Source organism: Agelaius phoeniceus, chromosome 3 (genome assembly GCF_051311805.1).
Source record: "Agelaius phoeniceus isolate bAgePho1 chromosome 3, bAgePho1.hap1, whole genome shotgun sequence".
Lineage (NCBI taxonomy): Eukaryota > Metazoa > Chordata > Aves > Passeriformes > Icteridae > Agelaius > Agelaius phoeniceus.
Window position 1 is genome coordinate 100734755 of NC_135267.1, and position 136327 is coordinate 100871081.

The 136327-nt window shown below is 43.5% G+C and overlaps 1 protein-coding gene and 1 long non-coding RNA gene across 5 annotated transcripts; one reads left to right on the plus strand and one right to left on the minus strand.

The window, feature by feature from the left end:
* Positions 1 to 38929: 38929 nt before the first annotated feature.
* Positions 38930 to 57607, minus strand: LOC129118908 (uncharacterized). 3 transcript variants are annotated; one of them, XR_013181512.1, is made up of 5 exons: positions 57034 to 57607; positions 54715 to 54830; positions 53581 to 53652; positions 41374 to 48469; positions 38930 to 39841 (listed from the first exon to the last, which is right to left on the minus strand). It is a non-coding gene; the product is annotated as an uncharacterized LOC129118908 (long non-coding RNA). The 3 variants fall into 3 exon arrangements; XR_013181513.1 differs by lacking the exon at positions 38930 to 39841 and having other exon boundaries at positions 41256 to 41516; positions 44973 to 48469; XR_013181511.1 differs by lacking the exon at positions 38930 to 39841 and having other exon boundaries at positions 41256 to 48469; positions 57034 to 57588.
* SPRED2 (sprouty related EVH1 domain containing 2) lies at positions 56366 to 115702 on the plus strand. 2 transcript variants are annotated; one of them, XM_054630527.2, is made up of 6 exons: positions 56366 to 57041; positions 89239 to 89416; positions 90760 to 90928; positions 93698 to 93762; positions 111684 to 111833; positions 112246 to 115702. In XM_054630527.2, the coding sequence occupies exons 1-6, from the start codon at positions 56995 to 56997 to the stop codon at positions 112894 to 112896; spliced, it is 1260 nt and encodes a 419-aa protein (XP_054486502.2). In that variant the 5' UTR covers positions 56366 to 56994; the 3' UTR covers positions 112897 to 115702. The 2 variants fall into 2 exon arrangements, with proteins under 2 accessions (XP_054486502.2, XP_077032093.1); XM_077175978.1 differs by lacking the exon at positions 56366 to 57041 and adding an exon at positions 81313 to 81492.
* Positions 115703 to 136327: the final 20625 nt, after the last annotated feature.

Genomic DNA, 136327 nt, shown 5'->3' on the forward strand with positions numbered 1-136327 from the left:
TCAGGCACCCTTGGGCTTGGGATTTACATTTTTAATATCAGGGGCTTGTGACGCTGTCCTCTTGTTGGTTAATTGGTATCAGAGAGCAAGTGTTTTCCCTTCCACTGAAATAAATCTCCCCTAAAGCTGCAATTGCTCATTCTTTTGTTCCATCCTCATTTGAAATGGGTTCTGCAAAGCCTCCACACCATGCTAAATAATCTTCAACTCTCACTTTTTAAAATCTGTTGGTTTATGCCTTAATGGCTTTGATGGGCTTTGCTATTCAGTCTTGTTACTTAAACCACTTTCCTCATATTCCTAAACTCTGTGTTTTCATTCATCCTTACCACAGTGGACTCTTTGAAGCTGAAAGGATTTATTTATCATCCAGAATACTTTTCCCCCCTGATTTTGGAAACATACCTTTTTAAGAGACAATGTGACACAGTTCAGAGTATTTTCTTGGTCTAGAATATTGAGTCTAAAACAAATGCATTTTGTCTTCTGATTTGCTGAAAAATCCATCTGTACCTCTCAGGGAATAATTTTTCCACTAGATCTGTGTCAGCTCCAAACAATAGAAATGTTGCATTCATCATCAGTTTAATGTGATCTGAAACAACATTCTCTCTGAATTCAGTAGTTAGTAGTGTTAATAAAAGCTAATCAGTAGCAATGGTGAATTTCTGGAAGATTACTGCACATGAGCTGTAATTCTCTGTCTTCAATATGCATTGCAATTTTAAATTAAACTAATTTGGACACACATAGGAAATGTCAGTCTGGGTAACACTGTGTAAACAGACTGAAGTATCATAGAGGAGGATCAAGAACAAATAAAATCATCTGTGTGACTTTGTTCTTAAATCAATGTTGACACTTTTGCTGCTCCTACAATGATAATGTAACTTTCAGCTCTTTCTTCATGTGCTGTCCTTATTGTGCAACCATGGAAATACTGAAAAGAGTAATCATCATTTTGTCAGTCATTTATTTTAATATTGTTCTCCAAATATTTGAAAATATCTAAAAACAAGAGGAGAATTTCCGAAGCTCATCTATCAGTCAGAGGCAGTCTGCTCTCCTTCCAACCCACACACAGCTTCTTCGAAAACTGGAAAGACGTCCGTGTATTTGAAAACCTGCCAGCTGCTTCCAGGCCAGACGGCCGATGTGCCCAGATTCCTCCATTCTCTGGGGGGAAAAAAATTATTCAGGAGCCAAATTTGTTTTGTTTTCTCTTATATTTTACACTGATTACAGAAAGAAATAGTGTCACTGAAAAAATTCAGTCAAAAAGGGTTTTTCTAATGACTGAAATTGGGATTCAGCCCCAAAAGACATAGACATTGAGCCAGCCTCTGAAATAAGAGATGTCACTTCATCCAGCTTCTATGGGAAAAGAACTGAATCCACACTGAGCCCAAATTTCTGGGCTGATATGTAATAGCATTTGCCTAATTAGAGTCCAGCTGGAGGCTTATTATATAGCAGGATACAGTAGGCTTTTGCTTCTTCAAATCAGTCATGGACACAGGCTTGGCGGAAGAACTTGGCTTCCTGTGATCTAACCAGGACACGATGGTATTTAATGGGACTGTGACTGGTTTTTTTATTACAAACTGGCCCCTGCAGAACTTTGATTTTCCCTGCAGCCATGGTCTCTCACCTGCAGTCCTGACATGCTTCAAGCTGCAGGCTGAAATACCAGTTTTAAGGGTGTGGTTAAACACAGAAGCAAGAACCAAGGTTTGTATCTGCATTGTGTGGCCTGGAGTTAACCCACTCAACTACATGAAGGTCACCTTCCTAGTTTTATGTGTGGAATTATACCACCTACTTTAGTATCTCACAGCAGGAGGGAGCACTTCCAGGTTTAGTCGATGCTTGCAATGTGCTCTTAGGGTTGTAAAGAATTTTAAGTGCTATTTTGGAAAGTTGTGTGCAGAAAATGGCAGCACAGGCCACTCCTCACCTGGTCAAGATGGATTTATCCAGCATCATATTTCCAAGTGATAAAATTCTCTACTCATACTGTGGATGAGGTTTCACCAATGAAGAATTTGAAGAGATTCTGCTCTTGGGCAAATAGGAAATTTGAAATCCCATGAAAGGAACTCTTTCAGCAGTCTTTCAAGATTAGACATAGTTTTCTGCATTATTGGATAGGCTGGGGGAGAGTTGTCACCAGAACTTGTCTCCTTGCATGGTGAAACATTCCACAAGGATCAGAAGTAAATCCTTCTGCAAAATGCACCAGGGACTTGATGGTTTTGATGGCCATGGTTCTCTATGCTTCCAGGAGAACAATAACCAGAATTCCAAAATGCTGTCTCCAAGCTCCAATTATGCCAATCAGTATCAATTAGGACCAAGGACTTAATATTTGCTATTAAGTACAGCAAAAAGATAGCTTGCCTGCCACAGATTTTTCCCAATTTTTGTATGATGAGTGAGTCGCAGACATCACTCATCTCAGACACACTTTCCAGACCTTGAGCATCAGCTTGGCTGTGGTAATTACCCATGCACAGATACAGAGTCTGAGGCAGGACTTCAACTCATCTGAATTAGATCCACTATCAACAACAGAAATTAGCTGTGTTTCAAGTACAGCTCAGGGACTAAGTGCTTGTATGTGCATATTTACCACAGGTCAGACAACATGATTTAATGTATTATTCCCAAACCCAGTTGACACCCTTTGTGTTAATTTCTTTAGATATGGGCTTTATTTCATAAATTAACAAAAGTGAAATCTACACACACCCTTAATGCTGACACTTTTATAGAGGAGCAATGGATGTAACTGCTACTGCTTTCATATACCCTCTTCTGATCACAGAAGGCTGACCCCCAGTTACTGCCCACCCTTCTACCTCTGACAGAAGACAGTAAGAGCAAGCAGGTCATGCCACAGTCAAGTTCTATTCTAAACAAGTCAGGCTAAATAATCCAACAGCAAACCCTGGTTAAAAAATGACCCAAGTTAGAGGGATGAGCCTTGTTAACAATCACTTAACTGAACAGGGAAGATTAAATCTAAGTGGGCTTGCTTGGACCACTTGCTTGGTGCTTGCTTACACCTGTTCAGGCAGTGACATACACTTCAGGCAGCAGATGGGATGGAAAGGAAAGGAGTTAGACCCCTATCATTGTGCCCACAGGTATCAAACTGGTGGGAAGCTGAGAGGGGAGATTCCTTCAGGCAGCACAGCTCTGTACCTTGCAAAGGGACACCTGGGATAGCACATTTCTTAACTGGGAATGTCAGCAGCTCTACCTGGAATTGGCACAGGTCACACACCTCACTCCATGACTCCTGCAGCCACATCCTCCCAGTATCTAGAGGCCAGGTACAGGGAGCTGACTCCTGGCTATGCTACTTCAGCTGCTGACTGTTTCCTTGCATATCTCTTCTGCCCCAGCACTATAAGCCCAGAATTCAATTCAGGAAATCTGAATTCAGAAAGAAAACAAGACTATACCACCTAAGAGAGACAATATCTCTCTCCCTTTGTGCAATGATTAGTACTTTTTAGCTGCTATTCCCCCTAAAACTTGCAATTCAAAAAGTGGCGAAAATAACTCTTCTCATTAGCAATAACAGTCATGTGAAAAGAAATAACTTGTCTCACCAATTATGGGCATTGGGTTCACAGTCCATTTGCTCGTGATCACTTATTTTCAGTTACTCCTTGTAGTCTGCCTCATCTTACTTGGAAAGACAGCAGCACAAGGGGAACATAGTACCTCTTACTGCTCAACTTCTTCATTTTTGCAAACCTTAGGGAGGCCTTTTCATATCTCTCTCAGAGGATAATGAGGTACAGTGAGGGTTAATACCAGAAGTCCAGTAACAGCAAGTCCTGTATAATATTATTCTTTATAGACATAGCATCATAAACAAATGAGCCAGCAGTACTTTTTCTAGTACTACAGTCCACTCCACTTCCCATGGAGTTTTCTCTGTCCCAAAATAAAAAGAAATGAATAAGCTAAATCTAACAAACAGATATTACTTGCCTGGTCATCCACAGGAGTGAGTGAAGACAAGATACCTCTGTGCTTAAGAAATTAAGTTAGAATAAGAGATGACCTCAGCATCCCAAACTGGAAAAAAAAAAAAAAAAAAAAAAAAAAAAAAAAAAAAAAAAACCAAACAAAAAAAAAAAGACAATTCTAAACTGCTTTATGTTGTTCATGTTGTTTGCAGCCATACAAACCTCATTAGAGCTGAATTTCTGCAGAGCATCATCGTGACATTCAATGGACCACTTGCAAAGTATGCATTTCCTTTAAGTGTCCAGAGCAAACTATCTGGGTCTGGAGCTGGGGCCAGATGTTTGTTAGAAAGCCAAGCTCTGGGCAAAACAACCATCCAAGCTTCCACACTTGCTCCAATTTGCCAATTAAACATACAAAACAAATAATGTGAAAGGGGAGGAAGGAGGAACAACACCCTGCTGCTTTGCCAGAAAATGTCAAAATAAGCCAGAGATAGGAGCCAGTAGAGCTACTTACACCACACTATAAAATGCAGAGCATTGCCTGCCTCCTGATCCTGATAATAATTTGTCATTGTACTGAAGCCTCATTGTGTTTGTTTCCTTTAAGGGAGACAAAAGTCTCATATGAAATCTTTGAGGCAGTTTGGTTAGGCTGCCCAGTAAGACATTTCAAGGGAAGATCATTATCCCCACCTTGGAAAGCCTGCAGTTTCTGTGTGTGTGTGAATACCTAACCAACACACCATAATGTGGAACAGTGTGCCCCAGCAAAGGGCTCAACTACTAATCCTCTCTGGCACTTGCTCAAAGCAGCAAATGCTCCTGCACTGGAAACACAGTGAGGAATAGCTCTCAGCCAGCTCTCACAAGCAGTAAACACAGCAAAGGATGCCTTGGGATGCCTCTCCCAGTTTGAGTATATGCCTTCTTCCTGCACCCAGAGGCAGGTAGCTACACACCAGGCAGACTAAAGACAGGCTTGCATAAGATCTTCTATATTGCACTCCTTTTGAGCTCCAGTTCCATTTGCGCACCAAGAACACAGAAACTGGACACCACCTACAAAAGAGCAGTGCTGAAATCCTCTCATTGTGTCCATCTTTCTAGCACTCTCTAGGATGTTTTTGGCTGGAAACTGTCTCCTGCACAGAGTCACTGCACATAAACAGAAAAGGAAGGAAACATCATTGGGTCGGTGGAACCTGATGCGTTCCAGAGTCCTGAAGGAATTGACTGGTGTAGTTGCCGAGCCACTCTCCATGATATTTGAAAAGCCATGGCAGACAGGTGAAATCCCTGGTGACTGGAAAAGGGGAAAATTGTACCTATCTTTAAAAGGAGGACCCTGGGAAATACCAATCTGTCAGCCTCACCTCTGTGCCTGGGAAGATCATGGAACAGATCCTCTGAGAAACTCTGCTAAGGCACATGGAGAACAGGGAGGTGATTCAGAAGAGATAGAATGGCTTCACCAAGGGCAAGTCTCGCCTGACCAACCCAGTGGCCTACTATGATGAAGTGACTACATCAATGGACAAGGGAACCATTACAAGTGTCATTTATTTGGATTTCGGTAATGCTCTTGACACGATCTCCCACAGCACCTTTCTCTCTAAATCGGAGAGAGGTGGACTTGATGAGTGGACTGTTGGATGGATGAGTAAGTGGTTGGATGTTCACATACAGAGGGTCAATGTCTCAGAGTCCTGATGGACATCAGTGACAAGTGGTCCATATTGGGACCAATATCTCCATTAATGACATGGACAAAGGGATCAGGTGCACCTTCAGCAGATGACACTAAGCTGAGTGGTGAGGCCCAGAGGGAGCTGGACAAGCTTGAGAATTGGGCCACTGGAATCTCATGAGATTCAGTAAGGGCAAGTGCAAGGTGCTGTACCTGGGTCAGGGCAGCCCAGGCTGGGGGATGGACAGATGGAAAGCAGCCTTGGGAAGAAGGACTTGGGGGTGCTGGTGGATAGGAGGCTGGATATGCCCCAGCCATGTGCACTGAGAGCCCAGAAAGCCAAATGTGCCCTGGGCTGCATCCAAGGCAGTGTGGGGGGCAGGTGAGGAGGAATTCTGCTGCTCCTGCTTCACTCTGGTGAGACCCCACCTGCAGTGCTGCACTCAGATCTGGGGTCCCCAGCACAGGAAGGACATGGACCTGTTGGAACCAGTTCAGAGCAGGACACCAAGATGATTATAGGGATGGAGTAACTCTGCTATGAAAAAAGGCTGAGATAATTGGAATTGGAATTGGGATTGTACAGCCTGGAAAAGTGGCTGTTCTGGCTTTGGAGTGACCTAAATGTGGCCTTCCAATATCTGAAGGGAGTCCACAAGAAAGATGGAAAGAGACTATTTAAAAGAGCATGTAATGACGGGACAAAGCAAAATGGCATAAAACTGAGAGTAGATTTAGATATTAGGAAGAAATTCGTTACTATGAGAGTGGTGAGGCACTGGAACAAGTTGCCCAGAGAAGTTATGGATGACTCCTCCCTGGATACGTTCAAGGCCAGGCTGGATGGAGCTCTGAGCAACCAGTCCGGTGGAAAGTATCCCTGTCCATGGCAGTTGGGTTGGAATGAGATGATCTTTAAGGTCCCTCCCAAACCTAACCATTCCATGATTATGATTCTAAAATTCTATGATTTTTTTTTCCATGGGAAAGATGTAAAAAAGCAGTCTGGAGCTAGTACAGTAGAACAGGCAGTGGCCAGGTGAGAAGTGAACCTGATACTTGCTAATCCCAGGAAGTATAACTATGTCAGGTGATGCGTCACAGTTTAACAAGAGAGGAGATGGACAGCAGGGAGGAGAGTCCCAGGGTGACTCCAGCAAGATGTGTGCAAGATGTCTGAGCTCTGCAGTACACCATATCTCTGCAGTACAGACATATATATTCACGGATCTCAGAGATGACAAGAAAAACTATCAGCAACTGTGATTCATCTGTAATTTCTAGCTCCAAATGTGCCCTGAGAAACTGCTCGGGAGTCTTTCTTTGTATGAATTAAGAATTGCACATACTTTGCTTCATTAATGTATTTCTTTAATTATCAGAACTAATGTTCTTAGAAGGCTTCCGATTGTCCTTAAAATATAGTTCATATCCACCCTTTATTATAAGGAAAGCTGCAATTCTTACAAAAGACAAATTATTCCAACCCACCATCCTATCATTGAAAAAATGTCATTGGTGATTTGGACTGCTGTTGAATTTGCCAATAGGTTAATTTTGTACTCTAAAAGGGAAATCAGATAATTTCTTTGGCAAGACTGCACATTTCTTATTGCACATAGTTATTGCACAACCTTCAGCAAACATGTATTTAAAAACAAAAGTTTTCAGAGACTCTTAAGCCTATCCTCTTGCCACCAGCACCCTCTTTTTCCCCTTCAAAATCTCACAGCTTTATTTTATCCTTGACTGCAAAATCAGCATTAAAAGTGACACTCAACATGAATTGGGGAGCAGTTTTTAAGTGAAGATGAAACAAATCTTAGAAGTATTTTAGTAGTTTTTAAATATTTAAAGACTGTAACCACAAAATCAAAGTTCTGTGTTTCAGATACTTTTATGTACTGGTCTAACCAAAACCAGCTTGGTATAAAAATATATTTTTGCAAGTCAGCTCTCTTCCATAATGAGAACTATCCCCTTAAACTACTGCTGTAAGGTCATCTGGCCTGCAGAGTCTAGCACACTCCTGTTAGCAGAATGGGAATGACCCAGCATCCCATAAACCTCTAAGCCCCTGAAATACCAGAGGCACCCAAGTCAAAGCGCAAGAAAAGCCATTAATTCAGCATTCCTTTCCCTTCTTAGGTGCTTGGTGTAAGTTGGACCTGGATCCTGAAGAGGCTGGAACACAGGTCTAAGCTTACACACTGCAAGGGGTTCCATTAACTTCAACAATTGCAAACACTGGGAGGCTTAGGGACTTACAAACAGAAAACTGAGCTCCATTATCTCTTCAAAAAGGATCCTGCCTATCTGGAAAGCCCATTTGTGGGGGGAGAGGGGCATGGGGAGAAGGGTGGGTGTTGGGGTTGTTAACTATTACAGTTACATTACAGCATGATTAGTCCACTGAAAGAACACAGCAGGAATTAAAAAAAAAAAAAAAAAAAAAAAAAAAAAAAAAAAAAAAAAAAAAAACACAAAACCAAAAGCTCCTACTTCCTCTCCACTCCCAAGTTAGTTTGTTTTATGTATTTGAGTATTTGATGGCCCTTCATGAAGACACAGTAAGACCCTGAACCTGCAATGACCCCTGTTTCCACACAGAACATATGGACTGCAATGCAGGGCTTTGCCTGGACAAGGCTCATTGTCAGCTGAGACTCAAACATCCCTGAGCGAGCAGAAAAGCTAAAGCATATTTTAATATTTAAAAAAAAAAAAAGACCAGCAGGTTTTTACTCTTCTGCTTCTACGAGACACTTCCTCCACTTCCTATCGTGCTGTTTTACAACTGAACACATCCCTGTAGGTGTCGGATGCTCAGCAGGGACTGCACTATTTATATGTAAGGCACCATTCTGCAGCACCTTGAGCTGTGTTATTCAGCACCTTCAACTCTTTCTGAACTCTGCTTGAGCTGGGGGGCACTCAGCCCCTCTCTGGATGGCACACAAAACTAGTTTACTTTGATCTTAAGTGCTGGAATTATTTCTGATTAAATCTAATTTCATTAAATCCTCGAATTTGCCCATTCCCCTAATATTTGCAACTTCACTGAAAACTATACATGTACAAACCACTAGCATCACACATCCTAGTGAAGATGAAGTTAATTTACAGGATCTAGCCTTTAAAATACAAGGATTTCACAACAAATCTGTTGCTATGGTAACAGAGGAAGCTTATGTGAACTTCAGGCATTCATATTCATAGAAACTCCTGAAGCAAGACTGACTGTTGGCCATAACATCCCTACTCTTGCCAAGTTTCAAATAGTGCATGAATTATGCCAAAAACAAATGGGTGTGACTAATACAAGCACACAGAACACCAAGGGAAAAAGAAACACCCAAGCTTTTGCCTCTAAGGCAACATTTGTTGATTGAAAAGATGGGCATTTGGAGAGTATGCCTTTTCCTTCCCTCTATCTTCTTGCTTTACTTGCACATCATAAAACCCCACATGCACATTTGCCTGCCATAAATTGTACAACTGCTAGTAATCACACATCTTTGCAGTCTATAGAACAAATCTTTTTTTAAAGACCTGCTCCCTTTGTACTCCCCTGGTATTTAAGGAGCACGTGTGTGCTGGAGGAGGAAAGTCAATCTGTTTTAACTCATACTTTTCTCTGTCACATAGCTGCAAGCATTTCTTTTTGCAGCCTCTGAAAAAAGCATGCCCAGCCTTAGCCTGTGACAAGATCTGTGACATTAGATTCATCTCTCACATCCTCTCCTGCCCACCTCATCTCTGCACCCCAACCCAGCCTGCCCACTCTCATTTAGCAAGGTCAGATTTTTCCAAGGGCCAGACTGCATTTAATGTGCTGCATCCAGATCCAGAGACTTCCTGCTAATTACTGTGGTCACACTTCCTAATCCAACAAGCATCAAACTGCACAGCAGCCTCTGAAGTGGAATAGGTCACCTGGCAATGTGCTGCAGGTCATTCAGTTGGCAGATTTTTCTTGATGAAAGACTGTTGTGTAAGATAGCTGCCCCAACATGAACAGCAATGTAGACTAATTACATGTGATACACCCACTCTGACTCATGAGATAGCACTGAAGTAAGGGACAGAGGAAGGGGAAGAAGATGAAGAGAAAAAGGAAGAATCAGTACAGTAAGCCCTTAACTCACCTAAGGAACAAGTGGAAGTTTCACACTTTCCACTTTTCCCTGTGGAATAGAAAAGTTCTGCAAATTTTGGATTCCAAGAATTTGTTCAAGTCAAGAACCAACCTCTCTTTTTCTGTCCCAGCTCCTCTGCTGTACAGCAGCTCCATTTCCCAATGCAATTCAGCCCAAATCAACACTTACTTCTCAGAACTCAGTAACTTCTTTTGGGTCTGATGGGCTCTATAAAGGCTAAACCCATTAAAAACAAGCAAGAAAGAAGTAGAAACATTTCTCTGGCTGTCATTTCAGCCCTTGTTTCCACAGACAACTTTACAGCCTCTCACTTTGCCCAAATCCTGATTTTTGCTTAATGATGGAATTAGCCCAAACACGTGTTGAGAGAAGTATGTGAAGACATGGGAAGGCTCAGGAGACCAAGGCAGACCACCACAGACCAGGGGTTTTGCAGTAGGAAAACATAAATCCCTCTAAAAACTGATCTTGAAATTCAGTGTCGAGGATACAGAATAAGGGTTTTCTTCCTTGCATGCACCACCTCAAGAGTCAGTCTACCTTTTCAGATCAAGTGTTAAGCCCTGACCCCATAATCTTTCCCAGTGTGTTTTTGACAGAATGGTGGCCTCGAATCTATTTTGACAGTCCACCTGTGCATGATCAAGAAGGCTGCTTTCAGTTTCCAGGACTTAGGCCTGGGAGCTGGGAGATCTTGAATGAACACAACAGAAAAACAGAGGGAGGGGAAGAAGGTGAGAAATCACAAAAGCTACTTTTGGTCCATGGATTATTTAAGAACACCTGTGTTACCTGAACATTTGACCTTGCTTTGCCCTGGATTATTCACAATGCTGGCATCGAGTTGCCACTTGCCAGAAAATCATATTGGGTTACTCACCATCACATGAGACGGGCCTGCCTCCAAACTGAGCAGATTCAACCAATGCTAAAAATTGCACGTACTCATAGGCCTTTGCCAGTCGACTGCCTATTTCCCAGCCATAAGGGTTTTGGTAGTTTGGCCTCCAGCCTTGTTGCTAACAGCACTCAACTGAACAAAACAACATCTCTTTTGAGCATGCTGGGGCACTAGCAGACACCACAAAGCCAAGTATGTCCCTGAGGACTTGCTCAGAGCTCTCAGAAAGGCTTACCTTGACTAAAATATGCCTTGGATGAAACTTGGCTGCCTCATATCAGGATACAACAGCTAGCTGAGGAAGCAAGAAGTGAAATCACCCACTAATTTTACACCACCAGTCACCACTGACTTACCCTCAGTTTGTGTTGGAGGTCACTGAAATCTAACTCAGACCTCCCTGTCATTTCATTCTGAAATGATGGCTATGGACTTGGTCTTCTTGTTTCATAAGTACATTTTGGACTCACTGGATGGCTTCTTGAACTCTCATGGAGCACTTTGACTCTGACTTCATCACAGCATAGTACTGTATCACATGAATACATTTTCCTCTTAGAGTTTTTAGTAAAAGACTTCTGGAAGATGCAAGCCTGCTCTCCCTTAGGCTTTAAACCATCCATTCTTTCAGGACTGTAATACTAGCATCCTGAGGCAGTACAGACAGTCCCTGGAAAGGACTAGCAAGAAGATCTGAAACATGCTTTCAGTTCTACCCATTACAAATTTTTGGTCCCCAATACTCTTTGGGAGTGAAAAGCAGAAGCAAATTCCTATACCTTCATTCTAACAGTAGCCTAGACTGTGTTGGCAGGCCAAGTAGTGGCCACTGCCTTTAAATGAATTAATTCTGCTTTGTAGAGAAACATGTGAGTCCTGACAGATCAGGTGGTAACATTTCAGAGTGGTTGTGTTACAATTCTATAAGCTTAGCTTATAGCATTACAGCTGTTCCAGATGTGGGTCACCATGTTCAAACTGGTATTTTTAATACCAGTTCCCAGAACCACTCAGGACTTGGAGCTTACTTTTCTTCAAGCATTGTAGTTGGTTGACTCAAGTGGAAACCTTAGTTTTTGTCCCAGTCAAGCCCTCATTTCCATTTTGGTCCTCTAGAACAGCTAAATTTATCTCACCCTGTTTGAACCTATTTTACTTCTTACTTGTTACTCTTTCCTTCCTGAAAAATGTTGGTTGTTTATAGTCTGCAGTTTTTTGGAGGAAGAGGTTTCAGGAAAAAAAAAAGCATATAAGTGAAATGGTGGCAGTTATAGCCAGGAAGACATTGTTCTGTGAACAATGAAAGGGCAGCCTCTACAAAAGAGCAGGATGTTCTGGGCACCCCTACCAAACTGCCTACCATCTACACAGCCGTGTCAGAGACTGCCTATCCAAGCCAGCCAGGAGCACCAGCAGGCCTAACTACCCCTAGAAGAGACAGGTTTGCTCTTAAATGCCTCAAGGCTGTCCTTTCCTTGCCATACAGGCAATACTCAAAGGTCCTTTGATACTTTGCTCCCAGGTAAATGCCCAAATTCTTCTGGGAACTGAGAAGTCCTCTGCAAATTTGCAGTGTCAGAAGTCTGAGTGACACAAGCCATGCTATGTCTTAGGGCTTCTTATTTTCCAGCTTAGAGGAATGAAAAGGCTATGTACTATAATTTAGTAAAGACCACACTGACTTCAAAATGAACTATTAAGGGGGCAATGGAAAAGACTGCCACAAATAGTCCTGGATGTGAAATGGAGACACTGATAAGGTTTTGTTGATGAGTTCTATTACTTGCCATAAAGGACCTTAACTTCATCTAGAAGACAGGAAAGCAACTGCATTCCTAAGCACTCTTTTTAAAAACTCTAATGTTTTAAGTAAGAACACTAAATATCTATTGAAGTTTCAAATTCAGAATGACTCTGCTCTTGGTAAATGAAGGCTTCCGTTTTCCTGGTAGCAAGATGGAGATCTGGTGGATAGAGATGAGAAACATTTCCCTCATTAATCTCTATGGGTCTGCCTGGAGACCCAAATCTTAAGCACATGCTTATGTACTTGATTGAACACAGAAAAAACTTAAGCACACATTTAAGTGTTTTGATGAGTGTTGCCATATGAATTTCAACATGGATTTACAGATCTATGGCTTGACTGACAGACTCAACCCTTTCAAACATATATTATCTAATTAGTGCCTGAAGGGAAAGGCCTAGATATAGAACATTTGTCTTTTAGCACACAACTCACACAGCATTTCATGATGTCTTGACACTTATTAATTGCATTCAGTTTGAATATAAACACTGTCACATGATCCTTAATTGAGAATTGGCTGAAATACCATAAACAAAGGATTACAAGCACAGAGCAGGGAGGATGTGTCTCCAGGGATGCCATGGGGAATTTTGGTTGTGTCCAGTCTTGTTCTCAAACAATAAGGAAAATAGAATTATAAACAAGCCAGACTTCACAGACAGTAGAAAACAGACATGAGAAAAGCCAGAAAAACAGAAGAAAGAAAGAAAGAAAGAAAGAAAGAAAGAAAGAAAGAAAGAAAGAAAGAAAGAAAGAAAGAAAGAAAGAAAGAAAGAAAGAAAGAAAGAAAGAAAGAAAGAAAGAAAGAAAGAAAGAAAGAAAGAAAGAAAGAAAGAAAGAAAGAAAGAAAGAGCAGTAAAGGAAGAAAAAAATTTCTATCTTCTTCTTCTCAGCTGGAAGAGAGACAATATTCTTAACACCTTCTGTCCAAAGAGTTAAAGTAAACTTCAAGGATTATCCAAAGTATGTACAGAACTCTAGTAGAAACAGTATCCCAATATCATACAGATCAGTAAAAACTTTACTCTCTCCATGGAGAAAGGCAGAAGTAGAAAGGTTCTGTAAAACTACCATGTCTTCTAAACTAACTCCAGCAGCAGCAATCGCACCAGTATAAACTCCCTTCCTGCCTCCCCTCCATCTGCCAACATTCTTCCCTGAGGCTGTTCCATGTTTGCCATCTCCAATTCTATGGACTACAGACTTCAGTCATCCCAGCTCCTGTTACAGGTTGGGACTTGTTGCAGAGGCAAGATTAACTTACTTTCTTGGCTTGGTCATGACATCTGGGAAATTCCTTCCTTGCTCAAGCAATCAGAGCCCGGGACCCCAGGATGTGACTGCCACCAACAGGCAGTGGAAGAAGTGGATGACACAAAAGCAATCTAGGGTTTTAAGGTCTCCTACAAGTATGTATGACTTTGAAGGTGCTCACAAGAACAAGGAAGATCCTATGGGATTGAAGGACAAGAGTCCAAACTTGCAATGAAAACTAGAAGGACTTCAAACTTTGGCAACTACTTTCTGAATATAATACACTCTACGCTTCAGCTAAGAGGAAGCCAAGTGCTGGAGCATTGTGTGTTTGTAGAGCTGCAAGTTAGTCCAAACGCATTTTTTCACATTAGTCTGGCATTTGCTAAAAGCCACTACAGCTGTATTTGTAGCAGATAATTTTTTTAGATGACCAGAAGACTTATTTTCATCTGCCTATCAATTAATTAATTTATCATTTCAACCTTTCCTTTAAGTAGAATTGTTCTCTCATAACTTTCATACCATTGCAAATGTTTACTGTTTATGCACACTGTTTATGCAGTGTGGGGGAATCAAGTAAAATTCACCAGAGCTTTCAATCAGTGCGAGAGAGAAAGAGATGAAGAAAAGTGCAGCAACAGTATATTTGAGAGAAACATCATTTATTCTGCCTAACAATGAATCTGCTATCTAGAAACAAGACTGATTATTCATAATGCTACCCTCTGCTATTACCAGAACTCTCTACAGCCCCGATCAGCTTTTATCCAACATGTTTAACTTGTCAAAGTCAATTAGCCCTTCCACGCATTTATTTCACAGCATTACTTCAGTACACAACCAGACACCCAAGTATCAAATTGAGTACATATTTGTTTGTATGTATTTTATATTACCCTAGCTCTTGACAGCTTTAAAAGAACACACATCTTAGAAATAATTGAGCTTTCTTTAGGAAAAGATCTGCCATGCAAAGTTGATTTTTCTGTAAGCAGCTTCTTGGTGGAGGGTTACTATTTTAAAGTAGGAAGACAGATTGTGTAATACTATATCTTTATAGTTACATACTGCAATAAAGAGTATAATTTATAACAAGAGTAACAAAGGACAGGGATATCTCCCCTAACAAAAACCCTGCAACAGCATACTCAAGATAACATGAAAACTAAGGGCTACACCAGGGAGCACACAGCAAGCAAACCAACCACTCAGATCTGGCGCAGATCCATCAAGCCTCCTAATCCTTGTAATAACACCCATCCCAAGCCATATACTGGAATCACTCATAGCTCAGGTAACATTACATAGACATAGATCAGGTCCAGTACAGTCAGAATCAGAATTTTCAGCCCCAGTGACACAGGACCAGGCTGTCTCTGCCTGTTGCCCCACTTCAAGAAGCACCAGCTCTTCCAGCTAACTGCTCAAGAGCTGTTTAACAGCAATGACATCACTTCTGGCATTGAGCTGCTCTTGAAAGATATGTAACTATTCTTACCCCTACATCTGAGCCAACATACTCCATGTATCTGCTCAGTTTGCCCCATGTCCAGACAGCCACTCACAGAACTCTGACAACGTCCTGCAAATAGTTTCATCTACCCAAGAAGCAACACAGCTTCACTTGGAGTACCTGAGAGTATAAAATCTACCATGTCCTCCTCAGCCCCACCACTGCCCACCACCAAGCCCATCTCCATCAGCTCCCACACAACCAGTGGAATTAACAACGGTTTGCTCACCCTTCAGAGAACAGCTTCTTCTGCCTTGTAATCTCAGGACTGCACCTCAAATACAGGGCCCAATCTCCAGAACCCTCACTGCTCTCCCACTCCAACTGAACATCTTTTTATAGCCCAGCCTCCTCACACTGCACAGGACTGACTACTAGGCTGGCTGAGAGCCTCTTAATGCTCCTCTGCGTGGTAGAGGGTGGGAATGTGCCTCCCCACATGGCTTTACAAATACTGAACAACTTCACATAGTCTCTGCAAAGACAGAGAAACTGTCGTGTCCCCAGTCAGGGAAAGCAAAGCAGCAGCTTCAGCGTCATCCCCTGCTGCCTGTCAGCACCAAACCTGTGCCCTTCTTACAGGAGCACAGGGAGTCGGGAGCAGCTGTGCAGGTCATAAGCAGATCAGCTCCTCACACACAAAAAGCTTGTCTGAAGCGCCCAGTGCCAATGAGCTCTGAAGCCGATTTCCACACAGTACTAGCAGGGCTCCCTTTTGGGTGAATCACCTTCACAGTCAAAAAATGAAAGCCTGAGGAAAGCTTATTATCCATGAAATGCAGAATTGCCAAAAAATACAAAGCCTCCAGCATTTTGAAATTAGTTTACCTTGGAGAATCCCTGTTATTTTAATGGAAAGACACCTAAGCATGCAAACACTGAAGTACAGGTTAAGAAAAGCCAGCTGAAACCTCTGGCCCAATTTTCTTCCTGTTCACATTTCTGAAACAAGCTCACTTGGGGCCAGGATGTTCCTCATATCACCAAAATCAGCACAGTCTAAACTATCCCTGGACATTCAGCTTTAAAATACATGTATCTCTTCTTCACACTGTACACTGCATGTACCTGATACAAAAGAGAATAACACAAACCAATGGGGTTTTGTGCTCACTTGTGTTCTTCTGAATAAATACACAAAATACTGAAGATTTTCCCCTAAGATACTTTGGGAAAGCTCCTGCAGTCATTTTTTCTGTCTAGTGAGCATTTCCTCTAATAAATGCAACACCCAGAAATATTGAGTTTGTGTCACAGAGACACTTCCTTACAGCTGAAAATCATCAGGCTTTGAATCCAGCTAAAAAGAGATGAATTAGCAAATAGAGATGACATGTTAGCATTTCCTGTAAGAGAAGGCCTCGCCAGCACATATGATGAATTCTGAGACCCGTATATTATATGAATAAATAGCCATGATTTTAAAATATTATTATTTAGAGCATCAGGCAAGCTTTGTCAGTTTGATATTTGAACAAAAGGTATCACACGTTTTTCCATTTACAGCATATACTTGGGACAGCACTGACAACAATTAACATGAGGTAAAAAAACTTCCCAAATAGTTTGGTATTGTCTGGATGACCACTGAATTTTAATAACAATTTCAATTAATTAAGACAGGAAAACACCAGAATCATAACAACAGTGCTATTTTATTGGCAGGCTGTTGTGGGAAAGAGTATTCATCTGTTGGCCAGCAATAAAAATCAAAATAACTGCAAGTAGCCTTGAGGCTAGAATCTGCTCTTATTTACACCATCCAGGTAATTCCATTTATTGCAGTGGGATTTCTCCAGGCAGATATTGTGGTTGTGCAGCTGTTTAACACCTCGTGCAGAATAGAGCCCTCCAAGGAAAATCTGGCTCTGCGTATTTATGCTTTCTATCAGGCATATACTCATATGGGGCTATAATGAAATGTTAAAAAATAAAGTAAAATAAAATTGGGGACTTCTGAATCAGGTTTTAACTCTGCCCTTCTGCACAAGGTTCCAACTGAATTACCAAGTTCGTATTGTGCCTGGGAGGCACAAGAAAGTATAAGGGGTAAAGAGCTCATTTCTCCATTACTAATTCCTATTATTGTTAACTGGAGTGAAAAATAAGGTGGATCAGAGTGAAGATGTCAGAAGAAAAAAAGATCAAATAACTTGAACAGGCAATAATAGTATATTGACTAGCTACAGCAGCTGGATTACAGGTGGTAGTTTTTCCTCCCAAAGAATGGCTGGTATAGGAAACCATTTCTAAGGTGAAACAGAGGACACTGGTCAGAAGAGCAAGAGAACAACAGTCTTTGAATGAATCCACCACTGCAGCAACACTGAAGTAAGAAATCCTTCTGGAAGGAGGAAGGTAGACTTGGCATTTCACATGCCCTTACGTTTCCTGCTGTTCCCTTGTGTTTCTCAGTAGCTGTGGCAGAAGTCTCAGTTGAGGATGAATGCATCACTGGAAGACAGCGAGTGAGATGGCTGGGGATCTGTGGGGGTCTGTCCCCATCAAAGAGCCTTTCTGTAAGGCTGCACGTGAAGATGATGCCTTTGGTTGAGACCAGTGCACCAGGAAATGTTGGCTTGCAAGATTTCTCACAAACCTGGAATAATGCACCTGCTTAAGTTTGAAAGCAGTAACTGTTTTGTACCTACAGTACCCACTGAAGGCCAGGCAGACAAGTTTGTCTTTTGTGGACATGGAAGGTGCAGAAAGGTCTCAGGTAAACAGCTTAGCAGAGAGAAAACACTGTGTTCATTGCACAATAAAGATGACAATTTTCTTTACAAAATACTTCAGATTGATGGCAGTGTATTGGCACAGAGAAGTTATCCATACTCGGTGACTAATTCACCTTTGCAAGATACTGCTTCTACAGCTGACAACAGACCCAGACAGGAGTCCTGCCCCTGAAATCATTTCCCATTAATTTCAATCACTCTGAAAGGTTCAGCCACCAAAAGTTTCCAAGTCAGCTGGCACACAAATGTCTAGGCCCTGCCAATATTTTGTGATCCACTTACTGTAAACACAGAGCTAATGAATGTTCATTCCCTTGATGATTATTTTGGAAAGTGGAGACATGTCTAAGAGTATTTACAAGGTATGTGGTCCTCCAAAAAATTGATAAATATTCTGACACGTCTTAAAACAGAGGCACCAATGCCTTCAGCCAAATAAATAATGCTAATCATGTAAAAAGACATGAGTTATCCCAGTAGCCTCAATGTATTAATTTCATTACCTCCGAGCATTGTAGTTGTTAAATATGCTGACCCCACAGCTTGGGAAAGGACAGGAACAAGATTAATGCAGATGAAAATTTTTTGCTGTTGTAGAAACCTCTGCAGAACGGTGATGGCATTTTGTGTCAGTCTATTCATACTTCTTCCACCAGCCATGGCCATTGCTAACTCATAATGTTCCCTTAGCAGGACTTGAGACTGCAGCTCTTCCAGCAAACAGTATGCTCCAACTCTGGAAGAAAAGCAGAGTTGCAAGTGAAAATGAGATGTGCCAGGGTTGCTGTCCCCCTTTCCACTGAGCTAAGCTAGAATTCAGCAATGCACTATCAACAGCCTACAAGAAAACTTGAATCCTTGATACCCAAATGGGCTGATCTTCTAAATATCTAGGCACAAGATAAAAATTATTTTATAAATGCACTCCTGTGCAAACAGACATGTAGACTTAACAGACTTAAACAGAAAGTTGAAAATTATGTTTTAATGATATTGTGTTAAGAATCACCAAGAAAAATAAAATTGTTTTTCACTACAACTCTCTAAAGGCAGATGATGAGACCCTTTGAAGACACTGAGAATTTAGCAATATGAAGTAAATTGCAGATGCTGTGTCTGACACAGCACCTCTCCTGTAAGGCTGTACTCACTGACTGCCATCTTAGAAAGCTCTGAGGAGTCAAGAAGTTGAATGCAATCTTCTGGTCCTCGGTCCTTCCACAAGACAGTGTGTCTTCCAAGGAAGGGAACAGGAAACGTGCCTCTGTGTGTGATCATGTTGCCATCTAGTGACCGCAGCCCAGAGACCGCTCAAGCCCTGACACTGTTCCACAGGCACAGACAATGCTGTGAGTGAAGCAACAGGGTCTTGTATAACTGAGACCTCGGGGGAAGTCAGAGCTGTTGCCAAGATATACAGGATTATTCTTTCTAAAGCTGCAAGTCTCACTTAGGCAGAAACAGCAAGTTCCTTGAGTAGCGTGATAAGGAACTAAGAGCTCATAAAGATTATTGGATCATTTTTGTACCACCCTTGAGCTCCAGAGCCAACAGGGCAGTTCCCTTTCCTGAATTCACACCAAGAGTTGGCAAGACCAGCCAAAAAATCAGTCGTGGCCAGCTGGTCTCTGCCATTCCTATGATATTTGCTCAACTTTCCCAGTTAAGGGCAAAGAAGAACAAAACATCCCAGCCTGGGTATTAAGAGTGCAAGGCCTCCTCTACTGCTCTTGCACCTGGATTCAATGGCAGATTTTCTGGGACAGGAGAAAATTAAGTTATTTTCTACAGCCCAAAGGATGTAGGTACCCAGCATTCTTTTAAATTACCAAAATATGTAGGCAAATATAATCTTGGTATTACACACAGGCACTTTTGAAATCCAACTCTCACATGCTCTTTAGGCACTTTTTACCGATCCTGTCCCAAAACACTCCATTTCCATCAATTATGGTGGCAAACTTCTTTTTTGGCAGTTGAACAAAGATGTTGAGATGCCCTTATGTGGGACTTCCTGCAGTATCTTTTGAAAATTTTTCACCCTGCCTAATCACTAAACATTACCACCCCAAAGTCTCTGGATCCTGAAAATTTCTTCTCCCCACAGTATCGGGGTTTGTGGAATTTATCCTTGTTTTTCCTGCTGATGAAAGAAGACCTTCTGTTTCCACCTTAACAGTCACACATCAATATGGATCAGTATCATCTGGATGGTTCTGTCTATAAACATACAGACAGCTACAAAAATAGCTCAAGTGTCTTCTTCCTGTTATTCTCTAATTTATCTCTTTTTCTTTGATCTGAAAAGCCACTGATTTGGCTTTGCTAAAATATAAATAATTTTTTTTTAGGTTGTATTTCCTGGTCAAATACAGACAATGAAAGGCTGATTTCAGCATACTTTTCTCCTTAAATTGTTATAGAAGTTTCAGTGTGTTTTCCTGAGAGATGTGATACACTCAAGAATTGCAAGCAGATATTATTTACTGACTCAAATTCATTAGAGATCAAAGAACAGGGAAAATAAGCCTCATCTTTCTTGTTCTTCTTGGCAGTGGAACTTTTGTATCACTTAGAAAACCAAAAGGCAAGAGGAAAAGAAAAAACATGAGGATATATAATTGCACTGGGGAGAAAAACATGAAATACCTAAGGGATCTAAGGACAGCTTCCAAAAGCTATCATAATAACTAAATTAATAAACCAAGTCAAAGGCTGATTACCAAGCACAGTGGCCCTAATCGTCAATTACCATAAAAGAATCTTGATGTACCAACGCCAGTGTGAAATAGCTGAAGGTCTTCTTGTACTATGACAATGCCCTATGATTTTGGATGGGATAGTTTTTACAGAAAATGGAGGACAGAATGCTGCCCCATACATCCCTCCCTGGGAATAAGGGAATCACATTTGTAAAATGCACTCAGTGATGAAGCTAAGCTCTGCCACTCCTGTTAAATTGGCTCAAGGTTTCCTGTTAAGCACAAAGGAAAAAACCCCATAAGGTAGAAAGAATAGCCATGTGCAAGATTCCTATTTTTATGACTATTCATGTAGTCAATTAATTTTCCCCAAAATAACAAACTAGCTGAGACTAGAGACTGAAATTTTGTTCTGTTTTTTCCTATGGGAATTTATATTCCTCAGGCAATTCCTTAAAATCAGGTTTTCTTTTAGTCTTTAGCAAAGTGCTTCCTTTCCAGAGAGACCACCCAGAAGAAAACAGGAAGTCCCATGGTTTCATATTCTTTAAGGAGCAGAATGTTGAGTTCCAGCCCCACACTTACCCAGTCCCTAAGGAGTTAATGTGTTGAGCAGCTACTTCATGTTCTGCAGATATGTATGCACTGATTAGCAGTGGTTGGAATAAAAGACTACAGCCCAAGGAAGGCAGAGCATTCTCAGAAACAGCAGTCTGGCAAGAAGCTGTCAAGGGAATAGATCCAGAACCCCCAAGAAGAATGAGACAGACTGACTGGGAGCAATTAAGGAAAATCATTTCATTCTCTATAAAGGAGAGAAGAGAGCAACTTTCTGAAGCTGAAAAGTGGAGTCCCTGGAAATTCCTATTAACGTAGGATGCAGAAGGGAGTAAAAGACCAACAGACTGCACCACTCATGACCTCTTGGAGGATACCAGTAAAACTTCTCACGAGGAGAGTGGAAAGTCTTCCTCCTCATCAAAAGGAAAAGGCATTATCTCCCTATCAAACATACTAATGATGGCAGCACTGCTTTTAGAGCAGTTTTCATTCCAGTGCAAACCACTCAGCTGCTGGCTGCTTGTTTTGGGGGTCACTCACACATTATCACCTGGCTATGCAACGTTTCACAGGGCAAAGCTGAATGCTCCAATGCCCACTTTCTCCACTCACACCCTTACCTGACCAGAAGCTGCACCATGCTGCTAGAAAAAGCCATTCAAAAGGCAAAGGGGTCCATCCCTATTAGTCCTTTGATTACTGACAGTGTTAATGATTAGCAATAACTATTGAGACGTTTAGGATTGAACTGGCAGATTGACTGACAATACCATCTCCTTTTTGCAGACACTGGAACAACCAAACACCAGTCCCACCTAAGAACTTTATTACCAAATCTTACCTAATTCCAACTACGGAAGCAGACAACAGTAGTCATCTTGAAGAAGGATACAGGATGCTAGAAATAAACAATACTCTGTTCCCCATCCCTGTGTTTGGACTTGACCTTCATTCCATCAGGTTTTGTATCTTATTCAAAAAAAAACATGTTGTGTATAATTTATTATGAAACTGGTTACCCTAAATAAGCAGGAAAAGAGGTTTTCTTCTCTCTGTCTCTTGCAAAGTTTTCATCCCAATCTAGCCTAGCAGCAATGAGTTTCATAGACTAATTCCACAGTATGTGGAGATGGATTCCCATGGGGCAGCTGTGATCCTTTCTATGAATCAGCAGCTTTGAATTTTTAGGTAACAGTGAACATCACCTCTGTGGTCCTCCCTGCTTCTTTCTTTCTCCTGTGTGACCTCAGAGGGCATGGGCATGTTCCTGGATGGAACATGTTCCTGGATTGTCACAGGGTGACAATCGCAATACAAAAATAGCCCCCTTGCAAATCTATGGATTAAAGCTCATAAATTGCCCAGAAGGAACAAGTCTCCTTAAAGATCAGAGACCCAGCTGGACCCATATTTCCAGCTGGAATGATGGCAGGTTTACAGATCCATCTGATCAGCACTCTCTCTCACAAAACAGGGGTGACTGGGGGGCTGAGTCATGGGAGTGAGGCAGAGACATGTGAAAGGAGGGCACGGACTCAAAGGTATGAGTCCCACTGCTCCTGCAAAGGATGTGCCAGCAGGTTGTATTCCACAGTAGATGGAAAGAGAAAATTGCTTTAACCACTCCTACACTATTCCTTCTTTGGGGAGCTTTATCACATGCCATCTCCTTGATCTTCGTAAGGCAAATTAATCCATTCTATGGCAGTGACTCCCTCGTGGTCCACGGGGCCTGGACAAGATGAATGCTTTACATGACCTCAGCACTTTTGTCAAGTCCTCGTGTGCCTCTGTGGCTCTTTGAGGAGGAGACAGGAGCAAAGCTTGTGACTTGCATCCTGTCAGTCACAGATATTCTCAAACTCCCCTGAGGGTCACATGCCTGGGGAGAGCACAAAGATAGCCATGTTCTCCCAAACTAATACTCTCAGCCCAGAGTGGAAAAGGCAAGCAAATCCATGGCCTAACTGTCAGAGTTGTCAAAGAATCACACAATGGTTGAGGTGGCAAGGGACCTATGGAGGTCAACTTGTCCAACCCCTCTGTTCAAGTAGGGTCACCTAGAGCAGGCTGCCCATGACCATCAGCCTTGCTTTCACTGGTTTTGGTGGGAAGTACTGACGTCTAGAGTACCTTGCAGGACAGATCTCTTACCTTAGGCATTCATTTTATTATATAAAAATAAACAGATGGGAAAAGAAAGTGATAATATTTCACAGGAAGCAGTGCTATTTGGAATAGGGCTGAACTCTGATACAAAAGACGTCATAAAGCAACTATTTCTACATACACAAAAACAAAACCCAGAAATGTTTAAAATATTTCTGTTCAGGATTAATTCATAGCCAGCAAAACTCTGCCTGCAATCCTATATCAGAATAAGCCATCTTCCTATTTATCCATCTTAGTAAATGGAAAAAATATAAAATAGCAAACTCCTCCTTTGAAAGAAAATAGATGCTACTATCTCAGCATTGAAACTAAAAGAAAAGCAACCATTTTTGCAAAATAATTAATTAATCATTTGAATTCTTTAAAAGCCAGTAGCAAACAGCTGTTTTCAAATAAGGCTTCTTAGGCCATGGAACAATTTAGTAAAGAGAAATCCTATTACTCTCTTTGAAAGGTCTTAAAGTGCTTTTCAAGGGAGTGCTATAAAGTTATAGATGGGAAAGCCAAGACCTTATATGGTTGTAGGATTTATCCAAGGCCATTTTACAACCAAGTAGTGGAAAGAGGAATATAAACAAAATTTCTTAGTCCTCAGACCATGGCCAGTTTCCCTTAGCCTTACGTCTATCACATACACAACTGGAACAGCAGTCAAAAACTAATCTGTTTGCTCATGGGCCCTCCCATTGTGGCTTTGTGAGAATCCATGTGGAAACCTCGTTGGATGCACCAACACCTAACATTGCTCAGCCACAAATCACTCTCCTTTATCCAATTAAAGGCAGTAAGATGCAACAGGGGCCCACTCCTGAAAAGCTATGGCAATTTCATACTAGACTTGGGTGAAATGACTCCCAGGATTCAGTATTGCTGTTCCTCAGTGCCCAGTATTGTGGATGGTCCTGTTTAGCATCTTTGTCAATGATTTGGGTTGAATGCATCCTGAGTAAGTTTGCAGAGGACATATGTTGGTTGAGAGTGTTGATCTGCTGGAGGGCAGGAAGGCTCTGCAGAGGCTGGATAGACAGACTGAAAATGGCTGGAGGAGCTTCGACAAGGCCATGTGCCAGACCCTGCATTTGGGTTGCAACAACCCCACCCAGTGAGACAGGCTGGCGAAAGAGCAGCTTGAGAGCTGCTCAGGAGAAAGGGACTTGGGGGTGCTGTTTGACAGGTGGCTGAATACGAGCCAGAAATATGCTCAGGTGGCCAAGAAGGCCAATAGCATCCTGAGCTGTATTGGGAATAGTGGGACCAGCAGGACCAGGGCAGTGATCGCCCTGCTGTACTTGGCACTGGTGAGGCCACATGTCAAGCCCTGTGTCCAGTTCTGGGCCCCTCAATTCAGGAAGGACACTGAGGTGCTGGAAAGAAATCAGAAAAGGGCAAAGGACCTGGTGAAGGATCTGAAAAAAAAAAGTAAGTTCTAAGAGGATCAGCTGAAGGAACAGTGTTTGTTTAACCTGGAAAAAAGGAGGTTCAGGGGTGACCTTAACCCCCTCTAACTCCCTGAAGGGAGACTCTAGTTTGGTGGGGGTTCTTCTTTTCTGTCATGTCTCAGAATGAGAGGAAATGGCCTTAAATTATGCGAGGGGAGGGTCAGATGAGGTATTAGGGGGGAAAGAAATCACGGGAAGAGTGATTTGGCATTGGAATAAGTTTCCTGGGGAGGTGCTGGAGTCACCGTCTCTGGAAATGTTCAAGAGGCACCCAGACTGGCACTCACGCAATACAGTTTAGAGGTGATTATGGTGGTGCTGCATTAATGGTAGGACTTGATGATCTTGAAGGTCTCTTCCAACCTTGCAACTCTGTGATTTCCACCAGTGGCTCGGAGATACCTGTGGGGAGTCACCGCAGGAAGCCCCCAGTGATTGACCGGGGGGGGAGCCACGATGGCGGCCGGGCCCTCGGTCCTCCGCCTTGAGCCCTCCGCCCTCCGCCCTCGGCCCTCGGCCAGCCCCGGGGCCGCCCCGACGGCCGCGCCATATGCCACAAGATGTCGCCCTCCCCTCAGGCAGGGCCGGGCCGGGCCGGGGCCGCCGGAGACCACGCGGGGCCGGGGCCGTCACCGCGCCCGAGGCGAGAGCCGAGAGGTCCGAGAGCAGAGAGTCGAGAGCGGGCAGAGCAGAGAGCGGCGCGGAACGGCTCTCCGAGGCTCGGGAGCTGCTGGGTCCCGCCTGCCGGCGGCTGACGCGGGAACGCGCCGCAGGGCCGCGACCGCCATGTCGCGGAGCAGCTCGAGGGCCGCGGCCGGCCATGGCTGAGGCGGAGGCGGAAGCCGCTTCTGCGCCCCGTAGATCCATGACCTCATGGAATCATAGAGTCGTTTAGATTGGAAAAGAACTCTAAGATCATCAAGTCGAACCATTAATAGTGTCAAGTCCACCACTAAAGCATGTCCCCAAGTGTCACATCTACAGTACTCCCAGGGATGGTGACTCTGCTACGTCCTTGGGCAGCGTGTACAAGTCTTTGACAACCGTTTTGGTGAAGAAATTTCCTCTAATATCCAGCCTAAACCTCCAGTGGCGCAACTTGAGGTCATCTTCTCTCATCCTGTTACTTGTTAGGTGGGAGAAGAGGCCAACCCCCACCTTGCTAGAGCCTCCTTTCAGGTTGTCTCTAAAGATACTAGCTAAACAGGACTGGCCCCAGGACTGAGCTGTGGGGAACATGAACACCTCAGTCTTTCTGCTCTATTCCTGTGACACCAGTATCTATTAGCCCAACTTATTTTGCACCGCATCTTCTGTGCAGTGAAAAACTCCAAAATCCAGCAGCCTAAGAGGATTCCTGATGTTTCCTATTGCTAGCAGAGTGCAGCAGCATCTTATGGGGACTCTAGGTAAAGTTACTATCTCTACTGAATCCCCCATATGGGCCAAGCAACCCTCCAAACGTGACTATATCACAGAAATCACAAAGTATTGGAGTTGGAAAGGATCCAGAAGTATCACCAAGTCCAACTCTTAAGTGAATGGTCCATAAGGACATCAAACTCCTGACCTTGGCATTGTTAGCACCATGCTCTAACCAACTGAGAATGCAAACATTTCATCCTAAAACAGGTCTCTTGCAAGGCTCAGCAGCCCCTGCTCCTTTTCAATTGACCCTTGGATGACAGTTGCAAGTCAGGACTAAAAGACCTGGCTGGGAAGGCAACAACTGCTCTGCTGGGAGATGTATCCACTCCCGCTTACTTGTCAGCTCCCATTTGCTGGAGGTTTATCAGCTTCCTGACTCTCTAGGTGGGATCACCTTATCTAAGTACTGCCTATACCACTTCAGGCACAATCAGACAGCCGAGCCCAAGCAGTCTGAATTAGTGGGCTGAGCTCAGTCAGTGAATGTTCCTTGAAGCCCTTTAATTGACAACTTCATTAAAGTAACAGCAGTATTATCTTTCCATAGATCCAACTGAGTGGATAAAAGAATGAGTGTTCTTCTAGGCTGTCACTCTCCCAAACTTCCAAGTTACTTCCAAGTTACTGCCTAGTTGGGGAGCTTCTCAAAATGAATGACCCTTTTCAAATGGAGCACTAACCTTTCTCTGAGGATGTTTTGGTGATCCTGGAGGACATCTCCTGTCCCAGCCACACATAACATCTAGATACAGCCCAGACCACACACGTTAGTATTCAGGTTCTGAGACTGAGAGCTTACACACACATGACCATTAGTGTGCGGGAGATGGGAAGGAGGAGGTCACCCACAGCAGCCTCTGAGCAATCCTGAAATGATGGCATGTATGCAAATGACATAGGAGGGTTCAGAGCAGGAATCTGCTCTCACAAAAATATTTGCCCTCCGTGACATGAGGAGTCTTGCTGATGTCAATGAAACAGGAGTGGCAAGCCTGGTCCTTAGTAAGGAGTCAGATTTCTCTATTTTTTTTATACTCACAGGATTATTATGAACATCTGGTAAACAAATTCTTTCTTAATGGTTGACAAGACTTTGACCATTTCCTTTTAGACAGCTGGCTAGAGTAGGAAGACACAGACTCTAGGGTTTAGATTCACTCTTTTTTTTTTCATGAGTAGCTTCTTCCACACAAGATACAAGCAAAGATTCTGCTTACACATTATTGTATTCACCAACGAATCATAACTGCTGAGGGGGGAAGTTTTCTCTAAGGATCTATTTAAATCCATGAATCCCCCATCCTTTACAAGACAGACACAATGATACTGGCTTCATATGTTCCAGTATTTGTTTGATACCTCTGTAAAATAAGGTTTAACAATTCTAAACTCTGTGCAGGAAGTTAAAGAGTAGACTTACATAGTTATTCAATGCACAACAACGAGATAATTAAACCTGGCACACAGGAGAATTCTTTCTAATTGACTTCCTGGATCAGATTTTGCTGGCAAACATTGGAAGTGAAGATTAAAAGAGTTTAACAGCTTCCATCTTCAAGAGGTGATTTTTAAGGGGAAAATATCATACTTCATTAAGAATTTCATTGAAGCTGCCATGAATTATGTTCTAAACAAGACATGCTTCAATGCTGTCTTTGCTTACACTGGTTCTGTTGGTCCAAGTGCATCCTTTGGGGAGCTTATTTTATGTTACCATGGTGAAAATTATTTTCACTGTATGTGATCACCATTGCCCCCTCTGTTTGCTCATAATCTTTTCTACTCCTCCACTTTCCACTTCCAAATATATAAGCATCAAGATTTTTTCCTTCTTCCTTTCACTCACAGGTAACCAGAAAAACCATCTCTCAAGTAGTGATGACACCTGTTTATTTACTGGTTTGTATAAAAATCATCTCTCTTTGCGTTCAAGTATTGAAGACAAATCAAAGACATGTAATAACTAGAAGCTAAACTCTATCTTTTCTTAGCCTGCTGAAATGAGGCTTATGTGATCCTTCTGTCTGTTTTCTTCTCCTTTCCCACCCTCCTCCTCCATTCAAATGCTTTTAAACCTGTTGGCCAATTCCAGCTAAATTTGGCAGAGAGGGAGGAAAATAATATCTTTGCAGCCTCACCAAGCCTAATGAAAATCAGAACTGAGCTGAGAAGAGACACCCAAATTATTGCCCTTGTTTCAGGAAAGGCTCTGTAATTCCAGAGTCACCCATTTGGCTGATGGGGTAACCCAGTAGCAAGCACACACCAGCCTGCCTCCATACTGGTTACTGGAGCTTTCTCACTGCCAGCCTCTGCTGCCTGGCCAGCTGGCACTGTGGCACAGGAAAGCAGGTGGGACTCATATGATGAGGGAACAGAAGGTGCTGTGGGGCTATGCAAGTCACAGCAGGAAGCTGTATTTAAAGGGTTGTGTGTACAGAGGCATGGGATAAAGATGCATAGGAAGCAGCTTTCACTGCATCATCTGCTCCCAGAACAGCTACTCACAGTGACTGGTACTACCCACTTGATAATAGCCACCTTCAAATAGCACAGCAATCCAAACAGGCATGATTCTTTCCCCGTGATACATTTTGTTGTTCTACATAAGCAGTTTGGGTAGGATACATGCAAGAAGCCTTCTTTATCATTCATAGCCACTGCCTCCAGACAACCTATATTATGCCCTTTGCATCATGGGTGGGAGCCAGGATTGCTAGAGTGATGAATCAGTAGCATCCATAAGGAAAATGAAATGAAGGAAGCTCTTATTTAGTAGATTTTGCTTTTGTTAATTGTTACTATATTTCATTCCAGCCCCACATCCTTTCAAATGGCTGGGACTGTGACTCAGCTTCAGCGACGTACATCCTCAGAAGAGAGAGGAGTCACCCTCCTGGGGCTGATTTCACTGTTCCTTCATGGCTCCATTGCTTATCGGGTTTGTCCATCATGCAGATCCTTTTGTAGATCAAACACATCCCACAGCCCACATCCCTGTCTTGTCCCAGGCAGCTGACCACAATGAGCAAGGACCAGGACAGCTACAGCATCAGGGGCCAGCAAGATAATCCTGCTAGCAAGACAGCTACAAAGGGAAATGCTGGCTTTGCTCACTTGGTATCGTAGTCCTACCCTTGGCAGATACATCATCCAAATGGCAGAGCTTGAATTTGGCCTAAAGAGAGAGGAGCAAGACCAACTCTCCAACCCTGCCAGCACCTGATGGACAGGCAATCCAAATTAACAAGGGCAATTATTTCTTTGGCTGTGGCACTTTAATCCAGTAGATTTGGTTTGTCAGTCATGAGTCAGCTCTGAAGTAAGCTTGTGCCTTCAAGGTATGGTATAGATGCTTCAGAGTTAACACCTTGTAAGTCTCTTTATATATGTGGAGAGCTTAACATTGCTGTTCCAAGGTAGCAATTACACTAGACAGCAGGTTGAGAGGAGGGGTTCACATAACTGGCAACCAGAAAGAAGGAGTCAAAATAAAGTTAATGAGACTTCTTTTTAAGATAACTGCTCTGTCCTCTTTAAAATAGATCAAGGCCCCTCAGGTGGAAACTGAGGGAAAAGCAAAATTAAAGCAAACCAAAAAAGCAATGAACAGCAACAGGAAAATAAACTAGAAACATATGTAAAACAAAGACAGAGGCAAAATCAACAGGCCTTTCCAAGCCTCACCCTTTAAGCCCCAGGTCCTGGAACCAGGAGATTGCATGTGGTCCCCAGTGTCATTACAGAAAGTTATTTTCTCCTTCTTGCCATCCTCTCCAAAGAAAACTTCAAAAACCTGGCATAGATATGCTTTAAAGGAAAATCCAGACAAGGCACCCAGATTTAGCCAGCAAGCATGAGGTCTTTGAAACCAGATCAACCTCATAATTCTTTGAGATTCACCCCAACACTTTTAAACAACAAGGAAGTGTTCAAAATGCTGGTAATACTGCACAGGTAGGATTAATTAATAGTTTGCGTCTTGGAAACACTAAACAATTATGCTGCTTTCTAGACGTAATGAGACTATTTTATTTTTTTTAAGTGTTTATAGAAGGTGTTTATGTGCAAACATGTAGCTTTCAGGTCAAATTGAAATCTAATACTGGAAGGTAAACCATGAAGACTGAGATGTGGATAGACACACTAAAGCCTGTAAGCTCTGTATTGTAAGCCCAATGTTTCCCAGTACTTCTGGAAACAGTTGGTAAAAGACCCAGCTCACACCACAATGACAATGGGACACTATAATGAGATTGGTGGGACATAATAATGATATTAGCAGCTGCCTGCAAGTCTTCTACTGCTGATGTTTTAGGATAGGTCAGACACCATAACCCATATTTAGAGCATGCTTTTCAGAGACATTGGCCACCCACAATTCCTGCAGGGCTGGACACAGACACCAAGCCAGCAGCTGTAAAGTTCTTATTTCAAGTGTTGTGTTTCCAGTCAACACACAAAGCTTAGGTAGGGAACATATTGTCAGGAATGCCTTCTGGGTTTGTCTTTTTTTTCTTTTTTCAGCCTGTTTCCCACATAGTTTTACTGAGGAACAAGAAAATCAAATGACTTGCAGGGAGGTCACAGAGTGAGTCATCGGCTCAGCCCAGTGAAGGTCAAATAATGCTTATTTGTAAAACTATAATTTTATAGTGCTCTACTGCATAACTTTAAAAATGAATGTATGGGAAAAATACACCCACGTATGACAAACGTACTTATACTCTCTCTGCTTTGGGTGGACGTTCTGTTAGTCACAGGGAAGCATCTGTGTAAAGCTTTTTTAGTTGCTGCTTTTTGCTTCTCTAGACATTTCATCAAATGGTCCCTGAGTCAGAAGAAGTGGGTTTTGCTATTAAAGTCTGTGTGGAGGCTGCATTCCAAAGCTGGTGGAGGGTTCAAAGATAAATATTCCTACTTTGGGGAAAAAAAATTAAAAAACTTAACATCTCTGATTTAAAAACAACAACAACAACAATCCAAACTGAATGTAATGTTTACAAAGACAGCAAAAAACCAATGATCCTTCCTGATCATTGGCAGTCTCTGGAACCAAAATGGGAGAGGAGTTTCATTAAAGCACAAGTTCCTTTAAAATTGCTTTCAATTGTATAACATATGTGCCTGCTGCACTAAAAAAATGGTATTGATTCATATTGAAACTAATTCCAACAGCAACAAAGTATTAGCCAGCAACCTCACACAGCCACTGTGCAATGAACAAAGCTCTTTGGAGCAGGAGCCTTCTCTGTTCTGTGATTTGTATTTTGTGTGGTGAGGGTGGAAATGCAAGCCTGTAATAATCTGTCTCAAGAAAATATCTGGGGGTGAGCCTATATGCTATGGCTCCTTTGGACAGCTACTTTGGAACCCTCGTGTACCCTTGCAGATACACATCAAGAAAGTGAGGGAGAGCTGTGCAGTGGAAGATGGTGGAATCACCCCATCCTGTTGAAAGTGTTTCCCATATACATATAAAACCAGCAGCTGCACAGCACACTGGAGGTATAACAAGGATTCAGACTTCAGCCTAAATTGAGGTGTGCTGCTCACAGTAGCACACCTGCCTTAGTTCAGTAGCCTGCCTTAGTTCAGAGCAGCTGCTGAGCAGGACCTTCAAACCCACAGACCTCCCTGCTCTGGTCTCCCATGAAGGGCAGAAATTACAAGGAAAGTCTGAGCTCTCTCTACATAGTACCTGTTATCATCCTTCCCATGTGGCACCTATGCCTGGATGGGCTTGGAAAGATTTTTCCCTCCCACTTGAACATGTTTTCTCTTTTGCCTGGGGTGTGCTGATGTGCAGGATGGAAGGACTGACTTGTTCAAGGACAGAGGACCCCACAGCAAAGCTGGGCACAAAGATTGAGTGCAGACTTGTCTTCTTACCCCATCCCACTTTGCCCATGTCCAGCAATATCTGCTGGATATCTAATATCTGCTTCATAGTAAATGAATGTTCTGGATGAAGGGAGGGAGTTTAGGGAATTCATCCAGCCTCCCTCACTCCTGTAGATTTAACTCTTTCTTGCCTGGCTCAGCAGTGACTGACTGCAGAGCTTTGCCTCAGTAGCTGCTCAGGGTCCAGCCAGACACAAGGGCAAGACATGAGTCTTTAAAAGTGGAGCTCTGCTTAAGGAAAGATGTTGAGCAAGACTGCACAAGAAAAGGGGACAATTTTGTTTGACCTGGCCTGGTCCCAGCTTCACATTGCCACTGTGATCACAAGCTAGGGAAAAACAGTCCTAAAGCCACACTGATCACAGAATCACAGAATATCCTGAGTTGGAAGGGACCCACAAGGATCATCAAATTTCAACTCCTTGTCCTACACAGGACAGTCTCAAGAATCATACAACATGCCTGAGAGAATCATCCAAATGCTTCTTGAACTCAGACAGGGTCAGTGCTTTGACCACTTCCCCAGAGAGCCTGTTCCAATGCTCAACCCTTTGGGTGAAGAACCTTTTTCTAATATCCAACCTAAACTTTGCCCAACTCAGTTTCATGCTGTTCCCTGGGGTCCTATCATTAGCACTGTCCCTCTGCTTCCCCCCACAAGGAATTTGAACATTGCAATGAGATCTCCTTTCAGTCTCCTCCAGGCTGAACAGACCAAGTGACCTCAGCCACTCCTCATATGGCTTCCCCTCCAGACCCTCTTTTAGTAGCCCTCCTTTGGACCCTCTTTTTTATATCATAGCACCCAAAGCTGCCCCAAGCACTTGAGGTGAGGCTGCCCCAGTGCAGAGCAGAACAGGACAATCCCCTCCCTTGCCTGGCTGGGGATACTGTCCCTGATGTCCCCCAGGACACAGGTCGCCCTCCTGGTTGCCAGGGCACTGCTGGCTCATGTTCAACTTGCCATGGACCAGGATCCCCAGGTCCCTTTCCATGGCACTGCTCTCCACCCTCTCATTCCCCAGTCTGTACATCCAGGGCTGCCCCATCCCAGGTGCAGAATTTGCCACTTGCCCTTGTTAAACTTCATATGGTTGGTGACTGCCCAGTCCTCTCATTTGCTGAGGTCTCTTTGCAGCATCTCCCTGACTTGGAGGGAGCCAACAGCTCCTCTCCCTTGTGTATTGTCTGTGAACTGGCTCAGTGTCCCTCCAGTCCTGTGTCCAGGTCATTTATGGAGATGTTGAGGAGCACAGGGCCAAGGATGGAGCCCTGCAGAACCCCAGTAGTGACAGGTCCCCAGTCTGATGTCACCCCATTCACTGTAACCCTTTGTGCCCCAGCTGTGAGTTCACCCATCCCAGGATGTGTTTATCCAGCTGGGGGATGAACATTTTGTCCAGAAGGATCCCATGAGAGACAGTATCAAAAGCTTTACTGGAATCCAAAAGCATAACAACAACTAGCTTCTCTTGATCAGCTGGGTGGAAATCAGGTTTGATAAGCAGGACTTGAAGCTGTGCTGGCTGTCACCAGTGACTGTCTTGTCCTTCAGGTGCTTTTCAATACCTCCCTCAATAATCTTCTCCATAATTTACCAGTCGCTGAAGTGAGTCTGACAGGCTTACAATTTCCAGGGTCGTCCTAATTTCACTTTTTTGAAAACTGGGACAACATTAGCCAGCTTCCAGTCAACCAGGACCTCTCCAGCCTGGTGCATCTCATCTCCAATAGCCAGATCACCAGGGCAATTATAGCTCACATCCAAGAAAGAAGATGAATGAATAAAAATGTTGAAATATTAGATCATCAGCAGAACAATGAAAACCCCAAACAGATATAAACAATATTATTGCGCTTTTTTTTTTTTCCCCCAACTTCAAGCTGAAAACCTGTTTGGGCCAGAATTCTTTGGAATCGTGCTTCTGAATGTGCCTATAGTTAGGAGATAAAAAAAGAGGCGTTAAAGCTGTTAGGAGATGTGATCATCACAATGAGGGACTGGTTGCAGCCTGCAGGAACCTGAAAAGAAACTGGTGAGTGCAGGAGTTAGAAGGCATTGCTATGACAACAAAGCAAACCACCCCTGAAGAGAATAGAAAATATGTACAGCCATGCCAAGATTATAAGCAAAGAAAAGTATATTCTAAGAGGAGGCAAATGAAACATTGACTTGGAAAACAAAATTATGCCTTTAGCATGATTTCTTCTTTATGCATGGCATCTCTTCAGGAAAAGCATGCTTTTAGTAGAGGGAAAGAAACTTTGGTTAAAGCACCTTTTTCCGCAGTCCTTGTGCTTTGAGGAGGTAGCAGAAAGATTTATGCTTTATGTTTGCACTCTCACATTTTGGTTATCTATGGTTATTTAAGTTATCCATAATGAGGTCTCTATGCTTTTTTCCAACCAACACTTATTGTACTTTTGAATAAATTTAATGCTAATTTTCTTACCTTTTTCCTCCTAATAAAATTAATCACATTTACCAGAACTCACTTTTTTTTTCACATTCAAAGCTCAGGATACTCCATGGAGGGTTAAACCTAGAAATTCCTCTAGCATTCTGGCAAAGAAGGTTTCCATGTTCTTCTACAGCTGCACATAAGTCATTAGCAAGATCAGTCCAAGCAGTTTTCTGGACCATACCTAGCAGAAAGCTCCCTGGTGACACTGATGCTTGATGACAGTCAACTCTTGAAATCAGAGCCAGCATGGATCTTGACAAAATGGTCCACACTTTGTGTGCTCAGCCAGGAGGGGGAAAATCCTCTGTTTCCCAAAGTGAAGGAGCAAATGAGCAAGCCAGAGGAATTCACTACAGCAAGAGCCTGCTGAAGAGGTGATGAGCACCATCCAGGGTTTGTGGCAGGGAGCAGAGCTGGGCAGCTTTGTGCACAGAATTCTTCTGCAGAGGGGATCTCCTATACTGAAGAACTGAACAGATACTGCTTGAAACAGAGCAGTATCAGGCCCTACCTAGACAATCTTATGGTGACTTTTGAGACTTATGTTCTAACTTGGCTCTGGAGTGATAGGACAGAGAGTGTCTTATACACATGCTCAAGTGAGCTGTCCTCTCTCTCTACAAGAGCGTCACGGTGCAGCCCCCTGCCCCCCTCCTGTGCAGTTCTGCATCACTTTCTGGCATAAATACTTTCCTGCTTCAGCCTCAGAGACTTCCCTAGCCAGAGCCTGAAACACAGAGCTCTACTGTTCAAAACATGTACTGTACCCCATAATACATCTAGAACATCAGCAAACCAACGCATGAAAAACATTGTCCTGGGCTAGGAGGCATTCATCTTGCACTAACAACAACAACAAAATAAGTGAAACTGTCCTTGCCTGTACTACTGCTGTGGAGGGGTGTGGGCTGAATCCCCTAACAGAGACAAGGCCTGTGCCACCAAAGGGAGTTTCAGCCTACGGCAACGCCACCAACATACCCAGACATGCTAAACTGTCAGAAACACTCATCTGTCAGCACAGCTCTGTCTACACCAGCACCTTGCCAGCAGTGGGGGAGTTCGTTTCTTTCCACACCCTAGAATTACACTGGCAAACTTTGTAGGTTACACTAAGCCACAGAGTGCAGGCCACGTGTACATACACTTTATTGGCCTTCATTTGATCCTGTGCATTAAGGGTAGCTGGGCTTCCTCTCTTTCCCACTAAATAATAATTATACCCATTGTTCCCAGTGGGCAAAGAGACCCTGTTCACACATATCCAGAAAGACAAGACATATAATTAACACCTTGCTGGGATAGAGAGCTTTTGTTCAGATTAGTCATTACACATCTTGCAGCCTGAAAACAGTGCTTCTTACATTCATTTCAACTCACTTCTTCCCTCCCTCAGAGCTTACTGCTTGCTTCTTCCCTGGTCATTGTACATCTGTGTGTCCAGCGGCAGTGCTTAGTAAGCTGAGGCAAACAGCTTCATCCCACTATCCAGAGCAGGGGATCCTGAATTGCCACGTGCATCCCACGTTCTGCACATTGGTGGGTGCTGCGGCTACCAAATCCATTTGCAAAAAAAATGTTAAAGATTTCTGCCAAAAGATTTCTGCCAAAGATACAAGGCAGAGGACAGGTCTCCTGCCTTGAGACTTGGGTACAGGAAGAAAGTGAGATTACATGCAGTGGATGGGCTTAAATAACAGTTCAATGCCCTCCTCTTTCTCCTTCCTCTTGTTTTTTTTTCCTTATCCCATTTCCATTCTCACTGAACATCCCATTTTAACTCTGCATTCTGTCCCATCCTCTGTACTAGACTCCACTTTCTTCTGTCCAGTCCAAAAATCTCCTTTTTGTGAGTGTGTGGATTTAGTTTTTTCTTTTTCATTTTAGTTTTCGTTTTTATCAAGACCTTGGTTCAGTGCTTTCAACTGAAGGATCCCAAACAGGCTGAAGACTGGCACAAAGGGTGGAGGAGAATAGTCACAGTTTAGGGCAGAACGGGGGCGCGCAGAGCAAGAGGGGATATGCTCCCCTCTTCTAGCAGCAATCTGCCATTAGTTCAGCTCAAGCTCTCTTCCATAACTTTGCCATTTGTTTTACTAACACGGTGATTTGTGTGGCAGTGCCATGAGGAGGTAGGGAAGGCTGAGCCACAACATTTTGTCACTGCATAATAATGTTGCATAGGTACAATTACAGAAGCAGAGAATCATTTCATTTTGGGGCCAAAATTGCATAGCTGAAAGCCAGAGCAGGGTCTGTCTTCATGACATGATCTTCTCAGAAAGAAGCTGAAGAGCAGAAGCTGCATTGAGGAACCAGAGCAAGAGCAGAAACCAACAAATTTGTCACAATCAATACAGGTTTGGGCCACTGAATGTTGAAGGAGCAGCTGTGGCTACTACCTTCCAGCAATAGGTTCCATCAGCAGAGCTACTGACACCCAATCCACAGGTATTTTTTGCATGTAGCCAGCATTTCATCATTTCACTGCAAGCTCGGTCCAGCTGGTACTACCTGATTTGGCAAGGTCTTTGCAAGCCCAGGGTGATGTTTTGCCCAATGACAGCTTTAACTGTAAATACCCAAAGCACCATACCAGAACAACCTGAGAGAGAAGGAGCACTTAGATCAGCTTAAAGACACCTAAGTACTAGGTTCCTTTGAGGGTGCCAGTGTCTGCTGCCTGTCATCAACATGAAGCTAGGGGTCAGCTCTGTATCAGAGCACTCTGAAATCAGTTGGATTAACTTTAAACCCTTTTGTCAGCTCCTTAAACTAACATGGTGCACAGCTGGGTTGGTAGCATATAACATTTTCACTGCCTCAACATAGATAAAGCAGCATTGCTTCTTTGAGGAGAAAAGGTCTAAAAGAGACCATTTCACATCTGTACTAACTTAATAATACCAAAAATAGCCGTGTTTTGTAAATGGAAAGTGCAGCCACACTCATGCAAGCCTGGCAAACCAAAAGCTCCTGTAGCACACAGTTCCATCTTCTCTTGCGTCCTCTTAATCCAATGGCATCTGGTTACCTTGAGGTTTCAGCCCTTCAGTTAACTAACAAGTTTTATCTCCGTTGGTGTAATTGAAAGGTGATTCTGTGATCGCATGAAACATTAATTGCTCTTTTTACCCCCCCAATTTAGATAACATCCAGTCCCACCCTACCAAAGAGCCAGTGTAAGGAGCTTTACAGAGGTCTGCACTTAGCACAAGGATATTGCAGCAAACAGGTGAGCAATCAGGCAAAATAAGCAGCAAGTTCTTCCAATACCATAGCCATGCACTTTATATGACAATTGCTGTATCTAGATGGTGTGGGATGTTTAAATGGATTTGACATGTAACATTTTGTTAATGATCCCTGGTTGCAGACCTCAGGTCCTGTGGAGTAATATGAAGACCCTTTGTGTACATACCCACCAATATTCGTAGGACCTAGACAAGCATCTAAAACCACCATGACATCAATATCCCTAAAACACATAGTGGTATTATTGAACTATGACTTGAAATGTTATTGTTAGAACTACAGCTTAAAGCCTGATGTAGCAAAAAACCCAAAACATAACAAACCAAACAAACAAAAAAAACCCAGCTTCAGTTCTCCTTATTTTCCAATGCTATGCTCAACAATATTTCAGCAGCTGCCTCTGGAGAGGCTAAAATATCGCTGCAGAAGTCAGGCACTGCCAGGAGAAGGACACAGAGTACTGAAGATGTGCATTACTTCCCTCATTTCATGAAGAGATCCAGGGCAGCAGCCAAAGGAGTGTTATTTTAGATTCTTCTGTAGCGGCAAGTAAAGAAAGCTCAGCAGTGCCCAATGGGACAGGCAGAGGCAGAAAGAATTTGTCCCGACTGCTCCGGCCACTTCTTTCCTACTTTCTGAGGAAAGCATGTGAGGTCTCTAATCTCTTCTTGCTGCTAACGGCTGGAGATAACAGTGGCTGTACTGCCTCAAGCATTTTTCTCCAGGATCTCATCTGCTCCCTTGAGTGGGGACAGTAGGTGCACTTCCCTAGGTCTTCGGTCTATTCCCTGTACCAGTTAACTCAAAAGGACAGCTCTAGGAAGTGTGGCTTAATCCTGGAAAAGGCCCTGCTGTGAGGAGGCAGGGAAAGTAAGATTAAAGACAAAAGCAGCAGCAAAGCTGGACCACAACATGACTGAAATATCAGGTTTTACTCACAGTTTACTGAAACTTTCCCCCACTTCCAAATTTTCACATGACAGAATGAATTGCTCTATCAACAAGTGTAAAAGGAAATGATTAATTTACCCCTCCCAACCCAGCTGATTAGCAAGACTTCCATATCTTCAGGACATGCGTAATGAACGAGCTTCCTGTGATTATAGCCAGGCACACCGAGAGGACTCTGGTGTTGGCATTCACGCCACTGGATCAAAAGCTGTGAGGACCACATCAGAGACAGCAGCAACTTCTTAGCGTAGTGAATGGTAACTCCTGAAGTGTTTCATCTTGTAGACATTAGTAATCTGGACTAAAAAACAACTTTTAAAAGCCCTGTTTCACACCACATGATGCCCTAGACTAATGGGAAAATGCTGGAGTCCTGGATTCCCTCATGCCAACCAGGGCAAGGGGAGCAATGCCAGCTTGGTCTTCCTTGACAAAAAGTGAGGCACAGCTTGCTGGGAGAAACACAAGAGGAATCAGAATTTTCTATCTCTCAAAAAGACAAAATGCTGCCAGCAATTAATGGATGGTATCTTGCTTTCTTACACAACAAGCCTCACTCCCAGTGAGATGGGAATTCAGCGCAAGCTGGAAGCTGCAATTTTTGACAGCTCCTTCTCTTGTGTGGCATGGTTCCCAGTTGTTGATCTTACCATGTGCCAGGCAAAAATCTGTCCTCCTGCTATCTTTGGCCTCCATGCTATCAAATGCTGACCTTGATTCAGAGCTGCTCTGGTCTGAGTTAAGTAGCATCACAGCCAGACAGCAGGGCTTTTCTGCAATAATGTACTCTCTGTTGCTACCAAGAATGGGAAAACCAGGCTGGAGATCCAAGCAGGGACATGATGGTCACCCTTCTCTGTTCTGTCCTTCAGATCAGCGGTTGAGCCAAAGCCTTTTCTCCAACTTCTTTCAAGGGAGAAAATACAAACTGTCACTGTCACTCTCAAAAGAATAAAAAACAAAGCTTAGCCTTAGCACACAGGCCAGCAACCCCCTTCCCCCTGGAGGAAAATGGTTTCTGTGTTAAACTTTCACAACTAAACCCGAAACCCAGAGATGTTTGTTTTAGGTTTTATTACAAAGCTAGAACACAGGCCAAGTTTGGGAAAAAGAAAAAGAAAAAAAAAAAAATCTGGGCAAAGTTTCAAGCATATCAAGACCAATTTATGGTTTGAGTGGAAACCCTACTCAATTCACTACTTTCACAGAGGTTTGATCTGAAACCAGGCACAATCTGGCAGCCTCAAGCTGACTTTTGCTTCAGGTTACTCTGAAAATCAAACCCAGCACATCTTCCCAAGTATCCAAGTCCATAGGGTCCTTATAAGAAAGAACAACTCACAATCACCAGTGCTCTAGAGATCCCAGAATTGCACAGCAGTACCTACAGACTGGTGTCACTCCAGTCTCACATGAGCAATGGATCTGCTATCAAAACAATACTGGAATATATGGTGAGGGTTTTTAGTATAAAATGTGTTATACAGTTAAAATTCTAGTTTGCAAGTTTTAATTTGGAGTTTTCCCCCCTCCATTTCCTTTGTTTGTTTTTCTTTTAATCTCTTTGCTGCTTTGGTACAGTTGGCTTTTTATCAGATTGCATACCAAAATTCTGGTGGTCTTGTATCAAAGATGGCAAGTTCTTGGAGCAATTGAGAACGCTGTTGTGGCACTGATAGCAATTCACCAATTTTACTGAGTGATAAGGTGCATGCCTTACTACATGAACATACTGCATTATCTCTGAGCTTTCTCTTCTTCTGCCTAACACTGATACTTGTGGATTTGTCAGACCTGCTTTCAAAATATTAAACAAAAATGTCCATTTTGGAAAAAGTTATGGCAACTGTGCCATTTTTAGATGGACAGCACAGGAGTCAGCATTTCACAGGGGCAGAAGGAAGGCTGAAGTAAATAATGAACAACCAAATCCATTATTTAATGATCCTGTGCCTGGCTTCTACCGTTATTTCACATCATTAAATGTAACTTCTTGCCTATCCGTTCCAGCCCTCCATTTTCCAAGTCCTACTTAACACCTTGTAGATCCAGACAGTGAGGGTTTAGGCATCCCTGAGTCTGAGGATATGCTCCAGACATGGGAACATTCACAACTGACAGCTCTAAGTCAGCACATCAGGGTTAGGGCCATGCAGTCTGTGCCATATGCGGATGTACGTGTGTGCTTGAATACACACTGGGAGTAGACTTTCATGGGATTAGCCACTGGGAACACTAAGTGCATGCTTAAGTTTTTGTGGAACTGGCAGGCCTATCTATTAACAAAAGAAACAGATACATAAATACTACTTTGCACATATCCAGTCCCCCATCCTAATTCTTTGTATTTTAATCAGATTAAACTTTGCAGAAACATATTATTTCATGACAAAAACACCATAAGGAACAATCCTTTGTACAGGGTATCAAAGAACCACCTTGAGACATGGCTCCAGTTGAGTTGGCACGGAAGAGGTAAAGCATCCCAGCCACGAATCCTCCCCAAGCCGACAGGAAGCCACAAGGAAGTTTGCTTGCTGGAGCCAGGCTCCTGGAAATGTGCTGCTCTCTGTAGTGGTTTCTACAACGAAAAAAAACAACAAAAAATATGACAGCAAGTATGATGGGCTTAGCATATGAGTCGTTCTCCATGCCGTCTGCTTGCTTTGCTTCAATAGATGCAGGCAAATTGTTTCATAGCCCCCTTTTTCCCAGGTCCCTGCTGAGCTGGGCTTTGCCTCCCAAGCAGGCCTTTCCCAGCAGGAGCATAGGGGTGGAGCTGTACATCCTCCTCCAGGTGCAGCTGTGCTGCTCAAGTCACTCTCACCACCAGGCCCCACAGATCCCTTGACCTGCTCTCTTCAAAATCTATTCTTTAAGCCACTTGTTGTGTCCATTTTCACCTTACTGTGACAAGGAACTGGAGAGAAGCTGTGAGCAGCAAACATCCTGCACTGTCACAGGCACATCTCCCACTGGCCAGGAGAGCCAGATACTTAGGCTTCCTTCTCCAGGACACCTTGAGCCATGACAGACACCCCCAGGCAGTCTTCTGAACTGGGGGTCCAGCCAGTGGGTTTTGCCTGCAATTCTTCACCTCTACATGGACTTTGTAGGGGGTTAAACTGAATTAATGAATAGCCCTGCACTGCCAAGAAATCTGAGTAACCCCAGCCCTCACCAGCCAGAAGGCAGTTCGTGTTGCTAGTCCTTTATGTATCCTTCCCAAATTTACCAGTCTGTGTGATCTTTTCAAGTGCAAATCACCTGAGGTGACTAAGGTTAGGAATGAATTTCTAGATTTTAATAACAACGGCCAGCTTGTGCACGGAGCTGCCAAGGAGCGGACCAAATTCCTCCCTAATATAATCCCAATGAAAGGAAGGTTATTCCAGCAAGGGTAATTCTTACTTCTTCATGCTAGGCACATGCCATTTCTTAAAACAAGTTTTCTATTTACATTTTAAGTATCCTCCTCAGAAGACAAGTGAGTCAGACAGCCATGCTGTCTACTAAGACATTGAAAAAATGAAAAGAGAAAAGTAGTCCAGCTGAAGCACAGCTGGACAACTTTTCTTGTTCTTATTATTTGATGCCCTCCAGGATATAAAGAAAGTCTGCGCTCCATTGTTCCAGTGACAGCATAAGGCCTGCTGAGACCCCACCACTTCATTACAAAGCATCTCATGATGCAGCAAACACAGAAGGCCACAGCTGGCCAGCTCTGGGAAAATCAGAAAAAGGAGTTTCTAACTTTAAATGGCTTGAATTCAGAATGTCTGAATTCCCCTGCTAGTCAAAGCACACAGCATTATTTCTTGGTTGGGAAGGAAATGCCTGTCACCTAAGCTGCCAGTTACCCTACATCTGGTTTTAAAGGGCTACTGCCTCCACAGTGGATGCTATGGAAAGAGAAGCTCTAGGACCTGACTGTCCACTGGACATCATAGTGCAGTGTGGCACCCCCGGACCAGCTCCCACCTGCCCCTGCCTCACAGTTCTGACAAGTCAGGCAAACACTTGTGCTGCAAACCACATTCTGCTTCAGTCAGTTGCTTGCGTCGTTTCCCTCACCCCTATCAGCATCACCTCTCTTATCTGGAGCGAGCACAAGGCATTTTGCTCTTCCATACACCCCAAGCCTGCCTGGAGAGCAAGCAAGCCCAGATCTAGGGTAGAGGGGTAGCAGCTCTGAGAGCACCTCCCTCTCTCCATAGCCCTAAGAGGGCAAACCCAACCAAAGGAGAGAGCCCTGCAGATCCCCCCACAGGGGATGGGGTGCACAAGAATAAAACCAGCCCTCAACATCCCTTCCATGATCCGACACATCTGCCTCTCTAGGGCCTGCCAGCAAACTGAGAAAACCTGGGATGCAAGGCTTGTGACAGTGATCTGGCTGATGGAAAATCATCCCTCCAGTGGCACAGCCACTTAAAACTGAACATCCATCCCCTGTTGCCTCAACTCTTTCCTCACTGCTGTTTCTTCAGTAGCTTTGCTGGGAAATAAGCTCATGCTTTTGCCTTCAGCCATACACTGGCCTCTGCCCCAGGTGCTGTTGTAAGCCTTGTCCTGTTGCCTGAAATCTCCCATTCCACAGGTTACACATCTCCCTTTTGTTGTTTCTGCAGAGGCAATTCCTTCAGCAGAAATTTAATAAGGCCAAAAAACCAAAAAAACCCAAAAAGCTCAAAAACAAAACAAAACAAAACAAAAACCAAAACCAAAAACAAAACAAAACAAAACAAAAAAAACCCCAAAAAACAAAAACAAACAAAAAACCCCTAAAATACCTAGGAAAAAAAATATAAACTCAAACCATGCAATTCTGGAGTTTCCAATATGCCAATATGAATGAAACATGGCAAACATTTTCAACTGCACCCAAAAATTTATAGAGGAAATACATACATAACTACATTTCTTGAAAGAAATTGTTTTGAAAATCCCAGAGCATTCTATTTCACTGCCTCTTAAACACAACCCTCTGATTTGTTATTTTAAAGCGGCATTTTCCACTCAAAAGAGACATGAAATAAAAGAAAGTGTGAGAAACAAGAGGGGCAACTAACCTCAAAACAAAATATTACATTCAAAATGCAATTTGGGCTGACCCAAAATAACACATTGGGGTTTTTTTCCCATTTCCCCTAAAACAAGTGGGAAAAAAAAAAGGTTAAAATTACCATTTCTTTTGCTTTGATGCAATCTAATTCTTTTACTCACCATTTTCCAGCTCAGCCCCTGAACTGAAGCAGCTATTACTTCCCCAGGTCTTTCAGAGGTTTTGTTCTCTGCTCTATGCCTTCCTGACACGCAGACATGGAGCGAGCAGCAACCTTTGCTCCTTTGGGCCAAACTGAGACCTCAAGTAACCCATTTTACTCCATTCTTAACTTCTACATAAGTGAGTCAGTACTATCCAGGACACCTGACTTCAGAATTTCAAGAGATTCTAAAATGCTCAGTGCAGATTCTGTCTTCGCATGAGTGTGTGAAGCAGGTAGGGTAAAGGCAATCTGTTCATATTTAATCTTTCTACCTCTGTCACATTTACTGTGTGGCTTTGGTGAGTTGATTTGCCCCCATGGCTCAGTTTGCCTAACTCCAGAGCAGAAATGAGCTTTATCAGCACAGCAAGCTGCTGTGCCTACTCATGGGCGAACTCTCCTGAAAACATCACATTAACCACTGCACAGGTGTTCAGCAAAGTTTCTTTCTCTCTACTTCACCATCTACAAAACTCCAAAAGGATTTCATGGTCTAAACCTGCCTAACCATGTGTCTCTTTTGTGATGTTACTCTGCTTGCAAGGGCAGCCAAGCTTTGAGAAAAACAGCTTCTTCCCTCCTGCCTTTCCCCTTTACATTTTTGGGGTTTTTTGCATCTTCCTCCATGGGTTTCCGGCAGTTCCTTACAGCCCCACAACAGACAGCTGTGCTCACTGTACCTGTGTGTGTGTGTGTCTGACTTTTCACCCCCCAGGAGATCTGCCTACAAGATAAGCACCAGCTTGCGGAAATCCTGTGTCACCAACCTTAGGGCAGCTTTTCGTAGTGGGGATCCCCGTGACATTTTGTCCTTCTGGAAGTCTTGCTGACAGGCACATCCATGTATTTTGCACCCCTTGAAAATCTGAAGTAAAGATTTGTGTGCTTTATTCCACCTCCACCAACACTGAAGGCTTCACCACTGCTCTGTGGTTTTGCTGTGGCCAAGCTTACTTTCATTTTCACATGGTGGAAGGGAACGTGGTGTCTCAGTTTTGGCCAGGGAATCCTGGACTGAGATTCTGCATGATGTTCCCTAAACTCATTGCACACACAGGAATGATCCCTCTGGGTGGGACTGACAAGAACTTATCCCTTGAGATCTGGGAGAGCGGGGATATAAATGCACTGAGGTTACAAAGCTCACAGTTGGGTGATGACTGTAAAGAGAGAAAGAAGCAGTGAAGGGAGGACAAGTTGGGGAGGGTGGTGAGGTGAGTGAGGCACAAGTCTCCTGCATGGGAGGCTCCTGTCTTTTCGATGTGGAAGAAGATCAGATCACTGCAGATGAAGAAGGGCTTGCTGGAAAAAAAAAACATATCCAGGAAATAAAATTTGGGACAAAACAATATCCCAAAGATACTTGTTAGGATCTCAGAATGGACCTGGGCCTTGGACATCTGGTTGTCCTGAGTTAGAAAGAAGTGGGGTGCAGAGTCCCTGTGGTTTTAGAGAAGTTCCTAAGAGCAGGCAGCCACATTTCAGCCTTTCCAAAGGAGCCACCTTAGTGCCTGGAATTGCAGACTTCTCCTCAACATCACAGTGAAACTTCCCAAGACTGACTGCCACATATTGATAACAAAGACACACAAATACACATAAGAAGACAAAGCCAGACTCTCCTTTTCCTGAAGTTGGCACTGCATATGAAACAAAGATTTTCCAATTCCACTCCAACTGAATGGGTATACACGAGCATTTCTTTTCCTAATTTAGAAAAGCAAAAAGTATTTATTTGGCTTTTGTTTCAAAAATCACTATGCTGTGACATTTTTCAGCAAAATGTTTCAATTAGGGTTTTATTGTTCTTTCTTTAATTTTTTTCCAAGCAAGATGGATTTAGTATCTTGTTCCACAGACTCAGGAAGAGAGTAAATCAGAATTTCTAGGAAACTGGGAAGTCTCAAGTGAAAATACCTGAGTACAAAGCAAAGATGTAAGATTGGGGACATGGAAGTAAAAACAACATTTCCTTTGGGAGGAGAAGCTCTTGTATTCATGGCTTCCAGTTTAAACAAAAATGTCTTCCCTCAGCAATTTTGCATTGCTGGCAACCTGGGAGATGTAGCACAGCTAAAAGAGGGGAAAAAAAATCCCTAGGACTCGATGACAACATTAAGGAATTCCAGAGACCCTCCTACAGGAAACAAAAGTCAAAAAATGAAAAGGAAAGAGGCCAACAACACCTTTCAGTTAAAAACGCTCTGTAAGCTATTGTTTTACAGACAAAAACGTCAAGGGAGACAGTGTCTTCTGGTGGCGTATATTCCCATATTTCCTCTTCCTTGTGAGCTTGGCTAGGACATTTGTGTCAAGCTCAGTAACCCTACAGGAGGCTGAATAACATTTACTGCAATGTTTAGATATGGGAGAGCCTTGCCCTCCCAAGTTAGCCCAGGATACTCTCCAACCACGGCACTCCAGGAGAGGGATTGCCAGTATCTGATACTTGAAAGAGATTGCGGAAAAATCTTTCCCCTAAACAGTTGCAAGTGAAACTGACATTAAATAGAGGCAGGAAGGGAAGTCTCAGGCTGAAGTTTGGGGGTTCCCTCTGTATACCTGCAGGCTAATGAAGCTGATGGCTCTCTGCAGCTACTGTTCAGTTGCTGGGAGCCATGTATATGGAGAGAGAATTTGGCATTAAACCCATGAACCCTGAAAGTAGGTCTCTGTTTCTGCAGGGGTGCACAACCTGTGGCAAGGTTTCCATAGCTGCAGGGAGCTAAGTTAAAGACCAGCTGCTGCTCTCACCATGGTATATACATCCAAAATGAAGGTGCAGAGGTCTTACTCCTGGTGTATACCACCATACTAGAGAAGAAAAATTTTCTCCAATAACCTTCATTAGGAGAAAGACATCTAGAGCTAATCAGATAATTCTTTATAGAAGGCATGACCAGCCCTTTTCAGCCTGCAAACCACTAAAGAAAATGTTCAAAATTTTCATGTCATGGGGAGCTACCAGATCCTGATCCCTGATCCTGAATAACATGTGGAGGATGAGCTGGGAGGCATAAAGTGAGAGCTGCCCATTGCTGAGTTCTGCATGTCCCTGGATCACCCTGGGTGTTGGACCACAGGGGTTCCTGCGTAGGCTCACATCCACCAGGCAGTCGGCCACCCCCAATCCAGCACTGGGCTTAATTTTCACAGCCACACACATTGTCAAACATCTCTAATTCAGTGGGAATTAGAGGCTTTAAGATCCAGGTTCCATGATTCAGAAGCTTACAATTTTGCTGGACCTGGGCGCGCTTCCCTCACGTGGGACATCTGAAAAGCCAAGGCTTGCTCATCTTCAAAATTACATGTAGGGTTTGGATATCTTTCATGTCGCAGTGCAATTTCCAGGATGAATGCATGTGCTGCACCTCTTTATGGTAAGTGTGTTTTAATTTAGGCCTCTGTGATGTAAGACCCTGAAAAGTGCATTTAAAATTGAAAATGCAGCTGGTCCTCAACACTAAAGGCTCAAAGACGGTACCACAAAACATCTTCTGAAGGGTGTGCCTTCTTCAAACACACCTTCATTAGAAAGATTAAAATTCAGAAGAGAGATGGCACATGTCTTAGAGTCATTATTAAAAAACAAAACCAAAAAAGTCAGTGGAAGCATTACAACTATGAATCTAAGTTTAGTTCTTTATCCAAGTTGCATGTTGGCACAAGTGCAAAGGAAAGAGATCTTGTTTAGGCAGCAAGTATTTGTAGGTGAAAACACTACTTTAAAGGGTGAAAAATATGTTTCATCTGTAGAGAGTTATTTTTGAACTTGGAAATCAGGACATAAAGGATTTTCCTGGGGCGGAAATGCACTTTTACTCAGGCCACACAAGACAAACAACTAGAACCATGTTCTGTTTGATGGGGCACCTTCATAGCAGCATTTCATTTTAATCCATGATGACATAAACTATAAGGAGATAATTAGCAGTGTGCAATTTAGGCTTGAAGCGTTTAACTTTGCTCCAAAATTCTTCTAAGTTTGGAGTAATTCTGGTGTGTCTCACAAATATGTTAGAATTTATTTCTGTCCTTTCCAACAGTAAATTACAGAGGAATGGAGGGTCTCAGGTGATTTATGCACCACTCACAGCCAAGCACAGGGAATTAAACTTGAGTGGATGTTGTCTTCCTGTCTTAAATGACTCCCAAATATTCTTGAGTTTGAGTCCTCTTCCTGACACCCAAGTATCTCCTTGGGCTGTAGCTCCTTCTGCTGTAATGGAAGACCAACACTTTCTTCCACACCTACAAATGACTGTGAAGAATACAAATGAAAATTAGCACATAAGATCAGACATGATTACAAAGATACTGTAAATCAAAAGTCACAATATATAATTTAATATATTTTTTTTTTCAACATCTTGTGTTTCTCAGTGATTATCTCCACCCCAACACTTGAAAAATCAACACAAGAAAATACTGTATAATGAAGTGCCATTGTTAAAAGGTCAAAGCTTCTTTTGGGGTAGTTGTGTGCAGCAAAGTTACTGCAGAGTTTCCACAGCTTCCTGCAATAAGAGACATTATGATCAAAGAAAGCTTTGCCTGTGATATGGGTGACAGGTAAATGGTAGTGGCACGAAGCCCTTACCACTGCTTGCATTCCTTAGAAAGCACAGGACAACAGGCTCTGGTGACCTTCTCAAAAGGTGCCTTGCCCATCTTCTTACTACAGTAGGTCCATCTGCAGAGGGGATAGAAGTGACCTTGTCACAGGAGGGTGGAAATCCTCTCTGCTTTCCACCCTCTCAGGATTTTAAAGACAGCCATCCCTGTTTCTTTCAAGAAAACAAAGACTTGTCCTGCTTTTCCTGCAAGCCAGAGAGAGGCCAAAATTTAGACTGCCATCTCACAATATTTTGATCAGGCCTTGTGGGAGAGTTTTCACCTTTGTACTTTTTTAGACTAAAAAACATCAAAAACATCAAATGTCTTTAGAGCTGAGCAGCAACCAATTTATAGGAAGTGTTTCAATGTCACAGCTATCCAGAGCATTTTGTGTGGTAATAAATTAAATACTGGTAGTGTGGTAATGTCTTTGGCACAAAGAGAAGCAGTTATGTGCAAGGTATTGCATCCAGACCATGTGGTTATAGAGCAGTTCTTTCACCCCTCCATGAGTTTTGGACTACAATTCCATTTGTATGGAAGGAGCAGATCAAGTGGGTGAGAAGAAGCAGAATGTAAAAAATAAAGGAAAAGCCCAGACTCTGTGATATGTTTGATGAAGACAAAACCGATGGTATTAAAAAAATACCATCATTCACAAAAATGTCATCTTCATAAGCTCTCTAGCTCTCTGTTAGTTTTTGGTTTTTTTTAAAGTGGTGACAAAATGCAGAGATTCATGTCCACACTGAATACGTGACTCTGAAGACATGCATGGTTCCAGCACACATGTGTGTCCTCCAGTGCATGAAATCAGAAGGCAGGAATTTATCATAAGTCACTGAAGGTCCATAATGGCTATTTAAAACAAAATAATCTCTTCTGGATTGTCTGATCCTGCTGCCACTGCCTTCAGTAGGGCTGAATCAGGCAGTTATCATCAGTGCTATGTAACTCCTCCCTTTCAAACCATCCCTCCAGCCATACTTTGTAAAGCTACAGTCAAATAATTATCATGTGTAAAAGTACGTGCAGGAGGGGATGAAATTCTCTTCCTAAACATAGCTTACAGCACATTCATTTAAGTGTAAATGCTGGGGTTTCTAGACTTGAAGAGAAAAACAGAATCAAAGGCAAATGTTTACCTGCCATGGATATGGAGGTTTCCTTCATAGTCTCTTCAACTTAAGTACTCCTAGTTAGGGAAGTGAAGCTCATTTTTCAGAATGCTGTCCATTTGCTATTTTCTAAATAATTCTTCTTGGTCACGCTAAACCTTAAATTAACCCCCACTCCCACCCGTGTGCAATTTTAGCACAATGGCATTAACTGCAGAAGGAACAAAAAAAGCCCTTCAGCTGCCACTTCAGCATGCCCCATATCTTGGATGGTTTTTACTTTCAGCTTTTAAGGTCAGAACAGGCATCCAGCAATAACCAGCCCTTCTTTTTTTCTCTAAGAGACTGGAGAGTCTACTGTCTTAAACAAGGGAACTCTGAGCAGGATCAAGCTTGTGCTTTTGGTCTTGTAGGTGTGAAGCTCTCATAAGCCGGGCTTGCATTTCTGGGCTTTGTTAAGCCTGGCAGCAAACACTGCTGGGGATGCAGCTGGCAGTGGGCACCTGGAAGGCCTTGCATCCAGTACCTGCAAATAGCAGCTTCTGTTGACAACCACACAGAGCAGAGCTGCGAGTCTTCATTCCCTTCTAGATGGAGCTGGCATCCATAGTGGAGTATATGTACAGTTCCCAAAGGTTTTTGTGTGGAGTGACTAATCACTTTTCTCCTTAGAACTGGCAGGGAGGCATAATATGTGTGTGATTACCAGAACATAAAAGGAGCACAGGATTATTTTCCATGGGAATCCTTGGGAACGTCTTGGAGGGTGGCTGTCTAAGGAGGTGTTCTCTGCAGGACCATTAAACTCTCCTCCCAGCTTCCTCATCATGTGCTGCAACTTATCCCAAAGCTATTCGGTGGTGCATGGGGTTAACCATGAGACTTCTTTAGCTCTGACTCTCCACCTCTGAGTCCTTCCAGGACACTCATAAGGCATGTGCTATATTTACCTAGCTGGAGTTGTTATGAGGATGTTGACACAAGGGAAAATATCTGCCTGGAGAAGAGGGTGGACTGGCACCCTCTGAAATTAAATATGGCCAAGCATCTGCAAAGGACGGAGTGGGTCAGTGTCACTGAGCAGCCCTGAAGCCAAGGGCTGAGTAAATGAGGATACAGACAGGGTATATACAACTCATTTCCCCTGTGTATCATCAAACATCTGACCCAGCCATGTCAGCATTTCCATATTTCAAATGCTTAATTTAACTCCAGAAGCCATTCCTGATTGATACCTGTGCGGGGGTTTCTCCCACAACCAGGTCTAGACTGGGTAAACCAACAATTATAACCACTCAGACACTGAATAGGACCCTGTACTCACAGCAAGACACTGTGTGTGAAAAGGAGGTCAAGCCACAAAAACTGGTTTTGCCAAAGTAGTCAGTCAACTGTTCATCATGTCACCTGCTGAGGCTGATCAAAGAGCTTTGCAATAAAGGGAACATGAGTGTTCAGAGGAGATGGTCTCACAATAGCTGTGAGGGAAAGGGAGGAACACCCAAGTGAAGTTTGGCTATCAGAAGGCAGCTTTCTGAAATACACTTAAAGGTTCAAACCTGATTCAATGACCCCCAAGGAGGGGAGACAAAGGTGTGCACAAGCCCAGTGTTTTTCCGAGATCCATCCACTTTTGTGCTCCGTGAAGTAAAACTTTATTTGGCATCTGTTTGTTCAGTTCTCATGAGGCCCTGGAAACAGCTGTATCAAAAATGCAGAAACCTCTCAAGGGTGGAAAGGCATCTCAAGAGAAAAGCAGCCCTTCCCTCATGCTGAGAGTAGCCTGGCTTTAGGACTAATCCTGAGGTTGCGGAGACACTTGCAAAGTTTCTGCACACTTATTTTTCAGTTTGATGGTCCAGAGGGTATGCTGAGTCGGAGCACCACTGCAGAACCGGCAGCAGAAAGTGAAGGTTTTGTAGCAGTTTTTCCTTCCAAGCATTCAGCACAAAAAGGTATGCAAAAAAGTTCAGGAAGCAGCTGTGTACCCGTCTCTTGTTGAGTCCATGCCAGAGATTTGACTCTAGTGGCACTCCCAAAACCATCATCCTGCACTACTGTGTGTGAAAGAATCACCCCCACCAACACTGCTGTCTCACTAAACCTACTAATGCCACCCTCTCACCAGGGTGGAATTTGGGGGTGGATAGGCTGAAGTGTTGAACTCAAGATTAGAGCATTTTCCTGCTATCTGCACCACAAAGACAAAGTGTCATGTGCTTGTGAGACTACAATTTAGGTTTGTTATCATCCCTTTATATCAAAAGGAAGTTATGCACACAAAGGAAACACCAAACCACCATGTCAGGGGGGCTATAAATCACTTACTGCTGAATATTAGGAGGGCAACAGAGTGTCCAGTAGGAAAGCAAGGGTTTGAAAATACTGCTTTTCCTCACCATCTCCCCATTTCAATAAACTTTGCTTTTATTTTGGGAGAGGATGAAGGAGAGCACAAGGTTTGAGGAACACAGCTACTAATGACACCAGATTTGTCCCATAGGCATGACTCATGCCTGACTCCATGCACTGGTCAATGCCTTCCCAGCCCTCAGCACATTTGCTGCTGTTGCCCAAGTTGATCCCATGGTGTCCAGAAAAGCCATACAGGCAACGGTGCAGAGATCTCCTCAACTTTGTGTCCTAGTAAAATGCAGGTTTACAAAGACCGAAAAATGGAGAAGTGGAATAGTCTGCTCATCTGGCAGCAAGGGTCCGTTCCGCTTGCCTGCTCTGGTTTTACCAGCCTCCAAAAAGACATCCTGGGAAGACTGCAAGGAGCTCTCCACATCCTCTTTCCCTGGCAGGTGCCCAAAAAGGATCCCAACAATTCTCCAAACCACATGCTAAAATCCCACTCCTGCTGGAAAAAAACCCTGTATTTCCAAACTGTGACCTCCCAAAAAGTGTCAATCCTGAAAGACTTTACACTTGAAATGTTGCAGATTGTTTTTGTAGCTCTTAAATTCTGAGAAATTATGATGAGGGAAAATACAGATGCAATCGTTGCTTTTAAAATATGATTGCTGCTCAAAAGAATTATTGGGGAGGGGGGTAATTGTCTGGAGGATGGCATGATTCAGGACTGCTGACTTCCATTCCTCACTCATTCAAAGTCACCAAGTGAGTCAGTGGAAAAATCATTGAATTCAGCACAGTCAACAGGGTACCAACATTCATAATTAGGTTCCTAAATCAACAGTGTGGAAGACTTCAGCTCAAAGGCTGAAAGGCTTTACAAGTGAGAGTAAGTGAAGGCAGGAGGCTACGTTGCAAGCCTGCAGTAAATGCCATCCTAAACTTTAACACTTCAAATTCCAGTGGTTCTCACCCTAAATAAGTGCTAGCTAAAGGTGTAACAGCACTCAGGGGAGTTTTTTTCCAATCTGAGCAGAAACAAGGTTCTGTGCAACAGCTGAAGGATTACTCCGCAAAATAAATGTTTCTTTTGAATATAAAACACAGGACAGTCATAGCAGGCAAATCGTTAGTATGCAGGAGCTGCTGCCTTGAAGCTCTGCCACCAACGGCTAATTAATTCTGGGTACCTTAACGATCGCATCACAGGGAAGCGCTACTCTGTGTTTGAGCAGAAGCTCTGTGTACAAACAACACAATGCACAAACAGAAACCACACCTCTGAGAGAGAGCCTTTTCATTCAGAAAAGTCAGTCAGCTCCAACAGGCTTACAAGAACCGGCACAGTAACCTGAATATTAGAAAAATAAAATTCAATACTTCAGTGAAAGTAATAGTAAGAGGGTTGTGCAGTGAGTGAGAGAAACCATTAAGAGAATAAATCGCTTAGCAGCTTGCAAATTGGCAGGACAGTGAAAGCAGAGATCAAATAAGAGATCTTGCAAATCCACAGGAAATGACTCAAGAAGCTAGATCAAGTAAAACTTCAGCTTCCAAGCCTCAGACACATTTGCTTCTCACCATCGGGGTAAATATGTGCACACACAACATAAGCACATAAAAATACATCCAGATCACACAGACAAGCTCTCAAGTATTAATCAGACAGTGATTAATACCCAGTCCACCTCAGAGGTACAACCATTATAATGGCCTTTTAATTACATGATTGTGCCCTGTGTTTTTCACAGGGCTATAACTCTCCCCATATTCTGTAGTAAGCAACTGCTTAAATGCCATACTCCCCACTTCAGGCACATCAGTGTTCCTGCTAATCACAGAAATTTTTGGCATGAAAGATTTTGAGGATGTTAGAGGTCTGTGCAATCTCAGCATCCTTTGGGGGGGAAAAAAAGACATAGGATGGGTGGAACTGTGTCAAATCATTACATCTGGTCTTTTATTGTACAGCAGCTGAAGACGTTCCTGCCATTTCCTTGCCCCCAACCGCTCTACTCCTGTCCTGACACTTCCTTTTGCTGCCAGCTCAGCTTTGCCAAGATGTTTATCATGCCATTCTGCAAGCTGGATCCTTGAATAACTTTCCAAAAGAAAGAGGTATTGGGGGGTATTATTAGCTGGGACCATTTAGCAGATCCAGCAGTGTCACTCCTCAGTGGGGGATGCATTAGCACAGTTAAGGGGGTGACAAACTGGGCTTTGCAAAGGAATGGGTGGGAAGGGGCTGGGGGGAATAGACAGCATTGCCACCCAAAAGAGCACCCACAGTCTTCCAAAGGGAGGGCAGCAGGCTTGCACTCTCACACCTTATCTGGTGTTATGGCCAAACCTCTAGCAGTGACAGGAATATTACTGTAATATTGTGCCACAAAGCTGCAAATTCTGGTACCACCTTTGAAGGACAAACTGCTTCTCCATGAGGAGAAGACCTCAAAGCTTTCATCAGCTCTTGCCTCCATCTCATTACTAGCAGTCCACAGGTTTCTCTCTGAGTTTCCACTTCTGTTCCTGAAAAGAAAATTTACAGCACTTAGAAACTGAAACCCAGCAGAGCAGAAACACAATTTCCACACCAAAATCTGAAGGCCCTTTCAAGACTAAATCCCATAGACTAGACTTGAAAGTTAAATCAGTAAGGGACTCCGTTAGGAACTGCAGCCACAACAAGACTGAATATCCCAATGCAGTGAGAGCAGAGATGGCTCATCTCCCTACCTGCAGTGGGAAAGGGATGCTGCAGTGGAGGGGCCTGCAAAAGCTGGAGGGCAAGGTGATGTGCTTAGGTGGTACAGACACATTTCTTCTCCCAGGATTGCCCAATAACAGAGAAGTTGATGGGGGAAGCAAAACCAAAACTCACAGCTAGTTACTTAACTTCATGGGCCAAACTATGTTTTCTATAGTCAGCTCCTGTTACCCCTCCTCTGTGGACCAAGCAAGTCCTGAGGGCAGATGTCATGGTGTAGCTATGAACACAACACAAGTTGGTAGAGTGTTTACAGTTATGGCACTGTTCATTGTAGCAAAAAACATTTAAACTGACCTATGAGAAAAGCTGTATGATGTTACCAGCATGCCAGTGTGCATCCCACAGCAATTCTGAATGTGGCTCTAAGGGGCAATTTGAGCTCTCGTAGAGGGCAAGGTGGGGTGGGAAGAACACAAGGATGTTGAGAAAACAGCTGTGGGGGCAACATTAGCTCCCTGGGCTTCTTCTACTGATCAGCTGCCAGACCACTCACAGGGCACACGGCATCATGGTACAGAAACACATCAGCCACTACAAGGAGCTGCACCAAGCCAGGCTGCCCTGGGCAAAACCGAACCAAGCTGAGCCAGGCTGGGCTGAACCCAGCCAGGCTGGGAGAAGTCAGGCTGAAGTGAGCCAAGATGTCCAGAGCAGGGCAACAAAGTTGGTGAAGGGTCTGGAGCACAAATCTCATGAGGAGTGGCTGAGGGAGATGGGGTTGTTTAGCCTGAGAAAAGGGGGCTCAGGAGTGACCTTATCACTCTCTTACAAGTACCTGAAAGGAGCATCTGGCAAGGTCTTCTCCAAGTCAACCAGTGACAGGACAAGAAGACACACTCTTATGATGCGCCAGTAGAGTTTCAGGTTGGACATTAGGAGGAATTTCTTCACAGAATGGGTCATTAGACATTGGAATGGTCTGCCCAGGGAGATAGTGGAGTCACTGCCCCCGGAGGTGTTTAAGGGAAGACTGGACGTGGCACTCAGTGCCACTGTCTGACTGACCCGGTGCTCGGTCATAGGTTGGACTCGATGATCTCAGAGGACTTTTCCAACCTAATCGATTCTGTGATTTTTAAGTGCGGCCTGGCAGGGCTGAGCCAGGTCTTGCTGGGTCCGGCTGCGCAGGGCTAAGCGGGGCCGGGTGAGGCTGAACCCGGCGAGCTCGGCCGGGCCGAGCCGAGCCGGGCCGGGCCGTATGGCACAAACCGCAGCCGGGCGGGCCCCGTCGCTCCGGCCCGGCCGAGAGCAGCGTCGGGCAGCGGGCGGGGCGCGGGGGCTGCGGCGCGGGGGGCGGCGCCAGCGGGCGGAGGCGAACGCGGCGGGACCGCACCCCGGGCGCTGCGCTGCGCCGCGGGGGCTCGGGGGGCCGGGCCGGGGCGGCGCCACTGCCGGCCGCGTCTCCTCCTTCCCCGCCGCCGCCGCTGCAGCTCCCTCCCTCCTCCCTTCCCTCCTCCCGCCCGGGTCCGGCGCTGCCCTGCCCGCTCCCGGCGGCCGCGGCAGCGCCGCCGCTTCCTGCCGGGGCTCCCCGCTCCCTCCCTCCCTGCCCGCTCCGCCGCCCCCCGCGGCGCCCCGCCATGGCGTGATCGCGGCCATGGGGCTGGCCCGGCGCCGCCGCCTGCCCCCGGGCGCTGCGCCGCTCCCCCGGGCCCGGACCCCGCGCCGCCGCCGCCGCCGCCGCGCCCCGCCGCGCCCCCGCGGCGCGCTGACCGCCGCCTCTCCTCCTCCTCCTCCGCCCCCGGCCGCCGCCGCCCGGCGACGAGCGCGGCCGTAGTCCCCCCTTCTCCCCCCCCGCCGCCGCCCGCGCTCCCGCGCCGTCGGGCCCGGCGCGGCCGCCAGCCCCGGCCCGCCGCGGCGCGGCCTCCCTCGCCATGTGAAGCTCGGGAAGATGCGGAGGCGCAGCCCGGCCGCCCGCGGCGAGGGATGAGCCTAGACGGGGAGAAGATGACCGAGGAAGCCTACCCTGACGAGTGAGCGGGGCCGGGGGCGGCGGGCGGGTCGGGGCACGGAACAGGGGACAGTCTTTGTTGCCCCGGCGGGAACTGGTGCCGGTCGCTCATCTCCGTACCCCGTGCACTGAGGGTCAGACGGACCGGCCGCGGGCGGACAGAGGGACGCGGACACGCGCGTTCGTGTGCGCGCCGCCCGCCCGCGCATCCGCCATTTCGCGCTCCCCCCGGGCCGCGCTCATTTGCATACGGCCCTTTCATTCATAAAAACCCCCGGGAGGGCGGCGCGGCCCCGCCGGGGTGCGGGGCCCCGGGGCACCGCAGGGAGGGGGCGCAGCCCCGCGCCGCCGCCGCTCCCCGCCCCGGCCGAGGGGTTCGGGGCGCCCGGCGGGGGCGGTCGGAGGCGGAAGCGGCGGAGATGGGAGGGGGGAGCGGTGCGCGCCCCCGCCGCGCAGCCCCAGGCCTGGGGGGGTCGGGAAGCGGAGCTGGGGGGGGACACACGACGTCGCGGATCCCCGCCCCGGCCGCCACCGTTTTGTGAATAGGAGGGCGGCCGCCGCCGCCGTCACATGACGCCGCATTCATAAACCCGGTCACCGGCGGCCTCTCCATTCACCGTCACCCCCCGCCGCCCACCCCCGCTCCGCAGCCCTCCCGCCGCCTCCCCGCTAATAAACCCCCCGAGAGGCCGCACCGAGGCTTTCAAAATGCCCGACGGTGCCCTTTTCCCTTTTTTAATGCTTTCTTCCCCAAAATAAAACCTAAAGCTACTGCAGCGGAATGGCAGGAAAGGCTCTTTCACGCCGTGCTGGCCCAAGGGCTGTTCCTGGCTATCTCTTCGGGGTTTTGACAGTCAAGAGGAATGACTCACTGGCGTGCAGGACTGGGTCGGTGCCAAGCGCCATAGGATGTACCGTGCTTTAAAACGACTCCTTGCAGGGCTTATAAAGCAGCGTCAAAATTGTGCAACTTTTTGGCTCGGTTTTGAGGTCCGAAAAAATCATAATCGTTGGCATGTGCCACGCTTGCACCTTCATCATGATAAACGTATTTTAGGGTGATTTACTGGAGAAATGTGAGTGGCAAAGGAAATGGCTTCTGGCCCCAATGTGTGTGTTGAGAGGAATTGTTATTTTGGCAGCTCTTAATGAAGAGACTATAAATACGTGTTTATATATAGCTTCTAAAATCGTGGTTATTTTGAATTTGGTAAAAGAAAAACCAAAACAAGAAAAAAAAATACTAAACAAAAAGAAGTGACCTAGCAGGCTGGAAAAACGTGGCCAACTCATTTCCAGTAAAAAACCTGCTTCTTCATTTGGTTTGTTTGGGGTTTTTTTAAACTTTTGAAATTGGACAAGAGGAAGAGAAGTAGGTCCCTGTCTCTGGGTTTGAGAACACGGGGACCAACCTAACCCAATCCAGTGGACAAAAATCTGGCGCTCACCTGCCTTCATCTTGAGGCAAGATACTGCTCCAAATGTGTTTTCCTGCAGGGCTCAGTGGAGAGGTGAATGTTGGTGTAAAACACTGAGCACTTAGCTCTGATGGTTAGGTGGGGGATTTTTTTCCCCTGACTGTAGGCTGCAGTTTGTTTTGGGAGTGAATTCTTCCATGTGCTGCTGCACTGCCATGCTGACGGAGGCTTCAGCTAATGGTTTTCATGTGTGTGGGAGCTCTTGGGTCAGGCCACCTCTCCTGGGGTCACCTATCAAGCCAGCAGCAACTGTGTGCTTTGGTCCCTTGGAGGCTGGGAGTGCTGGTGACCACAGGGAGCTGATACTCAACCCATTCCCAGGCCACTGAAAGCTTTTTTGTTGGGGTCTGGATGTGTTGACTTTCAGGGTCAGTGGTGCCTCATCGTCCTTACCTCAGTGCACATCCCTGGTGGCTCTCCTGGCAGCCGTGGTTGGGCTGTCAGGGTTTAGTGCAGGCCTTGGCTTTGTAGGGCATGAAGAGGTGTTTTAGGTAAGTCATGGTTTCCTCTGTAAGCTCCTCGCTTCCAGTCTTGCATTGATTGATAGCGTTGCTGAAGTCGGTGACTCATGGGTTGTTTTTTCATTTCAGTGGTGGGTGAAGTGATTTGATTTTTTTTTCTCCAATATATATGGTGTTAAAAGAAATAAGGACAGGCTCTTCTGATAAGTTTTCTCAAGCTGTCAGAACAATGGTAGTATAGCGCGCTATTTGCCCTAGATATCTGGCTTTAATTTGCATAGCTATTCTTGTTTCACTGAGTGCACTGTAAGCAAATGTTAACAGCCAGATTACAAAAAAAGGGACCACTGTCAGGATGCCTTTTAGAATAACCCTCTTCAAGTAAATAACAAGGGTTTCCCCCCCTTCTTTTTGCCTTTTTTTTTTAGTAGTTTCTTGAGAACAGCTCAATTACTCTTAGAGTTTTGAGGCAATTTATAAAAGCGAGAAGGGAAGCAAACAGGACTTGGGATGCTGGAAATTCATCGGTCCCTTCAGAACTGCACCATTTCGGATCAATACTTAGAGGTCAGTTTGTCATTGCCAAGCAAGCGCCTCTCTCTACATCTCAGCCTTTATTTCTGCTTTCCTCCTTGCCCCTCACTCTGCCCGTGCTGCCTCGCACGTTGCAGGGTGGGGGCAGAATGAGGATGCCAGGTCATAAATCAGAGGCTGTGGTGCTGGGGGATTTCGGGCAGCGCCGCATCAAGATGGGCGGCTGTGGGTGACCCTCTCTGAAGCCATCCTGGATAGGCTGCCCGTGGCTTTTCCGCCTGTGAGGAGGAGAATGGAGCTGAACCCTTAAAGTGATTCGGTTATGCCCGGAGGCTGCCGCCTGCTCGTTCCGATGCATGGTTCCAAGAAAGTCACAGGAAGTAATTAAATGGAAAAGGTCAGAGAACGAGGAAGTATTGGTCCGCAGCCTTGCGCTGCTTGGGATGGAGCCGCGATGCCCTGGCCGGGCTGTGTCCCGGGAGTGTCCCCGGCGCTCCAGTGCACGCCTGATTTATTCCAGTGAGCTGGGAGCGCTCCTGCCAAGTGTTTGCAAGTGGGACTGGTCCCCCGGAGGTTTTTAATGAGCTGGGTTAAGTGGCATATGTGTAGGGTTGCTGTAGTGGTGTCCAGGACAGCAAAATGTGGTGTGAGATCACACTGATGTATTTTTTTCCTGTCTAAGGAAAGAAAATTAGACTCAACTTGCTCTTGCTGGTTCTTTTGCCCATCCAAAAATCTCATTTCCCTCCACATCTGAGCAGACACCAGCAATGTTTGCTCTGAATACTGAATCCATAAGTATTGCAGTTTGCCCTTTGTGCTGAAAAAATTTATTTTCCCCCCTTCATTTTCACTACTTCTTGCCCCATTTTGATGATTTTTCTGTAGGTATTAAAGGTAGCTCATTCAGCTAAATTATTTTGCTGCAAGTTTCAGCCAGGGAGGAAGGCATGGGACACACTGTGTTATGACATTATTGCTCGCAAATAGGACAGGAAATGAAGGATTGCCAAAATATAACTGTTTATTTCTTGGCTTGAAAACATGCCTGTTTAAAATATGACATGTAAGTAGCTGCTTTGTTCGGTCTCTGGGAGAAGTAGTTGTTTATAAGGGAATAATAGATCTGTCAGATGAAGAAGAGGGGGAAAAAAAAGAAGGGATTTGCCCTTTCTACTCTTTCTACTTCTGTTTTGGAAATGCTTGAAAAGGAGTTGTAGGTGGAGGATGTATGGAGAGGGTGTTCAGTCAGACAACTGGAAGGGAAGAGGGTTGCCACAAGAGGAAGGGAGGTAGATTTTTAATTTCTCAGCACATTAGACCCTGCTATGGCCCCATGCAGCCCATGGGTAATCCAGATGCAGCACTAAAAAGGAAAAACCAAACCAACCTGCCTTTGGGCCAGAAAGTGAAGGTTTTGGTGCAGCTCCCCTCCTTGAGGAGTGTGGTGGGACGGTGTTTGAGTGGGGTGCAGATGCTGCACCAGCACTGGAATCATCTTTGACCTGTTTTTGCAGCCTGTATTTTATCTCACTGAGGCACACCCTGGAGTGTGGGTTAAAAGGTAGGTTTTATCTACCTGTTTAATTAAATCCTGAGGCTGCAAACAAAAGTGTGTTGTGTGGCAAGGCTAGCTCTTAACACGGGTTTGGTTTGCTGTTAGCTGGATTTAAACCACAAAATTGTTTCCTGTTGGCCATCAAATTGCAGGGAGATGATGGTAGTTGTCCTTCTTCTTCTGGACCAGGCTGGAAAATAGGAGCTCAGGAATGAGACACAACATAACTATTGGTTTCAATCCCTCATTTTTCTTTCTTACATGGTCAGGCATATTTGAGGAATTGATAAATTCAGTTTCCTTCCCTCCAGCAGAATGGACATAGGAACTTCTCCTACAACAAATTCATTGAAAAATGTGGCTTTTTTGTTTTTCCTTTTTTTCCCCAACTTTGTAACAGCACAAGGTGATCTTTCTTGCAAGAGCTGTGCAGGGGTGGAGAGGGCACAGAGATCAGCGAAACTAAAAGTACAGCTCTGGAGACTGTGTTTTTGATATATGCCCTGTTTGCTAAGTGGAGCATTTGATTTTTGTAGGACTTAGGCTTCTAAAGCAGTGTAGAATTTAAAAAAGAAGTAAAATAGAAAAGGTCAGTTGACTAAAAAAGGCACGGATAGACTGTGGAGTTGATTGACAGGAGATAGGAACTGCAGCAGGTCCCCGTTTCTGTAGACTACCAAAAGAAAGCAAGAAGCTGTTGTCACATGAATCCCAGCACTGGAAAGAGAGGTCTGCTCCAAGCCTGGCAACAAGCAGAGCAGGGCAGCATCTCCCAGCATCTTGCTTGCACTGGCCATTTCTTCCCACTTTGGCCATGCGTAAACTCAGCTGGTGGTTTCTAATGATTTCTTTTTTCTTTTTTTTTCTTTGTTTCTTTTCTTACCTATTGGTTTTCTGCCAAGATCTTCTGAGTTTTCCTTCCTTCCTGTTTCTCTACCCACGTCCACCCCCTTTCCTTGTCAAATTTCCTTTAATCATTTATTTTTCTGGTGCTTGCTCAGTGCTGTAAACCTGACCCTTTCAAGCTGCAGAGAAATGCAGCTGGGCTGTGCTGGCCGCCTTCTCTCTGTGTCTGACCCTCACCTTGGGTTTTGCATCAGCTCTTGGGAGCTAAGGCTGGGTTTGCCCACATAGTTTCTCAGGATTTGGTTCCTTCTAAGCAGGGAAAACCATCTGCTGGCCCCCACTGCTGGATGAGTGTAGGCTATGGAGCTGGGATGAGGAGCAAGAATAGCAAAGCAATGCACTACTAATGCACTTCTGCACACCAGCACAGCAGTTCTGGGAGGTTTATCACCATCAGTCTTGGTACCTGCAAATGTTTCCAAACCTCATTTTTCTGCTCCAGCTTGATGTCGGACAAGTGTTGTGGGGGCAGGTGGACATCATCTCAAAGTCCAGGAGGATGTCTTCACTCCATATCATTTTCTGTCCCCATTTCCTTTTCTCCACACTCTCGAGGGTATAGTTTTGCTTCGTCTTGATTTTATTTCTATTCCTTCTTGTGTCACACTTGTCTGGAAGCAGGACTTCTACGACTCATGCTGCAGGCAAACCCTCATGGCAGTATTTTCTTCTCATATCAGGGGAAGGTGATCCTTACAACATGCACTCAGTAAAACACTGTCTACCCCATGCAGTAGAAGTAGATGCTTCACCTTAAAGTATGGTGTTTTATCAAAAGCACTATTACAAAACCTGCTTTCAAGGCTGTTGGAGAATTTTCTGCCAGCAGGTTCTACCTGTTGCAGTAGGTCTAAAGTGAGTTTTAGCCCAAAGTACTGAGCTTTTTGTCCCAGGTACTACAGAAATGAGGAAAAATGCAAGCCAGAATTAGCGTCTTCAGTGAACTATTCAAAGGATAAATGGGCTTTCAGAAGTAACATTAGGACTCCTTACCTGTGTACATCTCTCCCTAGGAACAAAAGTGTTTGTCTCCTGTTGAGTGTAACCACTTCCCCCTCCTTTTTAATAGGAGGGTTGAGTTGGTCACTGTTCCACCTCTGCTGATGCTCTTTGCCAGACTGGCGCTGGGAGATGTGCTGTAAAACCTGATAGCGTCTTTTGATCCTGTGTATGGAAAACACATCTTCCAGCTTGTAGGGACCTGTGCTGCCGTGCAAGGACAGGAGCATGTTCTGCACATGCACTCAAGTCCCAAGGAGGTCTGGAAACACTTAGGTTGTTGGTTTTTTTAACTGCATTATACATACATCCTGTTTGGATAGTCCCATTACTTCTTTTCTTGCTAGCTAGAAGTGGCTGCTTCCCTCCTGTACATTAAAATGTAGAACATCGTTTGCCTGTTTGAGTAGTTGAGAGCAAGATTAGTTTCCATTGCAATACTTGAAATACACTGAAGGCAATTGTACAGCAGTCAGTTTCAAAATGCTGTGGGAAATCACAAAGCTTCTTCCCTAAACACTGGAGCCTGTTGCAGCACCACAGTTCACCTACCAGCTCCTTGCTGGTCCTCCCCTCACCTGCAGAAAGACATTTCTTAAATGGTGTGGTTTTACAGGACTTAAATCCATGTTTAGAATTAGTTGATGCCACTAGAAGCAATTAGTATCTGAGCTAAAGCACACCTGTGTAATTTACCTTTTTTGTTTGAGTCTCTAGACCATTTATGCTTTTTATTTATTTGTTAATTCCCATACTAGTGATGGAAAGCATTTTTCTGGGGGACGTACATGAGGTGAAAGAAGGGTCTCCTTTCTATCTGACTTTCTCCCTTTAAATATTGGCAGCACTTCTTTTTTCTGTAATGATTCCTAATCCATAGCACCTTGAGCAGGTCCCTGTTTTGAGGGGGATGCTGCCCAAAAAGATAGCCATCATGCTCACCTCCTCACTAAAGGCAGAGAGCTCAGCTTACCTCCACTCACTGCATTTCTTCGCTGACATGTCCAAACACTCCCACCTGGGCTTCCAAGTGCTTGGAAGGCATGCTGGCTGTTCACCTGGTTTTACAAGTGGAAAGGTATGCCCTGGAGCTGAGGGAAGGTTGCTAACTAATGCTTCAAGTTGCAGCACAGAGCAGTTGCAGCACGTGTGCTTTGCCTCAGGTTGGGACAGAAGAGGGCGGGGGTTGAATAGCTGGGATCATGCCTTGGTAGCGATTCTGGGCAGCTTGTCACCACATCCATCTTTGTAGGACCTTGAGGACTGTGAAGGGGAAACATATCCAGGTTCTAATACTGGAGAGCTATTTTTTTGTTGTTGTTGTTTTCCAGTGATCCAAGGGATGCCATAAAAGAGCTGCTGAAAGGCATCAGCAGACCTGGCAAGTACAGTCAGTACTGCTGTGGGGATCTGGCTCTGGGGTTGCAATTATTTACAAACTGTCTCATTCTTTAAAACGATGTAGAGATCTGAAAGTATTACCTGGCTTAATTTAAAGCATGCTTGGAGATTATAGATGTGTAGCTTAGTTTTTGTTCAATTACTTCAATTACTTACTTTTGTTTCATTTATTTGTGTGATTACTGTGATGCTTGAATCCTTGCACCTCTCCATGATTTGTCTGTACTCTGTGAGTGAGTGTTTGAGGTCTGAAGTCCAGTGGTTCAGTGGGGTGATGAATGCCTAATTTTGCCTTAGGTGCCCCATGCAATGGGTCTTGATGATATCGATGAGCTGAGAAATTCACCCTCCTCTGCTAGCAGATTGGCTGTGAAAGAGCTCCATGGGAGAGCATGTTGCTGAAGATCAGGGGCCAGACCTAGACCTGCCCTCTCCAATTTTCTCCACAGTTTCAACAATGCTGCCACCTTACATGATCACATTTCCTAAAAACCAAGGTGTCTGGTTCCTTAGTGCTGATTTCTTTTTAAAGTTTTTATTTTCATTTTTGAAGTTGTATTAAAAGCCCTGCTTGCCTTGGTGGCAATAGAGGGCCAGGGTACAGACACCTCTGTTAGACCTCAGTGTGAATCTCTGTATTTCAGGAGCTTTTTGTGCTCCATGTATTTAAAGTGTGTGTGTTTATAAATTATGGAAAAGCCACTGATACTTCTGTGGTGGGCTTTTTTATTTTAAATACTGGTGAAATTGCAGCAAAAACTTTATCACTAGAGGTTTATAATGCTGCCAATGTAATTCATCCTTGACTGAAACTTGGCATGGGAGGTGTTAAGCTGGTTGCAGCCCATGATTGCTCTACATGTTACTATATGTATGCAGTTTGGTGGCTGTAAAGATAAAAAGGGTTAGGAAATGGTACAGAGTTTTATAAAATAGTAATTTTCATTCTTGCATTGCTTGAATGACCTTGTGTTTTTCAAAAGGCACTTGGTGTTTAGTTGAACTAGAAGAATAAGAGAGTGCAGAGCTTGTTTTTTGTGTTTAAAAGCAAGAATAAAAGGCTGCAATACAGTTAAGCCATTAGAGCTGCTTAAGGGAAAAATTTCCTTTTTTCTTTTCTGTGCAAGTATTTGGCATTTTGTTATAGTAATATTTCATGAGTGTATTGAATGGCTGGAAAATTACTAAACAGTGCTGGAGATGAGCCTCTGCTTGTTATTTGAAGGAAGTGAAACATAGAGTTGACCAGATTGGTTAAAAATAATAAATAAAATTAAAGGGGTATTGAGAGGAGAGGGACAAGCTGGTGTGCAGAGGGAACTGGAGGCACACAGGGAGCACAATCTCACAAATGCAAGTCAGGAAGTTCTAGAAATACCCTTTATAAACACTGCATCCTACAGGAAGAACCTTAAAGTCCAAATAAACGTTTTCCCCTTGTGCCTATGTATACATAAACTCCACTGATTTAGAAGATCTTATCAGTCAGTGATGTGCCTTTTTACAGTAGTTTCTAAAACAAGTTATATTATAAATGTCAACCGTTCTTCTTTTCTTAGCTGTTTATCAGGTTTGTTTGTGTTTTTATCAGTTACTAAAGTCTGTGTCTCCCTCACCCTTACCCAGAAGTCCTAAACCTTCCCAGGTCAGTCTCTCTGGATAAGTGACCTTACAAACACAGAGTCAGGAGGAAGGTAAGGGATTTTATCTGTTTTACATGGGGGAGGATGATCTTCCCCCACCTCAAAGTTATGATTATAGAAATGTGGTATGTGTAGAAATGCTTAGCGACACCACATAAAGGAGAGACAGAAATGGGCTTATTTTGATGCCTTGGATTGAACTCCAAAAGAGTTTATTTATCCTGGGATTGCCATGGCCATCTTGCATGATGCTGGGCTGGATGATGTTAAAATATGTGTGCCTCCCTTACTGTGATGTTTTTATCCAACTTCTCTTCTGTGCTTGCACATTAAAAATCTTGCCTCTCTCCCAGGCTTTTTACTGTGTCCTAGGAATAACTGTGTGCCCAGAGGCCAGGATCTAGCCAGGGTCTCCCAGTTTTTGGATGTGGATATCATGGTTGGTGCGCCTGTGACCTCAGCTGTGCTGATCCTCCCCCAGTGAGCAGTTGAGGAGCCCTTTAAAATCACAGCCCATGAATGAAAAAAATTACAGCTTAACAAAGTCTGCCACTAGCCATTCATTTGGTTTGGTTCTGCATGTGTGCCTTTTAACAAGAGTCCTGAAATAAATTTCCAGTGCATGCAGAAAAGCCCCTCTTCATTCCAAATCTCCATGAGCATAAACGATTGTTCCCTAGAGTTAGTAGCTACATGGACTATTTTAGAAATGGTGGTCCTGAAGATCCATAAATTGAAACTCAAAAACCCCTATCTGAGGCAGTTTTATCTTGGTTGGCTATGGAGCACTGAAGTTCTGCAGTACTTAGTGCTTATACATCTGTGTACTTTGTATTTTCTAGTTCAGGAAAGCTCTGGGTGAGCTGTAGACTGGATTAATTAGTCGATAAAATTTGGTGTTCTATCCAAAAGTCATTAAATAATACATCTAGCTGTTTTATTGCTGGTGGGGGTGTTTGGGTGGTGGTTTTTTGGTTTGTTTTTTTTTTCCTCCTTCCTTTGGCTGTTTCCCTAAGGAAGCGTGGGCAACCTTTATCAGAATATTGGTGGAATAGCTTCCCCAACCTTTCATAAGGTCAAATAAAAAAATAAACAGCCCATCTTATGGTGGGAAGGAAGGGATGGGGAAAGAAGGGTGTTTGTGTACACCTTCCCATTCATGTTTTAAAGAGAAGATATATAAACTTCTGGAGTCAGTGCTGCGTATCTCCTGCCATTATAGGAGCTGAGAGTTGGAAGCTTAATTTGCTTTCTCAGCGCTGACTTGAAGAAAACCAAAGGGGAGCAGCAGTGAGCAGGAGAGTGCTTTGCTGCTTTTGGGTTTGTCTCTGCTGGCCAAATGCACTCCACATTCTGCAGTGATTGAAGCAATAAAATCACAGAGTGATTCTGCTAATCCATTCTCTTTGGATTGTGAATGTAACTGAGGTTTCTATGTTGATTTGGGGTAAGGTGATACAGAGAAGAAAATACATCCTTTTTCTAGCACTTAAGTGTTGAGATTTTAAAAGGCATGCCTTTTGTACAAATTTCATATACAGGAAAAAAAGCAATTAAATATTATTAGACTGTTTCCGTCTTTTGCTTGCACTCTGCTGCAGGAATGGGAGAAATAATTTCTCACAAGACCATTTACCAGGTTGTAACATGAGTCTGGTACCCTCCTATATGTAGTCAGTTGCAAGTAGTGCTTGCTTCTACATATTTTAAGAAGAAAAAAAATTGCTCTAATTTTGGTGCTTGGGGTACAAATGGTAGAGGTGGGACTGAAAATGAGCATCCCTGGTTAGATATTCTTCAGATCATCATTTACCTTGGGTCACAAGTAGTGAGCCCTGGCTATACTTGCTCACAGTGTGGGTGTTTAAAACAGCAGGGTGCTGCCTTTGTCCAGTATAAAGAAGCCCTTGCCCTGTAATCCAGGGTTGGAAAACCCAACTGCTTTGCAAGAGGCGTCTGGGTCTGTTGTCTCCAACCACTTGTCTGTGGAACAATTAGACACAATATATAACATAAGCTATTTGTTGTGAGTTATGCTGTAAAGAGCTCAATAATTGGCTCCAGTGAGCTAGGTGAAAGCTGCTGCTGCTGGTTGCAGAGAACATGCCTGCATTTGGAAGAGGTTGTCTCTTGAAATGGTCAACATTAACTCTCCTTCAATTGAGAACTGAACATCCTTCACATCCTCTCTCATCTTTATATGAAAGTGACTCTCCAAATCTTAGCATGCATTAAAAAGTACTTGGTAGGTAGCTACTGATGTTACTTCTGAGTGTGGTTAGCACTAGATTTATTTTACAGTGGATATTGAAGTAAACATCCCTGTATGTAATGAAAGCAGTGGGGAGAGGAGGCAGGAATGGAATGACAGAGAAATTTATCTTAATTGGTGGTGGCTCAGCAGAAAAAATACAATTTTTTTTGTACTGAGTAATTTCTGCTTGTGGTTTTATTAACTGCAATGATGTGAATTTGGGGCAGTTGGGTCATCCTTTGCTAGAGAGGGAACAAGGAGGTGGTGACTATTTTTCTTAGACCAGAAGTGAATCTACTTTGTGTCTGCAGATGGTGTCTTCCAGTGTTAGACAGTGAGTCTTCCTTGGCTTATCCTTGAGGGGTGCATTCCTTACCAGATACAGAGCACCAGCTATTTCCTTACCTGTTAAGCCTTATCATATCTTACATTCTGGATTCTGCACTCCTTTAAGCTCTCATTTCCTTAGGTGGATAGAATAAATGTTGAACCCCTTTCCTCTGCTTCCACATGTGACTTTTGTCAGCAAGAAACTTCTGCTGCTCCCTGAACTTCGGAGTAAAGCCAGCTCTCCAGGACAGCAAGGGGAAACTCCTTGAGAGCACTCTCCAGCATCGAAATGCCCTACATAAAAGCACGTTTGTACATTTTGTTACACGGAGGAATTCCTGGCCGTACCCAGCCCTAAGTAAATAGCCAGGGAGAGGCAGCTGGAGCATGACGGATGGCGGTGGTTGCGGGGATGTGAGGCGTGGAAGTCCACAGTGCAAAGCAAACAGGGAAGGGAAACTGTGCTGTGTTTTACAGAACTGGTGTTGGCTTAGGCCAGAACTGTCTGGCGCCTGAACTTCTCCTCAAGATCTCATGTAGCAAGGATGAAAAATGCAGAACAGCTTGTTGAATTTGTTTTTTTTTTTTAATCCATAGGTAAATTTTCCTGTTATGTCATGCATTTCAAGACACTTGAAAATGATAAGTGTTGATCAATGAAGGAAGTAACCCCTTTGGGGTGTTTTGCTGATTCAATGTTTTGCTTCAAATTCTAGATGGCAGAGAACTTAGGAGGCTTATAATATTTTTCTCAAAAATGTATTATATAAGGTCCAGGGCAGTCCTACCTGTAAATTGCTAGAGCTGTCCTTAGAGCTCCCTAGGTTAGTGAGATGGCAGAAAACCAAGGAGGGTTTTCCTTCGATTGCTTCAATGGGGATTGTCCTTGGCTGAGCACCTGTTTCAGGTATCTCTTGCTGTATAATTCATAAAGGGAATTTAAAAACTCCCTTGACACCAAAGGGAAATCTTTGAATCCCAGGAAGAAACATATGACTGGAGGGAGAGTGAAGTGTGGCTTGTAGGAAGGTGCTGCATTACAGAGAAGATGAATGAGTTTCTTCAGTTAATTGAATAAAGAAAAGTTGAAAGGTTTGTGCTTGTTTACAGCTTGTATATGTTCTTGCTATCTTATATGTAACTTACTCTGAAAAGTAGACCTTAAATATGGGGGAAAGAAATACCTAAAAGGCTGAAATCCAGTCCCTGTGTATTAATTTTATTTTGGAACATTTTAAATACAGGAACTTCTTTTGCAGCACTGTGGTTTTGTCATTCATGAGCTAATTAAAATGTTAAATATACTAACCTCTTCTGTGCTTAAAAAAGATACTTTTTTCTGTATGTGATAACTTCCCCTCTGTAGGATGAGCCTTAGTTTTGTCCAGAGTGCATTGTTAGCATCTCCATGGCTTGTGCACACTGTCTGCAGACTGTACCCCCATGTTGCATAGCACAGCACTCTTGGCTTGTGTTGTCCATGGCTGTACCTCCAGTTTTGTGAACACTTTTTGACATTTAGCACCCCTCTGCTTTATGGTACATATGCATGCACTAGTCAGTTCACATCATGGAGCAGGGTTGTGGCAGAGTGGATTTTTATTTTTTGTTTGTTTCTTTAGCTAGGCAGTGTGCTGACTCTGTTCTTCCTTTTGGCTAAAATTAAACCTTCTCCCCACCCCACACTGCTCTCCCACCCTTGGACTTCTATTACATAAGGCATGAGAGACATGCAGAGCAGACTATAGGTTGGCATGAAGTTTCAATTAACTATTAAGTTTTTTTAGCTAGGGATATGATCTAATTAAGCTTGAAGAGTATGCTTGCCCCAGGTGAGTAGAAAGCTTGCCTGAACAAGCATTGTGGCACTGCACAGAAATCGCTCCCTATCAAAGGAAAAGCCTAATTTTATCCCTGCAAATCTAAATGGGATGTAGCACCTTCAGCAGCCCACGGGTGCAGGTTAAAGTTAATAAAACCAGCTATTTGGAGACAGTGTGAGCACCTCTGGACTCCTCAAAGCCCTCCGTGCCCATTCCACAGCAGCATTTCAGGAAAGCAAATGAGGAGCCCCCTGGAGCTTGCAATGCCACATGCTTGGCAGAGGAAGTCCCAGGCACTATCCAGGAGAGGGATTTTTGAAATAGTGCCTGTACCATCCTCCATGCTGGTAACAGCTGGTCATTATAGGCATGATGGGTATCTGGGGTCCCTGGCACCAGAACTCAGCCTTCCCCATCGCTACCTAGCTTGGCAGGAGAGTCCAGAGTCTGTAAGTGCCATGAAGAGTTTTGAAGCTGCTTGAATTTATTATTGTTTTTGTTGTTGTTGTTGTGATTTTATTTCTCATGTCATTGGCATGCCAAGTACTGATGGACCTCAAACACTGATTGATTAATGGGTAAGGCAGAAATGCCCCATGCAGCCAGGACTGTGCAAAGTGAAGAAGCCATGAGATGTCCCAGAACAAAAGTCCTGATGCTTTCAGCATCATCTGGCTTACAACTGTCCTGGACACTGTGTCCTGTCACCAGAGCTGCTAGAGCTCAGAAACCAGATGAGGCACCCACCATTTTATTGTGCTTTGCTGTTACTTCATACTATTTTTATATGCTTTGAAGAAAAGGACTTGAAGAGCTAGTCCGTGATTTCTGAAAGTATCTCTTGGGTATTGGCAGACAATGGAGCAAAACACTGTTGTATTTTGTTAGTTGGTTCTCTACTGATGATCTATCTCAATGGCAGGAGTCAAAGTTTGGTACTTTTGTGGAAGCATTGCACAGGGTTTTATGGTAGCTCATTCCTTCATCTGGAGCAAAGAAGGGGTGAAGTCAGGATATCGGGGTGTAATTTCAGAGTTGAAATTACTTTTCTGGGTAATATATCAGGGCGGAAAGCACAGGAAGTCTTGGTAAGCACTGTATATGGGCGCAGCTTCTTACCTCCACCTCAAGTACTTAATTAGCCAGAGACCATAAACTTTAGCAGTGTTTCTGATAGTGATTTCCTAGAAGCTGGTGCTTATGGGCTCTGTCTTTTATTTTTGTTATTATTATTATTCCAGTTTCTGCTTGTAACTGATGTGAGTTGTTTAATTACCAGTACCAGTACTTAACAGGAGGAAATACAAGGTGGTGTAGAACATTTGGTCCCATAAAACCCTGGTAGATGAGCACACATGGGGCAGACAAACCCAGAAGGTAGCAAAGGTAAAAACTGGTCTATTGAATTTGCAGCAGTTCAGCAGCATTTGAATGTAAGTAATCGTGTGGAAAGGAAATGTGAATTGGCAAAAGGTGGGTACTCACTGATGACCATACTGTTACAGGCAGTCACTGTTCTTCTTAATACCAAAGCAGAAGGTATGTGGCTTGGTGTAGTGTGTGTCAGACAAAGAGCAACTGCTTCATATTCGATCCAGTATAGAGGTACTTAGAAATTTGTGTGCAATAACCGTACAAATAACATCTGCATCATTATTGCAGTTGTGGTAGAGGTCAAAGCCAAGTGGAAAGCAGGACTGATGGTGTTGCACTTGCATTTTCCTAACGTAGATAATTTTCCCCCTGCTAGTTAACTAACATCCACTAACTAACATGGAAATTTAATTGTTTTTCCTAAACAGTGAATGCCCTAGTTCAAAGGGATGACTTTCAGTGGACAAAAATAACTCAGCTATAAATGGTACTGAAGAGTGAAGTGATGAGGATATATTAGGAGTATAAATATTTAAACCTTTTTTTCAGGTTAAGTTGGACTTATTTTCTGCATTGATAGCTTTCTGTGCTCTGGGAATTCTGCAGAAAGATTTGAATTCTGCTCTTAGGTTGGCATTGAGTACATGTGCATGGCATTGGTTGCAGTGGGAATTATCTAGATTTCTTGCAGGCTTTTGCAAGAAAAAGGTGGAGAAGTTGTTTCAAAACGATCCTGAGTGAAGACAAATTGATGTGGGGGTCCTGTCTCCTACTCTTCCCACCTCCTTTAACAGCAGAAGACCCTATGGCAGTGCTGTGCCTCAGCCTGACTCACTTAAGGAGAATAAGTTATATATCATAGAAGAGAAGTCTGAGGGCTCCTTGTGATGCTACCATGAGTGAACACAAGATGTTTCTGAGACAGAAGCAAAGTTTGGTGCCTCCAGACAAAGTGATGGGTCTGTTCAGTTTTGGTGACTTGCGACAGTCTGAAAATAGTTGTGCCACCAGGTTGCTGCAGAAGTGGTGGCTGGCCCCAGCACATCCCAGCTGCGTCCTTGTCTTCACAGCAGTGATGGTTTTATTTTCATTTGAACACAAACTTAAGGCAGGAGAGTCCAGAACAGCTTTTCTGTTTGTGGCAAAGCCCTTCGTTTCCAACAAGTACTACCTTAATATTGTTACAGTAAATATACCAAAATACATATCTGGAGGGAAGGCCTAGCCCTGTGGCTGTGGGGGAAATGCATCAAAATAACTTGATTTATTGGTGTCAGCTATAGAGTATTGTCTGTGCATCAATTCATAATGGCTTTAGATGAGGTGAAAACTGAACAACAGTGTTGGTTAGGGAAACAGCAGATCTGTAATGTGCAGGATGGCCTCCCCATCTGACAGCTCTGGGGACCTGGATGAGGAAACTCGCTGCAGCTGCTTTTGTATAGAGAATAGTATGACCTGCAGATGGAGGCTTTTGCTGGTATCTTAAGCTTCAGAAAAACAAATATTCCCTCAAAATAACATAAAAAAATAACCTTCCACTTCTTCCTGTTTTTATAGTTCACTTGTTTCCTCAGTGTCATGGTTTTGTCTCCAGTACTGTAGATTGCTAATCTTCAGAGGATCACGACCTTCATAGAAGTGTTTCCTGTACATGTTTATCTGTCTTTTTAACAAATTAGTATCTGTTTGTTCTCCTCTGATTTTTCCTGCAAATAATGGGAAACTCTCCCCTCAGTAATAAGGCTTTTTGCTAGAAAAAATACCTGGATGAATCACTGCCAAGAGTTAAAGTACCTCTTTTATGACTTCATTGATGGCAACCTTTGGGACATCTGCAAGTAGCACCAAATTCCAGAGGTCACTGTCATTGTGTTAGTTTTGGCAAAGCATTGTTTCAGCTAAACTTCATTTACTTGGTTGTGAATGCATCTGGAGGACTCCTATCTGAGTGTTAGCTGGAATTCCAGAAGAGGAATGCTGCTACATCCTAGGCTTTCTCTTGAGACAGCCACAGATTTCCACTTAATCCTTTAGCAAGGTGAGCGTTGGCCACTAGTCAACTGTTTTCCACATCCAGATGTTGCATTGCCTTGTTATAATGGGATGGAAACAATCTTTTCAGCTGCTACACTAATAACTTTTCTTACTTCTAGCTAATTTCAACACTAAGTACATGCATTAAATGTGTAAATATATTCCTCCTATATTCCTCGTGCATGTGTGCATGTGTTGGATGGGGACTTAACTCCCAAGTCCTCGCTGGACTCATTGCAGCCCAAGCACATCTGGACAGGGTGAAGACAGGAGAAATGTAATTTCTCCCCTCTGAAAATTGATGGTATGCGTCATCCATGCATTTCCAAGGGAGAGCACTGGATTTGGATGAGTAACCCACTTTCCCCCTCAGCTTTCTATTTCAAAAGGAGTTGTCATCATCTGACTCCGTCACTGAATCTGCTGGAGCTGGGCCTGTAGGTCAGAGCTCATTCTGGCACAGCCTGGGGTTTCCATGGCAGAATGCACTGGGCTGTGTTCATATGCACAGCATCTTCTCAGCATTGGCCTAGTGGCTCCCAGGGCTGTCCCTGCACTACCTGCAACCCTTATTGTCCCTGCAACCCATGCTGGAGGAAGCACAGGTTGGGCAGCAGCCTTCTCATGGTGCTAACATTAATAAAAAGGCATCCCTGGACAAAGGAGCAACTTGTGGGCCTTTGCACCACCTTGCAGATTAATGATGAAAATATCTCTTTATCACACTCGGAGAGGCATGGGGGAGTTTTCTTTGATTTGGGTTTGGGGTTTTTTTCAAACGTCTTGTCAACTTGTGATTTCCCATCATGGTGCAAACTGTTTAGCAAAGTTTGTACTCATCTTGCTTTTGGGCAGTGGTCTTCTCCCTTAGGAGGCCAGAAAGTCATTGCTGTTTTCTCAGAATAATAATTTCTAGTGGAAAAGAAGGCCATGCAGGGCAGTCTTGACACATCACTCTTCTGCCGACTTCTCTGGGAGCCAAAACATCACAGTGGAGTGCTAGGCATAGAGCTGCCTCCTTTTGCACAAATACAGAGGAGACCCATCTTCAGACCAAGGCTATTCCTTGCTATAATTTCTTTTGCTCCAAGATATTACTGGACATCATAGCAGAGGCAGATAAGTCCTAAAGTCAGACTTATAACTGGATGAAACTGCCTTAAGGAAAAACCCCAAGTTTGTAGGTGGGGCATAAAAGGGTAAGCGTGCACCTTTGTCCTTGGAATTAAAACCCTGGTTAAATCTGAGTTTAAGGGGAGGGGGAAAAAAATTAAGCCATTTTGGATTGAGATAAACACTTGTGGTTTCATTATCATCTGCTGAACATGGGTAGAGTGGTTGTTAAATGGCTTGAGAGAGAGAAAAACCATTGTGAAGTTAAGAAAAAAAATCAGGGTATATCTTCTTCCTCCCTTGTAGATACTTCAGTCATTTATTGAAAATGGACAGTATATGGTATAGATGGGGCTTTCCCAAACATAAAAGATAGATGCTTTCTTCCCACAGATCTTCTGCAAGGAGATAATGTTGCTTCTCTTTAGATTTCATTTTTTGATGCCTTTAAACAGTGTTGTGGTCATTTCAATTAATAGACTTGCATAAGCTGTTAGCAGGTTTTTTTGGTCTGATGTTGTGGTATTCCCCAATGAATCCAGAAGATTTGAGATGGCATCTCCCAGCTAGTAGTGAGTGTACCAAAAACCCTGATGGGTACAGGATGAGAAGCTACTAAAAGGAAAGACCATGGGAGTCTTTGATCTCTTCCATATATATCAGGGGACTCCAGCTGTCCCTATACTGAACCTTTTCAGAAGGAATTGGTGTGAGAACATGAACATGCAGTGTGTTGAACAACTCATCCTTACCTGCCAGAATGAGAAAATAGGAATGACCCCAAGATGATTCCCCTGACTGATTTCTCTGCTGTGTGCAAGCAAAATCCCTCTTGCCAGGGACAATTCAGTGGGCACTTGGCACCACCATATCTTTCAGCATTTAAAAGATTCTGCCTGTTAAAGCAGAGCACAGGAAATGCAAACCATTAAGCGCATGTGACAGTGTTGTGACCAGGTGAAGGACAGCGGTAGGGAGAGGGGCACAGGCACGCAACTGCCAGCATCTCGAGGAAATGCCTGTTTGTTTGTCCTTTTTCCAAAGCCCTTCGGCTGTGCAAGGGAAGTGACAGCAGAGATGTAAACAGGAAAGCTGGCTGCAGGGAGAACAAAGTAGGGGTTAGGACATGCATGCAGTTGGCCAGAGGAAACCAAAACTACTGGTGAGAAATCCCTGCCTGCTATAGGACTTAAATAATAAAATCCGTAAGCTAAGAAATAGAATCATAGAACCATAGAATGGTTAGGGTTGAAAGAGACCTTAAAACTCGTCTTGCTTCAAAGAGCCTGCAGGGGCATCTCCCACCACACCAGGTTGCTCAAAGCCCCATCCAACCTGACCTTGAACACTTCAGGAATGGGGCATCCACAGCTTCTCTGGGCAGCCTGTGCCAGTGCCTCACCACCCTCTGAATAAAGAATTTATTTTTAATATTTAACCTAAACTTGCCTTCTTTCATCTTAAAGCCATTCCCCCTTGTCCTACCACTGCATGCCCTTATGAAAATAGTTAATGCTGGACGTCCTGATCCAAGGCAGACCTGGTGATACTTGCAGTACCCTTTACAGGAGGGAAAGCCTGCCTTGTATTTTTACTGCGTTCTGAAGGAGGCAGAATATGAGGATAACTCATAAATGAGCAATAAAATAATTACCACACTACTAAAAATGAAAGTGGAATCGTAAGCATTAACCATCTTCCTCTAAGTCTATAAAACAGCAGCTTGTTCCCAGGAGCACTGAAAAGAAGAGGTGGACAAGGTACATTTTAAGGGCAAGATAATGTTTTACTAACACTGACAGACAAGCAGAGTGATCTTGAAAACTTAAGCTAGTTATCCAGTCAGTCCCTGGCAAAACAGGGAGCAGGCTGACAGGAAGCACAGTCAACATCAGATTGGAGAGTGTGAAGCTGGAGCTGGTCAGCACAGTTTTACCAGAGTTTTCAGTGATTTGGGAATGTAGGTGGATAAAGGTTATCATATCCTGGTGTCTGCCTCTTGGTCTGCAGGTGGTTTTACCATTGAATATTGAGTTGTGGTGTGGGGCATTCCAGGAGATAGTGCCAGCCCTCTGAGAGCAGTAAAGATCATTTGAAATCTAGAGGGAAGAAATTGGAGAAGACACGAAATTACATATCTGGTTTAGGATGTGCATAATTAACCTGAAAATACTCGCATGGTAAAAAAAGTTTATCCTAAAAAGGAAAGCACAGATGCAGTGGTTAAAAGACTCACACCTAAGTACCTCTACTTTGAGCTAAGTATTAAAGTGCAAAATAAAAAGGGAGGAGCGAGGCCTTAGTTTTTCAGTAGCTTGTTTTTTAAACCAGTTTCCTATCGAGAAAATGAAAGTTTGCAGTGTGCCCTGTGATGACTGAGGCCATGTCACACAAGTAAGGCAAAGTACAGGGTTAGATTTCCTGGAGTACATTACAGCTGTTTGTCCAGCTATCAATTAGGAGCTGTGGAGGAAAGGTTTAATAAGAAGAAAAGCACATGAGGCTTTTCCAGCGTGGAGGAGCTCGGTGCATGTCGTTTGTGTAACCTCTTTTCTGGTCATGGATGTTTATGTGGAGTCGTGTAAGATGCTCTTGGCACTTTCCTTTGATCTGTCTGCAGGAAAATGAAGTCCATATGGCCTCCACCCAGATCCTGGCTGGAAATACCCATCTATGCTGGGGTCATTTTTTTGTTGTCATACATATGTACAAAGGTCCATTCATCTATGAGAATGACATTCAAAATAGGGAAAACATGGTAATGATATGTAGGGAGGAGCATTTCATTCATTACAGTGCTCCTGTAATGTTCAGCAGCCTAAAACGCATCATAAAATGTCAGAAGTCCTTCCTAAGGATCTCCTTTTGTGCTCTTTTTCCTATTTTTGCCATACTTCCTGCTTTTCTTTACAACACAGTTTAATGATCCCGATATTTAGGACAGCTTTGTGGACAACAGGGACAGCATAAGTGCAATGGGTGTCTCTCAAGTGCTGGGCATAAAACTACACTCTACACTGACCATGTATGAAGTCTTTTGTTAGGGCTTGTTGTTTGTTTGGAGGGCATTTGAATATTTGGGGGTTTTTTTGTTTGTTCTATTTTGGGTTTTGTTAGTTTCTTTAATTTAAACAAAGTTGGTGAAAAGTCACCTTCTTTACCTCTTACAAGGCACAGCAAGCAGTGTTCAGGCAATATTGCTGTGGTTAATCTTGAATACTACACTTAAGGTAGGTAGCCTGGTGTTCCCAGAGGGTAAGGCATGACAAGTTTCAGTATTCCCAAAATGGACCTGGCCCTGCAGATACTCAGACACCTCACCCTGCACTGGAATTGTGTGCTGAGGCATCTTTGTGCCCAGTTCACAACTGCCAGGGCCTGGTCCCAGGTGCTCTGTTAACGTTTTGCTGCAGAAGTTGAGCCCATTGACATGACTGCTGTTAACAAGGTGACTGAATTTCATTCTCTTCACCACAAGTAGCTACAGTGAAAATGGGCTCCTCTTGCTCCAGCCACTGTCTCTGCTCTTTGAACTGTGCTTGCAGTTGGCTGGCAGGCAGCAAAAGACACATCCACCACCTTGCTGGCTCTCCAGGTGCAGTGTTTACTTTAAATTTATAACAGCAGAACCCTGTAGCAGCATGAATTTTGCTGGGAAATGGGGAAGGATGTTCATGTGTTGGCACAGCCACTCACTGGTCCACGCTAGGAATTGCAAGAAAGCTTTGGAGGATGTTTCACTGTAGCACTGAGCTAGTAGGGTTGGGTGTGCAATCTCCTGGACTGGACAATATTTAAGGGAAAAAATAATAATTATTTGAATTATAATTTTTTTAAAAGGGCAGCAGCATTGCCAGTCTTGGAGCTGAGGTTTGTTAGCTTAACCTAAAGGTTAATGAACATGTGCAAAGGTGAGAACCCAACCAGTGAGTGATTCAGTTGATGCTGATCCAGTGACTTGATATCTACTTCCGTTTGGAGAAAACCCTTGGGAGCAGGGCTTGAAGCCAGCTGAATGAGTTGGTGGCTCTTCTTGACTGATGCAGCAGCTTCTGGATGTACACAAGAGGCGAGGGCATTATTTCCATCCCTATCAATTCAGCATGCTGTAACTTTTGTAAAAGAGAGCTTTTTTCTCTCTTGCATTTTCACATGCAGTGTTTGTCCCCACCTGCTCCTGACCCTGGACAGAGCAGCAGCTTTGCAGAGATTACCCAGGTGGTGGTTCAACCCAGCCCCATCAGCTGAGACCTGCCCCACAGCAGCTGTGAGATTGTGGTACCTGTACAGCGTGGTGGTTTTTCTATGTAATTTGTCATACTGGAACTGTTTGTTGATGTTGCTCATCTGTAAGAACCTTCTGATGGTCCCAAGTTGCTCTGTGTGCTGACCCTTCCGTTTTTAGGAGGACCGGGGGCAAGATGGCCTGCAGACCAGTAGGAAGGCAAGAAAACAGGAAAGCTTGGGGAGATGTAACTGTTCAGGATGTTGTTTAAAAAACATGATTACAACACAGCTTATTCAAGAATAGTTTTGTCTTACACAGGGAGGCTAATTTCATCTTCCCTCATCCCTTGGGAGAAAAGCTTTAGAAACTGGACTGGGCAGCAAAAAGTGCCAGGCAGCTTTCTTGAATTTTTCTGGCTGATGTTGCTTTGGACTAGTGTGCTGAGTTCTTGCTGGAGACAGATGAGGATTGAGCTGATGGGTGCTGCATTAAGCATTTGAAGGTAAAAGCAGTGTTGCTGCAGAGCTTGAAGAGGAAAGTGAGATGGCAGATTCTGGCACATCTGTATAGGATGAGATGTGGACTGGGGATGTGCAATTAAGATCTAAAAAAAAGCCCCATCTATTATTTTTAATTACTTGCATAGCATGATACTGTGACTAATGAGTTAACCCATTGGTTGCAAATGCACTTCTACTAAGACAGACTATTCTCTGGCCATTAAACTAAAAGATCTTTTTAAGTTGTATATTGAAATTCAGTAAATGCAGCTGTCTGTTGATACCACTGTAACAAACTTCACATGCTGTTTGTTGTCTTCATCACAACTTTGGACTGTAGCTTGATTCCATTGTCATGACAAAATCCAGCCAAGCTGCAAATAGGTGGCTGCTGCTGCACCTGCACATGCGCTCACTGGGTGCTGGAGAGAGGCAGTGAACAAATGTCATAATGTCATAGAATCAAAATGGTTTGGATGGGAAGAGACCTTTAAAAGCCATCCAGTCCAACCCCCTCTGATGTCCCAGCATCCTTCATGTGGCCTGGCGTCTGCTCACTGAAGATGGGTTCAAACCTCTTTGGTCCTTAGCTCGACATTTCCATGGTCCACACATGAAGTTTTCAGGAGTACCTGAGATTTTAGGTTGTCAGTTTCTGTAAAATGGAGATGCAGCTTTCCTCTGAAGGATGATTCAGGCAGCATTACCTCGGTCACCATTCTCCACCTTGGGCAAAAAGGGATTTTTTGTCCTAAATCAGGGTTAAAACCATTTGGATTTAAGGCAGACAGAAGCAGCTGATCCTGGAAACAGTTAGCTTTCTTCTCCCCTCCTGCCTAATCATCAGCACAGATTAGTTCAGAAACTGGGCAGGTATTTTTAGAAGCTGCTTGCAGAGCTGTAGTGTCACAATTTTTATTCTTGTTATCAATGCTGAGGCATTTCTTGAGCAACATTTCTGCTTTAATGAGAGGGCGTTAGAGATCATCATAGAACTTGTGAAGGCATACATGACACCCTGGCTAAGCGAGAGGCTCCAGCAGTTGTGAAGGTTCCTGAGCAGCAAGGGAGTGTTTGAGGCACAGTGTCCAAAACAAAGCTCGAGTGCAGGGATGCTGCTGTTGGCACTAAAATTATGTGGGCTGCCAGGAGAGATGGGGTGTATGAGGATCTGTAGGTGATAATTAGAGATACCAACTCGTTGCCCACTGGAAATATTTAAAACCCCATTAAAAGTTGTGATGGAGGCAGACATATTGGAAGGCGGAGTGCTTCCTTCAAGCCTTCTGAGTTGTTTGGACCCTTGGTCCCAGCGCTGTGTTGGCAGCTTTTGGGAATTAAGTGCTGACAGGCTACCAGAGGAAATGACACCTGCATTCAACTTTGGACCTGTTTGCAGCCCTGCGTGCATGGGTACTGTGCTGGGCAGCCTCTCAGCAGCACGTTTGCCCCGTCAGCTGTTGCTAAACACCCCCGTGATGACTTTATGGTAGTTGTATTGTAATTATTTTATTTTTTCCCAGCCTATAACCGGGGTGGGGAAACAAGGATCTTTGGTCGATGTTCTCTTCCGAGGCGGGAGGATATTGCGAATGAGTAATGGCCCGGCTGGGGCTGTAATGTGCAGAATACCTCTGGGATGACTCACCCGGCACAATGCAGCACATCCCTCTAGGAGACTGAATCACGAATGGGGGGAAGCCGCCTGCCTGCCCGGCAGCAGCCAGCTGGGACACGGGGTAACCGGAGCAGACAAGGGAGGCTGGTGGTGGCAATGGTGCTAAAACGGAGCAGTAAAGGTTTAAAATGCAGAGGAAATGGCATCCCCCAGCAGGTAAGTGTGCTCTGGCTGCGTATAATTCCATATTTTTTACTCCTGGGGTTCTTTTTCCTCTGCCTCCCCCCATGTGCCCCCACAGCCCTTCTGAATGTTGTCTAAATCAGCATATAATTTATCAGTGAGTGTGTATGAATTCTTCTGTGAAACACAGCCTTTCATTAATGGTCACGTATCAATTTTTTTTTTTTCAGAAATAATGGTTTAATATTCACGCTTTCTTTAAATACCAGTAGGAAAAATAGATGCTGCCTGGGAAGCTGCTTCCCTTGATGTCCCTCTTCATGGATATTTGATGCAGTAGGGGATTTATAAAAAAAGGTTGAAGGCAAAACCAATGTGCGTGCTGGTTTTGATATAGCCAAGAATGTCTTCTTTTCTTTTTTATGTTCATTTATCTGGCAAAAGATGAAAACCCTTTAGATTTAGACTGTAGTTATCCTGCTTACTCCCTCACCCCTCCTCTGCTACAGACCCGGCTGGAACTGAGTCACAGAATTATTTTATTTTTTTAATATTTGCAAAATATTATCTGCTCTTCATAGTTATAACATACGTGTCATTGAGGATGTTTACAGAGGAATAAATATAGTTGTAGTCTCTACTGATCAAAATGGAGGAGAGGGGGGGAAATTCAACTTCCTTTGAGTGAGTGATTTTTTTTCTTTTCTTTGTAAACTTTGAGTTTACAGGAATACTCTCTATATGTCGGCAGACATAATTTTTTATGGAATGCAGTTTCTGTGGTTGTCAGTTTTTTGGGTTTTTTTTGCTAAGTATTGCTGTTCATTAGCTCACATAGGATAGCAATAACAGACTTGTGGTCAGTTTATATTAGGAAAAAAAATAGGGTAGAACATGGTTGTGATTTTTTTGGTTTTTTTAGGTAGTGGAATCAATTCAGGATACAGATCTTGTGAATCTACCTATTTGGCTGGCTAAACTTTTATGTGATTTTTGCTTATCTTAAACATGGTATAAATCAAATACCATCTGTCATGCAACAACAATTTATTACTCATTACTGTAAATGATAGTGCTAATTAGCTTCCTTGTAATTTGTTAATGTTTTGTACTCTTGCACAAAAATAGGAGGACTTGAGGCTGCAACTCTTGCCTGTACTACAGATGAGGTGCAGGGCAAATTATTCAAATGTATTAATGCTGCCCTTTTTAACTTTTCAGGACATACTACTATGTGCACCTATAACCATTTATTGCAAAATCGACCCATTCAACAAATTTGAAGGAAGTTTTTTTTAAGAGATTTCATTGAATGGTTGGTCATTAAAAGTTCTGTCATTAGTATGCATGTCCCAGTGATGTCATGGCTGCTGCTTAGGGAAAAAAAAATCAAATATTGTTTTGGGTGTTTTTGTAACAACATTTGCTGTGACTTTTGATAGCTCTAACACAGTTTCAGCAATGTTACATAAATGCTTCAATGCTGACACAAGTCATAAGTTAATCTGCCCCAATGCCATTAAAATGTCATTTTAATTCAAAATTGTGTAATAAGCTGATTTCTGGGGAGAGACGTAGAGCTGCATCAGTATCTTTGCTTGCCTATCAGCATGCTTGTAAGCCAGCTTTTTTCCCTAAAAAGCTGCTTCCAGTTCATTTGAGGTTTTGCCCATGTGTATAGGACTTGGTGAGGATCACTGGGCAAGTCTGGCACAGGAAAGGATGTTATGCTGGCCAAAAAAAATGGATTTAGTCCATGCAGGACCACATAATATGTATACTTTTGGAAAAAAAAATTATATATATGTATAAAATGTGTGTATGTATTTCAGGAATGAATTTTCCTATACTTCCTGGAAGGATCTGAACTAATTACAGGATTATGAAATCCCATTTGAGCTAGTTAGGATAGAGCTGTTTCTCGTAAACTCAATAAAATCAGCCTTAAATGTTGAACAAACGTTTTGGTGAAAGGGTTCCTTTGTTCCTCACTGCCTCGGCATTTAAGGGAGATGTGGAGGCGGGCGGCTGGGTTGTTGCAGGTGTCTTGGTTTTTTGAGAAGTCCCTTTTCTTCTGGGGGGAAAAAAAAACCAAAACAACAACAGACCAAACAAAACTGCTATTAGTTTTTCCTATGGAGGATTTTTGGATGCGCCGCAGTGCTGGAAGCAAACCCAGGCTTGCTGAGCACTGGCTGTGGAGATCTGACCCCTCTTCATTTTGCCTTTGGGGCTGCTCTAGGCTCTACCAGCATCTCTAGAGCAAGGAATGTGGAGACTGAATTGTTTGTATTTACTCTGACTGTGGGGAAACTAAAATTTCCTAGGTGCCCTTTTATTCTGGTGGTGTTTGATTTGAAAAACAGAAAAATACGGGTTGGAGGAGTTGGGTTACAGGTACAGAGATTCTTTGTTCCTGGTGTGATGCAGAGGTGGGGGCAAGAAAAACTTTTGGGAGATTTTCCATGGTTTTCTTCAGATTCCATTCTAACATTTGATTTGGCCAGAGAGACACAGATGTCTTTTTTTCTTGGTGATATGTAGTGGTTTTGATACTTAATGAAAAAGTTTCAAACCTGCTGGAAATCTAAATGGTATTGAAATATCAACTTAATTTGCTATAGCTGCATACTCTCAGAAGTTTGCTTTCAAACAAATTGCTAAGTTAGGATTTGAAGAAGAAAATGCTGGTTATAATCTGCAGATAAGTCACATTTGCAAGAAGCTTCATGAACCGACCAACAGATCAAGGAAGTGGGACTCCAAAAATAGCAGCTTTTAATGTCTCTTCTTTCTGGTTGTGGGATGAACTGCAGAGAGGAGCCTCACAATACAACTTGCAGCAATCACCTGGGCAGAATGTGATGGCTTTAACTCCAGCTGTTGGAGCTGCTGAGGCAGGGAAAACACCTGGCACTGTGAAATATATCCAGGTCAGTCAGAGACAGGTTATGCCCTAGTAATCATAAAGTTACATTTGCTTGGATCCAAATAGTTTAAATTGTGTTTTTGTGCCTGACCTCTGCTGCTGTTGCATTAGCAGACTCCTGCTGTCCTTTAGGGCTCTTCGCTGAAACCTGAATCCTGCATGAATGCATGGATTAAAAGACAGTAATCCATTATGTTGAAACCATTATGGACAAATACCTTTTTTTCTGAGGCCTGGATCTCTCCTGGCCTTGTAAGCCATAGAGTTGGAAAAGGAGGAAAATATCAAAGTGCCTTATGGCAGCAATATTGTGGAAGTTTATAATCTTATATTTTGGTCAAGTAACTTGGCTAGAGGGAAGAATATTACTGAATTATAGAAGGTGTCTGGGAAGTGTTTTAGATACTAAATGTGACTCAAAAAAAAAAGTAGTAAATGTGGTGGGTTGGACTACATTTTCCTCCCTCCTTGGGATTTTTAGACATCTCCAATGGTATCTGCAGTTGCTGCTTTGGAAGCAAAGTGGAAAAGAAGAGCAGCTGGTGGAAGGAAGTTGTCTACTTTGACACTCCTTTTACAAAGACAGTGGTGAAATTAAACCTTAACTAAGGAGTGAATTGTTTGGTGTTTACTCCTGGATGCACGACTGTAGCCATTAGCCCTCACTGGCCACACAAGGGGCTCATGGCTTTGTCCCTCATTAGTGTTGATGGAGTGATGTGCTTTATGTCTGAGAGCACAGGATGATGGCAGCCCCGTGTGTACATGGTGGGGGACAGCACTTCTGTCAACCTCAAGTGTCACCTGTCTCTTAGACACACAAATGCTTTGTGAGTTGGACTGTAGATAGGGAAACCAGGGTTCAGTGATGACAGAGGTCATATTCACTCACTTCTTGTTTAGGAAAATTCTGTGTCCTCCGGAAGAGCTATTATACATGCACACTCGATTTTACTTTTATAGATATATATGCATACCCACGAGCTATAATTTTTAAAGAGTTCTCTTTTCCTTCCAATAAAAACAGCATGTGCTTTTCAGCACTACCCTTACTCCCCAAGTTCATTCTGTTTCTTTTTTTTTCACTCAGGGTGGGGCAGGCAGACAACCTGGAGCAGCCCTGGAACATGCTGGCTGGCTGCCATGCAGCTGGGTAATCCCTTCTGATACTTTCTTCCCAAGCTTTTAAGGCTGGTGAGGACAAATCTGTAGGGTTAAGATAGCATTTAAGAGCATAATTAAGAATAGTTTGCATGAAAAGCATAGCGCATAGGCCATAAAGCCAACAATTACAGCAGTCTTAAAAGTTTCAAGGATCCAATAAAACAGGAGGAACTAAGGCTACTGTGGGGTTTTCTCTAATTGTTTCATTTTTAGCTATCAGTACCTCATTAATTGTAATGGACCAAATATTTTCATGAACCTCATTAACCATTTCTTATGAAAGAGTCAAATTGCAGTTACCATGATAAAAGTGTAGATGGATGGCTTGAATGTGGTTGTTCTGCTACTCCAGTGCACCAAGGTTTCATCAGCAGCACACACATGGGATTTGCAGATCGCTCCTTTGCTCCTCAGGATTTGGAATACTTGGAACTAGCCAGAGCCTTGATGCAGTCGCGTAAAATGAAATAGCAAAGAAAATAAACAGCTTTTACACTAAGGAAGCAAGATCCTTATATGGAACTGAAATATTTGAGTACCTCCCAAGTATTTATCAACACTGGCATGAGGGAAAGAAGCATTGCCTATTCTAGGCTTGTGGATGGAAACAGCAGGCAGGATTTAGACATAGAAGACTGGAGGAAGCTGCATGTAGCCTTGAAAATTCAACGTGCAGCTTCTGAGTCCTAATCCAGTGATTAAACCAAGATGTCAAGCGCTCAGAACCCTTATCCACCTACTTTCCTTGTATCTTTTCTTTCTTTTTTTCTAAGTCCCTTAGCACAGGTTGCACTTTGGGAAATGTGGTTGTGGCTGGAGCAGAACAGGAGTGGGGATGGGGCTCTGCAGGGAGCCCAGCGTCACTGGTGACTTTTGATTGTGCAGGAAAGTGTGCCAAGGGATTATGTTAATGGAGCCAGAGCTCTGCCTGCCCTGCCAAAGGTGAACCCTTCTACTGGACAAGACTCTTGTCTCATAGGGGAACAGAGGTCACCTTGCAGGGGTAGGGGGATGGAAACTTTAATTTCTGGCTTATTATATTTAAGGAGGTTGGTCTTCAGGATAGGAAGAACACAGTTTAAATGGTGTTATCTCAGCATGTGGTGGCAGACTTTGTGAGGGCCATAGGTCATGGATAGATGTGGATATGAAGAGGAAAACCATGTGGCTCTGTGCCCCACCAGATTGTCATTATAATGGGCAGGGATAGTCATGGCACCTAAATTTAATGTGTAGGTATCCAGTAATACTCAGATGTAATTACAAGCCTATAGAATTCACTGAGAGGTGATAGAAATGTGGGAATAACTGACAGAAATCACAAAGTACTGAGTAGCTGCTTCTTGCTTAATTTTCCTTTAAGTGGACAATTTCTGCAGTGAAGTAACTGAAGGCAACATTACTTTTGGGACAGCCGAAGGCTCCAACTGCTGCCATAAAAGTGAATGGTAAATCCTGCAGGAAATTACAATGCTAGTGGCAATTTTCAAGTGTGGAAGGAGAAGCAGCAGTTTCTGTGGATGACTTTTGTGGGAGGATAGGAGGGAAGGTCATACTGAGCGGCTCTGACTTCAGAAGAGAGCTAAAAATAAGTCCAGAAAGGATCCTTGGGGAATAGTAGAAAGATGTAGAAATGTATAGTTGGCTTTCTTTGTACCTAATCTGCTAATTGTTAATCCTTATAGACCATATGGGAAAGGTACAAAGAAGAAAACAAAAACTGTATTGAATGGAAACAGCTCAATTTTTGCACAGTAGGAAATTAGCTGAAGTATTTTGCTTATTTCTGAGTATCAGGAAGTCAAGAGATTAAAATTGCCACTGTAAAATCTAGAAACAGGTTTTCATTAAAAAATAAAAAGGTAACTGGTTCAATTTATAGACACACTTGCCCTATTTACTGTACCAGGAAGCTGCTATAAGGACTCGAGCAAAAATACTCTTAAAAACATCATTTCTCAGTTCTGTGAATACCTTGTGTGTGTCATCTGTGTTTGTGTATCAGATTGGAAAGCTTTTTGTCAGCCATTGCAAAGTACTCAGGGCAGCAGGGGATGAACTTCTGGCATCTGTGCACTGCTGTCTTTGCGTAGGTCCAGTGAGAAAGTTGGCATATCCATAAAATAAAGGCTGTGAAAAGAAAATTGCAGTGTGTGTTTTGTGAGATCAGAAGAGATAAGCTGGTCCCAGAAGATGCTCACTGCTTCCCTTGGTTTGTCCTCAAACTGCTTTCAGGTAGGATCCATGAGGCTGCTTAGATGCTTAGATCTGGTTGTGTTAAAGAAAGGGAGGCTTGGAGTTTAAGTGTTAGCACCTGAACTGCTGCAAAAATAGTCTGAAAATGAGGCAGTTTTACCTGGTGCAGGATGAAGAAAGCTACTACTGCTTGTCATGCTGTACAGGATGCTGGGAAAATATCTGGATACAGAGAGGAATTTCTCTCCATAAAGGATAATACCTGTCATTTTGAAAGGCTACCTCTTGGAGCCCTCTGTGTGTTGATCTTCCTTCTCCTGGTGAGGTCACCGGTGGCCTGGAGATGGACAGTCCATGGGCACGTCCCTTTTTCTCATCCCTGTTGATGTTCCCAGGTTTGCCCTGCAGCAGCTTTGTGGGCACCTTTGGGTGCCTCAGCAGCTCTGCAGCCGACAGCGCCGTGGTCACGCGTGGCTGCCATCCAAGCCCAGCGTGGTGACCTTCCTGTGAAGGTGTCACAGCCATCAGCATCCCCGTGTCAATCAATGTCCAGCGCGCGATGGGCGGCACGAGGACAGAAAAGCTCCTTTGGGTGTTTTCCCAGCAGCTCTGTGCTGGGGACAGCCCATCTTAGCTTAGTCTGTTGCATGTTCCGTGCAGCGTGTGGCTTTTGCTTACTTTCTCTAGGGGCTTCTCTGCTTCTAAATTACTTTGGTGATGTCCCCAGTGGATGATGGAGCAACTGCTTCGTGGAAAGGGTACAGGGGAGGCCTGGAGTCTCCCCCTGTGGAGGCTCTTCTAAACCTTTGTGGTGGGCATCTGGATTATCCCCAGATCTTAGGTGCTTCCAGAATATTTTCTTGTGAGGTTAGGAGGCTCTGCCTTTCAAAGCCCTGTGAAATGCTGGTGAGACTGTTTTAGGGCATGGTATAGTCCTGGTGACCTGAGCTGAGCTGATTCCCATCTCCTCTCATCTGAGGTACCAGCTGGAGCCACATTTATAGGGTTTTCCCCATAAAACTGTCACAGATGTGGAGGAATTTGAGCGTCATCTTCCAAAGCCCACTTCATTAATTGGATCACAGAAACCTTGAAACACTTTTTTTGTGGGTTATTTGAGCTCCATGTGTTCTTCCAGTACTTTGGAGACTGGATGCCCCAGTGTGGGAATTGGCTTTGGGTCTGGGTCACCCACTGTCATGGTCCCTGTCCCTATCTGCAGGAGGCAGAGAGTGTCAGGGACCACAGGTTGTTTGATCTGTGTGTTGACATCTGGAAACCTGGCAGGCTCATTCCTTGAGGTTGGTGGGTCTCTATCCTACAATGGCTGGGTGTTCAGGCCATCCATGACAGAGGTGGTCTTCCATACCAGGCAGAAACTCTCTGTTGGGGTCAGCGCAGTGCCATCCAAGTACCACCCTCAAGAAAAACTGCTGGGATGTGACTGTGATGCTCACAAAGGTTCTGTTTTTGTTTTGTTGCCATTGCAGTGACAGCTATATTGTGCGAGTCAAAGCTGTGGTTATGACCCGAGATGACTCCAGTGGGGGATGGTTGCCGCAAGAAGGAGGCGGTCTCAGTAGAGTTGGCGTCTGCAAGGTCACGTACCCGGAGGGCAATGGAAGAAGTGGATTTCTAATCCATGGTGAAAGGCAGAAAGACAAACTGGTAATAGACCCTAATTCAACTTTTGTCTGTTCTTATAATGAGAATTATCCCAAATCTATTGCTATTGTATTCTTGTGCAAGTTTTGTTTTTTTCTTTTTTAAATATATAAAAAAACAGGCATGGCATGTGGAAATAATACTGGATTGGACAAAACAAACCCAATCCTCATCTAGAATTGCCATCCTTTGCTACCTAGGCTGGTGTGATGCCACCTGGAAGGAGCAGGTAAATTTTTGACATACACGTGCAAAGATCCCCTTTGAATGAAAGAGGGCCTGTGGTTTTTTCTTTTTTTTCTTAGACCTAGTGCGGGGGTAAGTGAGAAGTGAATTGAAGTGTAAAGAGCCCATGAAGCCAGTCACATTGCACTGAGTAATGCAGTGCAAGCCTTTTAAAAGGGCTATGAATTATTTATGCTGCGTGCTGTTCAAGGTTTGAACAAGCTGAGTGAGAATATGAAGACAAGTTGTCTCTTATGAATTGACACACTCAGTTTCTCCTGGTAGCTGTTTATCTAAAAAGGAGCTCTCTTGTATCCCTGCACAAATCAAATTAATAAAGCCCTTTCCTGATTTCCAGGGGCCACTTGAAATGTTATTGTTTGTTATCTTGTTTTTATGTATTTGATTCTTCTGAAATGCACTCCTGTGAAGATAGGGGCTAGCTTAAAAGCAGCACTTCCTGCACTGGCTCAAAAAATGCATTATTTGAGTCAGAAATGATCTTGCTTTCAAAAAGACTGATGTTTTAAAGCTGTTTCAATTATGGCTTGTCTTTTGCAATGTTGTTTTGCTTAGGATGCTTTTTTTGACATTATATTTGGGAGCCATGGTTAGGGTTTTGAGGGGTGGAGTAAGACATGACAAGCCATTCCTGTTGTCCCTGAGCATCACTCTAGAGATAGTTTTTGGCACAGCAGAACTTGACATGAGTGTCTGGCTGGGGGTGAACAATTTAAAAACAGTGAGGGGAGTGTTGCAGCATCTCCTAAATCTGTTGCTGGTGGATAAAATTTCTTTTGAGTAAAACTATTGAGGGAAGAGGTTCTCCTTCCTCCTGAGCCCCCTGCTAGCTTAACCTGTGCCACTCTGGGTCCAAAACATGCTCCTGGGGTAGGGAGTGAGCGCCTACTCAAAGCACAAGCAAAAGATGAATGTGCAATAGTTTTGAAAACAATTACCATGTCTGGAGTTTATTAGTCATGATTTGGTAGGGAAAGATGTTCCGCTATATGAGGCATGACTTGGCTTGCTTTTTGGGTCCAGCCTGAGACGATGCTGGCCTGTATCCTTGGGGTGGGAAAAGTGACTTTGCTCCTCTTTTGGGGCTCACGCCCTCCCAGGTGGTGCTGGAGTGCTTTGTGAAGAAGGACCTGGTGTACACAAAGGCAAACCCCACCTTCCACCACTGGAAAGTTGACAACAGAAAGTTTGGGCTCACCTTTCAAAGCCCCGCTGACGCTCGAGCCTTCGACAGAGGAGTGAGGAAAGCCATCGAGGACCTCATTGAAGGTAGCGTGGGGGTGGACACTGCACCCTTGGAAGAGTGGGCAGGGGGTTTGAGTCAGGGAGCTGGGAAGAGGGAAGTCTTCAAAATCAGCTCCTGGGCTTGGAGGTCTCTTGTGCACATGTCCAAGTGCAGCTGGGGCCCTTATCCTAGAGTGAGCAAGCCCCAGCTTTAGGAATTGAGTTTTCTCATTCCTTAGAAGAGATAAGGTGTTTCACTCAAGTATTTTTCAATCCTGTCTGTCCAGACTTCTCCCTGTTATTTATCATCACGTTTGTTGTTACTGCTTTTTTTGATAAACTTGGGTTTCACACTAGTGATGGCAACTCAGACAGCCCAGGCTCTTTATTTTCAGTCAAATCTCATCTTACTGAGTATTTGTTAAATTCCTGCCTGGAGTTGAATAAAACTTAGTTTGGTTTTGGTTTTATTTTGCAGTAATTAGTTTTGTCTGCATCCTCTTAGTTGAATGGTAGTTCTTGAAGACTTTGTTGTGTTTCTGGGTGTTGTTTTTTTAATTCTGTAAAAAATGCGTTTGAATTGTCTGTGCTTTGAAGTTGTCATAAATTTTTCCTTTTCACATTTCATTGCAATCAGGCAATCACAATACAGCAACAATTCAATTGTACTTTATTTTAATGAAATTCAATTCTTCATGCATTTTTTCTTGATTTTTTTTTTTTCAGCCATACTACTTTATGTAGGGAATTAGTAGTCCAAAGCCTTTTGCCTTCTCTTCCAGTGTGACCAGGATATTTTTATATACAGATGGGACATTTTCTGAGGATACTAACTCAGATCTATGTCCAGATGTGTATTCGTTTTGAGGACATTAGCTCCATAAGACAGCTTCATGTTCTGGATGTCCTGTCCTTGCTTTAACATGAACATGGTAGATATTGGAAGAGAATTAATACCCCAGGGCTCCTTGCTGGTAAATACCTCATCAGTGAGAGGAAGAATGTTCTCAGAAATTTGCTTTTTTCTATGCCATTAACATGAAGAAGTTCCAGGTAGACTTGCTTCTTTCTTCTTCTTGTTAAAACTGTGAAGCATTTTGAGTCATAAAAGGGATGTTTTATGAAAGTGGCATGGGGCTGTGCAAAGTTTCAAGGAGATAATAACTCAAATGTATTGAGTAGTGTTTTGAAGATGCCAGTGGTTTTGCTCTTCTTGATCCATTTTACAGTGGAGGTATTTGAAATCAAGTTCTGCTGTATCTCAGATACTTCAAAATCAGCAAATCTATATTTATCCCATTAACAGTACAGGCTGATCCTCATGAATGTGTTCCTCATTAACTTCCAAATAAGGCTTTCTGAATGAAGAACAATCATTTGTTCATGCATACACAGTGTTGGGCAGTAGATTTAATTTATCACTCATTTTTTGTTCACCTAATTTTGTTCATCAAATTCAGCAGGTAATATTAAGCACAACTAAGTGTGCATTCAGAACTTAACATCATGTAATCACTGCTTGCTTTATTGTGAATATTTAACTAGTAGTTCATTCCCTGTAGCATCAGAAGTTTGGGGCACAGGTACAAGAACTCTATGCAGCACCATAGAGCTTCAGATTTTTTTTAATTTTAAAGCTAATGTAGCAAATGGCACAAATGTTTCCACATTACTCAGTGTTTTAAGTGGGCTTTCACACTTAGCTCTGCACATATTCATGATGATGCAACTGAGAGCAGCCAAGGCTGGTGCCAATAGCATTATATAAAACACATTATTTTAACAAATTTCCAGAATGAAGATGGTACAAGTTGTTGTACTGTGTTGGTCAGGGATGTGATGTGGGCATAATCCACTTTAGCAGTGGGCTTCCATCAAAAAAGTAGACATTTGACTTGAGGGTTCTCTCCCCAGCAGATCCTCTGGCTGTACCCACCCTCCTTGGCAGCCTTAGGGTAGATGAAGCCAGCCAGGAAGGGGGTCTGGGGTCTTGATTGTGTGTAGGCAGAGGAGTCACTCCATTTTAGGTACAGCATAAATTTGGTGTCAAGTGCAGCAGTGGTGAGCACCCCCTACCTTGAGGCTGTTCTGTGATCTGGGTGCTCACCAGGCCCTCTAGCAGTTCTGCAGGAACACCTGTGGGGTGAGGAGATTTTTTGATATGCTTCCCTACTCTTCCAGAAGATTGCCTAATGTACCTAATGAAAATTGCACCCATTTATTTTTCTCTTGTCTATGGTTTTACACATATCAGCTCCTTTTAGATACTTTGTTTACATGGGGCAAGGTGATTCTTTGAGAAGCAGGTGATAATAGAGAAGACCTTTCAAGTATATAAAAGCTTACACAATTAAAAGGAAAAAAAATACACTCTAACTCTTCATTGTCAAAGTGAGATTAATTTTATTTTAAATTATAGGTTATTTGTCCCCCCGCCCCACATTTAGGGAGTAAGTGAAGAAAAACTCATATGTGATTTCTTGACAGCTGAGAATCAGCCTGGAGCACTGATTAGTACATAGCTTTACCATTCTTCAGAAATTAGTCTTCTGTAATTGGAAATGGTAACTGCTATTTTTATCATTGTTAATTAGCACTGGCAGCCACACAGTTGCGTTTCAAGAAACACTTTTTCAGATTTTACCTCTCCAACCCAGCTACCAGCAGATGGGTTGTTCTTCCTTAATTTCAGCCACTCTTTTGCACATCTACAACACACAAACCTGTGAGAATCCAAATGTTTAACAGCCTCAAAAAAAAAAAGTTTCATGGAAATGTCATGTGTTTCAAAAGCTGTTGGTTTGGTTTTTCTAGGATCTACAACTTCCTCGTCCACCCTTCACAACGAGGCCGAGGTTGGCGACGATGATGTCTTCACTGTGAGTACATGTCAGCCAAGCTCCTTCTCTTTATGCTCAGGTTTACATGGTCAGGTTAGGAAGGGTTTTTCTTTTTATGCCTCAGGGCTGGCATTCAGCCACCATCGTGTTTGGACACTGGGTGTGTTTTATTTGATGGAAGTATATCCTCTACAGAATGTGAGGCCTCTTGTTGGCCTCCTGTCGCCACGGGAAAAGCATGTCAGAGCAGGTGATGTCAGCAGCTAGAAGTGAAGAAATAATCGCCCTTGAATTTCTTTTGGCTTAGACAGAGGTGGTGTACACACCTGCTAATACTGCTATCTGTCCCTGAGAAGCTTCCTGCAGACTCAGATGGTTAGCAAGGGTACTGCTACTCAGATACATATTCAGGGAAATAAGGTTTTGGATCACAGCTGTAAACAAGCAAACTTCAAAGGTGTTTCACCTGTACATGGAATGTAGAAAGTTCAGACTGGTGTTCTTCAGGTGGAAGAAGGCACAGTAGTGTGGCATCTGTCTAAGCAGCAGTGACTTAAACAGGAGTGAGCTGTTGGAGATTGATTTGTGGTGTTGTCTAAAATGTATTATGGAGTTTTGCTGAAACTAAAGCTACTAACTTCAAGGAAAGTTAAAAAGTAAAAAAAAAAACTTGTCAGGTGAAAATGTGAATCTGATTAGTGCTCTTCCATGGGCTGGAAACAAGTTGCTCACATTGTATACTTCTTTGTTAATAAAGTTACTTGCTCACCTTAATTCAACCCCGATGGGCACATACTGGTTATTTTACAAATGCCCTTCTTGTCCTGTGGGGCCTGGATGGCAGGAAAGGGGAATGTGGGTAATCCTCAGTGCAGCAACAGCAAACTCAAAATTGTCTTTGGGATACTTCCCTGGATTTTTAGGGTGAGGGAGGAAAAAATCAGTACAAGCATCAAGCTGCTTGAAAATGAGTCCCAGGAAGTATCCAAAGCCAAAAGGTGTTTTTTGAGGGTGATGCTTTGCCAGCATGGGACCACATCAGATTCCTGCTGAGATTTGACCGGATCTTCCCAAGGGCCAGCATGTTGTCCACATCTGTCCTTTTGTCACGCTCAGGGAGACAAACAACAGCAGGCAGGGTTAAAAGGTGACTTCCTGCACTCTGCAGCAAAACTATCATTAGCAGCTGCTTCCCAACTACCTTCCAGAAGTGATTTATAGACACTGGGGCAGGACAGACTGGGGAGGCGCCAGTGGAGCCAGAGCCTTTTACCAGTATGTCGTGCTTTGTTCCCAAATCCGCTGGACTAGCTGTGCTCTGCTGGGGGTGGACAGTCACTCTTGATGTGTGGCTCTTCTGTGCTCATCAGAAAGGGGATGACTGTCCAAATGTGCCTTGGATTTGTGTGTGCCAGCTCTCACTGGGTTACGCATTGGAATACTCAATGTTTAAGCAGTGACAAGTGGCTTGTGGAAACAGGAGAGTATATTTTTGCTAAAATCCTACTGGCTGGTGTTCAGGCCCCTGGGAGTGCTCCTGAATTTCTCCACAATCTCAATCTTGTGGCTGAGTGTTGATTTTTAAACTCAAAGAATGATTTTTACAAGGAGGAAGACTGACTGTCCACCAGTTTGTTGCCTTTAAGTAGGAGGTGCTTTACATAGAAAAAGTTGGATGAATCCTTCTCCAGCTGCATCAAAATCATTCAAATTCCTGTATTCGGAATGAAGAGCCAGAACTGGAGGAGATTTTTCCCACCTACTTGACCATGGGGAAGTGACAGGTGCCTCCCTGCCATGCAGACATTTATGGGTAGGAGGCCTGATGGAGAAGGAGGAACAAGCTGCTCAACAGCATTAGTAAGGAGGGAAACTTCAGCAGTGTTGGCATCTTGTTGGCACCTGGGGAATGAGTTGTGTCCTGCCTGGCAGTGCTCTCTGCAGGGGTTTCTGATCTCCAGGGTGCAAGAGGGTCCTGACCTCACTGGTGGTGGGACCTTGCATGGTGCTATTTGTCAAGATGGCACACCAGGGTAGATGTGTTGTCATACTCCAAAAATAAGGCTCTGGGGACATCTCCTTCCCCAGTATGTCTTTGTTTTTCTGGGATGAAGTCTTTCCTTTTCCTGCAGTCCTTAAGTTCTTCAAAGATCTCAACTTCCTATTTATCTGGTAGATTATGGTGAAGTATGAAGACTGCATAAGCCAGAAATAACATACTGAAGCACAGAGCAGTTTAAAACTGTAAGAAATTGGTAGGGCTGTGAAATGTTTTATTTTTACCCTTCTGTTCCATTCTTTCTTTGCATGTATTTTTGACTTGTGTATCGTAGTCCATTTGGTCATCCTTTCACACAAAACTTCTCTGCAGCTTTCTGTAAACTCTTTTCAGCCATAGCAGTGGATTTTTTGTGTTTGGTTTTTTTCTCTGTTTTAAAGAGAAAATACATTTGTTCTTTTTTATTTCCTAAGGTAGTTATTAAAATCTTCACAATCCTCCCCCTCTCCCACACATGCATGAATAAACTTAACTGCGTGCGGCAGAATTTTCAAAAGTATCTGCATGATTGAGTCATTTAATCAGTCATTTACCGATCTCTGAAAATCTCAGCCATTGCTGCTGCACTGCTGCCTCAAATATTTGGCCCGAGGTCCTGCTCTTCTTGAAGGTGTTTCAATCTGTTCAAGCACAGAGGGTCTAAAACTTCACATTTCTGAGGCTGCTTTGTGGCCGGCCACCCCGACTTCATCATGCACAGATGTTTGCACCAACATAATGCTCCCAGCTGTGGAACACCCCCCTCATTCCATACAAGCCCTGACCCCGACACGGCTCTTGGCTGTTGATTGACGCTGGGCTTCTATAAAGCCCCTGCTCCTGTTAGCTCCAGTATGGATGTGTGTGGTTCCATGTGTGCATCATCCATTCTGTTTATTCCTCAGCCAGCCTGCAGCCCTTCTGGGCATCCAGCAGGTTACTTCTTCCATGGCAAAGAGAACACCTGCCTCAGAGGTGGAGCTCTCCTGTGGGCTGTCACCTTGCGTGGCTTAGTGGAGGATCATTTTCTTGTATCAGAAGGTAGACTTTTTTTGGGGTTTTGAATAATGTGGAGCTGTGGCTGTGGGAGCATTCACTGGGCGTCAGTAGTCTTGTCTCCTCCCATGACTGTAACTTGCAGAGCCGAGATGATAACTTGGGCAGCAATATCCTGCCCCATCCCTATGGCAAACACTCCCCATCCATCTTTCTGAAGCATGGGTTATATCCTTAAAAACAGGACTTTGCCAGCTAATACTTCTCCTGTGGCTTAGACCTACAGCAGACTACCTGTTCTGAAATTCATACCTGACAGGGCAGGAAACAACAGTGTATAGAGCTAAATGTCACAGCCTCGAGTTGAAAAATGCTTATTTCTAAAACAAAATCTCCATTTAAGAGTTTTAACAATACATAGTTGTGTTTCTTGAGTTTCAGATCCTCCAAAGAGCCCATAAATGTTTTCCATATGTTAGCAAATAAATTTCTTCTGTCTTGTACATTATAAATCGTCCTCTCAAGAGATGGAATCTGAGTAAGACTGGCCATCCGTTCTGTCTCCATTGGGGAAACACTGTCCTTGCAACAGGCTGAGATTGTTCTGTTTGTCTTCATCCATCTAGCCTGCATCTTCAGCCTTCTTTAATTAACATTCATTTCAGAAATAGGGTTTAATACGGACTGAATGTATTCTGTAATTCCTCAGCCATGGAATTTGCCATATAATTGAGTTCTTGTGTAAATTTTTTTTCCTAATCTACACTTTTACTTTCAATTACAGATAATAATCCCACATGACCACAAAGTTAAAATTGTGAATTGATTCCAAGGAAAAAAGGTCAATGTCTTCCAGAGTCTGCAGAGTGCCTGAAATGGCCTCTTTTAGCATCCCATCTGAAAAAGCAGAGGTGTTTGTTCTGAAACCTTATGACCAGTTCAGCTGAAACACCACTCATGTGTTTTCCAGATAAATCTGCAGCCTTGCGCCTGCTTTGGTGCTAAAGAAAAGACACCCACTGGCAGGAGGAGCAGCAGCTCCCATGGTTATTCTGGTTTGTGACTCTAAAAATTACTGCAGTCTCCTTTAGCTTTAAGGGAAATATAAGGGAGAACACAGCAAAACTCAAGTGTGATATTCATGTTAAAATCCCATGTATTTTATATAATCAGCATATTTTTTTAAAAAACCCTATTTTTTGTTCAATATGAGACCTGGATGGCAGATCGAGCAGGCATGATCTAGAGGTGCATGGTTGAGCAGCAGAATTGTGTTTCAAGGTTATCTTGGTTCCCCAACTGCAAGAAGGGGGAAATACTCTCATGCTTCACTAAGGTGATACAGACAGATCTTGCTGCCACTGCTTTTCTTCCTGGACTTCCAGCAGAAGTCTTCAGGCTCATGTTTTCACTACGAAGTTGTGTGTTTGGAACAATCCTTTGCCCCTTGTGCCTTTTTCTTGTCAGAACATGGATTCCTGTCCTTGGGGATGTTCGACTTAGGAAGTTTGTTATGTGGCTTGGACACTGCTGACAGTCATTTCAGAGACAGACACAATTACCTCTTCTCCACCAGATGGGTGCATATTGGGGCAGATGTTTGCATTACAGTCCCCCTTCCATCTCTTCTGCTTTCCTAATTAAAAAAACAGATTTATCCCTGCTTCCTTTCCTTGAAACCTTTTGTCTACTTTCATTTCCCATCTGGGCCTCAAGCATGTTACAGCCTCACTATTAAAATTTAGAAGATTTATATTAGCTAGATAAACACTAAATCTAATTTTTCTTGCTGGCTTAGTCATTTCACATTCAGATGGTTCTTTTAAAGAACAACTGTGGCTTTTTTTCTTTAAAGTGGACAGTAAACCCAGTCCAAATACTTTGGAATATATTCATAAGTTCTGTGGGATGCTGGAGCATCTGTCATCCCAGCCCTCTGTGGAAAATGATGTTGTTGAGGGTAGATCAGCCCTGAGTTGTGAGATGTGTTTCAGTCAAAAGTTGAGCTCAGAGATTGAGGAGCTACAAGAGCTTGCAGTTTCCTTTTTTTCTTAATGCCATCCTCAAATAGCCGAAGGGGGAAATGCATTTTGGAGGCACAGAGCTCTCTGTGGGAATGATGGGGTTGTCACCTCATCAAGTGGAGCAAATCCACCATGTTTGCTCTGTGAGGCCGAGCAGACCGACTAGGAGATTGTTGCAGTGACAGGACATGATGGCCTGCCTTCTGTTCTTCTTCCTGCCCAGCAGCCAGCTGTGCTCTGTGTGAACAGCCAAAGGGTTCATTGCTGCTAGCCACATCCTCTGATGTCTGGATTTTGGGCTTGCATTGTAAACCACAGCTATTCTAATTCAGATTTTAAAGGAAAAAAAAAGTACTTGCCAAGAAGAGAGAAATTCACACACAGAAAAACCAACAGGCTCAAATCCTTCCCTCAAAAACCTGAAAAGATCCTGACTATCCACCAGTTTTAAGGCTAGCTGCTTTTTTATCTGTTTGGGGTTTTTTCCTGCCTTCAGGTTAACTTTGCCCACACAAATTTACATCACTCAATGGGAATGGATACCAATGCTGAAAGAGATTTTTCAGTAGGGAAGGTCAAGTGGAAAGTTTTTTCTCTGGCTGTCAGGTTTATTTTCTAGTGTTGTATTTCTCCCTTTCTTTCAGGATCTCTTGTTTCTTTCAAGTGGTGCTGGAAATTAACCCATTTATTTTCTTGCTGTTTCTGCTAATACAAGCAGGCTGTACTCACTGATAATTCAATACTATTGTCACTGAAACAGTGGTATCATCTGGAAAGGCAGCTGCTCTTTTCCTTAAGTCCTTCAGAAATGCAGAGGCAATTACTGTGTACTTCAGCCTATAGATTGTCCTTGCTTACTCTTAGTCATAACCTGTCATTTGGACAGACGGATATATAAAAATTACTGTGGTGTGGAGGTACACAGAACATAAAATCTATTTATTCTTTTGTATATAACAGATTCATAAGATGTAAGTGAAGAGCTCAAGGGAGCAGATAGGAGAAAGTTTGAAGGTTTGTTTGCTTTCTTTAAAAGAAAGGAGGGGGAGTAAAGGTCTTGCACGATTTATGTATTGCTTTATTGTATTTATCATGAGGGTTTTTTTGCTTTTGTGTCACTCTCTGATAGGTAAAACATGCTTTTCTTACTGCAGATCAGAAATTGGCATTTTAACACAATTCCCAAATTGACTGAATTTCCATTGCTTTGGTGTTGTTTCACTCTTAATGAATTACAAATAAGAAGAACAAGTTATTAAACAAAAAGTTTCTGCATTGCTATCAGATATTCTAAGGCTCACTGCCCTGTAGTTTTTATGTAGCTAATTATAGCAATGACTGGGATGTGTTGAGCTACTTTGCTGAGGGTAAGCAATTTCTCTTGTCACAATTCTTCCTCTCAAGACCATTTTTTGTAGTGTATTTTTTGGCTCTGTACCATTCCCACATACAAACACAGTTGGTCGTGCAGCAGGATTGGGATATATCCTGCAGGAAACGGAAATTTGATCTTTTGCTGTGGTGGAAGTTTCCTTATAGCTGCATCTTGCCAGAACTTGTGTTGTAATTTGTGCACCAGTTAAGTATTCAGTTTTGTTCAGTTTGTTCAGTTTGCCCCAGCAGTTGAAAAGCAATTTCCTTCTCTCCTCCTCTCCTAATTCTTTCCTCCTCTCCTTTTCTCCTTCTCAACACCCATTTTGTTCTTTCCCTGTGCTTGGATGATGATATGGTGTATTTCAGTGTACCAGCTCTTTACATTTTGTACTCTATTATTTTTGTTATATATAACCTGACTTGTATTAATTTAAGTAATCTTCAGATTGCTGAAGGTGTTGTTTTCTTGCAGGATGACCTTTAAGATAAAAAGGGTCATCAGGAGACCTGCCTGTAGGATTCCTTGTACAAAGGTGACTTGGCTGGTGCCTCTCCAGCTGTAGTTTCAAGCTGGTGAATTTGTGATCAGAGTGTGTTGTAGCACCGTTTCACTCTTGCAGTCAGCTAGCTGCATGTTTGTCTTCTGAAAAAATAATTTGGCTGTCTAGTAATGTACTTAAACTATATGATGAGTTAAAGTGTCAAGCTGTTTATGAGAATGTTCCCTTTTAATTAATCTGAAACTGCATGCTGTAGTGCATTTGTGTATTTAAGGCACAAATGTGTCAGAAACAAATACAACCAAGAGTAAATTGCCCTTTCATAACACAGTAAAACAGAGTGGGAAAGGGGTTTGTTTGTTTGTTTGTTTTGGGGGGGGTTGGTTTTTTTTTACTTTTGCTTTTGTTCAGCTGTGGTTCCCAGGGCATTTCTTTGGTATTATGTAAGGGGAACCTGATTTGAGTCAAGATGCCTGTGAAAAGCCAGTTATTTTTCAGCCAGCCCAGTTCCCCCACCTTGCTTTTGCAGCACAGTCATTCCAAGAGTGAAGTTGATGTGAGGGAGCAGGATTTTGGGGCTGCAGGAGTTTTTTTAGCACCTATATGAAACCACTGCTGAGGGATGCAACTTGACTGATGCATCTTTAGCCTCAGCAGATCAGAGACCAGCTACTCCATCCCCCTTTTCCTAACACAGCTGACTCTGTGCTGAGCCAACCTAGGGAAGTGAACCAAAAACTAGCCCTATAAAAGAAAGTGAATACTTTTCCGGTGGTTTAGCTCCTGGAGCCAGCTTGCTGTAGGGCTGGAAAAGCAGAAGTGCTGGCCCAAGGGAAACTGGAGCTGATGGGCTGAGCTGGAGGCAAAAACCCTCTGCCACCCCACTAACATTCATGGTGCCACCTGAAATTTATTGCATACCCCTGGCCCTGCATCCATTGCCTTCTGCAAGACCTCTGTTGTGCTGGTGATACAAGTAAGGTGGTTCTTGCACTTGTGTGTGGTTTAGGATTTGTGGCATTTTTCTCCTTCATGTTTCTACTGTGAAATTCATCCTTCAGTTGAGACTGGAAGGAGATGCCAGGATAGCTGAGGCTGTGTTGATGGGGATGTGTTATGGCCAGATGTATGCTTTTACCTTGAAAATACATGGTTGATACGACTGCAGCTTTCCATTAGGTTCCCTCTTTAATCTGGGCTATGCAGTCAGCCTTTGAAGTGTATAGGCCTTTCTTTTGGCTTCAGGGTGCTTGAAAATTTGACAGAGGCAGAAAATGGCCTTTCCCATTACTTGCATATCCAACCTGAGGAAGTGGTTTTCAGCACTTTGTAAGCTGCAGTCTCACTGGCTGCTGTGTTGGAACAAAATGCCTTGTCCCAGGGCAGGAGGAGGCAGCAGGGACAGCTGGATGTGGGGTGTCCTGGCTGGCCCCAGGCACTGCCTTTGAAGGTGACAGACAGAGTAGATGCAGCACGGGGTGTAAACACTGTTGGAAGGAGGCAGCCTTGGCCAGGGCAGAGCGATGACTGACAGCTTCCTGTACTGCAGCAGGAGGGATTAGGGAATGGCTGCCTGGCACATACCCCGGTGGGAGCCAGGGATGCAGGTCGGCAGCGAGCAGGAAAAGCTCTCTGCACCATTGGCACGGGGAAAAGCATTTGGCTCCTGGTGCTGAGCTGGAGCATCTGTCTGGGCAGTGATAGGAGGGGAGCTGAGTGGGAACTGTGGGGCCAAGGAGTTGCTCTCCTCTTCGTGAAGGAGCCTGTAATTCCCACCTGCTGTGTAAACACTGGCAAATCTGATTTGAATCTGTCGTCTTGTGTAATAGGTAGAAAAGAAAAACCCAAAACAGACAGAGAGTTGAGGCTGCCTGGAGTGTGTCCTTGAATTTTGGATCCTCTCAGATGATTGGAGTTGGAGGGTTTTTGTTTGTTTGTTTACTTGGGCTTTCTTTTTTTGGAGAATTTGGGAAAGAAAATGAGTAGTTTGGTAAAGCTTCGCAATGAGACATGCTTTTTATATGAGGCTTCAATATTTTTCTTTAAGTTGACAGATTCCCCTTCCCACCCCTAGAAAGAAAAAAGAAAGCAAGAAAGAGCGAAAGAAAAGCCATAAAGAAACCTCACAATTTTCTGACTGAAAAAATATTGTAAGGTGGTGTCCCCTCTGCCCCCCAGGATGTGTTTGGTACTAACTGAAGATGAACAACAGAATACCAGAGTCTGGGGAGCTCAGAGTGGACCTCTACCCAGTACAGAAATGCATTATAAAGAACTGCATCTAAATAGGCCTGTTTCCTTCCCTCACCTGTATTTTGTTAAGGGTCTTCTTGCCCTGTATCTTGTAAATACTTTATGAAGTGATTGTAGGAAGCAGTTCATATGTCTCTGGCACTTTCTGCAAGAGGAGAAGGAAAGACAGAAGTAAATAAGTGCCATTACATTTTTAAGCAGAGCCTGACATATTTGCAGTGCATATGAAGAGGATATTTTAAAAGTTTGCATCAGCTGTTGGATTCTATTTTGGTGATAAATTCCAGCTAAAATATCATCGATGTTCATAACTGTGTGAATAAATGACCCCTAACTGACTTCCTAAAATATCGTATCAGTCTTCTGTGGGAAGTTTGCATTTAACTTCGTTTTTTCTCCCTCTGTTTGCAGCCTGTTGTATTATATAGGAGGAGCACTGCTGGATTTAGAGGCTGCAGCGTACATAGCAAAGACATTAATGATGGATTAAGTGCATCAAAGACATTAATGATGGTTTAGGTGCATCAATTCTTTTAGCTTGGCTAATTTAATTTTCTGTAGTGTTTTTCTTCCCCCCTTATATTATTCCCTGCCCCCTCCTTGAAAGTTTCTGTACAGAAGAGCTGGGATTCATGGTGAGTTTTGTGGAGCCATCTGTTCCCAGCTGCACTCAGCTGTCCAGTGTTTAACACCCCCTTATGAACTTTGTTCCTTTATTTCTTTACCCATCTTGCCAAAGGAACGTTTCTTGGCAGTGTTAGATGTGCTAAGTTCCCTGTCAGCACCTGAAAATTAGGAGCTCCCCTTCCAGCTTCCCCCACCTCTGCTCTCTGTACCTCTGTGCCACCACAGGGATGGTCAGCTGAGGTCAGGGAGCTGATGCAAAAGTGATTTTGGGCTGCATTCCTGTGGTCCTGCTCCCACGCATGCCCACAGAGCAGGTGGTGGCACTGGTGGGGGAGAGAAGCAGTGGCCATCACCTCCCCTCAGCAATTCAGACCATGGTGGCCATTCTCTTGGCCTTAGCAGAGGACAGCTGTGGTAATGTGGGTAATATTGTTAGAGAAAGTGGCTCTGCTGATCTTTGCAGAGCTGTACAAGCACAAATGTTGGATGCTGGAGCATCCAACAATGCTGTAATCCATACCACAAGGTCATTTTCAAGGTATAAACAGATTAACAGATCCTCTGCAAAAGGGAAAAGCCAGCCTCTATCCCTAGATGGTTTTAAGCAATTGGTTAGTTAAAACAATTCCCAGGTTTAAGTAAAAAGATCTGTTAAAGCAGTGTAGCATGTCTCAGCACGGAGAAATCCAGTCAGGCCACAGCACGGAGGAGTTGCAGGAATGAAGAAAGAGTAGGAGTTCTGGTAAGGAGAGGCTTTCCACATGGATGAGGACACAAGCACCTTGTGGGTAGACAGAGCCACCCTGCTCTCACCACTGTACTGTGGGATTGCTGTGCTGCCTGGGGGATTGGCCCTAGAAGCTGCGCTTGTGGTTTGGGTTCCCCCCCCCCCCCTTAAAACATTCTGGTTTTCCCTTGTAAGTACCTGATGCAAAGACTTTCCACTGAAGCAGTGCTCTAGCCCAGTGTTGCAGTAAGGGGGAAGGGTATCCTGGGAAGGAAATGCTGAATAGACCTGCTCAGGGCCTCTGGTCCAGGTCTCAGTCCCAGCAAAATGGGATACTGACTTACTTCAGTCCTCCTCTGACTTCTGCAAACAAAGTTTCTCTTTGTATCTCTTCAAATGCCTGCTTTTGCAGACATGTCTGATGCCTTGCATGAGGCAAGTAGTGAAACAGGAAAATCTCCCTGAGGTTTCCCCCCCTTACCACATCTGAGTGTTTGTCATGTCATTTCATCGTGTCTGAGTCTCATATATTCTTTTCACTTCTTGAAGTGAGCTGTTAAGCCACGTCTGTGGCCCATGCAGAGCTGCCCAATGATGCCAGAGTTGGGTTTAGGAGGAGTTTAATGGAGATGATCTTGTGTGCTGAATTCTAATAAATGTTCCTTAAGTTTTGCTGACTTCAGCCAGCACAGCCACCAGCATCTTTATGGCACTAAAAGCTATAACCACAAAAACTTAAAATAAGAAAAGGTAGCAGTAAAAAATAGCTAGCTGTCTGCACTTTATATTGGTATTTGTTTCAGGGATGACTAGAAAACAAACATGTGAGAAATTCTACTCCTGTTCTGGTATTGGACAAGTCTGAATCCATGCTTATTGTAATGGTTGTGTACAGCCAATTTGTCTTTGAACTGAACTGAGATATGATCTAACATGAAGCTTTTCCTTCAGACTTTCAGCAGAGTAGAACTGCATTCAGCTCCAGCCATCCCCAGTGGATGAGAGTGGCAAAATGTTTCAAAAATGTGTGGAAGCAATTTTCTGCAATACAATTTCTGTCTTGTCTTCAGTGATGGGAAACAAATAGAAATTTGACAAAAGCATTTTCTTCTATGGTTTTGTATTGCTGTGACAAATTAAAAGCTTGTGCTTAGGAGACAGGAGTCTCAAATCTTAAAAGATTTTTCACACTGAATCTTTTTCTTAATACTTGGATCATCTAAGGTCTCTTTGAAATGGGCTGTCTTTAAGTATACAGGGCACAGTTAGAGGTTGATGGAAAATGTCAGCTGTTCCTTTTTCTAAATGTCTTGAGAGAGAAAAAGGTGTTTCGAGACAAAATTTAGGATTTGTGCTGTTCCACTGTCTGTGAAAGTCAGAAGTGCTGTTTCTCTTTAGGCTTTAAAAATAAAATTTTAAAAAGCTGGAGGAGAACGGAAGGACTTGTTCTGGTCTGGCAAGATTAGACTGAGGGAGTTCTGGGAGACTATATTTTATCTTAATTTCTTTGGAGAGGTGGAAGTTTCTCTGCCACGCATCCGAAATAACTCTCAGACTTCCTCTTTGTGACGCTCCTAAACAGCGGCTCTGTAGATAAGGCCCAGGCCGGCACAGAGCTCGGTATCACTCGCTTGCTGAGCTGTTTTGCTGGTTTTATCATTCTTCCTTTCCGGACTGATAGCACAGCTTTGCCTCCCCATATCCCAGTGAAAGCAAAGGGTCAAGTGAGATTGTGCCAGGGCTCCTGAGGGATTGCACCTGGGCAGAGCACACCAAGGCTCCGGCTGCCGGCGGGGAGCCCATTCATTGCAGAGATCTCGGCCGGAGCTGGTTGGGCTGTGGCGTGGGAGGATGCAGCTCTTTGGCTGTTGCTTTTCCAGGCTCATCTTCAACCCAAGCAGAGCTGGGTTTCTTGTCCTGGGAATGGTGGGGATGCCTTCTCAAAAGATGAGGTGGCACTGGGCTCTTCTTCAGCATGGTCAGGCTTCAGCAGGTGGACCCAGGAGCTGCTGCAGGGAGCTTTGGCTGTTGCAGAAGGATGCCTTCGGTAAAGGTGAAGTTTTGCTTTTCTCTGCTGCATGTCAAGAGGCCCCCTTGGATGTTGTGGTGTGTGGGCTTGCATGGCAGTGGGAGATGGGAAAAGTGGAGTGGGGCAGTAGAGAGCAGGTTGGCTTGTGCTTCGCAAAGGCCAGGCTGGCATGGGGTTTTGATTCCTTCAGGACCATTATTTGCAAAGCTAATTGTTCAACATCATGATACATCTGTTCCCCCCTGCTTCATGCAACCATTAACCATTCTAGAGAGGAAAAAAAAATCTTGTCTTGCTTGACCCACAGTTATTTTTTACAGCAAACTTGCAAATCCTTTAGCTGGCAGAGAGCACTTCTGGAAGTTTTAAGTGACAGAACTCCATAATTTCCCTCTGGCAACCAATTTCTGACAAGCTGCCACAGATTGTATTGCTTCATAATTCTGAGAGGAATCTTTCTTGTAGTCAGCCTTGCATGTTGCATCACACAGAGTGAACCTATTCTGTGAAGCCATTAGAGGCAAGGTGATCAGTCCAGTTCAGAAGCAAGAGAAGTCTGCTTTTTCTCGTGTTTTTTTTTTTCAAAGATGATCATCTGTGCTTATTGCTTAGGTATCTGGTTAGCCTTCTTGTGTAACAAATCCATTTCAATGAGAAATAAACTGCAGTAAATGATTAACATAATCCTCTTTACTAATGACTGGGGTTTTTTAATTTAATGAGTCACTTCTGAAAGTCTGAGGGGGAAACAAGGACATACTTTTCTTTGTTTACAGTGCCATCATTTGCCTGTAGAAGCCTGGTGTTGTTTCTTCAACACATGCAGTACGTGTGCTTGCTCAGATACGTCCAGCTCACTTGCAGCAGGAAATGTGTTGCACAGGTTTTATAAAATTACTCTTACAGTGGTGATTAATGATTTTGTTATCCAGGCAGTGAAAGCACAAGAGTTTGTGACTGCTATAGCACTCAGAAGGTTCTGGTATGAGCAGCACAAATCTCTCATAATTGAGCATTTGAGGGCATGTTGAAACAGAGTTTGTTATCAGACTCCCTGTTCCAACAACTTTTAGTCTTGGGTTCTTTTCTCTTTTGTGACTACTGGGCATGTTTTCAATAGTTTCCCCTCAAAACCAAATGCTGGAGCTGGATTGGTTTTAACAGGTTTGAGAAGAATATGGTGTTTCTCTGAGAGACCAGTGGCTCAGTAGTTTAGGACCTGATTTTCCATCAGTGAAACAGCCTGTGTCTGGAGGCCACATCCTTTCTAGATGTATTTCTGTAGGTGAGTGTTTGTATTTGGAAGATTTACAGCAAGCATCTCATGTTTCCACCTTTCACCACCCTCCCCAAAATTTTGCTATGCTGATGGTAGATAATCCCAGCCAAGTCCCAGTCTTCTTGTGGGGGACAGAAGCTGTTCCCTGCTTCCCTCACGGACAAAGTCCTACCGTCATTTGTTCTTAGTGGCACTTGGTTGAGGATGAGTGTGCCTTTTCTTTGAGAATATGCCTGATTTTCACTGGTCACCAAGTCCAGGTTCAGTCACAGGGGAGGAGCATCGAGAAGACAGAAGACTTACAGAGGCTTGAAGCATCATCATGCCTCTAATCCTTGGTCACTTAATTTCTTCTGAGGGTTTCCCTCTGGCTTCTTGAACCTCATTTTAGCTATAGCCACCATCAGAAGTACCTCCTTCTGCCTGAACCTTATTTGAGCCTGTTCCAGTGAATGCTTTGTGATCTTACTTTCTGAAGGATACTAGAAGAATAAACCCTCCCTGCTCACATTCCTATGGGATTCACAATTCAGTAGACTTCTCATCTTCTTGGTCCCTTCCATGATCTCTTTTCCGGGCTGGAGAGACCCAGGCTATTTAGTTAGCTGTTGTTGAGAAGCCGTCCCATGTCCTCTGTGGTGCTGGCCATGGCTCTGTGAGGTTGCCATGATGGGAATACCCTTACTGAGACAGGGTGGAGAGGGCCAGCACCACAGACAGCATGGAGCAGTACAGGAGGTACATGCGGTGCTTTGGTGGTTGTCTTTTTTTTACCCTGTTGCTGAGCCGCCAAGTGGACACTGTCACAGAGCTGCCTGTTTTAATCCCAACACCTCTTTCCTGGCCAGCAATAACTGGCTCAGAGGGCATCATTCTGTGTGTCAGATCAAGGTGTTTATGTCACACTGCTCTTTAGGTTTAATTATGTTTGGGGGTTTTTTAGCATCCAGCATGTTAAAAGTCTCTCTGCATTATGAGATTCTTAAGTAAAGTTTTCAGGGTCAACTTTCATTTTGACTCTTGTGAATAACAAGTTTCATCTGGAAACTGTGTCATCATCTTGTTCATCTCTTTCCTTGTGTCATTGATGAGTGTGCCCACCAGCACAGGTGAGGGGCCTGTGGGTTTCACTGGTGACCTTCTGCTTGGGAGGTAGGAGTTTTCTACCTCTTTTGTTTTCTTCAGTCCTCAGACCATGCATTCATGTGTGTTAAGAGCACTCTTCCCCTATGTCAGTTTGAAATAGCGAGGGACCTTGGTGGAATATTGGTTTTTGGAAAGTACCAGTGCTTATCCCAGCTGATGGTCAGCAAGGTAACTCTGCAGACACTGCATTTGTCACCCAGCTACTGCCTTTAGTGTCACCAACCAGGAGTCAGCATAAACTTCTTTATGGATGAGTGAGCAGAGACCCAGTCTTAGATAGGTTGATTTCCCCTTTCTGGGTGCTTAGAGTGAGTATTTGTGTTGGCAAACTGCCCATCTAATCTGAGGACATTGAATGTGGAAATGCAGCAATTTTTAATAAGGTGAAAGTGGAGAGCAGCGCCGCAGCCTCTGGTATGCTGCAAACAGGTTTTGTAGCCATGTCAACACATGTGGAGGAGAGGCTCAGTTGCCCCACTGGGTCTAAAGGGAGAAGAAGGTGTGGAGGATAGCAAAGGTAGATACAAATCAGGCAAGATAAAAATCACTACAAGCTCTTTTCCAGTTGCCTATTGCAGAAATGCTGTCTTCCCAGAGAGGCAGCAAATAGCGCAGTGCTTGGAGGGCTGGTTATAGCTCCCAGCTGCCCTGCTGAGATTATCAAGGAGTTATATCTAGTTTGGGTGGGATTTTTATTTTCATCCAGGACAGGGAGGCAGTTGCAGGACGGTATGTGCAATGACCTCCCACTGGGTTGTTTCCCCCAGGCTGCATTGTTTGGACCATGAACACCCATGATGTTTTCAGAGTGTATCCACAAAAGGCTTGTCCCAGCAGGGTTCAACTGTGGATCCACTGAAGCTGAAGGGTCCTGCTGCCTGCCATGGTGCCATTTTAAGGCCCTGCCTCTTTTTTGCTTCATGTCAGTTGAAGTTTCACTTTGAGAGCAGGCCGGAACTGCCTGGGCCATGGGGTGTGTTGTGTGGCTTTCTGAGAAGCTTAAATCACAGCTCAGCATCTTGGTCTGCACCACATACAGCTCTGCAGGAAAGGTACTTCTGTGAGTACCAATATGGCTGTTGTAACTAACTCCTGACTCTTCTCAGGGATTTCAAACAAGTTTTAAGCTTAATGTTACTACAAAACATTTGTAGAAACTGCCTTTTTTTTGTTTTTAATGTCCCCAAAATGTGTGAGATATTGCAGGGCCTGAAGTTAAGTCCACAAGAATTAGCTTTGAAGGGTTTAAACCCCAGATTTGAACTGCCTTTGTCTAATAAGTTATGAAGACTGATGAAGCCTCTTTTTTAAAAGAGCCTGAATATTGGTGCAGCCTGAATATTGGTTCCACTTTAGAGGTGTTGTTAACTATGTTAAGAGTTGATTTGCTTCTGTGTACTTGTTTAAAAAAAAAAACCTAAAACAAACACACATATTAAAAGTCTGTTCTTAATGGGAGTCAGCCATTCAAAACTCATTCTGCTTGTTGTACCTCTCAGATAACCCAGCCTGGCTTTACATCACACTGCAAACAACTGTGTATTTGCTTTCAACAAAATAAGTTGGGAGTTCGGTGCTTTTAAAGTGCTGCAAGAGTTAAAGAGAACCAACATCTGTTTTTGTGTTGTAATGCTTCAAGGTGTTCTCACCTTTGGACAGAGTCTTTCAGAGTGTTGTTTTCAGAATAAACAAATATTCACAAAGAGGCTTCTTGTATTCTTGGAGCAAGAAATGCGTCTGGTGCAATTCATTGGAAAATAGTATTTAGAGAGTGCATTCTTGACAAGGAGAGAAGGTTTTTCAGGTAAAACCAGTCTTCTGCTACTACTGATACAATTCTTCTCTGCTCTAGTTGTGCAGTCTCAGCTGACTGCAGTGGCAATCAGGACCATGGACTTGTAGCTGCAGCACATCTTGTTAGTTGAGAGGAGGGTGGGGTGGAGATTTCTTTTATTTCAGGCACCAAGGTTTCAGGCACATGCAGTGCTACAGCTGTTCTGCTTGTTGTGCATGGAGGCTCTCTTTTCCCTGCTCTTGGTTTGCTGGTGCATTTAACAACTGTCCATAGATATTCGTGGTATTATGAAAAAGCCCAAAACTTATAAATAGAATTAATGGGCAAAATCCTGAATATTGTATGGCAACTGTTTTAACCAAGGAAGGGCTATGGAGAGATGGTGGCTGACATTATTACTTCTTTGTGTGTTTCTGCAGGAAGAGAAATAGGATTGTTAAGATGCAGTAGGTATTGGCAACAGCATGTTACTGTGTGATGTTTCACCCTTTCACGATCATTGTTGCATAATGATGTAACTAATTAACCTAAAGAAAGTGCTCAAAGTGAGGCAGGAATGTATAAAAATACAAGTAACATTCATTGCACAGTAATAGTGAGTTTCCAAAAAGTGACAAAACAAGAAAAAAAAGCCTGACATTTTTAAAGGAAAGCTGATATTCAAGTAGCTGATGATGAACTGGAATTCTGTGAGTGTTTGGAGAATGTGTAAAGGTTAACAAAATTGCCAGTATTTTTGTAGCATGGGTGACTGGTGGGGTACAGCCTGGGCACACAGATGCTCTCTCTGAGCCCTCAGGACCTACAGGGTTGCGTCATTTGCCGGGGTTTAACTTTGCTCTTCGGAGGTAGCTCCTGGTGAGCACTCATCATCCCACCATGCCCAGGATAACAAATAACATGCCAAGCAAATACAAGTGGTGTTGGTGAATATGTCACGGGCAGGCTATGGCATATTATTTTTCCATGTGTGTGGTGACAGCTTTTATGGCCTGGCAACAGTGCTGCCTCTTTCAAGTATTTTATGTGAAATTTCATTAAGCCTCCAGCGGTCAGGTGTTGCCAATATTGCAGGTGTGTGCAAAGTCAGTGAGTGGCAAAACATCTCTTAATGCCCTGTGCTGTAACAGCTGAATGTATGACAATTTTTTTCCCCTTTCCATTTAAAACAGAATGCTACAGATAGCTCCTCCAACTCCTCTCAGAAAAGGGAACAGCCTGTGCGAACTCTGGCTTCTCCTGCATCCTGTGAACACCGAAGAATTTGCACTCGTGGACACCTTCACGACCATTACAGCTCTGACCACTACCATCTAGAACAAGTAAGGTTTCTTCCCAGTGTTGCTACCTCTGTGTCTGCCAGAGTCTGCCAGTGTTTGGTTTTCCTCCACATGCCTGAGACAGCTCCCTCCTTCTGTTCTCCCCATTTCCTTCTCAATTAGCTTTAAATGGCTTCATGTTATTAAAAAAAGAGGGGGAGGGGGAGGTAACACTGGTTTAGCATGTTCTGTTGTACCACATGCATGCAGGCCACTGTAGGACTGTGACAGTTTTACTCCCTCATGAGCCAAAGGCTGGAAAAGTCTGTGATGGATCATGGTGAAGGGCATATAAAGAAGGAAAGACAAAGTTTCTAAGTATTGGCTCTTCAGGAAGCAAGGAGACAGTGATTACCAGTAGCAAAATGAGCTTATTTATCTTTTCTCTCTCCTCATCTCTTTCCTACTTCCACAGTCAGTACCACGATCCTACCGGCACGTCAACTTTCCAGATGATGATGAGGAGATAGTGCGCATCAATCCTCGGGAGAAGATTTGGATGACTGGGTATGAGGATTATCGCCATGCCCCAGCACGAGGAAAGAACTTTGATCCTGATGACATGGACTCCTACGTACGTTTTGCCAAAAGCGAGGCCTCAAAACACGAATACACTTATCCTTATGTAGACAACTCGGACTTTGACCTGGGTGAAGATACCAAGGGTGCTGTGATAAAGACTCAACCTGTCAAATTCAAGCCCAGGCGGAAGGAAGATGGTGAGAGGTCGCGGTGCGTGTACTGCAGGGACATGTTCAACCACGAGGAGAACAAGCGGGGTCAATGCCAGGATGCTCCAGACCGCGTCAAGACTTGCATCCATCGAGTGAGCTGTATGTGGTGCGCAGACACTATGCTCTATCACTGTATGTCCGACCCAGAAGGAGACTATACAGATCCTTGCTCATGTGACACCAGTGATGAAATGTTTTGCCTCCGGTGGATGGCCCTTATCGCCTTGTCTTTCATTGCTCCATGTATGTGCTGTTACTTGCCGCTTCGGGCTTGTTACCACTGTGGGGTCATGTGCAGGTGCTGTGGTGGAAAACACAAAGCTGCTGGATGACTACAGATGCATTCAAAGTGTTAGGTTTTTCCTGTAGTTCAAGGAACACGTTGGTTTTGGAGCACTGAGGTCACTCACTTTAATGCAGCCACTGTGCCCGACAGCATCCGGAAACCACCAGTTGGGATCACTTTACATTGGGTCATCTGGGGCTCACACTGCATTGATTTGCTCATCAACTGTTCTAACTAACTAACCTACAGCATAGACTTTTGTATTATTAATCTGTAATCAAAACAGACTGTCTTGTACATGTTTAAATTTTTTTTTTCATTTAAAATGAGTTTGAGAGAAGAACTGCTTTAAATGGTGGTGGATTGTAGAACATCTCCAGGTTATGTCTGTCTTGCCTCCGCTTGTGTGGTACCAACAGCGTGTTAGCAAGCTTTGGCGTTTCTAGAAATGGGACGGTGTAGTGAATGAGATCTCACTTGGAAGATATTTTAACTTACCGTCAAGCTATTGTGTATGTATAGAAGGTGTGCTAGTAACAAACTTGTACCACAACACAGTATTTCTGTCACTGGTTTTCTTTGGGTTTTTTGTTCTGTTTTCCAAAGCAAAAATAGCCATCTAAGCTGCAGTTTCTCTTCTAGGGTCCATCGTCATTTCCTTCAGCAAACATCTTAAATTATTTCTCTGTTCCTACAGCTCTGCGAACAGAAAGTAAGGCTCAGTTACCATAGTCACATAGCCATTGAGAATCTGATAGTCCTCCTTACCTGTAATCATTTCAGACCACTACTTGAAAGGGAAACTTAAATTTTAGGCTTTTCTCTTTTCCCTAAATAAAATGGAAAAATTGGAAAAATGTGTTTTCAGAGCTCTGCCCAAAAAGAAAGGGAACTTCTTCGTAGAGATCTGTGAATAAAACACTAAGGTTCCAGATGAGGAAAATTGTTGATATGCAAAGAATTACTAACAATGCAATGTCAAAAGCACTATTATGGCAATTCTGGGGAAATGCTGCATTAAGTGGTGGATTATATGGAAAATCGTGTGTGTTTGTTTTCTGTATCCATGAGCATGAGAACATTCGCGTCCACTGTAGTAACAACATTTAGCAATCCAAGCAGGTATTGAAAAATCCAAAGCCAGGATGTTAACTACTACTTCCAGTCTGTGACCTGCGGTCCCAATCTGCCAGATACTTCCACATGTCTCAGCACGTTGCTGTGAGCCTGTGTGCGGGATGGAGCATGTGAGTCCTTGCAGGAGCCAGACTGAGGCATCTGCCTGGCTTTTCCCCTCCCCAGTTCACCACCCAGGTTTATCAAGTGGATGCATAAGGTGCATACAGCAGGATAATATTACTTTAATTTTTTTTTATTATTATTTTTTTTAATGTCATGTTGTCTTGTGTACAAGGCTTGTAATTAGCTTGGAAAAAGAGTATTTTTCTAATATATTACAAGGAATAGCCAAATAATTTTTATTAAAAAATAAAAAAAAAGATTTAGCGCAGTGAGCTCTAACTAGCATAGTACAATCCGAATACTTTGAGGCAGCTAGGGATTGGCTTGTCAAAGCTGGCACTGCTGTTCCTGCCATAATTTCTTTCTGCAGTAAATTGCCAGTGGGCGCATGTCCTTTCCCTCCCTCTATTGCACATTGACATCAGTCTTAAAAGAGAGGATTTTTTTTTTAAGAATTAATTTGCCAAATAAATGTAAAAGGAACGCTTGCCATTCTTTCTTGGTGGAATGTCCCAACGGTTCCTCTGAGAATTAATCACAGCTTTTTAGTCAACCGTGAATTAAGTATGCAATGTGCTTATTATACACTATAGAGTTGGGTAGGTTTAATTCATAGCAGTTACAGGGGATTTTTTCAGTTGGAGAAAAAAAAAATTGAATGATAGTGGAAAAGGGATGGAGTGTTACACTCTGGGTGATATGTCTGGGTTTGCTGAATGAAATATAAATATTTTGTGCCTAATAGCAGTTGACAAATCTCTCAATGGTGTCTAGTAAACATCAAGCCAGCCTCGTAAAAAAAATAATTATTGAAACAACCTTTTCCTTTTATTTCTGTTCTCAAAAGTTGTTTCATGTAAACAAACATCTGTAAGATCTTCTCTCTATAAAGCACAACACTACAAAAAGATCTTACAGTTTTTTGTCCGGTCTTGAAGTGCCCCTATTTATTTAAGTAAAGTAGACATACTCCAAGCCTTTCTGTATGTCTGAAAATAAAAGTTATTAAAAAAAAAGTCCCTCTTTTTTATTTTTTTTCTTTCCCCCTCCTTCTTCCCTCTTCTCTTGGGTTTTTGTAATACTTGTAGATTTTGCTGCGTACGTTATTTGGTTTGTGATGGCAGTGGTGTAAGGGCACAAGGATAGAAATGGGTGGTTTTTTGTAAATATTTCTCCTTAATTTCCACACTGCTGCTGAACAGTGTGTAGCATTCTCCCAGTCAGCTTTGCAATACTGACATCAATCATTTGAGAGAAATTATTCAGATTTTATTTTTGTATCTGTGGTAACAAAAACATTAACCAATTTTTTTTCCTGTTGTGGAAAGGTTTTGGGTTTTTGTTTGTTTTTTTTTCCAAGCTATTGCTCACGTTAACAAATTAAAGTGCCTGAAGCCTCATCATTATGTATCTATATACTAAAAGTTAAAACCCTGTTGTATTGATTTTTATAAGCCTTTTTACCTCTGTGTAAAAAAAAATATATATACAAGTGTATGATGTACATTTTAGTTCTTAACTTCTTTTTTTATTGTTTCTAATATGTATGATCAGTGTAGCTATTGCTTTAAAATGTACCATGTAAATACAAATACATCATATCAAAATGATGTCGTTTATTGTCAGAATTATGCTGTTTATTGTTGTTGAGGTGGCTGGGGACTGAGGGGGAGACAGTATGTGGGAGCATCTCCAGAGCTCAGGGTTTCTAAGGAAAAAAATGGCTCAATTTTACAATTTTGGGTGGCAAAGGCTGCTAAGCCTTGGGCACAGGCCATTCTCATCCAGACACAACAAGGGAGGACGAGGATGGGTTGGTTTTTCCTGGTGGTTTTTAGGTGTTTTCTGGATGTTTGGTGCATTTGGCGGGAGGACATGGCCTGGCGGCACCAGGCCCCAGTAGGCCCTGGCAGCCATGGCAGCAGCCAAGGCTCCCTCTTGCTCTCCCTGCTTTTCTCCCCTGAGGCCTCAGCGCCCACACGGCTCTGGGCTGAGCTGGAGATGGTGCAGGGCTGTTGTTACTTGGCTTTGTTTCAAAATCTCAGCAGGGCTCTGAGAAGGGGGGAGCAGGGCAAGGCCACAGATGTGGCTGCCGAGCAAGCAAGGGCCATCCCGGCTGCTGAGCACACACGGGGCAGGTTTGCAGCCACTGGGAAGGAGATATGCCTGAGGAGCCTGGCACAGCCATCTCTGCTCAGAGAGGCTTAGCATGGAAAGAGAATAACCCACTTTAAATGGATACCAGGCTGCTACCAATCAATGGGGGAAATCAGGGAGAAACCAGTGAGTATATCTAAACGTTTATAATTATTTCCAACGGCTTGGTCAGGCCAACACCAACCACATCTGCCGAGCCCAGGTTTCTTTTTCCATAGGTAAGTGATGATAAGGCTGTTGCTCCTCTTTTATGTGCTGCTGGTTGTTTTGCTGCTGAAGAACAAAGCTGCCTCAAGCAGTATGTAGGAGAGGAGGCAAAAAGCACACTTTTTATTCATTTATATTTGTTTACATATTCCTAGAAACATGATGTGTTCATATAAACAAAGATTTCTGTGTACATTTATTATACAACTGATGATGTGTGTATGTTTTTTAAAAAGACGTGCAGCCCTCATGAGAAATGCTCAGTGTGGGTCAGGTGCTGTGTTCAGGACTCTCTGCACACAAGATTATTCAGTTTGTGTTTGGCTCCATCAGCAGCAAAGCTGCAAAGTATTGCTCACAGTCCATCACTCTTAACTAATGGAGAAGAACTTCAACCCTATTCCTTCGCCATTTGGATTTAGCTCATCCTACAAAATGCCTGGCTAAAACCATGTTTCTTGCAGCCTGCAATGTCCTCTTGCTTTCATCCACAAATCCAAAGGTGTTGCTTATGCCTGGATATTTCTAAACTGAACCAGAAAACGTTATATTTGGGCACTGAATCTGTGGAAAACACAAGTGTCATCAAGATACAAGGCACCATGAGCATCAGCCAACTTTCTGCGGCATAATTTACTACTGTTGTCTGTCTGGGACAGGTTCTGTCCTCTTGGTAGGATGCAATCAGAGACTGAGATTGGAGAGAACACAGATACTGTAAGCTTGCAGCCATATGAAACCACATGTTGAATATTTTATGTTTAAAAAAAAATCTAGTTCACTAGTAAATGTAACACAAAATACATTTTAGAATAATGTCTTCACCCAGGCTGAGTTTTAAGGTCTGAAAATTGCAGCTTGGCATTTTCTAGCAAGGACTGGACACCAAGTGTGCAGCTACCATTGCCTGGGTCAGAGTGGCTCTCCAGGTCTCTCTTTTCCCTATTTAAGCAGCAGCTGTGCTGACCCAGCTCACACCCAGGCTTTTCCCATGGGATGGCATCCTTGGTTTCAGACCAACACAGTTCCACCTGTGTGAATTGTTCTCCTCATAGCCTGTGAAATGAAGGAGTCAGAGGGTAAGGAGAGGATTTTCTTGACTGCCCCCTCAGGAAGCCTACAAATGCTTCTAAGAAGCCTCTCCTTATAGAAGCAGCATCAGGTCAGCAATGGCAGAGTGAGTGGAGGGCAACTGCAAGGGGTAACCAGTGTGGTTCCCTCCAGCTCTGTTCTTCTCTAAGGGACAAAGATAAAGAGCATTTCTCAGCAGTGCAGCTGCTTGGCATTGCTTTCAGGGGCATGAGGAGAGTTCACCTGGCCTCCTTTAATCACTGGGTTGGAGGTTTCTCTCACTCTGCTTGGAGAGTTTGTAATTTAAATGTGCAAAACAGACTTACCCCTGTTGTGAAAACAAGTCCAAGAGTTTGAATGACTTCCATAACGTCATATGCGGGATTTGTGACACAGTCTGGCTTGGAGTATCCTGAGCACAAGTTCACCACCATCTTCATCCAAAGGTCGTTTCTCCTATCATCCTGGAGATTAATCAGGAAGTTTGGGCTTTGTCAGGAGCCTTGCTGCATGGAGCATAAACCAAGCTGCCAGCAAGGGGTGTGTAAATCTTCTTTCTCTGCTAATTCCACCTAAAAATGCAGATTTGAAGTAGCTGTCAGGATGCCTGGAAACAAGAGGTATCATTGCATGTGTTCTCAGTACTTAACACTGACAGAACTTGTCTTCTTATAATAAAAGAAATGCAGCATTATTCTGTGAGAGCAACAAGGAGATACTTTTCTTTCTTTAGCACACAATGTTAGGTGAGCTAACATCCTCCTAACACCTTGTCCTTTTCCAGGATGTATTTAGCAATTGAATTCCTTAGAATCTTGATGACATCTGTGGAAATAAATAGAAAAATGTTTGGCTTCCACCCAGAGACAAGATATTTAAATGGTGGAAAGTATGTGTGTATTTCTGGGGTCTTATACTTAGATCCCCACAAATATTTTTAGTTGCTTTCCTGCAGTAATGCACAACCATCCCATGCCATTCATCTCATTCCCTACTTGTAAATTCATTTAGGAAGAGTTGACAGACTTTGGTTTGGCTTCTGTTAGATTCCAAGCCTGCTGCCTAACATCATGTGAGACGGGGTCTCACAGCAGTGCTCTGGGTGTTTGTAAGGAGAATGGTTTGTGAGGACTGTAACACATCCAATCTCTCTGCCTGAGCCATCATAACTCCATACTCCGAGGTGGCAAGGAAAGTACAAAGTGATTTTCAGACTTAATGTAATTCATGTAATCGCCCAAGGAGTCACAGATATTAGGAGTAAGTATCATTGCCTCAGGGAGTGAGAATTAATGCATACTTTGGGATGGATAAGACATTGCCAAGTCATACACAGCCTTAAACTTAATTCTTATCTAGATTACTTAATTATTATTAATTATATAGAAAATGTCACATGAACTAGAATTCCCTTTATTGCATTTTCTGAGCTTATTTCACGATGAGCTACTAAATTGGCCAACATCTGTTTTAAGGCAACTGACAGAACTGCTATCAGGCTTACTGCTTTGAGCAAGCACTTTGCTGATTTTCACACTCTTAATTTCCCCACTTCAGTGTTGTGCCAGTGTTATCTTATTAGCTAATAGAGCTCTTGATGTGACATTTCAGTGGTAAAAAAGAAGAACAGGGATAGGGAACTTGTCAATACAGTGAGACCCTTGAAGTATCAAGTCTGATATACTTCCAAATGTACCCTATCTTCAAATCAGAGATTTCCAGTATGCAGATTACATTTGGCTCTGACCTCATTCAGAAACTAAAAGCTCAAACACTTCTAAAGTTTAAAGCATCATCATCCTTGTGCCCCAGAGAGTAATTTCCAACTTTAAAAGCCCAATTCCAGAACAACTGAACGCAAGTGATTTCACTTTAAAAGTGCTTACTCTTTACAACTTCCTGAGAACAATGATAAAAGCCAGGTTACAAAGTATAACTTTCAACCACATTTTTCAAAAGTCCAGGCCACAGCTTACAGCAGAGAGTATTTTGGTGTGGGCAACCAAAAGAAACAATACTCTGCTGGTTTTGTTCAGGAGTCTGAACATTGCAAAATTCAAATCCCAATAAATTTGTATCAGAAAACTCTGAACAGCTAAAACAAAAAAGGAAATAGAAGTTAGGACTTAATGCAGATGCGGGGAATATGGTTCATCCTAGATATGAAACATAAGAAATACAATCTTCTTTTTTTATTTCTTTTCTTTTGAGGGACACCTGAAAGGAAGCTCCCATTGTCACAGTAATGTATGGGTATGGGGCCTGATGTTTAAGCTGGAATGCCCCCAGAAGTTTCCATGTTTCCCTTCTATTCCTGTGAGGACGGGCAGATGGTCTGTGCTCCAAGAGGAGCGTTCAGAGCAGTACCATGGCTCAGGCTGTCAAACTGGAAGTGTATCTATGTTATGTATATACATATCCTTTTGGAAGAGAAATCCAAAATTACCAACATGATCTGAAGTCCTAAGTTAGAGCCACCCTTTAAATAACTAAATAAACAGGTAAAACGCCAGCTGTATGGCTGACCCTGGTAGCTTGGCAACAATGAATGGTGTTTTCTGTGCAGTGATCCCAAATCTTGGGGATGGCTGTAGGATTTCTCTGTTCACTTAATGAATAGATCTCAGTGAACATCTTCATCTAGAGCAAAACCCCAAAACCTTATTAAGTGGTTGAGCCAGCCACAGAAATGAGAAGGCTTCCAAATAGCAAGCAAAATAGCAATAGGATGAAGCAGAGAGATATATTCTGCTCAGAGGAGTTTTCTGCTTTGCTGTGGCTCGAGGGTCACGTGCTGGATGGTCAGTGATGCTGTTTCTCAGGGGACATTGACTGGGCTCTGGGGAAACCATGGGCATTTTGGCAAGCAGGAAAGCCTGTGCATTCATTCATCTGTCTGAAATGGAGGAGTTTGTGGTAAGCCATGTGGCCAGAGCAAGGCAGCCTTTGCAACAGTGCCAGTTCCACAGTTTAAATACAGTTTCTGCCACAAGGCTGAGACATAGTTGTACTTCCACATGTGGCCAGAAATGCCACAGGCCTATTGAAGGCTGCAGGTTGAGCAGGGTCCTCACACTTACCCTTGTCTTTGCAGAGAGATCTCTGCAGAGAGATTTGAAGGGCTGCAATGTGCCCGGGAGGTAGCAAAAATACCACATACATTTAATTTCAAAACTCCAACATCCATCCCCAATACAATGCTATTTGCTGCATTTGTGCTTCTCTAGACTTTGAATAAATGGGTTCCTTCCAGCAATAGGTAGGAGTCTCCTGACAACTGGAGACTCTTCTCCATTTCCCTGAGGTAAAATCCTAATTCCACTTAACTCAATGGCCAAAGACCCAGACACTAAAGTGAAGCCAGGATTTCTCTCCTGGGATTTGAAGGGTTTGGATGCCAGTATCTTAAGATTTGGCACTCAGAACTTCTCCTCCACTGATAGCTCTCTGAGGTGAACTTCCCGTGATCTTCTTGATCAGCCTGGAGAAGACTGAGGGGAGACCTCACTGCAATTACAACTTCATCAGGATGGGAAGAAGGGCAGGCGCTGATCTCTCTGGTGACCAGTGACAGGACCCAAGGGAATGGCCTGAAGCTGAGTCAGGGAAGGTTTAGGTTGGATATTAAGAAAAGTTTCTTCATCCAGAGGGTGGTTTGGCACTGGAACAGGCTGCTCAGGAAAGTGTTCCCAGTACAAAGACTGACAGTTAAGAAGCATTTGGACACATTCAGGCACATGGTGTGATTGTTGGGGTGTCCTCTGCAGGAGTTGGGCCAGGAGTTGGACTTTGGTGATCTCTGTGGATCCCTTCCAGCTGAGGATATTCCATCATTCTGCTTCCCCCATCCTTCTCAGAGACACTGGATACAATGACAGTCTACATCCATAAAAGGGGATTTCTTCTACTACATCGTGCACCAGTTCCCCAGTTCTGTCTTAAAAGGGCTGTTTGAAATGGGAGCCACTTTCTGCTGCTGCAAAGGAACAAGTGTCCTAGTGACAGCTGAGGGTTTTGTGGAACCCTAGGATCACTGATTTTAAACTTAGCTTATCACCCGTTTTTTTTCCTGTGCCAAATTACCAGGATATTTAATTTAGTTGGACCTTCACAAAAGAAATATAGGTAGGAGGAGTAAACAGTTTTGACTTTAAAAGTGACAAATTGGCAGGGAGGTTCCCTCAGCCACCTTTCACTCATTTTTGGCAGCTTGCAGGGTTTCCAGCTGGCAGCAATTATTTCTGATATTAAGTTGAAATTCCAATCAAAGATTTTTTTAAAAGGCTGAAAGGATACCTGTGTAGTAACATTCATGACCAAAAGGTCCTGAAACAAAGAAGCACCTCTGAAAGGACTGTGTTTTCAAACCCACTCACATACATAACATTTTAAGAGCTGTCACCATCAGAGCACTTTTTGTGGCCAGTTCCTGAAGGAAGTGGTTGTAAAGATGTGGCATCAAGAGCAGCAAATCCAGGTGCTGAGCAGAGAGCTTTTGAACTTAGAGCAAATGCATGATATTTTTTCTAACCAGAACAACTGCTGTTTGTGACCATCTGAACTTTGAGCTACAAGAAAATGTCTTTGGGGTTCATCAGGCTGATATCCTGTCTCTAACCACAGCCTGAACCATATACTTCAAAGGGAAAGAATACAAGAAACTCTGTATTGGAATCATCTGCTAGCAGAGGAAATTTCCTCCCAACATCAGACAACTTGTCATTGATTTATCCCCTCAAACAGGAGAGTTTATGTGCCTCTTAAAAAAATCCATTTGAATGTTAACAGTGATGTGAGTTTATTCATTAACCCTAACAAATTTTTATTTAAAATATATTTGATTTCTCTAAAATAACAACTCTTCTACATTTTCTCTGGTGGTTTTCCTAGTGCTGAAATGACAGTTTGAGGGTTTTCTCCAGCCACCTTTTTATACAACTTGCCCTTGAAATGTGACAATGTTCAGGAGCTGCAGCCCTATGGCAGCTATTTTGCAAATCACAGTGTCTCCTCCTCCAAATCCTTCTCCTGGCAAGAGATTTAATCCTCTTTTATGGTTCCTGTAACCATCATTTCCTGATTGTTGGGATGATACTATGTTCTTATTGTTGTACAGTTTCTCTGGAGCCTCCTGTATGTCAAAGACCCAAAACAGATTGAGGGTACGAGGCAGGTAGTGAAAACACAGCAATTTATTGGTTTGTTTGTTTGTCAGATTGCTGACATTGAGCTGGATTTATAGGATTTGTTTTCTAGAACTCAGATACTTTCCAAAGTACAGCTCTGCTGTAGCCGTGAATATAAACTAGGATGAACGGGGTGTCTGACAGGAAGGTGAAAAGTCTGTATTTAGGCTCAATGGCCTTTGCACTGAGAGGTGTTGAATGTCTTAATTTTTTCTGAAACCCATGAGCTTGATAGGTGTAAAACATTGACCCTGCTGAGGTCAATGGCAAACTTCCCACTGACTTTAGTAAAGTATAATCACCCCCAAAATACAGGGTTATGACACTAATTATTGGCAGCTATTTTTCTAAGAGCCTGGCTAATGCACAGAACAAACAAGAATGCCTCTGTGGGTTTTATTTCTTTGTGCAAAGGTCTATGCATTTTCCCAAAACCTATAATGAAATACAGAAAAATTCTGCAGCCTAAGTTGCCATCACAATCCATTTAAGGGTCATTTATTTGGTCTTAGTCACAAACAACACAAAGATTTCCTTTGCATAATACAAGGCCTGGCCAGTTGAGCAGTTCAGCCAAATAGTAACAGCTTGGTGTTTCTGGTGCAGAAACTCACTGGTTGATGTTTGGATCCTAATGTGAGACTTCTAATCTGGTCGTTTAGTGAATTTTAATTGCTTCAACACGAAGTACGGATGAGCAGCATCTCTGGAAACCAGGCCACAGATCACTGAAAATAGTAGGTACAGGGCTCTCTAAGATGTGGGTCCTAAGGCTCTGCGCCTCATTGAATTTAATTACAGTTTGGAGTAAAAAGGCACACACAAATTCGTCTTTGGCTTGGTTTCTTACAGATTTGTATTTGCACCATTAATCTTCTGCTTGTCCTGTCCATTGCTCCAGTAATGCTTCTTGAGCCACATGTCCAGGAAAAACCAAACCAAGGTCTCGAAGACATTAATCTCCAACAGGCTTCATAAAAATAGGCATCTGGGTAAAACAGAGAGCTCTTAGTACCCTTGCTGAGCTCATCCCTGATTAGACACTGGGCAAACAGTGTGGGAAAACCCTTGTTACGAGTGCCTTACCTGTGGATAAACTCAGCTGGCAGTCATGCCGTGCTGGACACTAAACAGCCACCCCACAAGAGCAGCTTTGCTTTCACACCATACCTCTCACTTAAACAGCCAGTCGTGCTCAGACACATCCTTTAGAAACCAAGCCCTGTTTATTTCATCACTTGTGGAATACTTGTTTTAACATATACCAGTGATATCTAGGAGGGAAGTGACAATCAGAGCAAAGATATTTGTCAAGTAATGCCCTGGGTTTTTTTCAGTTTGACTCTAGCTGCTAGAGGGTCTGCTTCACAATTTGTTAATTCAGCTGTGAGTGTTGGCTGCATCTTTGAAGGACTGTATGTGGCTGATTTTTTTGTTGTTGTTGTCAGGTTGAAGTCTGCTTTCACCTTTTTTTACCATTTTCTTGTGCATCAGTATCAGTATTTTTCCATCTATGAAGCTAAATTATTGTAGTTGCAAAGCCAGTGACTCCAAGAGATTTCTTTGGGCCTCTGCTTGTATGATGAGAGAGATTCCTGTGCTCCAAAAGGCTTAAAATGTCTGGGTCTTGCTAATAATAACAACCCAAAAGGGAATAGTCTAGCTGACTGTATGTAGGCCAGACTTAATCAATTAACACAGTGAGATAATGACATACCAGCCTATGGAGCCTTCTAAATATAATTGTGTGTGGAGAAGGCCACTGGCTACAGGATGGCTTCACAAGTTAAATAGTACAGGACTGCCAATATTTAGATCTGGGATTTCCAAAAGACCACACAGAGACAGAGAGCAACAGCAACTTCTGAAGAAATGTGCATCTTTCCATGCTAATATCTCTACTGAAAGCACAGCTCAGGGGACACTGAGATCAGAAATTTATTTCCACTGCCATTCTTTATGGCTGGTGGTTGCAAGCTGGTACCTGCTGGAGCCAATGGGGTTGTTCCCATGTACATCATTGCAGAGCACATAGAAACTTTGCTTGCCTAGAAAGTTTCAGTCGTATGTGCTGCCGTATTGTTTGAGCTCATGTGAGCAGAAGTTTGCATAACAGCTCTTAAGAAAGTGGGCCTCAAAATGTCAGAGGGAGCCCCCTTTCATGTAGAAGATGAAAGCCACATTGTCTTGGCTGAATTCCAGCATCTATCCTTGTGTGTTCGAGCGGATGATGGAGGATTTCTGGTGGTGGCTCCTGAACCAGGCACCCTTTTACAGCCAATAAAGCTGAGTTGATTTGCCTTGATTTTGCCATGGGCTAAGTTAGGTACAAAGGGGTTACAGTAAACTCTTAATTGGTGGCTGCTTGAATGTGTGTGCAAGCCCCTGGTTCACCCATGTGTACAAGGAGGGCAAAATAGGGGTGCCTTCCTTTTTGACCCTTTTGTCTAATCTGGTTTGATTGTAAGATCTTCCAGGCAGAGATTGTTACTGCATGGTTGCACATTGTCTGCTGTGCTGGGGACCCTGGTTCCAGTGGTATATAACCGCCCTCAGCAGCTACTCTCACGTGAATAAAATATGACCAGCAGAGTGGTCTGAGTAATCTATCAAATAATCCCCAGCTCCACACACATACAGCTCCTCCATGTGAATCCTAAAGGTTAATTAAAAGAATCTAAAGAATAGTAGGGTTAGAGTGATTTTGGTTGAGCGCCGAAGATTGATGTAACCTCACAAGCTCCCCGGGCTTAGGGTTTTACATTGTTGCTGGCTAGTCCCCAAAAGACCAGGACTAGGTTTCTAGCTGCTCTGTGGAGGCTATGCCAAACTACAGGTTTAAATATTCATTGCATTCTTCACATGCCAAATCATCTAAATTGGAAAGCAGGAGTCTAAGATTTTGCAAAGCTGCTCTTGCACAAAAAGACCATTAAAAATTCATCGTGACAGAGAAAAAACAACAACATTGCCAGGAGTAGGGAACTTTCTGTTGACTTGGCTAATGCTGTGTGGAGCTAACCCACATTAATCCACTTAAATGGAAGGGTGAGCCTGATCCAGTAAAAGCAATAAATCCTCTTTAGAGCTGACCAGACTCCAGTTGCACTATAGGAGAACCAGTCTGAATGGCAAACAGTTGGCAGGGGGTAACTGGATGGGGCCTGAATTTCCAATGCACCAGATAATTTAACCCGCAGCATCCCCTTTCCCTTATATGTGCAAACCAGCTGTGGGTAGGACCATATCCCAAAGTTCATGGCAGCAGAGATGGAACAAAGACTGCAGGACAGGGAAACTCTCTGCCAGTACAGAACTGGAAAGATTGAAGTAGCTCTCTGTTATCACAGGGACTGGGTACCTGAAATGCCTGTGTTGGAAGAGTTATCCCAGGCAGCTCAAGCAAAGGGGGTGAAATGCAGGGAGCAGATGTGGACAGAGAAACGCCTGACCTGGAGCTGGTGGGGCTCTGCCTTGCCTTGGAGGCAGTTTGCAGATGTTAAGAGAGAATGGTCAGCTGCTGCTGCCTTGCTATGGATGAGGGACTAAGTGGGTTGCTCTTAAGCTCCACAGAATTACATCTGAAGCTGAATCGGCTTGGGAGCGAGAGGATCTGCATGCCTGGGAAGTGGCTGTTACTATCAGGGAGCAATTTTCTCAAGGCTGACCCAAGACATAGAACTAAACCCAGACTGGGTGAATATCTCTGTTTCCTTATTCCTCTGAGAAACTGGGCCTGAATTTAAAAGGCTGTTTAACACTTTGAAGCCACCCACAGTTCTGTCTTTGCCTCCCACGCAAGCTCCAAGGAACTGACTCATTCCCACCGTATTTTCAGCTGCGCGTAGATCCTGCTCACAGCTCGGGAAGTTCCCCGTTCAGCCAAGCAAATCAAGTGCACATTGTGCCTTGAGTTAGCTGAGCTTGAAAGGGCTTTGCGACACCAACTCACAGCCGACAGTATCTGAAGACATCTGGCCTGCCTTTTAAAGTCGAGTAGGGGCCATATTCTTGAGTTAGCTGTATAATTTATGCCTTATCCACTGCTCTCTATTCATGATGCTTCCTTATGTTAAATAGCTGTGAAAATAAATGACACAGTCATCTGCTGTTAAATGGAAAGAGGTCTGCTCATGAACAGGCATTCACCTCTCTTCTCCTCTTCCAAATGGCAAACTCTCATTTCTCTTGCCATGGGGACACTGTTTGGGTTTTGCAGAGCTTTCAAGGGTGTGAATGATACATACAGCTCTGGATGGTTTGTGACTCAGGAAAGCTTTCTGCAAGGGGAGACGTAGGATCGTCCCTCTGTCTCTTGCCAGTCTGGTGAGCTGAAATGTTCTTTCCAGTTTGGACTAAAGTCCTGACATCCCTGGATTTCTAACTCACTAATTCTTTCACTGCTGAGGAGAATAACTCACTTCTTGCTGACATCATGCTGTCCTCCCGCTATGCCGTATCCACTGTGAGTCTTTAAAGCTTCATGCTAAGCCTGAACGATTACACCCACGTTTTGACTGGGAAACAGAGACAGATGAAGGCAGTTAGAAGGAGGACGTGGGAGCCTTGCCTTCTATTTTCCTGTTCTTCACACTGGGCTCATTACTGCCATCTCTTCCCCTGCCTGGTAGCAAATTTCCAGCAAATGAATTGGGGTCACCACTCCCAGCTTCTCTACAGATAATAACTGTGGTCTATTTGGGCTCTAGACCATTTCTGCATGCCATTACACCACAGCAGAGTCTTTACAGATAAACATTTGCAGGTTTGTAAGCACAGTCCTACTCACTACATCATTACAGAAGAGAGGGGGAGTAAACATCCTCTGCAGTACAAAGGAATTGTCAACAAACTCGGAGAGAAGGGGAGAAATATCCAAAGGCACTGTCCATTTTTGGCTTGTTGCATTTGGTTTCTTTCATGCTACTCACTGAACGTTTGCTCCCTCTGCAAAAATCCAGGGCAAAGGACTGGCTGTTGTCTGCACTATTAACTAATGAAGTCAGGAATTTACCTCTGTTGCCACCTGGTAATTGAATAATATAAAACCTAAGTCCTCTGTCCTACTGGTACTGGGCTGAGTTGCATCAGCTTCTGAGGAGCTTTTTGGAGTGCAGAGTCCTGACCTGCTCACAGTGGCTAGTATGAGCTGAGACATGAATAAACAATAAAGGAGATAAAGGAGAGGCTGGGTTGAAAGCAACAGCTGTTTCCTATGGACTGCTGAATAAACTCCAGCTCCTCTTGCTGATGGGCTGGGCTTTTGTCATTGTGCAAAGGAATGAACTGCTCTGGGAATCGCATTCTGATATGAGAGCAGTGGTGTTCGTGTATCACTAAGTATAAAGGGTCTGCTCAAAAACTTCTAAGAAGAAAAAGACGTCTACTTAATAATGTATTTATTTCAGGTAGTTCCCAAACTTTTAGCTGTGTTATCTCACTTCAGCTGTGGTTCTAGAAGTAGAATTACACCCAGGCTTGCACATGTAGCTCTTATATGGCAAAGAGCAAAGTCCTTAGCCCAAGATAAGGACCAAGATTTGCTGACTCCAGATGTGCTCCTCTACTGTAAAACACTTTGGAGGCCCAATGCTACATTACACAAGCCACTCAGTGGTTTTAACATTCATTTCAGCAGGAGCAATCCTTTCTCTGTGTAACTAAGCAAAAGGTTTGGCTTGAGCCTGTTGCTATAATGAATTTCTGGAGCTGGGCTTGTGGGAGTGACTCCATTAGTTAAGCATGAGCCTCTGCCTCTGCTCTACCCCCAGGAGTTCATATCAAGTTTTGGAGCTTTAGGCATTTACTCCTGTTTTCCACCAGTGGAGCAGAGAGATGAGCTTGGCCAGGAGAAGTGGATTTTCCTTGTACTTCTGTTGTGTAAGCTCATCCCATTTGTTTGGAAATCAAGTATTTTTCTTTTATAGAGAGGCAGAGGTTTTGGTTATCTCAATAGTACACCAAGAGAAAATTCTAATATCAGATCCAGGAAAGAGATAAATGCAATATATCTTAATGCAACAATGTCCTTTGCAGTTTACTAGTACCAAGTTACTGTCTGAAAATCCTTTAGAAAGTCTATTCACTTAAGGTAATCTCTCACTTTGGGGAAGACCTGGTCACTTCTATTTATATGTGTAAATCCTCCCACAAATTATTCCAGATTAACAAATCCCTATCCTCCCTCTCTGTCTCCCAGCTGAAGAAGGGTGGCTGCAGACTACCATTGACACTGTCACTGCAGAGACCTTCCTCACAAAAATGAAGATCTTGTAGGGAGCCAGAATTTCCATTTGGCTCCATAGGGAGCCATTTATAATTTTTACCTTTTTTTTTTTTTTTTTTTTTTTTTTTTTAAAGCAGTGTGTGTAACGTGTTTTAAAATGTGAATAAGCAGAACCTGGAGTGGGTCCACTGGTGCATCCCCTCTTCAGTATGAGGCACTTGGCTCCAGCTGTGGTGGGAATTGAGGGCAGCTGGGTCTAGTGGGCTGTGCTGTGAACCTCTGTGTGACTCTCTGGGGTGGCTGCAGGGTACCTGGGCTGCTGGCAAACTGGGCGCCTTAGGAGGACATAGCATACCAGCCCCATCTCCCCAGTGAACAGAGAAATGGAGCTGTGACTCCATCCAGGTTGTCTGTATCTTCCTTTTTTATAGGGGGAAGGGTAGGTAAAATCCCTGGGAAAGTGAAATCTAAGGGCAATCAAGACTTAAAACTTCCATTTGTATATTTGAAATAAGCAATACCTTGCCTTAGAGCAAACCTAAATTTATAAAAACACAAACCTGCTAGATTTCTAATGCTGTTTCTGAAGTCAGTGTGTTTAAAGGTCAATATTAGTTAGAACTCAATCCCTTCAATATTTCCCTTTTAATTTATCTTTTCTATTTTTCACCAAGTCTTGCCCATCTCAACTGCTTTCCTGAGGCTCTTTTTTGTTTATCCTACACAATTTCCTTCCTTCCTTCAAGTCCAGACCCCCTTGCTCCCCTGGGACTTTGTATGATAGCTGGGCACTAATCATGTACTTCTGCCCCAGAAGCACAGATAGGGGCTTCCTCCCCCTGCTTCCATTTAAAGGAGGATGTAAGGCCTAATGGTAATCTTAAACAACACTGCTATTCATTGTTTGAGAGATCTGGGAAATATCCTTGAATTCAGCTTGCTAAATTAGCTGCTCCTTGAGTAACCCACAGCTGCTGCGTATCTGTCCCATTACATTTTCCAAATTGCAGCAGTTCTCATTACATATGATATTCTCTAAACATATGGACCTTCCACTAGTTTATGTCTCTGTGTAGCTCTGTTGCCATGAATGTACACACAGAAACATTTTCTTTTGTACTTTAAAAAAAAAAAACAAACCAAACAATTCTTGAAAATAGATTAAACACAGGCATTTGCAATTACTCAGATGGAGCAAAGATGTTGGAGTGCTTTAGAATACAGCCTTTGTCAGGAGCCAATACTTAAATTAAAATGTTGCTTCTGGCAGTAAAAGTGTAACTACCAGTGGTTTTAAAGCTTCATCCTGCCTGTTGTGCACATGAACATCTCTCTTGAAGTTGGCAGGCATCGTCCTGTGCTTGCAAATCTTGAAAATCAGATGGACCATCAGTGTAAGGTGATGCTTAACCATCTATATGAGGCAATGACATGGGTTTGGATTTGGTCTTGTGTGTTTGCTCCTTCACATTGATTTACAGTGGAATTTGGTTTGCAAGAAATTGTATTTCTGGTGTTACTGTGTTTACACTTCCTACTCTTTGATAACTTCTCTGTATGTGCAGGGAACTTAAGCAAATCTTGAAGAGGAACATTTCTGTGTCTCCTCCCTCTTGTGCATTTTCTAGGTTTTGTCCTTCAAAATGGAGCAGCATCCTTGAGGAAACCCCAAACTTCTGTATTCACTGTGTTCCTTGGGACACAGCTGGTTCCAACAAGGAGTAATTGAAGCATCAAGAACAAGTGAAAATTTTCCTTGAGCTCTGTTCAATGCCTCTGATCCCATTCAGGGTTTATTTCATTGACTTCAGGAGGAGTCTGACCAGCGAGGAGCATCTACTGCACTCGAAACCTTGGGAGAAGTGCCATGCATTTGCATTTTGTCTGTTGTCACATCACACAAAGCAAGGGGTGACAAACTCCATCCTCTGTAGTGCATCCTTGGGCTATGCTTGATTGTGTGGTCACCAGCAAGGGGCAGCAAATGTCTCTGTCACAGTGGTCTTGACTGTGTTATTAGGGTTAGTAAGGTAGTGGTATTTATCTCATCACCTTCCTTCCCTCTGTTCCTGGTCATCTCTTATCCCTCTTCTGTTTTACTCCTCTTTGCTCCCTTTAAAGCTAAAGATGTCCCTCAAACATACCCACATAATTACAGGTGCAGCCTGATTCTCTTCGGTATCTGAGCCTTCCTGCAACACATATTTATATCCAACCCCTGCTTAGCGCTTTGGTGCTGCAGGAGGGGAGGATCATCTCTCTCCTGCAGGAGTTACAGAGCATCTGGAGATGGGAATCTATGCAAGGATGTGGCTCTCCTGCAGCCTGGGGGAGCTGCCCATTCCAGGGGCTCTCAGGTACCACTTCCATGCTGGTGCATTTGGGAGGGTGTGTGATGGATCCCTAGGAGCTGGTCAGCTGTGGGCAAGGAGCTGCCAAGCCCTGGCAAATCAGAGCTGTGAAGACAGAGCTGTGGGCCCTTGAAACCAGCCAGGTGCTTCATCCTCTGTTACAAGATGTCTGCTCCTCCTCAGGATGCACAGGCAGGAACTCTGCAAGAGAGGCCCTTCTCACGAAATAGAGGAAGAGGGTTTGGGTTTCCTTTCAGTGGCCTCTAAATCATTTGTCCAGAACAGAGAGCTGTCTCTTCCTGGAAATATTTAGGCTCATTCCTTTAGAAGTCATCTATGATTGTGTTAGTATTTGTGCATAAATGAATATTAATAGTGAATGTGGTCTGACTACTGGGCCCATTTCCTCCCGCAGCTGTTTTTGTGAGAGACCTGATGCAAAAACATCTTGTGCACACATCTTCCAGCCTGACTCCTCCACAGGCGAGCTTGATGGAGAATGCTTTTCTGGTTGTGGTTTAGGCATGGACGCAGCACATAGCTGCTCAGTGCTGTCAGGGTCTCTACAGATCTGCATTCACCTCACAGCAGACATTTAGGTACCAAGGGAACTTGTGTTTTAACTGGAAAAAAGCTTATGTGCCAAAGGCCTCCTATTATAGGGGAGGTTGCAGCTGAGCAGAGGTTTGGAGGGGCTTAATGCTGGAGTTGGCTGCTCCAGCTGGCAAGGAAAGCCCACCCACAGCTTAGGTGGGACCAGCACCTGAAATCAAGTATTGAAACACCTGCATTAAGCCCTTTTATTTTATTTGGATATGATCCTGTTGCAGTTCTACACTTACTAGGTTTTTTTTGTGGATTTATCCCAAAGATAGTGCTGGGAGTGAACCTGGGATTCCTGCAGAAAAAGATGATCCCAGAGATAACAAGTTCTGAGAAGAAATACTCCAAATGCCCCATTTATTAATCATTAAATGAGTATATCCTTACAGACGTAGATTGATTTAAGTAGGAAAAGGGATTTGCTGTATGACTCACATGTCTGAAGTATTGCTACTCATTTTTTGATGTAAAATCCTCTCAACTGCTTGCAAATGAGCTGCAAAGGATTCCTGTGCTCGGAAACTCTTGAGCAAGTGATTTTGGCTTGGAACACTTGAAGAGGTTGTTTGCAGATGATGCACATGCTGACCACTTCTGTTGAGAAGAAGCCTAATTCAGAGTATACAACAGGCAGCAAAAAGGCTCCCATTGCCCCAAATTAGTCACAAACAACTTGCCTTACTTTAGGTTTTAATCATATGATCCAATTACAACTTAAGCCTATCAATATGAAATAAATGTTCCCACCTTTGGTTATTTTCTTGGTGTGGAAATCTGCTCACAGCTTCATGCCCAGCAACAAGTCTGTGTTTTGTGTTCCTGTTGCAGAAGAGGAAGGGGGACACAGGAAGGCTTGTTGGGGAAACAGGCAGCTTGAAAACCTTTCTTTCTGCCCAAAGTGGAGCAGAGCAGCCCATGGAGATACTGTCACAGATCCAAGCAGGCTGGGGTTAAACGGTTTCCTCAGCTTTTCTTCCTAAATCAATTTGAATATTCTTGGCAAGCTCTGTTACTATGCATGGTGGGCAGCTGTGATTCAAGCAGGGAATTTTTTTCCCCTTTCTACTGTCCCAGTCTTCCTGTCTTGTGCAGATGTGATCCTTTCCCTCTGTCTGCCTAACAGCTAATTATTTTACCAGATGAGCCAATAGTCTGAAGAAAACAGACCATGCATATTCTTGAAAGCAGCAACTGCGTTACAATATTGGGGGGATGGGTAATTAAAAAAATAAGGAGTCACTTCCTTCTGACCTACTCTACTCCTTAAGAAAACCTCCAGAAATAGCAAGCATTCTGATTTACAAGGGACCAACCTACCTCCCAAGTTAGTACCCCCCACATTTAACAGCAGAACCTTGCACTATGCTTTTTGGGAAAGCAGGCAAAAAGACAGTTTGAATATGTAAGACATCCAGCTAACAGCTCTACAATCTATGGCAACCTATACCCACCCCTGCAACTGCAAGAATGTGGACAAGAAAGAGTGCATCAGCTGCTCCCCAGAAACTGCCTGGGTGTCACTGCACTCACTGAACCTTCATTCCTAATCCACATTATGCGTTTCTGATTAAAATCGTTAGTCCGAGGCTCTGGAAAGGGCAGAAATTCTGCTTCTTGTGTTTGCTGGTTACGCTAGAGGGAGCTTTTCTGGTGGGGCTTTGTAGCTCCCGGCAAAGCTCTAAACCAGTGTCTGCCACTGTGTCCCAGGTGTGAGCTGTGAGCTACCAGAGAGCAGCATAACCACGCAGGTGTGTTTTACAGCCTATAGACTGTGCTTTGAGAATGCCTGCAGTATTGGGTTACACAGGCACGACAGGCAGGGGAACACTGCATTTCCAAATCCCACAGAAGCTCAGCACCTGTTGCTTGCTGGAGCACTGCTGCCATAGAAGCTGAAGCGTGTGGTCCTGCTGAGCCATGCCTGCTGTCTGCCCTCTTCTCACTCCAGCACCTCAAGAACAACAGGCCAGCACTGTGGGCCCTGGAAAGGCTGGCATGTCCCTTCTGTTTGGGGGACCCTGGTTTAAGCAGTGGTGTTTTGCCAGGGCAGCAGTAGCATATGAATGCCAAGAAGCAGGAAGGAGGGCTCCAAAGAAGGGCATGCGGCTCAAGATGAAGTAGGGGCTGTCTGGTACTTTTTGGAAAAGTTCAATTAGGGCCTAAGGTGCTAATCATTGCTGCATTTGGCAGGATAAGGGTTTTTACTGAGATTTACTACTGCTGGAGCAAAAGCTGCAGGGTCTTGAATCACAGGAAAATGCCACCACGTTTTTTGGCAGGCAGCTACTTTTCCTAGGCAGAAGAAGCATGCTTCACTATGGGATAAAACCAAGGCCTGCCCCTAGAACACAATATCCACACCAAGGGACCAAGTGCTCTGGGTATTTTATCTTTAAAATTCTGCACAAGCAAACATAAAAGGTGACCCATACTTCTCTGAAGGCCAGCACCTGCTGCCCTCCTGGATAACCTGGGTCAATGAATCCTCCTTCATTTTGAGTTGTAGCTTAAAAGTTGAGGTGCTTACTTTTGACTAAGCAGACTACTCTCCTGAAAGTAAGCTTCCTGCCTCAATACCTGCAGCAGGATGGAGAGAACTCTGTCCGTCCTGGACAGTCTCATTCACTTCTCAAGGAACACGTGACTTTGCTGACAGCAACGGAACAAGAGCCAAAAGAGTGAATTTTCCTCGTTTTTTTGTTGCCATTTTAAGAGTGGATAACCATTTAATTAGTTTTCACCCTCTGGGGCTGTAAGTTCTTGTATAATTAGATAATGAGCAATTATCATTACTGCATTTTGTTCTCACGTGGCACTACATGGATTCCAGCAGTGACCACATTTCAAAGGCTCATGTTCCAGGTTTTTACCCAGTAATGCTATGAGAAGCCCTAATACCTCTCTTACAAGAAGACTTTAGAGGGGACAAATCTACCAGTTATTACAGGTGCTAACATAAATCCCACCTGCTCTTACTGGACTTGTCCCACATGATTTGTGCCAATACCCACTACAACAGGAAAACCCTAAAATATTCCAGGGAGATTATGTGGTTGGGTCCTTCCCGAAATACCGCCTTTCATGTCCTTAATGCCACCCTTGCTTTTCCTGCTTTGGCAGGCAAAGTCAAAATCAGGGTTACACAGAGTGGTTTAGGACAGAAAGTTCCAGGCCAACACAAAGGTTTCAATTTGGAGGAGCCCCCAGAAGCACTGCTGTGCTAAGAAAAGTGCCTGATGGTAGTCAGGACTTACAGGATCTACTTGCACTGAGGCCAGTAACTGTCGATCAATTAATTCGTTAAAATGCCTGGCAAGATTTAAAATGGGCACGTGGTGAGAACATGCATGCAAGAGGAAGATCTTGAAACCACTTAGGCTTTAGGGCAAACAAAAACCAGATGGGAGATGGGTGCAGAGATTAAAAGGTGCAGGCAAGGGGCCCATATCTGTCATTATTCCTGCAGCTACAGTTTAATTACTACTCCTAGCTTTGGGAACAGAGATTTTTTTTTTAAGAATAATTTGTTTTAAAAACGTAACTGAAGGACAATGAGTTCTGCAGCTGAAGATGGCCCTTAGTATCATCCCAAGTACCTGCTAGGACTTTTAATATGCTTTATTCATGACCCAGAACAGAAACTGTTTCCCTAATCTTCAATGTTAAGATTACTTTCAAAAGGAAAAACAAAATTTAAAAAACCCCAAATAAACCAATTGAGAAACAAAGCCCCATGCTGCCTCTCCTCCCTGAACGTCTCCTTTTTCCAGCAGCACCACAACAGAATTCTGCATGAGGCACAAAGAAGGCAAGAAGCTCTTCTCCAGCTGTTTGGGCAATAAGCAGATGTGCACAGAAATCTTGTTTTGTGCAGCTGTTAGTTGGGTCAATGGGCTGCAGCACCAGCTTGCAGGAAGGTAAGCAATTTACATGGAGGATGTTATTAAAGAGCTATTTTAATGTTGTAATGCAGTGAGAAGGTAAGAAGCAAAATCAGCAGCTTGTTCTGAATAGATGGGTTTTTTTCCTGAGGCCTATAATGGCAAAGTTGCAGTGGCTTACAGCACCAGGACAACAAACCAACCCAATAGGAAGAAACAAGCATAACATAGCAGGGTCCAAATAAAGCAAAATTTTAGCTGAAATACTTGCTGAAAAAATCCAAATCCATTTTCTCAAATACCATTCTTAGTTAGAACATAGAAGCAGATATACTTGGATTAAAAAAACCCCAAACCAAACAACAATAACAAAAATCCCTCAAAAAACCCACAAAAACAAACAAACAAACAAACAAACAAGCCCTCAAAACTCCACAACAAACCAAACAAGCAAACCCCCCCTTCAAACAACAAACTAGATCTAGAAACTAGATCAAAACTAGATCTTCCACAGTTTTGGAACAGCTAATGGCACTTGTTTGTGGATAACAGC

What these genes read in the sequence shown, in the direction of transcription:
- SPRED2 (XM_054630527.2), top strand. Translation starts at nt 56,995, where the DNA reads ATGAGCCTAGACGGGGAGAAGATGACCGAGGAAGCCTACCCTGACGA. An exon ending in GAGGAAGCCTACCCTGACGA is followed by an intron (nt 57,042 to 89,238) that starts GTGAGCGGGGCC and finishes TTGCCATTGCAG; the next exon opens with TGACAGCTATATTGTGCGAG. An exon ending in GCGACGATGATGTCTTCACT is followed by an intron (nt 93,763 to 111,683) that starts GTGAGTACATGT and finishes CATTTAAAACAG; the next exon opens with AATGCTACAGATAGCTCCTC.